Source organism: Dermacentor variabilis, chromosome 7 (assembly GCF_050947875.1).
Source record: "Dermacentor variabilis isolate Ectoservices chromosome 7, ASM5094787v1, whole genome shotgun sequence".
Lineage (NCBI taxonomy): Eukaryota > Metazoa > Arthropoda > Arachnida > Ixodida > Ixodidae > Dermacentor > Dermacentor variabilis.
The window spans coordinates 57,969,845-58,114,023 of NC_134574.1; the positions used below are offsets into that span (position 1 = coordinate 57,969,845).

The 144,179-nt window shown below is 46.1% G+C and overlaps 1 protein-coding gene across 2 annotated transcripts; it reads right to left on the reverse strand.

Moving 5' to 3' along the window:
* Positions 1-9,394: 9,394 nt before the first annotated feature.
* Positions 9,395-120,391, reverse strand: LOC142589058 (uncharacterized). 2 transcript variants are annotated; one of them, XM_075700849.1, is made up of 6 exons: positions 120,243-120,391; positions 68,856-69,004; positions 39,516-39,595; positions 34,253-34,321; positions 12,435-12,573; positions 9,395-9,543 (listed from the first exon to the last, which is right to left on the reverse strand). In XM_075700849.1, exons 1-6 carry the CDS (start codon positions 120,324-120,326, stop codon positions 9,537-9,539), a joined length of 528 nt encoding a protein of 175 aa, XP_075556964.1. In that variant the 5' UTR covers positions 120,327-120,391; the 3' UTR covers positions 9,395-9,536. The 2 variants fall into 2 exon arrangements, with proteins under 2 accessions (XP_075556964.1, XP_075556965.1); XM_075700850.1 differs by lacking the exon at positions 120,243-120,391 and adding an exon at positions 113,668-113,712.
* Positions 120,392-144,179: the final 23,788 nt, after the last annotated feature.

The following is a 144,179-nucleotide window of genomic DNA, read 5'->3' on the forward strand; positions in this document are numbered from 1 at the left end:
TGTTCTCGTGCCTGACGAGTAGTTTCGTGAGCATTTTCATTTCGAATTGGGCTGCGGCGCCCCGTTAGCCACTGAAATGCCATGTCGTGGCCTTTGTTCACCGCTTGATGGTAGTTTAGTTATATCTCAGCCAGCAATTGTACATGTGGGCGACGATGGAGAGCAGAAACGAGAACTTGCATGACGGCATTTGAACGCCAAAATATAGCTCAGTGACTCCGTGAGCGTTGATGCACGCAACACACTGGGCTACGGTGAGCAAGAAGTTCGGCCCTTGTCGGAATTATGAAAGGACTGATATGAAACTTGCTGCAACAAGATTAGGATTGGAAATCTGAAAGCACCTATAAAATATTTGCCTAATGGTCTGTCAATCGTTGCTGTCTGATGCTTGATTATAATTAAAGACAGCGGATTAGTTTCTCAACTCTTTGTGCTTTGTTGGCAAGCAGACTATTATACGCTAAACAATCTCTTTTATTACGTATGCAATGAAAATGGAAGGATTGAAGCTGACAAGCTCATGCTTAAAGGAATGAGACGGTAAGAAAAAAATATTGTTTGTCACTATTATAGCGCATTCTACACATGTCGGGACCTTACATTGGCAGTAAAAAGTAGCCCATATATTCTTTCTTGTCAAATCAGCGCATAATTCTCAGCTGTCAAATTTATTTGAAATTATGTTGTTACAATCTTGCAGGCATATAAATATCAATAGGTCTTCGATGATTTGCATAACCTTGCATGTACATATTGGCGTTCCAGAGGCGTAATGCAGTTTTATAAAAGAAACTGAAGTATTAAGATGATTTCCACACTTTAATAAATTCCCCATGAACACTAAAATTCAATTAGCCGACACGTAGATACGTTCACAAAGACGTATTCCAACTAACGTTTCGACGCTTCTTAAGGGACCACATTTGCATGTGAGCGATACCATAATTCGCATTGACAAATGGATTCCAATTTGGCAATTTCATAGGCTGATGCACCAAAGAAAAAAAATCTACTTGTTTGTAATGGTTGCAGGTAATTAATATGTTCTCATAAGAAGTAACATCTGTTATTGGCAGATCAAAACACTAATCAGGAATAATGAAAATAAAAAAATCCCTTGTGAAAAAATAGAACATTCAAAATGATCCGAGGTGCGAATGACAAAACCATCGATATTTATTATGTGTTTTTATGGCAAACCATGCAGAGGGGCCGGCAGTGGACTTCATGTTTAGAGGACTTTCCTTAGAGAAGGGCCACGGAAGTGCATGCTCACTCTGAATATATACCAGTTCCTTAACCAAAAGAAATGAAAGGTGACGTTGGGAAGGCTCAACATCAATTTTTAAACATTCTATTTCATGACCTGAATTGTTTTAAATGCCAGCATAAGATATTCACAAACGTGTTCAGCCAGTCTGCAGTTCGAAAGCAGAATTATGATCAAAGTTTGCGAAAACAGAAACAGCAAGTTGTCTACACCTTTACAAACCACATCGAGGATGTAGTGGAACTCTTCGAGCGCATCGATGCGACAATGGCGGAAAGCGACATAAAAATATATTTAAATTCGATAAGCATCGTTTGGGAACGAATACTAATTTTTTGTGTGTTTGCGTAGAACCTCCTTTAGGCAACAGCTTGTGTCGGTGGTTAGGCACCATTGGATCTGTGCGGATATAGACAACTAGGGTAGCTAGGTATGTGCCAGTGAGTTAGTACACGAATGTAATACTTGGACCACTGGATATGTGCCATTTGGCATGTGCCACGTGAATATGTAAAATCCTACGGTGCTGGGACGAATGTAACGCACGACACGTGTTCCTCAAGCACAGCAGCCACATACTTTGTTGCGCTGTTGCACTAATTATCGGGGGCAGCGAGGGACTAATTATCGGTGTACGCGCTAGGCTCCACAAGAATATGATGGAGTGGTCCAAAGGACGGGCGCAGCGCGAGCATTATGGCGATGCGCGCAACAAACAAAAACTCTATGGCGGCGCTGTGATCGAAATTGATTGGCATGCTCCAACAAGAACTGCTGGCTGTCCGACTGGGGCCGAATTTGTAATGCGAAGTATTTTTAAACGAATCTTTCTTTTTCGCCTCCTTCGACTTTCTTATGGCTGCTGCTGTTGCTGCCTGGTACACCGCGTAGGGGAGGGGGGGTGTTACAACTTGTGTATACATGACAGGACATGCGAGAACCTCTTTTGGAGCTTTGCACTGCGTCGAATGTGGACGATGCCCTCTGGAGCTCCGTCCGCGTCGCCGCTCTAGCGTCTTTGCAGCATGTAAGAGTTGTAGGACCGTCTCACTGCTGGTATCCAGTTGTAAGGTTTGTAGTCTGGCACGAACTATGTGGCAGCGGGCCCATGCCGTCGTCCAACGCACTCACGCTTGGGACGTGGTTGTAGGGAGGAACTTCCATCGTGAACTAGGAGTACAGGATTTATTTACATATTTTCAATAAACCAAGAGATACATTCGACAGTCTAGCGTGACTCCCAAATGGAGCCCGCAAGACGAAGCATACAGCACACGAGCACAAAGCTTATGTCCAGCTCACGCTGTGCATAAGCACACAGCTCGTCGGTCTCTTTCGCTGTCTCACTCGCACAGTCCGTATGATTGTTAACTAAATCATCCCCCTCTTGCCTATCTAGACTGCCAGACAGTTGCACCAATCGCTGAACAATGCCGTTCTCTTCCCTTCAGCTACACAGCTCGCAATCCTGCGAACTGCCCTCAACTGCCTCGTCCAGCTGGCGCTTCACTTCGGCACGCAGATCTGACTCGACAGGGGTGCTCGCGTCTGTCGGGTCAGCAGCACTGTGTTCTTCGTTAATAACCTCGTTAACATTACATGCGACGCACACGTTCGGTGACTGTGCCAATTCATTCGCAGCTGGCCTAGCAGTCTGTACAGTGCTCTGCTGGCACAGCAGCTCGTCGCTCTCACTGTGACTTTTAACGCCCTCTGTTGCCATTAAGGTATCGTTAGCTGCTAGCACTTCGAGTTCACCTGCAAACGTGCCGCTAATTTCACAGGTGCTACTCTTTCTCTCTGCTTTCGACGAAAATCTGCTGTCGATTTCCTCCCACTTTCGCTGCGTCCAGCCTACAGATTCCTGAAGCTGCTGTTGGCTTAGTTCGATTTCCTCCTCCAAACCTTGAATATCTTTGTATAATGCAGCAGCCCACTGCCTCGTTACTACTGATAGGCCTTTTTCCTGCGAAATTATTTTCAGTTTCTGCCTAGCATCTTCCTGTTTTTGCCTCATTTCTTCTTGTTCTGACCTTATTGCTTCCTGTTCCGGTTTTTGCTTAGAATTCGGTTACCTAGATGTTCGGCGAATTGAAAATCATTGTCACTTTGAAGAATAGCATTACGCATTTCTGCTTCCATCAAGCGCTCCTCAAGGTCTACCTCGACCTCTTCACACAATCACAACAGGTCAGCTCTCGTCAAACGCAATACGAACATGGTCGCTACTTTAAGCTTTGGCTCTGCTGTCACACAATACTTGCTGCGATACCCACGCAAATCAGAATACAAGTAAAATATCCCCAGAGATTCAAATCTACAAACACAGAGAAATTGAAGCCTGGTAAATCTTACTGCCAAAACGAAACGCTTACCCACTGAAGCAGCACCACACCACCAGTCCTTCTCCGCCCTATCCAGTCGGTTGCAAGAGGCGCTCAATCCTAAGTCACCTCCAACTTGATCGGGGTACCGGTAGGTCATCATGTCCCAAAGTCCGTGAGGTCTCCTTGCTGTGTACGAGTCATAGGCCGATCTCACCGCTGCCATCCAGTTGGAAAAGTTGTAGTCGGGCATGAACTATGTGGTAGCGGGCCCATGCCGCCGTCAAACTCACTCACGCTCGGGACGGGGTAGTAGGGAGGAACTTGCTCTCATGGAGAACTAGGAGTACCGGATATATTTACATATTTACGTTAAAACAAGAGATACATTCGACATTCTAGCGTGACTCCCAAATGAAGCACGCAAGACGAAGCCTACAGCACACCAGCACAAAGCTCCAAGCACCAAGCACACCGCTCGTCGAGCATGAGCACACCCTAGCAGACGACAAACAGCTGCTTAAATAGCCTATGTCCTCCCTAGATCCCTAGGGGAGGGAAAACGGCTGTCGAACCTTCGTCCAATTGGAGAAGTCCACAGTCGTTGGGGCAGAGTCGACCCGCCTTTGAGGGGGATGGCTCACACTACGTGCGCACTTTGGATTCCCAGAACCCGAGTTGAGCGGGCCCTCGTAGCCAGCTGGTCGTGCCTAAGCCCAGCCGGCGCCTCTTAATTCCAGAGCTGACTTTCTCCGATAGTCGCCACGAGTGTCAGAAGAGTGTGACGAATCCTGGAGCTCGAGGAAGAATGTACCACAAAGCACTCTTTTGTTAGAGGAGCTCTTCTTGTTGCAAAGAGACCATGAAGGCCACGGCAAATAAACCAACAATACACGGTCCGCCAAAGAGAGATAGAGACATAGCAAAGAGAGGAAAGGCAGGGAGGTCAACCAGACGATCGTCCGGCTTGCTACCCTACACCGGGGGAAGGGAAAGGGGGAACAGAAAGAGACAAGCGGGATAGATGGAACACTGTCTGTGCACGCAGCAAAGTGCGTGGAAATCAGTCAAGTCAAAGCAAGTGCTCAGTCGATACGTTAGGCTGCCGTCAATCTTGGTGGCTCATAGCTGGTGATGCACGTTGAAGTCACCACTGAAGAGCAAGGATCCGGTGGGCGTCAGAAGTACGTTGCAGTGCGTGGCAGTATGTTTTTTAAAGCTAAACCCCAGCCGTTCGGACTTCAGTGCGAATATAATGATGCGGGGGAGCCATGATGCTTACTCAAGTGTTGCAAGTACTTAATTGAGAGCATCCCAGCACTGGCATTGCACTTCCCGCTGATGGAGTGTGGAGGTTATTTAAGAGCATTCGAAAGGTATTCACGAGAGACCGGAGCATCATAACCACTTGCCGTTCTTCTTCGGGCAATTTGTCAGGAACACGCGCTGTTCGCTCTACAGGCGTGCGCAGCTGTATCACTTGACGTGGCTCCGGATCTGGCTGTGGCATCAGCTGCGGCATCGCCTCTGGTTGTGGCATCGGCTGCGGTATCGCCTCCGGCTGTGGCATCTCCTCCGGCTGTGGAATCGGCTGCGGCATCAGCTGTTGCTTCGGTTGTGACTTCCGCTGTTGTTCTGGCTTTGGCTGTTCCTTTAGTAGTGAGGACCAAGTTATATTGTTCTCTGCCATGGCCTTGTCAGATTTAGATTGAATTGCCCCAGGCCTAGGGGGCAGAGGACGAGGTGTTGTCGGATGGTGCGTGCTTTTCACAGAGGCATCAGCGTTCTTTAAAGTCCGGCCGCGTCGGGAGCGTCGCTTTCTACCGGCCGCAACAGCTTCCCGACGAGACGAATGGTATCTCGCCATCTGCTTCAAGATCGCCTTTTCCTTCTTCATTTTGGGGCAGTCCTTCGAGGAAGCATCATGGGAACCAAGGCAATTGGTGCATTTCAGAACCGTGGCTGCACAAGAGTCTGTAGCGTGGGGCTCGCAGCAGCGTGAGCAAACTGTCGTGTTCTCGCACACGGCACTCACGCGTCCCAGCCTCATACAATTGCGGCATTGCAGTGGCCTTGGGATGAACGATCGCACAGAGTGTCTAATCTGGGCGACCTTGACGTTCGAAGGGAGAGTCTCGCCCTTGAATATAATTTTCACACAGCGGGATGTGCCGAGGCGATACACCATCGGCACATCCACCACCATCGATTGCCACCATCGAGGAGAAGGCTGACAAGTGTACGTTCACATGGACCCTCTGTCCAAACTCACGCTGTCTGTAGGAGAAACTGCTGCTCTCCAGTGCATATCAGGTTATCTCCCGTGCCTAATGAGGACTTGTGCACCATGGCTTGATCAATCACCGGTGACTAAGATGCATCCCCTTCATTAGTGTTGCGGTGTTTTATAAAGTCAGGGTCGCCCATTGTCGTTAAGTGTCTGTCGTTGCAATGCGCCCACCTGAGCCATTTAGTTTCACGGCATTCTCTTGTAGCGTGACCCCTAGTGCACCGGAATCAACCGCTGGCACGCTTCAGCATCGTTCTCTTATCCGCCACAGACATTTTTGCGCTACCATTGCTGGTCTTTTGGCCGTTCTAATTACAAAATAGACATCCTGTGCTGTCCTTAATCGTGGTTTGCAGTGCCGCTGCAGTAGGCATGTTCGCCACTTTTAAGTTGCTGTTGCGCTTTTCTTTTGCCAACTCCGCACTGTTGTCTCTCGGTACTTCGGCCTGCTATATGATCTCCCACGTCGCAACCTCTTTTCTCAAAAAACGCCGGAGCACCTCCAGCTCACTTCCCTCGTCCGTAGCCTCGTTTTTTCGTTGGTATTCCTGACGAAGGTCGGCAGGCACCGCTTTCTTCATTACGGTCAGTAACAAAGTTCCATAAGTGCGGACACTCACGCCTAAAAAATTAGGCTGCTTGCACCTGTCTCTACTTCGTCGACGAGACTGCGCAGTTGACCGAGATTCCGTGAGTCACGCACTCGATTGATGTTAAGTAGCCGTGACATGTGGTCTTCTCTAATTGTTTCCTTTGTGCAGAACCTCTCCTTTAATAGCGAGAGAGCTAATTCGTAGTTGCCTTCCGACAAGTCGAGTCCTGCTACCGCAGCTGCCACCTTTCCTGTCAAGTATCTGTTGAGGTACTTGAATTTGTCTACGTTTGAGAGGTTCTGGTTAACGTTGATTGTCGACTCAAACTCACTCCAGAACTGTTGCTAATCTCGAAGCTCGCCATTGAATTTGTTGATTTCGAGCTCTTCCAGCTTTGCGGTGGGGCGTATTTGCGAATTATTTGCGCTAGACTCTCTTTGACCTGAGAAGTTTGGTGTGCGATCTGATGAAGCATTTGTGCTGCTAAAGTCGCGTAGCATTCGTTGTACCTTTGTCTTCGCCACGCTAATCTTCTCTCTCTTCATTTCGGAGCATGCAACTTCCTCTTCGAAAGCTTCTTCTTCAACACCTTTTTTCTATATCCCGATCTAGCTGCTTAGTGAGGCCTCTTCAAGATATACAAGATTTATGTTTTGGTGAAGTGCACTGACTGATGCGCTCCCGTCCATGGCGGATACTACGTTGAGCATCTTGGTTGTAGATGTTCGCACAACGGCCCTTCTTCTCTTGATGCTCTCAATATCCATCTTCTGACGTCTCTATTCCCGGGTTTCGACACAAAAATGTTGTGAAATAAGAGACCGAGAACTTTTAACCCCGTCGAAAAATGACAGACGTCCGTTCGCTTACAGCGCATCAAGAAGACTCGTTTATTTTGACAAGAATGTACTGGAAAAGGGAGAGGCTAGAGAGAAAAAGAAATTCACGATACACTGTGCGAAACAGGCTTTCTTACACCTCTCATCTGCAAGCAACCCGCTCCAAACCTGAAAGGCACCACCGCACCACCGGTCGCTGTTCGTAGAACGCGCCCGCCAGTAATTTGCACGCAGTTTGAGGGGTGTCAAGTGTCCGGCGCTTCTGCCACAGCGACCTCAGCAGTGCCGTTTTAGGTGGAGGATCCTCCTCGCCACATCGTCGGCGGCCCCCAGCCGACGACGATGTGGGTCCAGAATGGAGGATATACAAAAGCGGTGCCGCCCAAAATCCAACCTTCATTCATGATGCTGATAAGCATCTCTTATAAGCATCCCTTTTGAAATGCGGCGATGGAAATATTGGCCTACACTGCTTCGCTTAATCAGTTATGCTAATAATGTATTACACTCTAGCCTTTAGCCTTCATCTCGAGTTTTTTTCTCTGCCTTCAAACTTCTATCTTTAACTTGTACAGTTACTTATGTCTAATGGATATGGTCCAATCCATCTCTTCACTGCTTTTTTCTGCAGTATTCTAAACGTGTCTGTGGTATCTCGACTCATTACCTGTTGATGTATCCATCCCTTTAAATCGCAGCGCTTCTGGGACGTGTACGTTCCTGTGACTCTTGCTTCCATCTGCATTTGCTGAGTGATCTTCAACCTTTTGATGCAGCAAACACATCCCTCATCATGTTGCGGATATTTGCTCTGGTATGTTTTTGTCCACAGGCAGTCCGCTCAATCCTAAACTTACGCTGTACCAGATTTTTCCTGCTAATTACTTTCTTCACCTCTTGTAAATCCCCAATATCATTTTTCTTTCGAACTTTTGAATAGCGTTTATTGTTTGGCTTTCTCTCAGTATCTTTTCAGTGACTCCTTGTTGTCTGTTTGCACTTTCCGTTACATTGTAATTGGCTCCCGACTACTTTGACATCTACCTGCATTCTGTGACTATTCTGTTCTGGTACAGATATTTGTGTGCTCTACCCAACCATTTATGTTGTCACCTAATTTTGCGTCTTTTTCTCAAAACTAAATTTTGTAAGCGCTTCTCTCGCTTCAAAAGAGGCTCAGCTAAGGTTACCCTGCTTGGCTTTGTTTTTTTAGCATTCGCCTCCAAATTGCAGCGGCCTACCAATCTTTGGTTAATTTAAAGCATTCTGTTAGGATTCGTAAAGTCCTTCAAGTGCGCTATATTTTCGACGGATCCCGAGTAAAAGTAAGGAGCAGAGGCTATAATTCGATAGTGGCGGCACCTCTAGGAAGCCGCGCTTGCGCCACATATGGTTGTCACAAATTACTGCTACCTTCAGCTCTGCGCTCCTCGCCGCGAAGCTCTTACCTCCTCTTCTAGCCTCTTTAACTTGGACATAGATGCCGCTATATTTATGCGTTCGCCCTCATGCACGCCGTAGGTTGGCAGACGGCGACTCAGATTTTCTGACAGACTGCTATATTAGACAAGATTTCACTATAGGCTGCTTTTATTTTTTAAAGCAAATAGCTCCACTAATACTACCCTGTTTATGGAGTTTTACGTGCCAATCCACTTTCTGATTACGAGGCGCGCCGTAGTGGAGGACTCCGGAAATTTTGATCACCTGGGGTTTCGTAACGTGTACCTAAATCTAAAGTACATGGGTGTTTTCGCCTTTCGCCCAGCCACTGAGCAACCACGACGGGTACGGTTTATATGGTACACGGATGACAGCAGCTGTGGTTTTTTCTTCCAACGCCCTCGAGATCACGCTAGTGCTGAGAAGAAATGTAGTCGAGGAACAGCGCTCATCATCGCAAGCATGCTCCATTCCGCAGATTGCGACTGCGTACGGCAATTTGGTGGGATGGTGGACGTCAATTGGCTCGTTGGTTTATCTACTGTAATTTTGTAAAGTCGCGCAAGTGTGCAAAATTTTTCAGACCCCACGTAAAAGTAACGACAACATTTTGGAAACTACATCATTGTGGCAATATTTTAATAAACATTTCAGAATGCTGCAGATCCTTGCCCATATTTTTTAGCTTCCTTTTATTATGCATTCAAATGAAGCAATATACGAATGATTACATGTGTCACATTTGTGTGCGTTCATTTGCTTACTGTTGTTTTGTTACAACCTGAAAAAAAACACGTATTATTGATTATAGTAATATTTATGCGTAGATGAAAGCTCAGTTAAAGTTAAGCATCGCTATAACTGAGCAAGGGCATTATACTCCTAGCTGTAGACTTCCCCTCAAAGCGAGCGCATTTTGATATCGTGTGCTAGAATACCTTTACCTCACCGTGCTCGGTGAAAGCTCAGCGTCCGCCACGCTCCCATCTAATAAGTGGATCGTGAATCTCGCTTTATGCTTCGCCCGGTGCTCAACTATTCTTGTATGATCTTTCATTTCAATGTGCCGTGTTCGGGTCTGAGAAGCCTCTCCGTTATTGCATTAGAGCAGAGGTGCAGAGGCCAAATATTCCCATTTGGTATATCCCCATGATGTCGACTTCACAGATTGCACATTTTTTTAAATCACCCCATTAAAAAGCATGTGCCTTAAAGTAAATTCAAGCATACTATTTCATATTCGAAGAACTCCGAAATGTGCTCCAGTATCTTCCTAATCATAGGTTTTTAGCTCAATCACACTTTAGGCTCAGTGGCGAAGATGGCGCAAGATCCGTTGAGACTGACAGCGCCCGCACTGGGAGTTTGTCACACTGGAATTCTCATTGATACGCCAGGGTAGGCATTGGTTCAACGAACATGGGACACTGGATTGTGCTGGAATACTGGGTGGTACTGGTTGCATACAACCATGAGATGTTTGCTTGAAATCTATAAAAGTAGTTGGTGTGGAATGATAAAATTATTTCAGCACAGCGAAACAGAAAAAAAAATCGGCACTAACGCCATGCGATGGCATTCTAAGAACATACGTCTAGTTCTGACAAATTATTTTGTCCAGCGATGGTAGGAGCTGTATGGCATTCAATATGCAGAACTTGTATATTGTACTAAAGACACTGATAGTGTTAACGCATTCCACCTACTAATAGCAGCCCAGCGAAGCCTACGTTAAATGACTGAAAAGAACGCGATTCATCAGCAACGTGTTGATGCCGGCGTGTATTGAGCTGGGATTTTTAGTTTACACAGCTGCATCGACAACAAGCAGATGTATATTTCTCTCAAGCACTTGAACTCAATGAGCGCTACTCTGATAATAAACAGAAGGTCCCCCTAGCAGCTCCTCCTTCCGTATCTGCCCATACCACTGAAAGCCGACACTGTATACTTACCGGCAGGCTTCAGCCGCAGAGGAGGAAATTTTATTGACAACGCTCTATTGTGTATCATCCCTTTCTTACATATGATGTTAAAGCAGTAAATATGACGCTATTGCAATGTACCTTGGCCGCAGCTACAGGGGAACAATTATCCAGTTTTTCGTGATTTATAATTTCTGTTTATTGCAGCGAATGCCGCACGGAAAGTACGCCGCGAACCCTAAAAAAGTAAAACCTGTATCTGATGTCCGTACTTCAGTATTTGTAGGCAAGGGACAACGGTGATATCATTTTGGTTAGGCAACGGAGCCTGTCGGGAGAAAGGCCGCTTTCGGCTAAATGTCATTACTCATACTTCTTTGTATTAACGATCCTTTGCTACAATAAAAATCTGTTTTCATATTCGGTTAAGATCGTGTTGGCGAGGAACATAATAAGTCTGAGTAAAGATTTTACCCTAGATTGAGCTGTCGCCAGTGAATAAACCGGTGGTTTCTGTTATATCGCATATAATATCTCTGATTCAAGAGTAATAATGACTGCCCTATGGCACTGTCTTGTTGAAGAACATATATAACGAGGTACAGATGAAGAACAAGGAATAAAGAAGGTAGACTGTCTGTGCTACAAGGAAGCATTTATCCGCCAATTCTAACGCTGGTATGTCTATGTCTAAGCCGTTAACTGCTTTAACTTGGAAATACCAGCCCGTAGAAAGCCTTCAAAAAATAAATATGGAGCTGTCATATAAATAATGCAAGCAGAACACGAATGAATTAGTGTTACTTGGGCTTCACATGACAGACCTCTTCTAACAGCGTCCTCATTAGTCTAACGTAGGCAGATTTCTAGATCTTGCAGATTTTAGATACAGGAACTTGTTCGACTATTTTCCACATAATGCTAATTAAGAAATAAATATATTTGTACTCTCCAGGCTCACGATCTGATTATAAGGCTAAGGGGAACTCCAGCATAATTTAGCCCACTTGGGATACTTTTTATAGAGAAAACTGTACAAACAGAAGAGTTATTTCGCAGTTCGCCTTCATTACAATGTGGCTGCCGCGGCAGAGATTCAACGCGCGACATGTGCCATTGAGCATTGGCTACCGCGGTTGGTAAAGGGATTGTAGCTAAAAGCAAGGGATAGTGGCAATATATATTACTTTATTTGAATGTTCAAAACAGCGATACGTATGGCAATACTACAGTCACGTAGAGAGAGTGCCAGTAGACAACAATCGCTGAAGAACGTGATAGATGACATCACGGGAATAAGGGTTTTTCTATTACCAGCTTAGCTAGTGTATTTGCGAGACACGATACACGGTACCTGATTTGAGCATCAGTAGGTCCTCGCTTTATTTTGTTTAAATGTAAGTGAACTGCAGATAATTAACGGAAAGGCGATTATCTGCAGAAATCTATGCTAAGTGCTTTTAGGTGCTTGCTTGGCGCATTTCAGTAGAAATATTCTGCGGAAAAGTGCTCAATATCCTAAGAGTGCAAAGAGAATTTTCACATAATCGATATAATACGTAAACGTTATACTTTTAAATAACGTAGAGTTCCTCCAATGTTTTTGCCCGTATTTAATGAATACCTGTTTATTAAAGCCATTCTGTTTTGGCATGTTTCGCTGCTGCGCACGAAATTAAAATGGCGCTGAAAATGGCAATACCAATGAATTGAATTCCTTTTCGTTTGTCAACATATTTACACTCACCTTCGAGAGGCAGGTAAGCAAGTTGTGCTGTAGATTGCGTACTTTTGATGTCCACAATATTTACCATAGAAGCTGTCACACTGCGGAACTTGTTTGTCGATATACTCCGACCATATAAGCATATTACACAGACCACGATCTAAATGCAAAATATTCTGTCATTATTTGTTCACATGTTACGATAAGAAACACTTAATCGAGAACTTCAGCTTTTACACAGCACTCAGTGCCTTCTCTAAAAACATTCACAGAAATATTCACTTGAAAAGAGTATCCTTTAGACTAATTATCACCAGTACGTTGCAAAAACATTCCTACATGCTAGTCCCATTATACTACATACGTTATGCTGTAATTTTTGGTGTTGAATTCTCTTCCTTAAAAAAAGGCTCGGTTAGTGTACTTTGACTTAAACTAGTTTGTTGTTTTAGACGAGTTAATACATTACTTTATTCTTCTGATCATGTATATGGGTACACTAATAAATGTGTTATATGCGTTATCAATTCCTCTAAGGACATCCAACAATGCCCCATCGTATATTTGGGTTACAGATAACAGGTTAACACTGTAGACGTGTAAATTGGAATCGGATATCTAGTAGGTTACAGATGCCTGAACTCCTAATTATGTATGTGAACCCGAGAGGTAATTTTCTCAATATAATGAGCTTCCGAGCTATGCGTTGTAAAGTTCCATCCAGGGCGCGTTTTTACTGCAATGGAAATATATTGAGTAAATAAAAAAATATAACAAGAATATAAATATGATTAGTAGTAGCCGAATTAGGAAGAAATCAATTTTTAATAGATTACAATAGAATGAGGGTAGCTACCTTTCCGGTGCAGAAAACGTACCTTCCCCCGCTAGCCGCAAATAACATTTCTCTGCCGCCTTTTTCATTGGAAGCCAGCCCGAGACTTCGTCGACGCCGCCCTTGTTTCTCTACCACTAGCCCCATAAAAGGTACCTCCTTTGTTATACAGCTATAGCTTCCTACGTTGTCACGCCATTGTTGTTGTTCCATTGCTTTCATTGCATCGTCGTCAGACAGTCAATATGCTGCACAACTGTCATACCGTCGTCGTCATGCCATCGCGATCATTCCAGATTATTCATCCCAATCCCGTCTGCTGTCGTCGTAATGATGTCTAATATTGCCGTGGTTACACCATTGTTGTACACTTGTTGTTATACTAGTGTCATAGTGTTAACATGCCACCGTCGTCATTACAGCGTCACCGTACAGTCATCGTCATGTATTTGTTGTCATACCACCACCGTGATATCATTGCGGTCATACCATCATCATTGTTGTATATTCAACATCCGAATGTGGTAATGCCGTCGTGGTTACGCCATCATCATCACACAGTCGTCGTCTTACCATGCATTCAAGCCGTAGTCGTCAAGCAGTTGTCTTACCATCGTCATCGTTTCAGTGACACCATCGCATTCTCACCATGCAACCGTTACCAGGTATCTTCGTCGTTGTATCAACACGTATCACAACGTTTAGCACGATGCACTCAGCCCGGCTGAGTTCCTGCCCAGTGTTGCCGCCGCAAGAAACAAGCGGTGGGTATGCCGTCGACGTTCCGAGTAACTTCATCCAATCGACCATTCCTGCTGCACCACCGCTTGTACAGCAGGATCACACGCCTTCCAGCGCCCTCGGGACACCAAAACAAATCCAGCGCACGGCTTCGCTTAACCTGCCTCCGCCCTGGACTGCGCATGCCCTTGTGATACCGGCCACGTTTAATCGGGAGACATCTACACCCTCTCCGCACCTCTGCCATATAGGGCCGCTCGGGACCCGCGCGGCCTTTCATGGGTTTGGCAGCACCACAGCCATGGCGATGAACCCTAAGCTTCGACGCTTATTTGTCACACAGGTAAACTATCACTATTCCTTATTCGCGTCTCGACGTACTCGCTATGCTGCTTTATTGGTGCTGCCAAACCCAAGTTGTTGTTTTGCTATCCTTTTCGACTGTTTTCATGTTCTTCGGCAACTTCTAATTTTATCCGGTGACATTGAGCTTAACCCCGGACCTACCACCCGCGGCAATGAAGAACCTAATGATATATTGGAAGCACTGATCGAAATCCGTACTGGCCAAACTTCATTATTAAATGATATGAAGTCGATCAAGCAAAAGTTGTCCCAGAGCGACAAATCTTTTGATGAGATAAAAAAAACGACTAACTAAGATAGAAGAAGACTGCTCAACACTTATCGCGGTAAAAAAAGAGGTCGACGAGCCCAGGACGCTCGCCGAACAGAGTGCAAATCAGATTGCGTCTATTCAGGCTAAACTTAATGACTCGGAAGATAGAGCGCGAAGATCAAATCTAGTATTTTTTGGTTTGAAAGACACTGAAAATGAAAGATGGGCTGCGTCCGAAGCCCTAGTGATTCAACACTGCAGTACACAACTTAACACCACCGTTGAACATTTAGACATAGAAAGAGCACACAGATTAGGTCGCTTTAATAGTAACAGAAATAGACCTATAATTGTCAAATTCGCGCATTTTAAAGTAAAAGAACGCGTGTTGTCATGCGCTAAAAAACTAAAAGGAACTGAATATCGGATATCGGAAGACTACTCTTCTAACACGCTAACTGCTAGAAGACACCTAGTTCAGTTTGCCAAAGCGCAAAATAGACCCTTCAAACTACGCCACGACAAATTACTAATGGGAAGTACAACTTACACATACGACCATAGTTCCGATAAGGTAGTCGCTCGATCACCGGGTTCCTAGCATCCGACCGTCGTAACAACCATCCCAATAACCATCCCTATAACTCCCTTTCGTTTCTTTACACCAATATTCGCAGTATTCTTCCCAAACTTGATGCCCTCCAAAGCCTGCTCAGTACAACGGCATCGAACATAGTCCTTCTTACTGAAACTTGGCTTAATCCGTCTATTAATAATGCAGAAATTCTTTCACATTTTCCAAATTTTTCTATATTCCGACGCGACAGATCCCAGAAAAAGGGGGGCGGCGTACTGATATGCGCACACGAATGTCTTCAGTGTGCTGAAATAACAGTAACAACGCCCTTAGAAATTGTCTTTGTGATAAGCAACGCTTCCCGCCCAGCCGTTGTTATCGGTACATGCTATCGTCCGCCCGACGCAAACAGCTCTTTCGTAGCTGACTTCCATGAGGTGCTTCACACCGTAACAGTACTTTATCCCCAATCACCCATCATGCTGTTCGGCGATTTCAACTTCCCTGCCATCAATTGGTTCAATATAGCTGAAACAACGTCAAAAAACAATGTCGAAAGTGATTTTATTAATACGTACCTTACGTTTGGCTTAACACAAATTGTCAGTAACCCCACGCGGCACAATGATAAGTCTTCTAACATATTAGACCTCACCCTTACTTCTCACTCCGATAATGTTTCACCACTGACGCACTTACCTGGCCTTAGCGATCATTCAGTGCTAGATACCTCGTTCCAAAGTGACATCCCTGCCTTCACTAAAACTAGAAAGACTATTACGCTTTACGACAAAGGCAACTATACTGATATGAATATTAAACTAGCGGAATTTGCCAGCTCGTTCTTTACCGGTTTCTTAGAACGTTCTGTTGAAATTAACTGGCTTCTTTTCAAAAATAAAATGCATGAGCTGATAAAAACTTACATACCTACTATCACTGTAACTGAAAAGCACTCATCACCCTGGTTTAATACGACACTAAAGCGTCTCAACAATAAAAAGAAAAGGCTTTACCGCGCTGGTAGGCATTCCAACTCTGAGTGCGCATGGCAGAAATACTACACCGCTGAAAAAACGTACCTATCCCTTGCTAGTCAAGCAAAACGCTCCTTTTCTTCGACTACCCTACCAAACATCCTGCGAAATAACTCCAAAAAATTCTGGAATATTATAAATCCAAAGCGTTCGCAACCACTTGCTCTGTGCGACGAGAAAAATAAGCCTATTTCTGATCAGGAAATCGCCGAAGCGCTTAATCATGCATTCTCTTCCGTGTTTACGAATGAGCCTAAAGGTGAACTTCCTGAATTCCCACTTTTCAGTTACCATACCATGCCCGCAATCACCTTCAGTTCTGATGGAATCAGGAAATGCATTGATTCCTTAAAGCTGTCGTCTTCACCTGGTATCGATGGTATTAATTCTAAAGTCTTAAAGAATACTAAATATGTAACAAGCGAGATATTATGTCACATTTTTCAGCAATCCTTATCATCAGGAGTGGTGCCGGATGACTGGAAAGTGGGTAAGGTTATTCCAGTCCCAAAGAAAGGTCCTTCATCATCATGTAGTAGCTACCGCCCAATTTCTCTAACTAGCGTCGATTCGAAATTGATGGAACATGTGCTTTACTCCCACATTGCTTCATTCCTAACATCTGTCAGTTTCTTCCACCCTAACCAGTATGGCTTCCGTAAAGGTTTATCTTGTGATAGCCAATTAGCACTCTTTATAAATGACATAAGCTCTAACCTTGTTAGAGTTCCGCATCAACGACTAGTCCTAAAACTTTCTCGCTTGCACCTTAATCCCCTTGTTTTGAACTGGATACGAAATTTCTTAACTAACAGACAACAGTTTGTGTATGCTAACAACCACTCCTCCTCTAAAAGCCCTGTTCTCTCCGGTGTACCCCAGGGCACAGTTCTCGGGCCCCTCCTATTCCTTATATATATTAATGATTTACCGGCTAATCTCACATCTAACATTCGCCTTTTTGCTGACGATTGTGTCATTTATCGCCCAATCCTAGCTGATACCGACAACCACGCATTGCAAGATGATCTAGACAAAGTTACCTTGTGGTGCAGCATGTGGCTAATGTCACTGAACACTACAAAGACCTTACTAATACCTTTTCATCGACGGAAGATTCACCATACTCCTAAGTACGTTCTCTGCAACTCGGAAATATCATCAGTGGAGTCATGCAAGTACCTAGGCCTTACACTCTCAAATAACCTTTCTTGGTCCCCTCATATTACGAACATCACTAACGAAGCCAATCGCACGCTTGGTTACTTCCGCCGCAACTTGCGCTTCGTACCACCATCCCTAAAGATACTAACTTATCTAACTTTTGTCAGACCTAAGCTAGAATACGCATGCTCTGTTTGGGACCCACACCAAACCACCCTTTCTAACACTCTAGAAGCAGTTCAGAATCGTGCAGCTCGCTATATTTATTCTGATTATTCTTACCACACTAGTGTCTCTCAGCTAAAACTAAAAGCAGGATTTTCCAATCTAGATATAAGGCGTCATGTTTTCAGACTGTGCCTTTATCACAAATTTTATCATTCTGCTCCTAGTACTCCAGCCATCATTCGAGCACACCGCCAGTCTTGCCGATTATGTCATGAAAAATCTGTGTATCCCCCGCCTGCCCGGACCACTGCGCACCTACATTCTTTCTTTGTGAAGACTGCCCGGGACTGGAATGACCTTCCCGCCGACGCCGTGCACCACTCCAATCCACATCATTTCAAGGCTGCCATTGAGTCCATATTCCACTGAAGTGGTTACCCATCCCTCATGTAATACCCCACACTGGGGCCTTTGAGGTAATAATAAATAAATAAATAAATAAATAAATGACTTCTTTCTCGTCCTTTTATTAAACTCAGGCTACTGTCATTGAATCGCTATAGCACCACTGTTTTGTTGACATTGTCATCAGTGCGTCATCTTCCGCCAATCATCATCCTGCATTCTTTGTGATAATGTCATTCTCATATCGTCATGTTCATTCAATTCTCGTCATCAATTTACCTTCATGCCGTCATTGTCAAGGCGTCCACCTAATAGCTTGGGACTTCGCACTTCCACGCCCTGACATCAAAGACCTAGGCCTCCTCATTGACGCTATCGGCATACATCCTGATCCTGGCAAGGTTCGTGCTGTATAAGAATTCGCACTTCCACGCCCGTCAAACGGTGTCCCTAGCTTTATAGCACTATGTTTCTACATTCGACGACTCATCACGGACGTCGCCCGCCCCTTGACTGGCCTTCTCAAAAAGGGAGTTTCTGTGTCATGCTGGGCCTTCCGGAGAAACTCCAACATGTTGGCGATATGTACCACTGTATCCACGTGGACGATATCACCATTTGGACAGTGAAGGCAACGACGGCACGATAGAAACAACATTACAAGAAATATTATTAAGATTATGGACTACCTCATAGACACGGGTGCCCGTTGGTCACGGGATACATGGTAACTACTCCTATATTGTTCTACCCGGAAAGGCCGTCCACCGAAGGAATACAACAGCGGGAGAAGCTACGAAGAAATCGAACTACGTACGGAAGACGGAAGAATCAGTGCAAAAGTCAGCAGGATTAAACTGAGCGGAATGATTATAGAGACGAATGGCGTCTATAGGGAGACTCTCATAAAATTGGCATTCAATGTGTCCAACGCCATGCACCTTATCAGGAAAATCACGAACGAAAAAAGTGGTATGAGGGAGGAAAGTATCATCCACCTCATAGACTCTATTGTAATCAGCCACATCGTGTATGTGGCAAGCTGACATAACAGGACCATATATCCTCGCCCTTGTATGCAAATAATACAAAGCAGCACTGGGCCTATCCAACTCCGCGAGTACGAACCTACTGTTTCAACTGGGGTACACGTCACCCTGGTGGAAATTGTGCAGGTCCAGAGAATATCCCAGCAGGATGCTTCGCCCAACAAAACTAGGCATCCCTTACCAAACCGAGCATGGCCCGAAAGTTCAGCTCCGGCGTCAGGTCCATGACAGCATCCGGGTCCAGAATACACCAAGAAACGTCCACCCAGCATAAAACCAAGGTCAAAGGAAAGCCAGAGCAGCGGCCCTAATGCGTTCTCATGGCAAGGAGGTAAAAGTACGGTTCGTCGACGCCGCTGTATACCCAAATCAACAGGTATTTTCCGCGGTAGTTATAGACACTAACTCTGAAATCACAAACGCCTGCTCCATTAACTCCAAACACCTGGAGATGGCAAAAGGAGGGACAATTGCCCTAGTCCTAGACGACAAGAACGTTCAAATCATCCTCAGTGACTCACAACTAGCCATCCGTAATTTCGCCAAAGGCAGGGTATCTGCTATAGTGTAAAACATTATCGAGGATATAGATACACCCAAAGACCTCAGCGCTCTCGTGTGGTGCCCCGCACGCATTACTTCAGAGGGACAAAGACTACCCATCCTCAACGAGGTAACGCACAGTCTCGCTCGCGACATGACCGACCATGCGAATTCGGGCAATGAGAGGGGAGGACTCCAGAAGAACGCTTCCGCCACCTCACGCCAAGCTTAACACGGCGCCAAGCGACTGCCAGCTACAAACGAATTCTTACCCTCTCCTAGTCCTGTTAAACAGGATCTTCCCAGAGGTGTACGTAGGATTGTTTGTGTTCGGGCTTCATATATTTTTTTAATTGGAAGGACAAAATCTGGCGCTATATTTCAGAATTGATAATCGCGGAGAAATTGCTTTTTTTGTGAAACCATTCCGAAATACCGGTTTTTTTTCTGGTTAAACCTGTGTACCAAGTAATAGGCGCATTTTATTTTAACATAAGCTTACACGCGCTTTTTCACTATAACGCGTTAAAATTGGTGTTTCTTTGAGGCTGGCAATCGGAGGAACAACAGATTTTTCTAGGATATACTCTCCAAAATTTGGCCTTTGTTTGGAAAGGAATCAGTAAGGATGACTTCTAAGAACTAAAACTTCTAACAAATGAAACATTTTATTCACAAAAAGCTGCTCATAGATTTTTACGTACCTTTATTTACATACATTATCATCTGCTTGCGCAACATGGCGGTCTCCATTCTAGACCTGTCCGGTCGTGGAACGTATCGCAGCTGGGAGAAAGTTCTCTCGACATCACAGCTTCCATTAGCTCGGCACAACAATTCCAAGTGCAGCATTTGCCAGCATCGGGTAGAGCGGTGGATTCATGCCAATGCACTATGTGTTCAAAAAGTGTGTTCATGGGGCTTGCCTCCAGCAAGTACAGGTTAAACTCATCGTGAAGTGAATCTACAGCGTCGGTTACGGACATGAACCGAGGTCGGTAGCCATCAAATGAATGCCCCAACACACGCTTCTAAAATGGATCCAGGACGGCTCCCAACTGTTAGAAAATTAGGTGGTTTTCATCTTATGGGGGGAGGGGGGGTTCTGAGAGATTTCATTCAACAGTGCCGTCCCATTTTGTGGAGAGTTTCATGCAGAGCTCTTCAGAACATGTTGTACTAATGTAGCGCTGGTCTTGGATAACACAGACAAAACAGCACTTGCCTGATCGCTTTACCCTGATCATCGTTTAAAGCTGGCTAACAGTCTGCTGCAGCTTGACGTTTACCAGGTGGTCAAGGATGGGCGTCAGAGGTTTTCCACTTTCAAGTGTTTTGGGCGTCTAAATGGGGGCTGAGTCTGTCTCTCATCAGGAGCGCCTTCGCAGAAACAAATTATTTTTTTTCACAAACTATCACTGAAAAAGATTCCGCTATGCTGTTATCATGCGAGCTTTCATCAAATGTCGTCAACGAGCTATGGCAACCACAACCTCTTTGTAGAAGCTTTGCTTTCTATTCGGGGACAACAGAAGGCGACTTAACATTAGGTCCAGAGAGCCCATTAGAAGCACAAATTTCGGTGTACATTTGGTAGAGCTTGTTAGCGCGCTTAAATAACGCTCTAAACTTGATCACTACGGATTGAACAGTTTAAATGCATGGTAAAGAAATGGCATGGCCAAAACTCACAAGAACAAGTTGTGCTAAATCTTTCACATGCAAGATTTGGATCCCTTCAGCTGGACAGGTTTCTCGTACCATTTTTCACATGTATTCCGCTCAGACTGTGGCTACCGCCACAACGTCTTTCCGTGTCTTGTCCGCAGTCAGGAGAGCCTTGCTGAATACGCTGGCGCTGGCCCTACTCTGTCTACGTCAACCAAAACAACCTTGTTCTCCACGGTTTTTTGAATCTTTAGCGCCACAGGGGAGTTTTAATGGTAGGCATTCCAGTGACTTTAGGGATTCCTCAACGACTCACTTTAACATCTCGCATATCATCGCAGATTTTCGCCATTTTATTGTCATAAGCTTCTTTCAGAGATTTCAGCCGAAGTGTTTGTCCTGTTGGCGTGCCCTTGGCGGCATTACAGTGTTTGCCTACGAAGTGCCCCAATGATCCGTCCGCCTGGTGCATGCTGATTCTACTGCACGCTAATACACGAATGAAGTCAAGGTTTATGACGTCCGCTTCAGGGTCTTCCCGCACGTTCTCTACAGAGCACATAAAACAGCCTCTGCTAAGATGTTCCCGCCTTCTCAGCTTCCTGGGTTGACATCTTGAACTTCTTTTGACGACATGACGCTAGATACTCGCGAATTCGGTCGTAGGGCTTCTTTGCTGGATCAGTGATCATCTCATTGTTGTAATAGTTGAACTCTAACATGTGGCTGCCTCAGTGTCTTTTGTCGTGATCTGTATATCTTCATTCTCTTTACGCCAGTCATGCAATGCCTTTTGTTTTCTTCCCATCTCCACGCTGAATTTTCCCGTGCCACGTACTGAAGCCTTATGTTCACTACGGTGGCTTTGCGTTCACCAGTCGCCCTTGGTAATCGGAAGTGACAATGGGGATCATGCGTCTCACTGGCTAGAGTGCGCACTCTAAACCAATCAAATGCATGATTCACTTCGTCGACAGTTCCTTCTCTCCAGGTGGCTGGTGAGTTCATTGTTGGCAGTGCTTCGAAGTTGTCAATGAAACCTGTGGAAAACTTAAAGGGACACTAAAGTGAAAAATGACTTATTCTGCATCAGTAAATTATCGTTCAACAACACCAAAAACACCTCTCTTACAACGATAAGACGTTTGGTAAGCTAGAAAAAGCGCAAGAACGAAATACGAGTGGCGACGCCTACTCAAGTTCCCGCACCTGGGGGCTGTGACGTCTTGGATTTTGATGGCATCTTCTAGGGCCTGCTAATTATATATAGTGGTACAGATTGACTACAATGTGCTCTAAAGGAACCAAATATTAAACATGGCAAGTTTCTGGAACCTTTATTCAGCCAACGCGGCCAAAATGCGAAAACATACTTTGGAATCCATGACTTCACACTGACGTACCGGCGCTGGGGTTTCGGCGCGAAATTCAAGTACTGATACTTGTACCTTCATTTCTTCCTCTAATAATCAAACTATTTTTTGAAATGACTGCCTGCAGGGTTCTCAAACAATGCTTCATTAGTCTAAGCTGATTTATTGTTTCGCTTTAGTGTCCCTTTAAGGACCAACCTCCTGTGGCTTGCTGCTCACAATTGCTGCTTTGTCTTTCTCTGCCCCCCCCCCCCCCTAAACTGTGACCCTTTTTTGAAGTACGGAGCACGCAACCATTCTCTGAATCCTGATGTTCATGTAAAAACAAAGTTTTGAGTGCAGTGACTTCTGTCCCTTCTTTTTTGGCAGTCGTAAGAGGGTATCACAAGCTGAAGGTATGAAGCGCGGGAGATGCAGAACGTTACATGGCTCTCAACAAGGCAGATGGACGGAGGCTGACTGAAGAAAAGTGATAATAGGCGTTGGGGCACTCGCTGATAAAAAATCCGAGCACGAAACATCTTCGCCGCTCAATTCCTCCTCCACCAACTCGTCACCCGTTCCTTTCGCATGAAATCGATGTAGGCAGGTGCGCATACACGAGGCAAATCTCCAGTTCGCCAAGTGCCATTTTTCAAATCTTTTTCTTCTTAAATTTGTTACTCTATGACTGGCAGCCATGTGCTCACAGCGCGGTCAGCCTCAAGCGTATTCGCCCCTTTCTTTTGCAAGGCCTTTTTGGGGGGTATGTGCATGTACGAATTCACGGTGACCTATAGGGAGAGCGCGGACAAAACTGTGCAGTGCTAGAAACAGTATTGATACGAAACTGCCGCCACTGTATGGCTGCACTGAGGAGGAAGAAGACGACGTGTGGCCGCTTGATTCAGCGTCGCCATCTTTGCCACCGTTGGTCTACCTGTAAATATATTGTAAATAGACTTGTACATCAGCTGCACGTAACAATAATTTGGTGGAGGTTGACATTCCCCGTACCCGTCATGGAGCTCCGCAGCGGTCGCAACGGCGACAGTGTAATTTCGGCTCCTGCTGGCGGTACTTCATCTACGCAAGCTTCACTGCCTGCAGCCCCGACCTACGTCGCCGTTCCCCCCCCCTCGGGATCCTGGTGTTTTCACCGGAGTAGGCAGCCCTGATGTTGATGACTGGCTCCGCTTATACGAATGTGTCAGCACCAGTCACAGGTGGGATCCGACTATTATGCTTGCCAACGTTCTTTTCTACCTAGATGGTGCTCCACTGGCGTGGTTCCAGACTCATGAAGAGGAGGTTTCCAGCTGGGATGTCTTCAAAGAGAAGCTCTGTGACCTTGTTGGCAATCCGTTCGGTCGCCAAGTCAATGCCAAGAAAGCCCTTGCACGTACACGTGTACAGACGTCGACCGAGTCCTACCTGTCGTACGTTCTCGACGTCTTGGCCCTTTGTGCCTAGGCTGACCCGAGCATGTGCGAGGAGGATAAGGTTAATCACGTACTAGAGCATGCTAAAAGCCGCCGGGTATCCCAGCACATCACGCCACATCCCTACACAGCTGCTACGTCATCTTTTGACGACCTCTTCCACCAGTCGTCGCGATGTATTAACTTGATCCGCATCATTCGTCGTGAGGTCGAAGCAGCACAACCGGCGGCCCCTTCATTGCCGTCACCTGATCATTCTCCGGTGACAATGTCCTTGATCCAGGCCATCGTCCGCCACGAGTTCTCCAACGTCGGCCAGCAATCCGTTCGTTCCGTGCGCTCGGAACCTCTTTTTCCACGCACGTCCCCACCCCGCTCTTCTTACTGCTCTTATGGGGAGCGCAACCCCTCCGAATCGCGAACCGTGGACGACAAGCCTATCTGTTTTAACTGCCGACGCATTGGACATGTCGCTCGCCACTGCCGCAGCCACTGGACTTCTCCGATGCGCTATTCTCCCGATTACCACCCTCGTCCTTCTAACGCGTCCTTTTCCTTCGCTCCTTCTATGCCCGCCACAACATCGGACCCTTCGACACCTTTCACGTGACCCCGCTACACCCGCTCACCTTCTCCTTGCCGCCGTCAATCTTGTTCACCCCCTTCATGCCGTGCTCCTTCTCCGACCTACACGCCGCACCCCCGACCGGAAAACTAGACAGTGCAGCTTCCGGAGGTGAGGCTGCAGTGACGACATTGACACGAATTCCTGGCTTCACCTTAACCACGAACAAGAATTTTTCGGACGTTCTCGTCGACAATGTTCCTGTGTGCGCGATGATTGACACCGGGGCACATGTGTCCATTATGAGTGGTGATCTTCAGTCAGCTCTAGAAAGTTATGACGCCTGCCCCGAACCGAGTTGTATAAGTCGCCGACGGAGAGACTGTCGCTATTGTTGGCATCTGCTCTGCCCCTCTCACCATCGCGGAGAGACACACGGTCGTGCTCTTCACCGTCATCTAGCATTGCCCTGACGAACTCATTCTCGGTCTTGATTTCGTTGCCAATCATTCTGCCCTCATTGACTGTTCGGCTGGCTCACTTTGCCTTGACTTGTCTCTTCTTGCCGACCCTGTGGACCCGCCTCCAAGCAATGTGAGCTGCATCGATTTTATTCGCCTACCGCCTCGCTTTGTGAGACACGTCGACTTATTGTCCTCACAAGCTGTACCTGACGGCAATTACGTGGTCCCACCAATTCCGGCTGTTATACTTACAGATGGCGTTACCGTGCCGTAAACTGTGCTGACAATTACTGGCAGACTGCCAGTGGGGAGTTCACAATCTTTCCTACCCTTACACACAGGGAGCGCCCTGTCAGAAAGGCCGTGACAAAACGCCAGAGACATCCCGTAATCCTTAGATTGTCCTGACAGCGCTCTATGACTGGGTAAGGCAAGCCATCCAAAGCGCTTTCCACATCACGAAGCACAAGGAGATGCACTTCTCGAGAGCCTCTGGCGTGCTCCAGGGATGATACGACGCCTTGGTTGAAGTCCGCAGTGCACCGATGATGACAGAATTCACTCTGCTCTTCTGGGAAGAAGTCGTGCGATCCACTCAAGGCGCGCCAATGCTAACGACTCTTGCACCTTGCAGGTCGCTGAGGTGAGGGACACGGCCCTGTAGGAGTTAGACTTGGCATTGGCAGACCTTCTTGGTATCAAGACTGGCACGACAGCCATCAGCCATGCCTCGGGTAGGCAGCTGGTTAGATAGGAGGGACATAAATGATAGAGAGGGGGTAGAGAGAGGAGCCAGAGAGTGATAGAACCGACGCAGTCATGAAACGAGTGAATAACAGTCTCTCCACTCTTCGATCACAGCTACCATACATGGGAGGGAAGGTGGAAGATGTAAAAGATGACGTAAGAAAGCATGGAAACGCTGTTACAGGGCACGGCAGTGATTGCGGACAAACTAGATAAATTGAGGTTCAAGTTACGGTAGTACACTTCTCCTATTTACACTTCTGCTATTAGTACACTAGTAGCAGTACACTTCTCCTATTAGTACACTAATAGTACACTTCTCCTATTTAAAAAAACACCATGCAAATGTGCATAACGGCAAACTAAACCTGTCCTTACAGACACAAAGCCGCAATAATGCAGCGTAACGTATTAGCCACACTACGGGAGTTGCGCATGTCAAATCAACGGGTCTGTGCCCACTTTGGTAGTTCTACGGCTGCGGCGTTGCTCGTGATCGCGGGTTCAATCCCGACCGCGGCAGCCGCATTTCAGTGGGGGCAAAATACAAACACGTATCGTATCATAGATTGATGTGTACTTAAAGAAACCCGCGGGTAAAAATTATTCCGTGTTCCGCATAGACGCCATGTCTCAAAATCTTATTGTAGTTTTGACACGCGCATCCCCATATTCAAGTTATGTCACAATGCAATGTGCCGTGTGAGGCGATCATAATGGTTAGCTTTTGGGGTATATGAAGGGTGGGCGCAACGCCCGCAGCAAACACGAGTGTTTGTGTTTTGTGTACTACGCATACAAACAGCAGTTACTTGTCAGACAAAGCTCAACATCAACTCAGCGCTCTCGTATGGCTCAAAACAACGACAAAATCAAACATTCACCGTCAACATGAGCGATGTATTTTATCAATCAAATCAAAGAGCACAGAAAGCTTCGCTTTGTGTGCTTCGATTTCGGTAAAGGATAGGTACAGATATTTGCAAACTTTGGCCGGTCACTTATATTGACCACGTTCCTTAGCCTTTCTTCAAATATAATCTCTCTCTGCTCTTCTATGGACTCAAAAGAAGCAAAACCCATTCAGATTTGTACTGTCTCTTTTGTGGTTTTACGGTGGGACCCCAAAGCCAGTAGGCCTAACGCCCCTTTGTTAATCTCCAACCCTGGCAAGATTTCTCAGATACAGCAAAGAATTACGTTTGCGAATTTGCAGGCGGGCAGCACTGGCAGCTCAGTGTTCCATCCAGTTCGGACGAGGAGCAGCTATAACCAACACGAAGTTCGCGCGCATTCCTTTTTATTCGAAACAGGCGCCCATGTTTGCACCATGACTTGCCTTTGGATATGACAACTGCTTTAGCAGTTGCCAAGGGCTTCCCTGTTTGTTCACGCAAGATTAGAGTAAAAGGAGTGAACGGCTTTAGATAAAGCGCTAAGATCTCTGGTTGACCACCTAATATCACAGAACCGCTTGATGTAACCACCTCCGTAGCGCTCGCGCAAGTAAATCTTTTTTAGCCACAAATGAGAAGGAGGAGACAAAGGAGAGGAAAGACAGGGAGGTTAGCCAGTGTAAGTACCGGCTGGCTACCCTGTGCTAGAGAAAGGGGTAAAGGGAATAAAAGGAGAAAGAAGAAGAGGGAAAAAATGGGAAAAAAAGAGAAAATTCACACAGTAACGCGAAACTACGCGCTACAACGTTCAAAGGCGGTCGCACAATTCGCAGTTCCTTAAAAACTTCAACAAAGTCCTTAAGGCCTTGAGTGCCGAAGCCCGTATGGACCAATGTCCTAGAGCTTCTTCCTCTGTAAAGGGGCGATTGTCCAGTTTTGCGAGAGCGGTCACGAGCACTTTTCTTCGCACTGCGTAACGGGGACAGTCACATAGGAGGTGTTGAATCGTCTCCTCGCAGCCGCAGGTGTGACAAGTAGGGCTGTCACACCACGGCCATGCCAATGCGGAATGAATAGGAGTTTATGAATGCCACGCCGAGCCACAGGCGGCACAGAAGTGTTGCTTCCGCTCGTGGCAACCCTGGTGGTAGGCGGAGTTGCAGACGTGGATCCAATTTGTGGAGACGTGCGTTCGTGAAATCACTGGTGTTCCACAGATTCTGCGTAAGCTCGCGGGCGAGGGAGCGAAGACTTGTGGCTGCATCTGTTCTTGACAGCGGTATGGGTATAATCTGGGCACCATCATGAGCCGACCGGGCAGCGTCATCCGCACTGTCATTTCCTGAAATTCCACAGTGTCCCGGTATCCACTGGTAGATTATGTTGTGTCCCTTGTTGATTGCGTGATGGTGGAGCAGTCGGATGTCTACGACTAGTTGCTCATTTGGTCCATGGTTGAAAGGAGACATCAGACACTGAAGAGCTGCCTTTGAGTCACATAAGATGGACCATGAATGTGATGATTTGTGAACTATAAACTCCAGAGCAGCACGGATAGCTGCGAGTTCTGCAGCCGTCGATGACGTAATGTGAGATGTCTTGAACTTGAGGGTGACGCACTCTGCGGGAATCACCACTGCTCCAGCTGAACTATTAGAGGATACAGAAACGTCTGTGTAAACATGGATGCGTCCTCTGTGCTGTTCATGTAGCACTGAAAGCACGGTTTGTTTGAGGGCGAAAGTGGACATCTCCGTTTTCCTTTTGATACCGGGAATAGCAAGAAGAGCCTGGAGTGGATGGAGGCACCACAGCGGTTGAGGTGGTCGCGCTGCAGGCGTGAAGTTTGACGGTAAAGTTCCATGGTTGGCGGCAATAATCTTGCTAAACGCTGAACGAGGTCGAGCGGCAGGAAGGGAGGCGAGATGATGCGATGGAAGGCGGGCGAAGTGCCTGATATGCATCCTTAAAGTGTCGACTTTAAGATACGTGTTGATGGGGTGGTCATGCGCGATGGCTATTGTTGCTGCCGTGGATGCACATCTGGGAAGACCAAGGCAAATTCGCAGAGCTTGCGCTTGTACAGATTGGAGGGCACGGAGGTTGGTCTTGCCGGTCCCACCCAGTACAGGTAAGCTATAGCGCAGGAGACCGAGGAACAGTGCGTTATAGAGTTGGAGCATCGCACTCACAGACGCTCCCCAGGACTTTCCCGCAAGAAATCTGAGCACGTGAGTTATCATGACTAATTTCCTTTTTAGGTAGGAGATATGAGGACTCCAGGAAAGGTCTCGATCTATTACCACTCCTAGAAAGCGGTGCGTCTTCTCGTAGGCAATTGGCTGTCCATTAATTCTGATAACGTATGGTTTCATTGCTTTACGCGTGAAAGCGACTATAGAGCACTTATCGCAGGACAGCTCCAGACCTCGTGCTCGAAGATAACCTGATGTTAGTGTGGCCGCTTTTTGAAGTCTGGCGCGCACCTGAGGACGCGTCGCTCCTGATGACCAAAGGCAGATATAGTCTGCATAGATCGACACATGGATGGATTGCGGAAGGGTATGAACCAGGTCGATGAGCACCAGGTTAAATAGAGTGGGGCTCAAAACTCCGCCTTGTGGTACGCCTCGGTAGGTGTTGCGTTGTGATCACGCACCGTCCTCTGTTTGCACAAAGAATGACCTGTCCTTCAAGAAGCTGGATATCCACCGAAAAACAAGGCCGCCTAGGCCGACCTCACCCAAGGCGTCCAGGATGGCTTGATGGGTTACGTTGTCATATGCGCCTTTGACATCCAGGAACATCGCCGCTGACAGTCTCCTGAGGCTTTTTTCGTGCTGAACAGACGAGACAAGATCTATAACGTTGTCTATAGAAGAGCGTCCGCGTCGAAAGCCTGCCATAGCGTCAGGATATAACCTGTAGTGTTCTAGATACCACCAGGAGGACTCTGAGGACTTCGCCACCCAAACTATCATCTGGATACCGGGTCACACTGGCATCACGGGCAACCTGCAAGTCGACAGAGCAGCTCGAGGATTCGTACATAACCGAGCACTCATCACGCCCGCTGCAGAAGACCTGGACCCTGTCGACCTCGAGTATTCAGCCATCGTGAACTACCACAGAGGGCGTCGCTTGCGATATCCACCACCCCATCGAAACCTAAAGACAGAAGATGCCGCTGCCTGGCGTAGGCTCCAGACAGGCACTTACACGAACCTACACATATTACATCGGATACACCCCACAGCCTACAGGGACGAATGCCCATGGTGTGGAGCCACACCAACCCTATACCACATTACGTGGGAGTGCACAGTACACAACATAGAACACCCAGACACGAGCATAACGAGGGAGCAATGGGAGGCACTGCTGTCCAGCTCGGCCCTCGACGACCAGCTCAAGCTGATTAAGAGAGCGGAGAAGATGGCAAGAGCCAGCGGAGCCCTGGACTAAGGGCCCCGACCATTAGCGGTTTTTCTAATTATTCTTTTAATAAAGTTTATCCATCCATCCATCTAGACGCGTCAGCACCATCCTCTCCTTCACCTTTCCTAGACAACTGGCCAGAGCAATGGGACGATAAGACACCACATCTAGGGGTGATTTACTTGGCTTGAGCAAAGGCACAAGACGGCTGGACTTCCATGCAGCTGGAACTTCTCCTTCACGCCATGAATTATTGTATACGTCTAGAAGTGCATGCCGGGCTGTGTGACCGACGTTTCCAAGAGCTGCGTATGTCACCCCGTCAGGCCCAGGCGATGAGGAACGTCTGCACGCTGCCAACACCGCCTGCAACTCTTCGATGGAAAACAGATTGTCCATACGAGAATCCCGCGAGATTGGAACATCACGGGGATCACGTATAGCGAACGATGGCGGTAAACCAGCAACTTTGAAACAGAAGTCCTCCGCTACGTAGACCTCTCTGCGACCTTGGTGGAGAGCCAGGCATTTGAACGGGTGGCGTTATTGCGGTGATGTTCGAAGACCACGCACTGTTCTCCATATATGTGACAGGGGTTTATGCGGATCAAGGGTATCACAGAAGGTCTTCCATCTTAGAGACTGTAGGGAGTTGATCCGACGCTGGATCTTCTTCTGTATGCATCTCGCCTCCCTTAGGTCGTAGATGGACTTGGTGCGCTTGTACCTTCTTTCCGCGCGACGGCGGATTGCTCGAAGGCGCTCCAATTCTGCTTCGAATTCAGAAAATTTAGGAATATGCCTGAAAGATCTTGTGGCTTCTTGAGCAGCAGCGTTAATTAGCTTCTCGATGTTGCCAGGCAGACAGTTCTGCATCTCTTGGCAATTCTTCTCCATGAGCAATGTGTATTTAGGCCAGTCGATGTGATGAAGAACTGTAGTAGAGTGTGACTTGCGTATGCCGTTGATTTTAACATATGTTGGAACGTGGTCACTACCATGCGTTTCGTTGTCCGTGAACCATTTCACACTGGCACTGAGGCATCTTGAAACAAATGTCAAGTCCAGGCAGCTGCTGTATCTCAATCTGCCCAGAAAAGTTGGACTGCCATCATTTAGGCAGCAGAGCTCATGGTCCGACGCGAAGGATAGTACACGTCTGCCTCGACAGTCCATCTTTAAGCTTCCCCATAGCGGATGATGCGCATTGAAGTCGCCGGTAATAACCCATGGTCCAGGTGTCGCTGTTAAAATTGCACCTAGTCGTGCGTTGTCAAATCGACTATTAGGTGAAATGTAGGCACCTATGAGCGTTAGTGCGACGTTCTTGCATTTTATGGTCAAACACACATACTGATTGTCGTCATCAGGTGCCACTGGATGTAAAAAATATGTGAAATCGCATCTGATACAAACGATGACTTTGCTGCGGTCGGTACAGGTGGCAGACATGAAAGCTTCATATCCTGATAGGCGGATGGCGCTCTCAACGTTTGGTTCACAAATGACGATTATTGGAAATTTGTTCTTAAAAACAAACGGACGTAAGTCCGAAATACGCGATTTAATGCCTCTGACATTCCATTGGAAGATAGACGCTTCCTTGACCTCTTTAAGGAACGAATGTAGAGGAGCAGCCATGGTGCTTCTCAAGACCGGACAGTACCGGATACAGGGCATCCAGTATTTGAAGTGCGCCTCGAGCCGCCGGAGTGTGTATGGCGGTCAGTAGTCCTCGTAGCGTGTTCATAAGGGCTCTTATCATGGTGACAACTTGTTTGTCGTTGTCTTGGCTGCTGCCAGAAGGTGAAGCATGATTCGGCGAGCGTGCTACATCTTGTCGCTCCGCTTTTGGATCTAGCCGTGGCAATGGCGGCCACTCCTCGCTTGAGGCAATGATATGAGAGACATTCTGCTGAGGAATCTCATTGCTGCTATTGCTAGTTGTATGCAGAAGTTGCTGGACTGTCAGTGGACGCAAAGCATCCTTAGCAATAGCAGTGGGTTTCCTAGATCTCCGGCGACGTGAACGTCGACGTCGCACCTTAGCGGCAGCCTCCCTGTTCGAGGAACCATCCCTGACCATTTGCCTCAAGACTTTCGCCTCATTTTTCACATGTGGGCAATTCTTCGAAGTTGCATCGTGAGAGCCCTGAAAATTTGCGCACTTTTGGTTTTCTGCACGACAGGCGTCGGAGCTGTGCGACCCAGAGCACCGTGAGCATACGGCAGCGTTTGTGCAAACTGCACTAACGTGCCCTATCCTTTGACACTTCCTGCACTGAAGCGGCTTTGGTACAAAAGGACGTACAATGTGTCGGAAGTGACCGACCTTGACGTGGGACGGTAGGCTGTCTCCTTTGAAAGTTAACTTGACACACTGCGAGTTTCCCAGGCGACGGGCTTGCAATATGGCAATTCCCTCTGTCGCCGGCTTGATGAGTATATGCAGGTCAGCATCGCTTATGGAATTATCTACGTCATACACAACGCCGGCCGTAGAGTCATGATGGTCTTGTTTATAGCAGCGTACGTTGATGCTATCCAGCACCTTAACGTTGCTCAGAATGTCTAGCGCGCTGCGGCTTGTGACATCTATAGTGAGGATGTTCTTACGGCCGTTGATCCTTATATCTCTGATCTGACCCGGAACAAGTGCCTCAAGCGATACAGATGTGGCTTGGCGGTTGATCCGGTTCAGATTGTCGCTAGCAGCCACAGGCACATATAAAATGGTGAGGTCTGATGGCTTTCGCGTCGGGATCACAGTTGCCTTACTTGTGGAAGGAGACGTCCTGACGAGCCTTCTCTTTGCTTTGTGCTTCGCTACGGGCACGAAGTCGCTGTCATCCGAGGTTTCATCACTGGTCCCTGAGTAGATCACAGTGTCCTCGCTGTAGGTGTCACTCGGGCGACTAGACCGCGTTCTCGGTGCGGTCGCTGTTGACGTAGAGGGACCAGGAACCTCTCCAGGCGACTCCACGTCCATCGCCGTAGTTAAGGGAGTGGCGTCTCCCACAAAGTAGCTTGAAATTCTCAGAGACAAAAAGGCAGCGTTCCACACAGGACACTTCGTCGTGGCCTCACCTCACAACAAATGAGAACGCGCTGCCAGCAGTTGTCCGGTGGTTTTAATTCAGCATAATCTGGATAATTCAGGATTATGTTTCTATATTCTAACTGAGAGTAAAATGGCTCACCTAGTTGTACGTGCAACGACAATTGGGCTATGCGCAGAAATTTTAATTGATATTTTGATGTTCGATAGCGGCTTTGAAGCCCCCTCCGACGACAGTGACCTCGATTTTGGCATGGACTGTGTGACGTCGTAAAATGCACGGCCACATTGTGACATCTGTGCCGGAACGCTTCAAGACGACGCAGAACGCTGCACTCCGCGGGTTCTAGCACACAACAGCGCATGAAGGGCCTCACCACTGATCTCTGCCCGCAATTACTCACTAGTCTATCCAAAAGCAACAGCCCACCACCATGACATACACGGCAAAAAAAAGCGACGCTTGATGGCAATGATCTTTGGAATACAAATAACTGGGCTTTCGAGATTCGCTGTTGCTTATTCTGAATGAGCTGTTTCCGTGCTGCTGTTTCATTCGGTAAGTACGATCTGTTGGCACACTTAATTCTATGGGATTACTTTGAAGTTTTCATTAAACTTGTGTGTATTGTACCCTTCAATAGCCATATAAAAACAATATACAAATCTTCTACCGTGCCGAATCCGCTAAATATATACGCTGCATGACGTGCAGTGTTTAACATGCAATGTGTAGTTCAAGATCGAAAATTTTCTTATGACCCGTTCGCCACTTCTTGCCTAAATAATATGCTGCACGATATATATCGAATAATTCAGAAGAAATTTAACACATGAAGAAGTTCTACACCTGTTGCAACATAATGTCTTACATCTTTGTGCCGTATATTGTGCATATTGTCCTATTGGCAAATACAGCAAAAAAAAAGACAATACCAGCATCAAACTTTGACTCTGTCATATGTTTCGCAGGCTGATGTGCTACGCCCAACTCTCCAGGTTCTCGTAAGTACAGTGGTTGATGGAGAGTTAAAAAATTCGGTTTAGAAAATCTTCTTAGCATGAACTCACCTACAGCGAAGATTGAACAGTGCTCCGTGGAATTCCAAAAAACCAGCGTGAATGTCTCGCTACTAAGCCCTAAAGAAAACGAGACAGCTCCATTTAGATTTCGGTCTGCAAAATCTTAAACAGGCTGAATGGAAGGATGATGAAATAAACAACGCACCACAGGATACAGGACAACTGTACTTGTATTCACAGAACGTCAGAATTATTCTCCACAACGCCAAATGCATGTTATTTGATACGTTAAATTGCACAACTCAAAAGGCTAGTTTACGCGCTGGAGCGCTAACTCAACGATGTGCACGAAATCGCATGTATGTAGTACTTTCGCGGTATAGAAACGTCACCTGATAAATGATCCCAATTTTAGTATCTAATCTCAAAGTTAGTGATTTAACGGTGCAACGTTCAGCCTAAGGAGAAAGATAAACAGGACCGCCAGTGTCGCACTGATAAAATGCATCCCGCATCGCACAGTGGTCCCTGCGATATTCTCGAGTGGTCAGCGATATTCTCCCCTTTTCAGCCCATCCCTAGCTATTGGCGCCTAGTATGGGTGCAGTGCTAAGGTTAATTCGAGAAATCAGCGCTCGAGAACCCTTTCAGCAAGGAAATAAGTGTCCAGATGGCGCGCTTTCTCTTCTGTTGCCGCATGAAGCGGTATATCAATGCAAAACATTTTGTTCGCAATGAATGCGATGGCAAAAGATAAGATAAGCCAATTTGCAATCGTAAACAAGCTCTTGAGTCGCCGTAGTTAGCCGTTGAGCGGTTTTACCAGTTCTACTAGCGCAGATAACGGCGAAAGCAGTGCGCCGTTTCACCGTTTGTTCAGTGGGCCGTATAGTTGCTTATGAGGGTGCTTGCGCGCACTAAGGTAATGTAAGTTGAAAATATATAAAAAAATAAATATCATTGTATTACGCGTGAAATCCACGATATGATTATGAGGCACACCGTAGTTTGGAACTCCAGAATAATTGAAACGCCAAATTCTTAACGTGTACATAATGCAAGGAAATTTTTGCCTGATACCTGCCATGGTTGAAATTTCATCCCGTGCCTTCGTCCTTAGGAGCGTAATGGAATATATTCTAGAGAACCTCATGGAATATATTATGCGCATTTGCGAATCTGCTACTACATTCGCGACGACCGCTTAAATAAAATAGCACTTGCCGTATTTTTAATTCTAGCAAAAACAAAGATGTGCAGTCGCTCCTGGGGGCCGGCAGTGTGCACCTAATAATCTTAGGACACCGCTGTCCCATACAGGCGAATTGATTGCGCAGTACTTAGTAAACACATATAAAAGTTTTTACTGTAAAACAGTGCCATCGATGCAGACAGCCGAAAGAAACAACAGGATGGTGCACACGGTGCACCATCCAGTTTTTTGGTCGCTGTCTGCGTAGGTTGCGCGGTTTTGTGTTTATGTCATGTTGCTACACAAACACGCCCAGCTAACCCTACGTTCCCTCTGTGCACCGTCCTGATTTTTCTTTCCGCTGTCTGTATCCCTGCCGCTGCCGAAGGAACCCAAGAAAAATTCTGCAATCATGGTTTATCCGTTGCAATTAATGTGGATGCAATTCAAATATTGGCCATCTGCTGGATATTTACGGCAGTATCATACAAAAACAGGATGCATTCTCCCATTTGTTGTCATCAGGGAAATGACGACGCCCCATTCATAGGTGGCGACACGTCTGTTTTTGGGAGACACTTCATTGTTGAGTCGTCAGTGATAAAAACAAGGTTGGAGTATGAATTCGCCAGGCTTTGCGAACACCTTCTCCCGTTTTACAATTCTGTTACCACGCCAACTCGACCTGGTGCCCTTACTTTAATTGTAACTGTACATAGTGTCCCGGTTGCAGGGCTTATATAATGAATAGCGGGGTGGGTAAAGCCCTTCCACGACAAAATCGCAACCTGCTGCAATATAAGTGCCTCAACACAGGCGAAATCAAAATACGCTCCAGGAAGCAAAGCTTCACGTCAAATTTCCACTAAGTTAAATTCTAAATGCGCAAAAATATGAGTAAGTGTGCAGTTTTTAATCTCCGTTTATTATGGACAACGTAGCTTTAAAAAAAACTTTACCACCCGTCAAACAGTACGGGCAGTACAACAGGCGGAAGCGCGCGCATAGTTCTCCAACAAACGGATGATTTAAAGAACAGAAAGCCTATTTCCTCACTATACTACATGGCGTGCATGTGGCTGCTCCAGACGACGCAGCTCTGGGTGCTGTTAAGAAGCATGAATGCCATCTATGATTTGCGGCTCAAACAGCTGGCTCGCTAGCACACATGGGTCTCTGTTCTGGACATTCCGCCATTTTCTTCGAAGCCTCACGTAGGCGTGACGAGTACACAATGTCAGTGATGGCCAAGTTTTGCCTTCAAAGCGTGACCCAAGCTTCGCGCCTTGCCTAAAAATCTCAAATGGAGGCACTGCGCCTTAAGTGTTCTATAAAACAAAGCAGTTATCCTCCTCCGTAAAATATATATATATATATATATATATATATATATATATATATATATATATATATATATACCTCAATGTAGGCGCTTGTTCCGCCAAAAGCGTCCCTCACTTCCGTCATCTGCTCCATACAGGACGTCGTATCCTTCACTAGCCGGAATGCATATATCCGAGAAATGGAACAAGATCTCGTATTTTGGCACTCACGCACTTGTTTTCTATCTAAAGACAGCAGACGCGACTGACCGTGGCGATGAGTGCACTTTCTAGGCTCCGTTATTGCTACTTTTTGAAACGCAAGTGGCTCAGCCCGACTAGACTGGTTCAGAAGCGGCCGAATTTCACCAATACCGTTGCCCGCGCAACAGGTATCAATTTGCGCGACGCAAGCGCCGGCGCTGCCATCTCTAGTGCACTTCGCTGCTTATTCGCAACGCGTAACGAAGCTTAAAGGTGCTGCCATGCGTACATTTCTTTTAAAAAAGCCGCCGCTTTCATAGCCTCTGATCATATTAAAAAATCATTATTCTTGGTTGCAATACGAATGTTGCACTGAATATTGTTAAAATTGAGAAAGTGTTTAATGTACAACGAATATTATTTAAAATGAGCGCATTCTTTTTAAATCATTTACAAAACACCAATTCCAACACAACTATGGAGCGACACAAATTTTATGACCATGCATTATGAACTGAACATTTCCATCGCCCTAAACGTCGGGGAAAATGCGGCGATACACATGACTGTAGGCCCCCATTGCATATGGCCGTTCAAGCGCGTAATTCGGGCGATTCGCTGCACTACAAATTATTACAAAGAATCACTGCAGTGCTGGCCCAGCGGAAAGTCAGGCAACATCACACTAACGTTTACGAAACGGCCTTTCCTGTGACGTTCCTCATGTGATATTCCTTCAATGAATAAACAAGCTGACACTGCAGCTATCTCCTGCCGCTAACACGTTTTCTTGAAATTGTAGATGCATTGCGCAGGATTGAGTACGCTACCAATCACATTCTTTAAGGGCTAACGTCGCTACAGCAATACTAACAACCAGACAATTGTTTGTTCGAAATAGTCTTCAACTTCACTTCGCGTTTCGTCGTCTTGATGAAAACGCGAAATTCTGTAGCTCAGACTACCAAGTGTACCCGTTGTATGGAATAAAATGACAAGTTTTGTCACTGCTATGCGTAAAATGTGGACATGCTGCTCGTGGCAATCTTTTTAATATTCACAAATAAATGTTCCAACGAAAATTACTTTGGTAGAGTTGTGTTGTGTACAACAATCAAACATAGCATCTGTAGCAATTTTCTTTCTATAAGAAATTGTAGGAAGCTGACTTACGTATGTATTATTGTAGTACAGAATGTGCTCATTAGCACTGACTAATTAGATGCTAAGTTCTACATTATTGTATTGTGGTTGGAATGCCTTACTGGGCGATAGGTTGCTGATGTGGAATGTAGGCTCGCGCGTCTTGAACAAGAAACGGCAAGTTTTCATGTAGATGGGTTGCCCATATGTTGTAAGAAAAGAAAATTAGAAGCCGAAGGGCGTTAAAAACAAAATCTGAAGGAGGAATATAATCTGAAAGAAGGTAATGCAAGCGTTGTTGGTGTACCTTGGCACCTGCAGAGAAAGTCATGTGCTCGTCAAGAGCATAGCAGACTACAAGCGCGATGGCGTTTCCTCCTCGGCCATCAGCAAAACCGTTGACGTAGAGGAATGCCTATTTTTTTCTTTGTTTTCTTGTACTCAGAGTTTGGCCTACCGAAAACCAGGCGAGAAATTGGCCCTGGTGACATAATTACTGTTTACCTGTGGGGTTTGCCAGCCGACGGAGCCGTGTTAAGCCTAAAAAAATATTGTCCTGACCAACTCAGCTGCGGATGTCATGAAGCTCCTATATGTAATAGCTTTTACATACTTCATTTGACATAAGGTAAAGAAAATTGGTATTTGGGCGATATTTTACCCGCACTTGAGCTCGGCACATCATAATGAGGACTGTGGAAACTGTCTAAATATGAATTTAGACATTATTTTACAGTAATAAATAAGCTGAAAGAGACAAGGAAAAGTAATGGCAAAATTATTCACAAGAGCAATGGGAAGCGAGGAGGCCATGAAGCAATAGGTTGAATACATAATATCACGTGCTTTCTCGATTGTACAATCCATAAATTGTTGAAAAGGGACAGAAGAAAGGAAGACAGTGAAGCGCCAACACTGTAGCGCTGTGGTTCCTTTCACAAAAAGTAATGTGGAAGTGGAAGAAAAGGTGACTTGGCGCTAGTGAGAACTCAATGCAGTAACTCTGCATATTACACATATGCTTCTCTACAAAGCAAACTATTCGATAGCTACCCTCCGATATACTTCTTGAATACTTATGCGAACGTTACCAAATTTAGCCCTGACGGCCTTATAGTAGTGAGTTAAAAGTTTTGATCTTAGTGCCAGACGTCTAATATTTGTTAAACCCCACGTAAACCAAAGATACCCAATCTAGAGACAGCAGCCGACGTCACCTTGGTGGCATAGCAACGTGTCTTTAGAACGTTTTTTTGTTGAATTTAGAAGGGCAAAATGCTATTGTTTCCCTACCTCCTTGTCCGACTATGAAGTCTATGGAGGTTTTGCTTAATATTAAATAAATATACAATGAACATAATAACAAATCCCTTTGCGTGTGTTTCTAATTCATACGTTGTTTGAGGCTATATGACAACAGCAATAAATCTGAGTTCACGCTTTTGCTTACATCCTTCATACACTGTCATTATGGGCCCGTCGTATCGCCCTTTTTGTGGGTACAGTGATGCTGTGAAAGATTCCTTGTACCTGAAAAAGAAAACTGCACAATGAGCATACAATAATGGTTACGCTATTTGGCTGGAAAAAGTTTATGCGAGGACCATTTACATTAGTACAAACACTGGATATTGTTCAATTACGTCTAGCACAATTACTTTCCACTGACAGGTACCATTTCTGGGTATGAATAAAACAGACACACAAAGGCTTACTGTTATGAAAATTCCGGATGGGCGTAGTGTTCGAGCAGCACATTACTTACGCCAACCTATTAACAGTTTATTTATTCAAAGATGTGGGAGACATGCTTGAAAAACTTGCGGCCCTTTATACAATATGCCTCACAACTTCAAGGGTCCCGGAGAACTGGAACAGTGCCATAATTATGCTAACTAAGAAAAAGATAGACGGTAAGGAATTGAAAAATTTTTAGCCCATTATGGTACTTCGAGTATTACATAAAATATTCATCAAGATAATCTCCAACAGAATAACGGCAACACCGACAACCAACAAAACAGGCAGGTGCCAAGAAGAGATATTCTACAATGAATAACATGCATTTCATCAATCAGGTAATGGAGATATCTGCAGAGTCTAATCAGCCCCTCTGCATGACTTTCATAGATTAGGAAAAGCCATTGATTCAGTAGCGATACCGGCAGTCATAGAGGCAAGACGTATTTAAGGAGTAATGGAGGCTTACGTAAATATCTTGGAAAATATCTAGATTCCACTGGTACCCTTATTCTCCACAAGAAATGTAGGACGCTACCTATAAAGAGGGAGATCAAAAAAGCAGACACAATCTTTACAATGTTAATAACTGTGTGCTTGGAAGAAGTATTTGAGCTACAAAATTGGGATTGCTTAAGAGTAAGCATCAACGGTGAATATCTGAGCAACCTTCGGTTTCCAGATGACATTGTCCTGTTCAGCAACACTAGGGACGAGTTACAACAAATGATTAAGAATCTTAACAGAGATAGTGTAAGAGTGCGATTGAAGATTATTATGCAGGAAATGAAGATAATCATCAATAGCCTGGCAAGAGAACAAAAATTCAGGATCGCCGGTCAGCCCCTAGTATCTGCGAAGGAATAGATTTATCTACAGCAATTGCTTAAAGGAGACCCTGATCATAAGAAGATTATTTACAGAAGAATAAAATTAGGTTCGAGGGCGTACGGCAGGCCATTGTCAGCTCCTGCCTGGTAACTTACCATTATCTCTAAAAAGAAAGGTGTACAGTCAGTCAATTTTACTTGTGCTAACATTTTGGACTGAAACTTGGAGACTGACAAAGAAGCTCATAAATAAGTGAAGGACCGCTCATAGAGCAATGGAACGAGGAATGATAGGCGTAACGTTAAGAGACAGGAAGAGAGCGGTGTGGATCACATAGCAAACGGCCACAGCCGACATACTAAATGACAATAAGAGGAAGAAATGGTGCTAGGCATGTCTTGAAATGCATAGGCTAGATAACCGGTTGACAATTCTGGTTACAGTATTGGTCCCAATAGAAAGGAAACGCAGTCGATGACAGCCGGAGAAATAATGGGATGATGGAATTAAGAAATTCGCAGGCGCACGTTGGACTTGGTTGGCGCAGCTCAGCGGTAACTGGAGATCGGACGGAGAGGCCTTGTCCTGCAGTGGACATGAAATAGGTTGATGATGATCATGGCTGAGTTAGTATTATAAGGCGCGTATAGTTTCCGCTAGAGTGTAGCATATGTGTTTACTATTGTGTCGTTAGCGAGGCTTGGGAAAGCAGTGGTATCGAGACGGCTAAAATATAGGGGGGGAGTGCGATATGAATGGTTTGTTGGCTTTGCAGGTTCTGCAATGCCGAACGCCTTTTAGAGAGACAGCTTCAACATGGTCAGCGCATGATAGCCAGTTGTTTTAGCGTGACATGCGTACTATATAAACATGTGTGGTATAAATACCAAAGTGTTCCTGAGTATGGTACAAATTCTGTAGTTCTACAAAAATAAGCATTGGAAACTGAACTCATCATAGCTTAACAAGGGATCATAACCGATGAAGGTTTTTTTTAGCCTGCATTAATTCGGGTAGCTGGGAGCGCGGGAAGGTTACGATACGATTGAGGTGTAAATAGTGCTTGGCAAAGAGGCATATCCGCTGAACGACCATCGTATTTTGAAAGGATCTGGGGCAACATATATAGGATATAAGGATATTGTAGGGAACATTTATCGCTGGATAAGAGATGGTGATAATAACTTTAGAGAAACCCTAAATAAAGGCTGCGAATTAAAACAAGTTGTGCCGTTCCGCGCACGAATGTGTAGTGTTTAAATGAGGGCATACAACCGGGGACAAATAATGAGGAAGTTTAATGTGCTGTAATCATTCGTACTTGAAGTAAAAGGCACGGAAGTGGTGGGTAGTATAACAAGTTAGCGTCTGCTCTAGAATAGCTGGCGATATGTTGGTACAGTAGGGCAATGTTCTCGACTGCGTAAACCGTATTTCTTCGTGTATAATTAATTCCAAGTAAAAACAATAAAATAAATACCAAGTAAAAAAATTCACTTCATGCTTTATGCTACTTCCGACGTTTGCCTTAGTGTTAAAAGGCGAGTCAGATGCAATGGCAATGCTTACAAGTTTGAATGTTAAACCTTTTCCAACAATAGAAAAACGGCAAATATTCCTGTGGAAAGTCTTTCATGTAGAAGGTTTTTATTTCTCCAAAAGGCCCGTGAGCACATTATAGCCACATTTTTAATGAATGATGGTCGTGCACTGTTGGTAATACACCAATACACCAGATATGACACTAATACACTCGTACGTGAAATAAACCCAATAAAACAGGTTACGAAGCTCTCAATACCTATAAGTAGAGGCTTAACGGATTAAACACTCGAAACGGAAGGTCAACCTTATAGTACTAAATATTACGCTAGAATACCAATGATAAGTGAAAGAAGACAAAAACTGCATCAGTGTTCAGTAGCATAAACATAATAGCAGCAGTGAAATGTTAGGAACGTAGAATAATCAGTATATTAAGCCACAGAAAATGCAACGGAAGTACTGTGGACAACCAAACTTACATACTCAATCGTTGAATAATTTGAGGGCTCAAATAGAATTCGTTTGTGTAGCCAGATATCAATTCAAAAGGCTAATGCAAGATATGCGTAGGAGAAAACCAGAATCAATGAAGCGATAACAGCCTATCAGATTTTACGTGGTAAGCATAATGTACCTAAGAAAATTGTGCTACTTTGATGCAATGACCCGTGATTTCAAATTTACCAAATGCTACAAACCACATCCGACTCTCACACATCCTTTCGTTTGTGACACAGAGATTGCTATAAAATTAGATGACCCCATCCACCACCATGAATGGCTGCATGAAAATTTACAACTGCCGCCCCGCAAATGGTGAACCCATGGTGCACACAAAATATGGATGTGCTATTCATTGCCATCTCCCACGCTTATTCTGCCCCAATGCCTTCTGCACAACTGATTTCTTTTTTCTCTGAACAATGGCGGTTGCACTAAAAAAACTTGCGAGAGAGCAAAAAAGAAATCAAAATATGTTAAGCATCGATACTCAGATGGATCGTTAGCATATTTTGAAAGTTTGCACGGTTACGGTAGGCTAATACGCTGTCAGGTAAACTATATAATTCGGCAATAGCTATCGGGAAGGGAGTTGTTGAAGGAGTTAGTGGAGCCGTGAAGACATTGAATACTGAAGTTGCTTAAGAGAGTACGTAAAGTATGGTTTGGTGATAAAACAAGCGTTTCTTGTAAGTGTGGGAAACTGTAATAAGCTTTTGATACAGGCGCAAGCGTAATATTCTTTGGCGATGTGTTAACGATAGGGTATAGAGGGATGTTTTGATGCTTGTAACACTTAGCCGATAGTCGTATTGGGATGTAATAAACTGGGATGCGCGGTTTTCGACGGCTTAATGTTGTTCAAGGTACGCTTATGGCGATTCCATATTGATGACGGGAATTCCAGTTGAGTACGGATGAATGTCTCATACGCTAAATGACGTATCGCAGTAGGTGATGTTGATAGTGACCATATTATGAATCTCAGAATTATTAGTTGCCGAAGATAGCATAATACCAGGCCGACCCACGGAGCAAGTGAAGCAGACGGTAAGTAAACCGTACACATGGGTTGATCGCGAATATAGTGCAATGTCAGGCCGACCTGCGGTGGTGGTGACGCAGGCTTTAAGCACTCCCCATACGTGGCCGATCCCACAGATAGTGCAATACGGGGTCGACCCGCGGCGGAGGTGCAGTTCGCCATTAAAGGGCCCAAATTACGCAGCTTTGTTAGTCCTCCTTCTTCGCACAGTGGAAGGGCTATGAGTTTTTAAAGCAAATCCCTTTTTGCCTGTTCCTTCGACATTGAATTATGGTGATTTACCTGCCAAAACCACTTTCTGATTATGACGCACGGCGTAGTGGAGGACTCCGGAAATTTTGACCACCTAGGGTTCTTTACTGTGCACCTAAATCTAAGTACACGGGTGTTTTCGCATTTTTCCCACATCGAAATGAGGCCGCCGTGCCCGGGATTCGATCCCGCGACCTCGTGCTCAGCAGCCCAACACCATAGCCACTGAGCAACCACGGCAGGTGATCTTCCTTTGACTTTCCCACTTCTGATACTGCTGCTGCATCTGCTGCTCTCTGGCACACTGTTTGGGGGGTTGCTTCGGAGCGTGAGTATACGTCACAAGAGCGAGGCTGAGATGAAAGGCGACGGGAGAAACTCATTCGGACTCCGGAGCTCCCTAGGCGTCGCAGTATTATGCTCTTGACAGCTGTAATTTTCCACGTACACCCTCAAAAGCATTGCAGAAATTGCAGCGCTTACCTTTTCACTAATGTTCGAGTCCATAGGGGACGTAGATAGAACTCTAGAGAGGACGGGGGCGAAGAAGCAGTTTTCATATAAGCGAGAGGCGGCAGAGGTGACGTGAGAAATCAAGGAAACGCTGTTGCTAAAGACAGGACAGCGGTTGCGGGAAATCTGGATAAACTTTAGATCAAGGTACGGCGACGTACGTTTCTGCTATTTCTGAAAAATAAACACCATGCAAATATGTCAAGCAGAAAAAAATACGCAGGGGGTGTAGAAGCAGAACCTCACCAATTAAAGCGCCCCGCAAGGCCCTGGGGACACTGCAGAAGCGGTCGCACGTGAAATCAACACTTCTGTGCCCGCCTCGGTAGCTCTGCGGCTATGACATTGCTCGAGGTCGTGGATTTTATCCCAACCGCGGCAGCCACATATTAACGGGGGTGCATTAAAAAATTCACGTGCACGTAGATTCTGGGACAAGTTAAAGAACGCCGTGGTATCAAAATTAAACCGGAGTCTGTGAATACGCGGTGCCTCATAATGTGATTGTAGATTTGGCACATACAACCACATAATCCAATTTAAGTTTAATACTTCTGTCATGATGCGAAGTGTCATTGTAGGCAATGGTAATGCTCTACCCTTTCAGAGGTTATAAATTATGGCGCACAACAACGCCTCTAGCAAGCACCTATCCCTTTGTGTTCTGTCTACTATGCAGGCAAACAGCAGTGGTGCACGCAAGGTAACGTTTGACATCAACTCACGCCTCTTGTGTTAGACTAAACGTTGAGGAAATTAAGCTTTCGCCATCACCATCACCGCTAACTGTTGTCAATTATTGCAACCAGCACAGAAAGCTTCGCCTAAATCTATTGCCACAGTGCATGAGATCTGCGTAATTTTTTATCATTATTGGTAGGCAAATTAATTATTTTGGTTTTTACATAAAATAAGTGCCGTCACAGCCAGGTTTACTATCACGTCTCTACGACATCATGATGAGTGAGCAACCGAGCGTAGCTGAGTTTACAACTGAAACGCAACCTTTGAGCTGTGTTGTAGAATGTCACAATGACGAAACCACGCAGTAGTTCCATGCAATACATTTTGCTTATAATTGCACTTGTTGTAGTGTTGCAAAACTAAATATATTGTTTGGGAGGTCAATCTCATATCGCTGGCAAGCCATTACTTTCGATGAATAAGTTGACTATGGTTTTTTGTTTTGCATTTATAAAGCTTGTTTTACGCTTCAAAAGTGAAGGTCATCGACTTTCATCACTTCGGTACCTCGACGAGGGTCAATCTCCTTTTCGAAGGGGGCAAGCTGCCTGATCATGTCAAGATGAAGTAGGTGAAACACCAGATGCATCCTTCTGTGTCCTCACCATTGCAAGGTTACAAATAACGAAAGCTAGAACATGTGTGCGCTTTCTGCAAAGGTCAGACGGCGTGTCTCCGTTGTGTCGGCAGTCATGACATAGCTTCATGGAAAGTAAAACTAACTTAAAATAAAAATTGGATTTTTTCATTCCAAAGCCACGATCTGGCTATGACGCACACCGTAGTGCGGGTATCCAAAAATTCGGACCACCTGAAGTTCTTTATCGCGTGCCTAAATATAGGTACATGGGTATTAGGCACATCTAAGTAAATCTCTTTGTCTGGAGACGTCCTGGCCTAAACGCTACCCTCATTCCCAACAAGCTAGTGGCAGCGGTGGGATGAAACTTCAACAAACGCGAATCACCGGCAACTTCTTCGCGAAAGGCTGGATGACAGTAGTAAGATGGAGCCTGCAGCCAGCGGCAATCATCGACGCCTGGTTCGAAGATTCTGGATGAACACGCTACATCATTACTGAACAGTAGTGGGTCAGTGCGTAGTTTTGCGCTCGAGATTCATTGGGGTCTGTAGCCTAGGCTTAAGGTGGTAGGCCACATTTAAAAGTAATTTTTTTCACAATACTTATTTTTCGTTTTTACATTTGATGGATTCCTAAACATTCAGCAACTTGTAGTAAAAGTTATCTGCGTATAATCATGAATTTGGGATGGACAGTGAGTTTTGCAACAAATGCCGTCGTATTGTCAAAGCGAAAGCCAGAGGTGTTACTTTTTCAAAAATGTTATTCGAAATATTCTTTTTATTTTAAGTTGTTGCCGTGCAGCCACACGAACAAAAGTACTCTTGTGCATCTCATGAAGCTGATGCATTTTAGACCTCTGTGTAGTTTTTTACATCTTTCACGTGGTTTAGACCTTTGTTTACGTTATTCTCAAAACAAAACATTCCTCCACCTCCTGTTACAAAAGCTTTCATTACAATTTCCAATGAAGATTTGAATAAAAGCTTTTGCGTGATCATTCTTCACATAGAAATGTATGCAACGAACTAGAACAAAAGAAGCTCATACAACATTTGTGTATTTACACCTCAAATTGCAAATCAGATGGATCCAAATTCGCTTTTTTCACTCTATGTTATTCGAACATTACTTTCTTAATAAAAATTACATTTCATTTATTCTTGTTCATTGCACGGGTCCCCCACTTAACTACATAAATGCCAAAGTATTCCTCAAGTAAGCTGTAGATTAGTTTCTTGTCACTGCAGGTGGGGCTAGTGCATTCACCACATTTTATACAAATGTAGGCGAAACAATGTTTTTTGCAATTCAAATAGCTGAATAACCTAAATTAGCTTCCCGGTTGCACTGCACACGCCTTGCCGATAACCGTTGGTCGAGGGCTCATTAGTTTAATTCGTAAAGGGATCGTAGCACCATATGCGGCGCACATGCAGAACGCATGCTCGAGCGCTTCTTCCAAACAGGACACGCAAACGCAGGGAATTTATCCTCAGCCTATATAGTAATCCGGCTCACTCGTGGTGTCCTCTCCTCTCTGTTTCGGGGGGCGCTTGCTTTAGCGGGTGCACACGCAGTTCTAGTTGGGGGAAACATTAACACCCCGAGCAATGGCTATTGCTGACTACAGCCAAAGTCCGCCGCCTGTGGCAGAGCCTGTATGATATAGAATTAACTTCTATTACCGAACGCACGGTGGCGACCCTCACGGGCAAGTCAACGGCACGGAAAACGACGCCAGACCTCACGGCGGTTATAAAAATCCGTCAAGCACTGTGGTATAATGCTTTTGAAGGTCTCGATAGTGACCCCATGATCATAGAAACACCATATCATCAGGCGGGTACACCTTCTCATCATAAGCTTTTCAATTGGGTGAACTGGGACAAGTTCTGAAAGCAGCGAGTTGAACAGAGAGGTAAGGAGACCATCGATAACATCCAGGCATGAATGGCGATCGCGACAACACATCGCGACCCGCCTGCTACACGAGTACTTCCCTCGTCACCCCATGTTCAACACGGAGATTACACCGACAAAACAAATGTGGCGCTCGATGAAGAATTTCATGAGTCAGAGATCCGCGCAGCTCCCTACGAGCTCAGTGGCGAATCACCACCTGCTCCCGACAAGGTTACGAACAAAACTCGACGAAACCTCGATGATGCCTCGTTCACCGCTCTTAAGGCATACGTCAACAAATGCTGGTCAGCCGGTCGCATGCAAGAGGCGTGGAAACGATTTAAGGCGTAAGATCTAAGGCATTCATGACGTCATGCTCCAGCTCTACCACCAGCTTATCAACGACCCAACTAGTGGTACCAGGCAATCCTCGATCTACTTCTGGAAAATTCATTTGACAATGAACCACACGCAGCAATTCTGAGCCGAATTAACGAGTTCAACATCGGCAATCGAATTACTGTCGCACCTCACAGTCACCCTTAGGGTCGACAACATGCCATTCGACGAACATGCACTAGGAAGCTCCGGCACTCTTCAAGCGTCGATGATATGCCCGCTCATTTTCAAAGTCGTGGTGCTGGGTCTCCCGGCCTACATCGACAAGATTGACGGCCACCATAAAGCCTTGTACGCAGACGAAATCACCCTGTGGGTCGACAAGGGCAGCGATGTTGAGACAGAATGCATCTTATAAGCTGCGATCTCTGCAGTAGAAACCGACCTCTAAGACACCGGTCTTCGAGAATCACAACTGAAATCTGAGCTTATCCTTGACCGCCCGCGCCTCCAGAACATGCCTACCGGGAAATCGCGCCAATGGGAGGAAATACTTCGGTATACGCAAGGCTGCTTTTGTATTTTCTGAGTCCCGAAGATACGCGTCCTCGACATGCAGCCAACGGGTAAGACGCACAAGCTATTCGCAAGATCGAAGGCAAGGTTACAGCGGCTACCCGCTACTGCAACTAAACACCCTTCTACAAATAATGGAAGAGAGAATAGTCTAGAGGAATTTGAAATCCCACAAGTAACGCCGGAAGAAGTAAAGAAAGCCATGGGAGCTATGCAAAGAGGGAAGGCAGCTGGGGAGGATCAGGTAACAGCTGATTTGTTGAAGGATGGTGGACAGATTGTTCTAGATAGACTGGGCACCCTGTATACGCAATGCCTCATGACTTCGAGCGTACAGGAATCTTGGAAAACCGCTAACATAATCCTAATCCATAAGAAAGGGGACGCCAAAGACTTGAAAAATTATAGACCGATCAGCTTACTGTCCCTTGCCTACAAAGTATTTACTAAGGTAATTGCAAATAGAATCAGGAACACCTTAGACTTTCGTCAACCAAAGGACCAGGCAGGATTCCGTAAAGGCTACTCAACAATAGACCATATTCACACTATCAATCAGGTGATAGAGAAATGTGCGGAATGTAACCAACCGTTATATATAGCTTTCATTGATTACGAGAAAGCGTTTGATTCAATCGAAACCTCAGCAGTCATGGAGGCATTGCGGAATCAGGGTATAGACGAGCCATATGTAAAAATACTGAACGATTTCTATAGAAGCTCCACCGCCACAGTAGTCCTCCATAAAGAAAGCAACAAAATCCCAATAAAGAAAGGCGTCAAGCAGGGAGATACGATCTCTCCTATGCTATTCACAGCGTGTTTACAGGAGGTATTCAGAGACCGGGATTGGGAAGAACTGGGGATAAGAGTTACTGGAGAATACCTTAGTAACTTGCGATTCGCTGATGATATTGCCTTGCTTAGTAACTCAGGCGACCAACTGCAATGCATGCTCACTGACCTGGAGAGGCAAAGCAGAAGGGTGGGTTTTGAAATTAATCTGCAGAAAACGAAAGTATTGTTTAACAGTCTCGGAAGAGAACAGCTGTTTACGATAGGTAGTGAGGCACTGGAAGAGGTAAGGGAATACATCTACTCAGGACACGTAGTGACTGCGGCCCCGGATCATGAGACTGAAATAATCAGAAGAATAAGAATGGGCTGGGGTGCGTTTCGCAGGCATTCTGAGATCATGAACAGCAGGTTGCCCTTATCCCTCAAGAGAAAAGTCTATAACAGCTGTGTCTTACCAGTACTCACGTACGGGGCAGCAACTTGGAGGCTTACGAAAAGGGTTCTACTTAAATGGAGGACGACGCAACGAGCTATAGAAAGAACAATGATAGGTGTAACGTTAAGGAACAAGAAAAGAGCAGATTGGGGGAGGGAACAAACGCGAGTTGCTGATATCTTTGTTGAAATCAAGAAAAAGAAATGGGGGGGGGGCATCGGCTGGACATGCAATGAGGAGGGGAGATAACCGATGGTCATTAAGGGTTACGCAGTGAATTCCAAGGGAAGGGAAGCGTAGCAGGGGGTGGCAGAAAGTTGGGTGGGCGGATGAGATTAAGAAGTTTGCAGGGACAACATGGCCAGAATTAGTACATGACTGGGATAGTTGGAGAAGTATGGGAGAGGCTTTTGCCCTGCAGTGGGCGTAATCAGGCTGATAATGATGGTGGTGGTGGTGGTGGAGATGATGATGATGATGATGATGATGATGATGATTATGATGACGTTGATTATGCTGATGCAGAAGACTTTCAAGATCACCCTTGGCCTACCGGAGTGCACGAGCACTGATTGTCTGCTAGAGCTGTGGCTATACAACATGCTTGAGGAAATTCTTGATGAGCAAACAGTCTCTCAACTCGAATCCATATCCCTGGCAGCCACGGGTTGGTACATCCTGCAGAAACTCGAAGTAATTGACACGCCCGACAGAAATAGGCCCTTACACCCGACACCAGCGACATGCTGATCATCGCCGCTATTCCTCTGAACATGCCTCCCGATTATAACGGCGGCCGACGCCAGGGGCGTGCCAAAGCAATGCTGCTCTCCTTTGGCGGGACGAGAACCGCGTTCTCCGTAGACGCACCAGTATAAACACAACACCGGTTCATGGTGGTAGTCGTGAACGTTAACTCGCGGCTTGCGCACGTCTGTAATGCCAGCACAGAATACCCAGAAGCAGCGGAAGTGTTTGCAATTACTCTTGCGCTTATCGACCCCCTCTGCAAGGTAGTTCTTAGCGACTCACAATCGGCAGTTTCTGATCGGCAGTCCTTGCGTGCCTCTCCACTGCAGGACTAAAACTATATTTGAAGAAATGCCACTTGAGCACTCGCACGCTTACTACTCTCGGCCACGTAGTTTCATAAGACGGTATCGGGACGCCAGGACACTTGGCGCCGTATCCCAGTTCCCTAAATCAACCACCATGAAAGAGCTTCACAGCTTCATCGGCCTATGCTCATATTTCCGACGCTTCATCTGTAACTTTGTCTCTATCATCGCTCCCTTGACGCAACTTCTCACCGGCAGTTATGATCTGTATGCCTGGTCCCCGGCGTGGGACGACGCATTCCAAGAACTGTGAGGCATTCACACCTCTCCTCCAATACTGCGACACTTCAATCGTTCCGCTCATCGACGCTAGTAGGCGGATGCTAGTAGCGTCGGGCTCGGCGCTGTTCTTGCAGAACACAAGGATGGCTTCGAAGAGTACGTCGTCGCGTATGCCAGCCGCACGCTTACCAAAAGCTGAGGCGAACTACTAGGTTACTGAGAAGCAATGTCTGACAATCATTTGGGCTATCTGAAATTTCGTGCTTATGTGTATTGGCGTCCATTTGATATTGTGACTGACCATCATGCCGTATGCTGTTTATCTTCACTAAAAGATCCAAGTGGTCGGATCGCCCATTGGACATTGTGCCTACAAGAGTATGACATCCGCATTGTTTATTGCTCAGGCACCGAAACCATTCCGACGCAGACACCCTTATCTCAGTCACCCCTGCCCCCTGCTCCTGTCGACTCGTCTGTGCCCTGCGGTGCCTTCGCCCTCAATATTTCCGACATACCATCAGAGCAGCGCAAAGACCCATGAATATCTTCGCTTATTGACATCATGTCTAGCCAGTCGCTAGCGCCGATCTCTCAGACGCTCCGTCGTCAAGCCGCACACTTCCTCATTCGGGATAATCTGCTCTACGCCGCAACTAAAATTCGAGCGGCCACAAGTGGTTGCTTGCTGTACCCCGACACCTCCGATCCGACATCTGCGCCACGTTCCATGACGAACCACATTGCGGCCACGTTGGCCTCTTAAAGAGATACTCTCGCCTCCAGCTTCGGTACTACTTGCGCGGTATGTACTGTTACGTTCACCAGTATATCCGGTCATGCCATATATGCCAACGACGCAAGACGCCACCTCAACATGCCGCAGGTCCCTTGCAACCTTTACCATGTCCCGCGCGCGAACTCCACCACGTCGGTATTGACCTATATGGTCCGCTTCCCAACACCCCAAGCGGCAACCGCTGGGTTATTGTTGTTATCGACCACCTCACGCAGTACGGTGAAATTTTAGACATAGTATCTGCCACAACAAAAGACGTCGCCAGTTCTATCCTTCAAAACCTGATTTTATGCTATTGAGCACCTTGAGAATTACTGAGTGAACGTGGTCGCTTTTTCCGCTCCGAGGTCGTTTCAGCATTACTAAAGGCGTGTGGCCTCATTCCCCGCACAACCACGGCATACCATCATCAAACTAATGGGATGACAAAACGTTTCAACCGCACCCTTGGCGACATATTCGCCATGTATGTTTCATCTTACCACTCGAATTGGGATCGTATTCTGCCTTTCGTCACCTACACTTACAATACGGCCCGGCATAACGCCACTGTGTTCTCCCCTGTTTTGCTCCTTTGGGGACACGAACCTTCTAGTACTATGGACACGATTCATCCTTACTGGCCAGATGCTTGGGAGTGGACTACTGTTTCTAGAGCGGCTGCTTACGCCGAAGAATGTCGCCGGCTTGTTCATTCATTCACATTCCAGAAACAATGGCGCCAAAAGCATCGCCACGATTCATCAACTACTGCTACTCGCTTTGCTCGTGGCTCACTGGTCAGGTTGTGCGTGCCCTCTACTCCTCCACGCCTTTCCTCCAAGCTGTTCTCCAAGTACCGCGGTACTTATCGGGTACTGAAACAAACGTCCGCGGTAAACTACCTCATCGAGCCAACGGAAGCGCCTTCCGACCAGCGTCGGAAATTACCCGCGTCTCCCGGCTTAAGCAGTGTCATGACCCCGTTGTGTTCTCCTGTCCTTAGGCCGCCAGGATGGCTACTGTTTCGGTGGGGAGTGATTGTACTGAATGCACTGGGCAGTGGGCATGGTGCTGGTGATACAGAAGACGACTAGAAGCGGTTGCCTTCCCGTTTCGGACCTGTTTCAGCCTACCGCTACGAGCCTTCAACTAGTGATTCTAGGCGAGCGCTCCGGTTGTAGACACTTTAAATAATTCAGCAACATATTTCTAAAATAACAGGGAGAGGAATTGAAAAGATAGGAATGTATTAGACAAAAACAAGCAATCGAAGCACTAATACAAGATATTGAAGGAATGGAGAACACAAAACAGCAAAGAAGCGATGCACCCATACAATTAGCACGCATGGTTCTACCGATGCTACAAAGAGCGGCTCAGCATTGAGAGCCTAAATTTACGTTCATATGCGCTACCATATTTGCAGAACACGGCGTAGGAAGAGAGGATATTCTCTCTGTATCTAAATGCACGCCATTTGGGGATCCCGTATTCATAGACTGTGGCGTAGTTGCCGAGGAGCCCATTGATGAGCACTTGATTGATTGCGATGATATATATTGCTCATGGAATGCTAGAGAAGCGGCTAGGCAAGCTGTTCACGATTCGGCACATTTATCAAGGGTGTACGCCGCGCAGGTAGGTTTTCCAGAAGTCCAAAGTGACCCCTACTCATTAGAAAAGTACACCAGTGCCGAGTGCAATCGGTCACAAAAGTGCTCTAAATTACAATGCGCGCAGGGAAGGGCTCTTGTTGACGGCTCCCAGGTATGCGAGCAACATTGCACAAATGAAAATAGCTGCACCGGAAAGTTGGACGCTCTCCTTCAACCGAGGTAGCAGTGCTAGGAATGTTATTCCTGCAAATATTCTGACTGTGCGCTTGAGGTGGAAATCGTGACCAACGATATGAGTGTCCGTCAGCATGAAAGGCTAGTGGAAAGCTCGGAAACAGGTCCCAGGAAGCGTGCAAATAGAGAGCGGCGTCGCGGAGTTAGGAATGCGGCAGAAAATTTAACGTGTCCGAATAAAGCAAAATGCGCTAAACCTTGTGGGGAGCGAAGTGAAAGAGTTCGTAAGGCGCGTTTGTAGCTTAAGATGTTTCTAGTCGCCGCGCATCCGAGGCACCCGGTAAAGAGGACAGGGCCGTTCGGTGCGAAGATGGACTAAAGCCGTGGGGCAAATATATTTTTCCTTTTTGGGCTCCGTTTGAGGTCTGCTAAGCATAACACAGGAGCTCGAGGCGGTAAGGCGACGGGAATCGATCATGCATGGCAGTGAAGTGGCAGTAAGACGCCCAGAAGGCATGTTTCCAGTGCGCAAATTGTCGGGGGTCGGCAACAAGGGGAATGGCCTACGCGCCCTTCACATTCCCTTGTTGACAAGGTGGACGAGAAGAGCTTTGAGACCATGCGGTCGTCAAGTATGGGTACGGGTCAGGGAACGCAGACGTAACAGCAGCGAGACAGTCGTCAAAATTCTCAGCATCGCAGTCGGTAGCCGCAAGAGGAATCCAAGAAAGGCAGTCTGCGTCAGCGTGACGACGGCCACTCTTGTACGATATCACAAAGTCATATTCCTGGAGGTGCAGCGCCCAAGGTGCGAGGTGACCAAAGGGATCCCACAAACCGACCAGCCAGCATAAAGAATGATGGTCGGTGATAATTTTGAATGATGTGCCATAAAGATAACATCGAAACTTTTGTATGGCGGTAACGGCTGCCAGGCATTCCTTTTCCGTCACCCTATAATTGCGTTCAGATTTGCTCAGGCAAGGGCTGGCATATGCGACAACATTTTCTGCGCCACTGTGACGTTGTACAAGCACCGCTCCTATTCCGATTGCACTAGCATCAGTCTGAACTTCAGTTGGGCAAGATGGATCGAAGTTACGCAAGAGGGGTGCTGACGTTAGTATAAACTTCAGTTGAGAGAATGATGCGTCAGACTCTGGTGTCAAATTGAAGGATGCATTTTGTCGCAAAATACTTGTCAACTGGTAAACGATATCGGTAAACCGGGGAACAAAACGACGAAAATACCAACATAGCCCAATGAATGAGCGGAGTTCTCCTGCTGACCGCGGTGGCTTGAAGGAGCTCACCGCTTCAATCTTACGAGGATCTGGTCTGACGCCATCCTTGTCGACTAAGTGTCCCGGGACCAGTGTTTGACGTTCGCCGAACCGAAACATTTTTGAGTTTAGGACCAGTCCAGTATTCTCAATAAAGTCAAGAACGAGGCTGAGGCGTTCGTTATGTTCTTCAAACGTGCGCCCAAAGATTACAACATCATCGAGGTAACACATGCATATCTCCCACTTTAGACCACGTAGTACTGTGTCCACGAATCTTTCAAAGGTGACAGGAGCATTGCAAAGACCCAGAGGCATAACATTCAATTCGAATAGGCCATCTGGAGTCACGAAAGCGGTCTTTTCCTTGTCGGCAGGGTGCATAGGTAATTGCGAATACCCCGATCGCAAATCAAGTGTTGAGAAGTAAGAAGCAGCGTCTAAGCACTCAATGACGTCACCGATTCGCGGTAGTGGATATAGATCCTTCTTCGTCACTGCGTTTAGATGTCTGTAATCGACGCAGAATCTCTAGGAGCCATCTTTTTTTCGGGCCAGGATTACTGGAGCTGCCCATGGACTAGATGACTCTTGAACGACACCTTTGTTCATCATCTCCTTGACTTGCTCTGCAATAACTTTGCGCTCGGACGATGACACTCGGTAGGGCTTCTGGCGGATGGGGTGTGCTGAGCCGGTATCTATTCTGTCACGTACGCTGGACGACGGTAAATGAAGGGGTGCATCTCCGCGTGTGAAGTTGATTGCAGCCTCATGTCTGGCAAGGACTTGTACCAGTGCTTGCCGTTGTGGTGTACCGAGAGCCTTGCTGATCATGCCGAGCATTACCTCGTCAGAATGGTGATTATCGCAAGCAGAGCAAGCTGTATAGACGTCCGTAGTTAGTGCCGCTATTGAGATACATGCGGCTTCATCGAAGAGAGCAATTTTCATACCGCGAGGAAGGAGAACCGGCGTGGCGGAACACTTCAGCGCCCAGAATGCTGTCTGGGCGCCGAACTGTCTCACTTTCGTGTGCTTGACGAGAGGAGTCGCCCCGACTCCTTTCGTCAAGTACACGACAGAGCACGGCACAGGTATATATATATTTTAGCACAGTTTATGCGGGGAGGCCTAACTACAAGGTCAACACAATTAGCATCAGCAGTAGTTGCAGAAACACGAACGGGCGTCAGGCACCACGATGGTGCAATCACTTCTTCATGAACACTGACTGTGTCTGTGTCCCTGTCTTCACAACCCGAGCTTTGTTCGGAATGTGCTGATATAAATTGCTTGTTCTGTGATATTCGGCTACAACCACAGTCTACGGAAGCGCCGCACTGTTCAAGAAAATCGATACAAAGAATAACGTCGTACGAACAACGAGAAATATCAAGGAAGTCCGACACAAACACTTTCCCAGCCAGCAAAACACTCACAGCACAAACACCAAGGGGATGAAGCCACTCACCGCCTTATCCACGAAAGGTAATACCGTCGCTCCAAGAAAACATAGCTTTGTGGCCTAGCCAGTTTTTGAAAGCCAGGCTCATCACAGACACAGTCGCCCCAGTACCAACTAACGCCACGGTCGGTATTCCGTCAATCGAGACATTCACTTTGTTTTTGAACATCACAACAAGCAGAGGTATTCCTTGCAAAGACCGTCCGGCGACCACTCCTCCATTGGCCGCGGATGCTAGTTTCCCGGCAGCGGTGAGGAAGAACCGTGCCGAGGGGACGGAGAGCGACGGGGACGGTTATTGGGCGGCGTCAAACTCCGCTCAGATGCTGGCGAATCACTGCGTCTGGTATCGTGTGAGAAGTGGTCCACTGGGAGCAAATCGGTCGTCCGCAAGTCATATGAAGTACGGGCTCTGGGTGGCGAGAACATCGGTGGTGTCCTACGTGAGTGACGGCCTTCGCGACAATACCGAGGTATATGGCCTGTGGAACCGCAGTTGTAGCACACGGGAGGGTCGCGGTTCACAGCATCTTCCTCGAAACGAATGGTAGGCGGCTGCGGTCGGCGAGAAAGTTCGTTGTCATGTGGATAACGTGTTCCTGCTGCTTGCTGAAATCCGTTATATCGTTCATAAGTCGCGTCGTGGCAGTAGGGTCGGTGCTGTTCTTGGCGCGGCCTGACAGAAGTCACAGGGCCTCGGGGGTGAAAACGCGGCTGCTCTCGTTCTGGCCGAGCGTCATCAGTAGGGCCTCTGTGGTAGAGACGTGGCTGCTGTGGGGGCGCGAGTTCGTAGTCCTCAGTTCCTCTCGCCGCAGAATACGGGGAGAAGGATGTTACGTTTGGCCCGAAATATGGTGATAGGCGGAAGCTATGAGTGCCTGGATGTGTCACTTGCATGTGCAGGCTGAACTCTTCCCGAACTATTTGTCGGATCGTTGATGCCAGATCGAGGGGCTGGTTGCTGTCCATGCTTGCAACTGTCGTCACATTGGCTAGCCTGCCAAACTTCGGCGTGATGCGCCTTGTATTCAGTTGCTCGAAAGTACGACAGTGCCGAATGATGTCAGCGACGGAAGGCAGGTTGTCTTTTGCGATGAGGAAATTATAAACATTCTCGGCAATTCCTTTTAGGATGTGCCCGGCTTTGTCTTCCTCGGACATTCCAGTGTCCATACAGTACACAGTACACAGTACACAGTTTTATTACTGCCTCACTGTAGATCGTGCAGGTTTCGCCTGGCACTTGCGCACGTTGCAGTAGCGTCTGTTCTGGCCTTTTCTTTTTCGTCGCGGACTCGCCGAATCGCTCTTTCATTTCCGAAACAAATCTCCATGATGTGAACGTTTCCTCGTGATTGTCGAACCACAACAAAGCAGTATCCGTTAGAAAGAACACGACGTTCGAAAGCTGAGAAGCGCTGTTCCACTTGTTGGCGGCACTCACCAGGTTATAATGGATGAGTGATTCCTCGACGTCTTCGTCCGATCTTCCGTCGAAGGGACGCGCATCTCTCAGTTGTAGAACGGAACTGGTTGGTACAGCAGTTGGAATGGGCCGTTGTTTGGCTGCGTCGTGGGACATATCGAACTCCGGTGGATTCGGTGGGAGTCCAGCAATGCGACGGCTCCGTCGAAGAACTTGTGGCTCAGCCTCCGTCTTCGGGTGTCGATTACCCCGCACCTTCCACCACAACTGTTACGAAGAGTTGCGAAGAAATGGTTTTAGTTACAGGAGATGGACGATGATCGTAGTGTGATCGTAGCGCAGCCCGGCCTCTCCAAATCCTCGTTGTCTTCTGCTTCTCTTTCTCTTCTTCTTCCCCGTGCTTTTTGTATCTCTTATAATATGTTAACTCAGACTGTCTGCCTGGTCTTCGAAGCCATCTCCTTATGTAGTCTATAAAAGCAGGCGGTTCTTCTCCTCGCCTTTTAATTTATTCGCCCTATTCCATAATTTTGCCCCGTCTATGTAAGAATTTATCGCAGGTATGTACCACTCCCAGCTCTGTCTCTCTCTGTTTACACGTCGACGTGTTCGCCTGCCTTGTTAATTAAACTGTTTGAAACTAATAAGGTTTTCAGCTGTTGCACAATTACGAAGCAATCCCCAAGCTTTGTTTAGATTTTTCTCTGCTTTCCGGTATTCGTCATTCCACCATGGGATGTGACGGTTCTTTGCCAGTGTGCTTGTTTAATGCATTTTGTTGCAGAGTGAATAATCGAACCTGTTAAGTATGCATAGCATCGTCTACATTAAAATCAGAGCTCTATCCGCTTAAATATGTGAGTTCTCGAAATAGTTTACAGTTCACTGATTCTATGTTCTATCGAGGAAGAAATGGAGAGCATGCATCTGATTTTGTTAGGTTTAACGTAATTGGCCAGTGGTCGCTCCTATAGGAATTCTTGAGGACAGACCACTCCAGGTGCAGAAATAGTGAGTTCTAAACTATGCTCGAGTCTAGGGACGTGTAAATGGTATGTGGAGTGCTGTAGCATGTTGATTCATTCTTGTTCAATAAACATGCACCTCAAGAAAACAGAAAATTTCTATCAGGCGCCAAGGCGTGCTGCAACGCGAGCCGCTCCACAGGGGGTTATGAGCGTTTAGGTTACGAAGGACTATGTATGGCGCAGGAAGTTCATCGATTAAGCTTTGAAATTGTGATTTAGACAGTTGACACCAATGGAGGACGTACACCAAACTAATAGTGATTAGCTTACCAAACTGGACAGATCGGACTGCAACTGCCTCGAGGGAAGTTCGGAGTTTTATTTGCTAACTTGCAGCGTCTTTACCAACGATTACGGCTACACCCCTCCGGTCCTTGCGGAAAATGAAAAATTTCCTTAGAAAGTTCGTCTGTCCTAATTTTACGTCTCGTTCTTTGACAGAAAGAACCTTTCGAGTGAATTTGCAGAGTAGGTGTTTAATATCGTCAAGATTTTGGAGAAGTCCTCTCATGTTACAATTTAATAATTGGGTATCCATAATGAGAACAAGGCTGAGTGCTTTGTGTCTAGGAAAAAAATTGCTTACAAGACCCCTTTCCTGTCCCGCAATGGGATATTTCTCTCTCTCTCTGTTCTTTTTTTTTTTTGAGTGGTCGAGAGATTGTTGCGGCTCCTTAGGCGCCGTTTGACTAGCAGTCAAACAGCGCCGCTATCACCTCGTGCGAGGAGCTGCACACCTGCTCCTCTGAGCGGTTTGTTTGACAGTCTGTTTGACATTGTTTGACAAGAGATCGGGCCACTGAGGCCACCGGTCCGCAGGTCGATGGCCCCTTGTTTTCGGATAGCGGAGCAGCGCGAGCGACAGCCGTCGAGGGGGCTGGTGACGTCACTGGCTGCTCACTGCGTGTGGGCCGGACAGCCGCCTGAGGCCGTTGTTACTGTGCCCCCTGACGTACCACTTTGGCAAAGCTATTCTTTGGCTGGAAGTATATGAGTCTGCGTGCCCCCTTAACGGAAATATTCGATTTGATTTCAACTGGCGCTATTTCTTTTCCTTCTTTCCAAGATGAGTAGGACCGCCAGTATGCGGCGTGCTCCACGTCACAATTCACAAAGTGTGGAGCGTTCTCGCACCACTCAGACGGCTGTTCATTGTCGCTACATTTGGCGCAAGTTAGTTGGCCTCGACAGTTCTGAGAACTGAAGCCGAACCTTTCGCATGATAACCATAGGAGGGGATTTAGAATACATGACCAATACTTTGTGGGTTTAATGTTCTGATAGACATTTGACGCCAAAGGTGCGTTTACTATTCTAAAGTAGCACATCAAACCATACAGCGGGACAAGCCAAACCAACAGACTATCAGACAAGTTAACAAAGCACGCAACGAAGTCCGATGAGACGAAGCGCTGTGGTGGAGCATTTGTACCGTCATGTCACGAAAAAAATATTTCTTTCACCTGCGCCAAAGCACGCAGTCAAGACACTCAAGCCAGCAAAGATAACTACGTTCGTATTGTTTTTCTACTTTAACTTTTATTCCGGAGGACACATTGAGCATGTTCATTTTTTTTGTACTCGCTACCCGCGGGCTGTCCGAGCCAGCCAGGACGCATGCGCTCTTCTCGTGTTCCTCCGACCACTTCGCGGTGCATTTCGATGCCAATTTGTTTTTCTCTGGCCGAGTGGATTTTTGCCTGGCACTATTTTGGACGCTTACTGGCTCGCGGACGAGAAAAAAAGGTCGCTCGCCGCCATCCCTGTGGGGACGCGACGGGTTGCAACGCGTTTGCTTTAGCGCAACCTCTCCGGAAAATTTTGCCTCTCCGGTTTTGGATACCAAGCAGCATGCGTGCGGCTCTCGGTGGACCAAGTGTCTCGTGTTTGTTTCGATATTTCTTCGGTAGCCACATCAGGTTCCCAAAGTAGGCATTTAATTGTGGTCAACAAGCTTTTCTTTCCGTTTTTTATTTCCGTGCCCCCACCCCACAAAGAAAGAAAATACATTGTCGCGGTGCTGCAATTCGTCGCGTGGCGAAAGTTCAATTATGTTACTCCTTTTTCTGCGAAAATTAATGGGAAAGTAATTAATGAACATCTTAGTTATCGGCTCATGCGTGCGCAATGGATGACCAAATTTTTGAACCACCGCCAGAAGACGGAGGAGTTCGGCGCGGCCTCGACACATCTAATCCAGTATCGCAAATAGAGTGACGACTTTTTGTTTGCAGTTGTGACCGGCGACGAATCGTTGTGCGACTACTACGAGCCTGAAACACGACGGCAAGGCTTACAGTGGAAACACACGAATTCATCACCACAGAAGAAAGCAAAGGCCGTCATTTCTGCCAAAAACGTGTTGTTGACTTTTTTTTTCACATTGTCAGGGGCCAGTACTGATCGAATTTGCTAAGCCTGGAGAAACTGTCAATCGTTTCCGATAGTGTGAAACACCGGATCGGCTGCGTGTCATAATCAAGAACAAACGAGGTGGGAAATTCGGCAATGGGGTCACCTTGCTTTATGACAATGCCCATCCCAACGTCGCCGATGTGGTTAACACCAAACTGGCAAAGTTCAAGTGGGAAACACTGCAACATTCGCCATACAGCCCAGACCTGTCAGCTTGCCACTTCCACATTTTGGGGCAGTTGAAAAAACACAAGCAAACCACATTCGTGTCGGACGATGGCGTGAAAGAGTCAGTTACTGAATTCTTTAAGCAGCAACCCAAAGAGTCTTATGAGACTGGAATTACGCGACTCTTTAGTCAGTGTGACAAGTGTCTAAATGCTCATGGAGACTACTTTTAAATAAGGTACCCCATCTGTGATAGATTTGCATTGACTCACTTTCAGTCGACTCGCCCTAGTATATTTTGCAGAACTTTTGCTTTTCCTATGTGCTCTCTGTTGCGACTATTATTTCGGTGAAAATTACAATACGTGACCAGTGACAGCTCCTCCTGCCCAATACATTAAAATGAACGACCGTGTAATTGAGATTTTTCAAGGCCATTACATGTGTACAAAAATGCAAACAAAGTTATTGAATGAGTAAAGTTTCATTATAATATTTGGCCTCAACTTGTTCATCTGATCGCCGTTACATTCGTCATGTCAGTGGCATGCACTCGTTTGCTGGTTTCAAACTGATATAGTTCTAAAGGTCGTCTGAAAATTCCTCTAATTATTGACTAGACAGAAAACATGGAAGTATTGGTATTAGTTATATCGCGCACAATTTTTGATACATACGCGCACATTCCTTTATAAAAAAATACACATTTTTCTTCTCTTGACAGTGCATAGCATATAAGAATTCATTTTCAGCACCTTTGGCAATGGTAATACAATTATCATTATTGTTTTGGATCCCTCAACAAATTTTATGAGGATGCCGGCCTGCAACGCGACGCCCCCCCCCTTCCCGCAATATTTCTGGCTACGCTACTGCATCGCGTCTAATTTTGATTAGTTCTACACTAATCATATTCAGCTCTTTCCAGCCTTCATGTAGTTCAATCTCTGTCAGATCAATCAGGTCAGTATCGGATACAACACAGTTTGTGTTAATGGTACGATGCAGGGTCACATTCAATGGAACGTTCCCTAAAGACACAAGATTGGCAGCCTTTCATACTGGTTCTTATCTCGAAGTTGCAGACGGAGATTTCCACTTGCAAGTTTAGAAACATTATTGCCTTGGCCTAAAATTTTGCTGTGGATTTCGAAACCTGAAAAGGAGAGATCATTCTCGCTGACTTTGCGGTTTTCTCTTAGTGTACGTCATAAAATTGGGGAAACTTCACTATGATGGCCAAACAACCTAAACATTTCTTCGGTGAATCCAGGAAAGGACAGCAAAGATAGAAACTTAAAGACAGACGGATATTAGAGAGGAGGCTAGGAAAAGGCAACTAACGGATTTCTCGCGAGCATGTCAGTCCGGAGATGCCGTCAACGTGAAGCCGAGCCAAAGGGGTGTGTTGCCTACGCCAAGGTGCCTTAAAGTTCCGAACACTCAGCATTAGCTCGACCCCCAGGATTTATTTCCTCCTGGACACGGCTAAGCCGCGCGCTGTTAGATGCGGGATGGTCCAACACTCGTGTGTTCTGGTACGTGGTGTAGCAACACATGAAACACCTGCTGACGCACATGCCCCTGCGGGGGTGCTCAACTGGCCCCAACCGCGACGTGTAAGGCTTTCTGAAAAGCTACTGTTTTCGTACACCGGCACATATCGATCCACTGTCTTTTTCCCCATCAGCTCAACCCCGCACCGACATCGTGCACGTCGTCCGCCTGAAGCCCTATCATGTCTAAGACACTGACTTACCCTGCGTGCAGTGAACCTTTTCCGTGCCGTCGTATTTCGACTGCACCGACAGGGGGACTTCACCGCAATATAATGTTATGAGCCACCCATCCTGCTCAGAATGCACACGTTGCATAGTAGGCGAGGAAGAGGACGAGCTGTGCCCCATCCTGCCATCTTTTACTTCTATACCAGTTCCACCGACATCCCAGGCACATTCGTACCTTTGACGTCACCGTCGCCGTGAGGTCCCGAATAAAGTCCACGGGCGATAGAATCATTGCGCACGCCGTCTGCTGTATGTGCGGAAGAAAGCAAGTGAGGGTGAGGTGGCGACCGTGGCTCAATCTCGCGCAAGCAAGGGAGGAGAGCGGCAAGGAATCGCGTTGTCTACGGTCGCGCGAGGCTCCAGGAGGAGGGTAGGGAGAAGGAATGCGTTTTATTCCTGGCGGCCCAGGCGGCCGCGCTTCGCGCCCACCCGCGCCATCTGCAACGGGGACCGAGTTCACCGCGTTGTGTTTTCGCGGCTTAGTTCGCACTGGGGGATGCGAGAGGCAGCACGAAGGTCACATCGCTCGCCGCTGTGGCCGCTCTGCTTCACTCCAGCCTTTTGATAGCGAGTGTTTGCGGTCATCGAGTGAAATGTGTCTATATTCCTTTGTGTGAAGGTGGCACCATGGTTGTTAAATTATTTACTGTGCCTATGTATCCAAGTTTATACCACCGATGAAACAATGAAATATCGTATATCAAACTCTTTTGCCAACTCCCCGTAACAGTATCGCGGCTTAGAAGAGAACGATCAGAAAATTATTTTACAATGGGCGTTAACGCGCTAAATGTGAGGGAAAGCGTGTGTACTTTTCATGTGATAACGCGTTGTTCTTTTGAAAAGGAGGCTTTAAACAAATACAAACATATGTACTAATGGCCGTACAGGTAGCCATTGGAATATGAACCTGGCAACGTTTAGCGCTAGGACGTTATCTAGTGAGGCGAGTCTAGCAGTGCTACTGGAGGAATTAGATGGCAGTAAATGGGATATAGTAGGGCACAGTGAAGTTAATAATACGGACAGTGAAGTAATAGGGCACAAAGAAGCATATACAGTGCTAAAAAGCGGGCACGTTCTGTGCTACCGGGGCTTAGCGGAGAGGCGAGAACTAGGAGTCGGATTCCTGATTAATAATATAGCTGGTAAAATACAGGAATTCTATAGCATTAAAGAGAGGGTGGCAGGTCTTGTTGTGAAACATAATAAGAGGTACAAACTTATGGTTGTAGGTACGGTTGTACAGGTCTACGCCACTACATCCAGTCGTGATGACCAGGAAGCCGAAAGCTTCTATGATGACGCAGAACCGGCGATGAGTACACTATACTGATGGGCGACTTCAATGCCAAGGTAGGCAAGAAGCAGGCTGGAGACAAGTCAGTGGGGGAATATGGCCTAGGCACTAGGAATAGCAGGGGAGAGTTACTAGTAGAGTTTGCGGAACAGAATAATATGCGGATAATGAATACCTTCTTCCACAAGCGGTATAGCCGAAAGTGGACGTGGAGGAGCCCGAACGGCGAGACTAGAAATGAAACAGACTTCATAGTCTGCGCTAACCCTGGCCTCATAGAAGATGTGGACGTGCTCAGCAAGGTGCGCTGCAGTGACAATAGGATGTTAAGAAGTCGAATTAGCCTAGACCTGAGGAGGGAACGGAAGGAACTGGTACATAAGAAGCCGATCAATGAATTAGCGGCAAAAGGGAAAATAGAGGAATTCCAGATCAAGCTAAAGAACAGGTATTCGGCTTTAACTCAGGAAGAGGACCTTGGTGTGGAAGCAATGAACGACAATCTTGTGGGCATCATTAAGGAGTGTGCAATAGAAATCGGTGTTAACTCCGTTAGGCAGTATACCAGTAAGGATCGCAGAAGACGAAAGATCTGATTACGAAACGCCAATGTATGAAACCATCTAACCCTACAGGTAGAATAGAACTGGCAGAACTATCGAAGTTAATCAACAAGCGTAAGACAGCTGACATAAGGAAGTACATTATGGATAGAATTGAACATGCTCTCAGGAACGGAGGAAGCCTAAAAGCACCGAAGAAGAAAGTAGGAATCGGCAAGGATCAGATGTATGCGTTAAGAGACAAAGCCGGCAATATCATTAGTAATATGGATGAGATAGCTCAAGTGGCTGAGGAGTTCTACACAGATTTATACAGTACCAGTGGCACCCACGACGATAATGGAAGAGAGAATAGTCTACAGGAATTAGAAATCCCACAGGTAACAGTGGAACAAGTAAAGAAAACCTTGGGAGCTATGCAAAGGTGGAAGGTAGCTGGGGAGGATCAGGTAACAGCATCTTTGCTGGAGGATGGTGGGCAGATTGTTCTGGAAAAACTGGCCACCCTGTATACGCAATGCCTCATGACCTCGAACGTACCGGTATCCTGGAAGAGCGCTAACATAATCCGAATCCATAAGAAAGGGGACGCCAAAGACTTGAAAAATTATAGACCAAACAGCTTACTGTTAGTTGCCTACAAACTATTTACTAAGGTAATGACAAATAGAACCAGGAACACCTTAGACTTCTGTCAAGGAAAGGACCAGGCAGGATTCCGTAAAGGCTACTCAACAATAGAGCATATTCACACTATGAATAAGGTGATAGAGAAACGAGCGGAATATAACCAACCCTTATATATAGCTTTCATTGTTTACGAGAAAGCGTTTGATTCTGTGCAAACCTCAGCAGTCGTGGAGGCATTACGGAATCAGGGTGTAGACGAGCCGTATGTAAAAATGCTGAAAGATATCTATAGCGGCTCCACAGCCACCGCAGTCCTCCATAAAGAAAGCAACACAATCCCAATAAAGAAAGGCGTCAGGCAGGGAGACACGATATCTCCAATGCTATTCACAGCCTGTTTGCAGGAGGTATTCTGAGACCTAGAGTGGGAAGAATTGGGGATAAAAGGTAATGGAGAATATCTTAGTAACTTGCGATTCGCTGATGAGATTGCCTTGCTTAGTAACTAAGGAGACCAATTGCAATGCATGCTCACTGACCTGGAGAGGCAAAGCAGTAGAGTGGGTCTAAAATTTATCTGCAGAAAACTAAAGTAATGTTCAACAATCTCGGAAGAGAACAGCAATTTACAATAGGCAGCGAGGCACTGGAAGTGCTAAGGGAATACATCTACTTAGGGCAGGAAGTGACGGCGGATCCGGATCATAAGGCGGAAATAATCAGAAGAACAACAATGGGCTGGGGTGCGTTTGGCAGGCATTTTCAGATAATGAACAGCAGGTTGCCATTATCCCTAAAGAGAAAAGTGTACAATAGCTGTGTCTTAGCAGTACTCACTTACGGGGCAGAAACCTGGAGGCTTACGAAAAGGGTTCTACTTAAATTGAGGACGACACAACGAGCTATGGAAAGATGAATGATGGGTGTAACGTTAATGAATAAGAAAAGAGCAGATTGGGTGAGGGAACAAACGCGAGTTAATGTCATCTTAGTTGAAATCAAGTAAATGAAATGGGCATGGGCAGGACATGTAATGAGGAGGGAAGAGAACGGATGGTCATTAAGGGTTACGGACTGGATTCCAAGGGAAGGGAAGAGTAGCAGGGGAGGCAGAAAGTTAGGTGGGCGGGTGGGATTAAGAAGTTAGCAGGGACGACATGGCCACGATTAGTACTTGACCAAGGTTGTTGGAGAAGTATCGTAGAGGCATTTGCCCTGCAGTGGGCGTAACCAGGCTGATAATGATGAATGGTAATGATGAGACTAATTACCTTGCTTTGACTATTGCATAAAAATATTCACCCGGATAAGTTCTCATCAGAATCAGCGCCAAACTTGACCTCAATGGAACAAGAAAATAGGCTGGCTAGAAGGGATGTTCTACAACAGATCACATCCATATCATCAATTGATCACTCGGTTAATTGAGAAGTCTGCGGAGTACAATAAACCTCTCACTCTCTTTCATCAAGTACAAACGGATGCAAAAAGGCATTCAATTCAGTAAAGACACCAGAAGTCATGAAGGCACTGCGTAATAAAGAGTACAGGAGTGATACGTGAATACCTTGGCAAATATCTGCAAAGGTTGCACAGATAATTTAGTTCTTCGCATGGAAAGTAGAAAGTTCTCTACAAGAAAGGGGTTAGACAAGGAAAGACAATATCTCCAATGCTATTCGCTGTCTCTTTAGAATATGTATTCAGGCTATAAGACTAAGAAAGCTTGAGAGTCAGTATCAACATAGAATATCTCAACAACCTTCGTTTTCTAGACGACGTTGTCCTCCTCAGCGAAAATGGCGATCCATTGTAACAAATGATTGAGTACTTTCACCGAGAACATGTAAGAGTAGGGTTGAAGGTTAAGAAAAAGAAGTTAAAGGCAATTTTCAATAATCTACACACTGAATAACAATTCATGATTGCTAGTCAGGTTCTAGAGTCTGTGCAGGAGTAGGCTTATCTTGTTCAGTAGCGCACAGGGGACCCTTGTTATGAAAGCGTAACTTGGAGAGGTTGCAATGTGGGCATTACCATATCCTGCCTGGCAGCTTACCACTCTCATTAAAAAAAGAATACAGTCATTGAATTCCACTGGGGCTAACGTATTTGGCAGAAACTTCAAGCCTATCGAAAAAGCTCGAGAACAAGATATTGACGGAGCTAGGAGCGATGAAACGAAAATAAATCACCGACATTTATGGTGCTCCCTAATGCGAATATTGAGCGCAGCTGCATACGTGTTTTCATTTGGCGCGGACAGTCTACCTCGTGCGGTACATTGCAAACGCAGCGAAGTGCGGCGCCACTTCATCGCTAATTGTAAGCGTGGGCGCAATTCACGCAGCTGCCACAGACAAAAATCCGCTTAAGCAGCGTTTTGTTTTCATGCATATGACGCGCGCTATCCTGGCGTCATCGCACAGCCATCGTCGCCCCAAAGCACGTCGTGCGCGGCACTACGCTGTTCTGCTCACGCTTTCCCAATACTCTTTTCCTCCCTCGTCAGCTTTCCACCGCATGGCTCTTCTGTAACCATCTCGTCCGCTTTCCCCCTAGCGCTATTTTCGCTATCGCCCGCCTTCACGCGCACTCCGCGTTTGTTCTGTCATATTTTTACTGGGCTTGTTCGCTCAGGTACGAGGAAGTCGAGAGACGATGCTAGCGCTCGCCACAAGAGCGGGCTCCTAAATGTGCGCTGTAAAATGTTAGGCATAACGTTAAGTGTAGGGAAGAGAGCAGTTTGCATAAGCGAGCAAACGGGCATATCCGATATTGTAGTAGGCATTAAGAGAAAAATATCTTGGTGGGTAGGCCCAGTAATGCGCATGTTCTAGATAACTATAAGAGAATTGGTGACAAAAGAAGGGAAGCACTGTGGAGGAATGCAGAAAATTACGTAGGGTGGTGAAGTTTAAAAATTTGGTGGTGCAAGCTGGAACCAAGTAGCGCAAGGCGAGGATGAAGGTACAAAGACATTAGAAATTAGAAAACACTCACCATTTACCGGACATGTTGTACTGATGCATCAGATTATAGGAGTCTTGTTTCAGCATTGTAGGTTCGTAATTCTCACACAAGTAGTCACGTGACAGGTAAGTTTTAAAGTAATTTCGGTATTTAACGAAGATCTTCTTGCCTTGAAGTACCTAAAACAAAGAGTATTACAATGTTAGTTATCCCCTTCAATCACTGGAAAGTGATGAAAACGGTCGTTTTGATCCTTTGGCAGGTTTGAGGGTATCATACCAGTAATGGTGTGCAAATTATGGCTTATATATGCTCCACATGGCCAGGAAATGCGATCGTGTGCGCCAAATAGTGGCATCTAACGAACGAAAACTTTGAATGTTCGCAATGCCGTGCTCTAGCGCAACGCTTCGTGCAAATTTAACATATTGTCATGCCGGTTAAGATGACTGGCGATACATTCCCTATATTCATCATGATCAACCTGGTTACGCCCACTGCAGGGCAAAGCCCTCTTCCATACTTCTCCAACAGGGGCGTAGCCAGGGGGGGGGGGGGGCTTATGGGGCTTCATCCCCCCCCCCGAAATTTTTTCCTGCTGTCCATGCACCGCCTATTAAAGCAACCCCCAGCGCCAGAAATCATTTTAAATTTTGCCTAGAATGTCCTTTTCATGCTCTAAAATACATTTCACCGCTAACATTGCGAACTCGGGCTAGATATCGCGGCAACGCCCTAGCACCGGGAGTCACATAACACCATTAGCCCCATACGAGCACAAAGTTTCAAGGGCGTTTTGATGACAAACGGGCTCGCAGCGGCATCTCGCGGAGGCCGCAGAATCTACAGAGCGCATGGATATCAATTTCCAAATATTATGGGTATAAATCTCACAAACTTTCGATGTGAAAGGTGCGTTGACATTTCCAAAGTTGTGCTTTAGATTTTCAATTTCGGAACTTTGTGGGTTTAATGTTGTTATAAACATTTGACGCCAAAGCTGCACTGACTATTCTAAAGTCTAACATCGGGACACACAACGAGACAAGCCAAATCGATACACTATTAGACAAGTTGGCAAAGCACGCAGCGAGGTCCGATGAGACGAAGCGCTGTGGTGGTTCATTTGTGCCGACCATGTCCCATAAAAAAAATTTTTCGCCTGCGCCAAAGCATTTATGTCAAGACACTAAAGCCAGCCAAGGTAACTACCTTCTTATTTATTTTTTCTCTATTTTGACTTTATTCGCGAGGACACATTGAGCGTCTTCAATTTTTTTTCTTCTCGCTACCCTACCCTAGGGTTGCCAGACGCAGCCAGAGCGCATACGTTTTTCTCGTGTTGCCTCGACCACCGCGCGGCGCACTTCGGTGCGCGTTCGGTTTGCTCTGGCCGAGTGGATTTTTGCCTGGCAGAGTGTTTTGGACGCTTTCTGGCAAGCCGACTAGAAAAAGAAACAATGGTCACTCGCCGCCATCACTGTGGGGACTAACAGATTGCACCGCGTTCGCTTGAGCGCAACCTCTCCAGAAAGTTTTGTCTCGCCGGCGTAGGATACCGAGCAGTATGCGTATGGTTCTTCGTGGACCAAGCGTCTCATGTTTTTTTTTTCGATATTTCACCGGCAGCCGCATTAGGTGCGCAATATAGGCATTCGATTGTGGCCAACATATTTTCCTTTGCGTATTTCCATTTTGGTGCCCCCATCCCACAAAAGGAAAAAAAAAGATGCATTGCTCTGGCGCAGCGAATTGTCGCATGGTGAAAGTTCGATTTCGTTACTTCTTCCTTTGCGGAAAATAATGGGTCATGGGATGCTTCAGTTGCCGTACACTCTTATTATATTATTGCGATAGCAATTATAGGGATACTCCAGGTGCTTTTCTGCCGTCATCGTCGCCCTCATTTTTCGTATAAAGACCAAGACGATAACAATGTTACCGAGCGCCGCATGCTGCATGTGCGAGTGAAAGCGCAAGGGGAGAGGAGGGGGGGCTGGAAAGGGGAAGCCGACGATGGTGACTGTCTTGTGTGCGCAAAGGAGAAAAGCGGAGAGCAAGCTAGCCGTCTTCCGTCGCGCACGATACATCGGCGGTAGTGGATGGAATGGGGGCGGTATCTAGGATTCTGTGAATCTGTGATTGCGCAAAACATTTATTTGCCTTGTTTGACGCATTATATACCGCGACTTTTTCTTAGATACGTAGATGTATTGGAGACTTATACGTATATTTAACTATCTCGTTGCGAGGTTTTGTGTATAGGTGCAGTGAATTTTTTTTCCAGTGACACTTTCTTGCCCTTTATCAAACTCTATCTTCGCATTTGTGTATCCCATTGTATCTTCGCATTTCTAATGTACCAGGGCGAGCCAAATAAAAGTGAGCCTACCCACCGCGCGCAATAATATTTCGGTTCATTATCTGCGAGGCATGTGTCTAGAAGAGAGGGATGTCTCATTTACAAAAGTGACACGAGGGTGTGAGGATAAAGGTTCCGTAATGCTCTCATACACTGGGCTTAATATGGTTGCGTGACATAATGGAAACTCCAAAAGTTTAAAAGCGTGGTGTCGTGAAGTTTTTGACTGGAAGGTATTTCCAAAAAAGAAATTAGACGTCGTATGGCTGCCGTGTACGTTGAGCATCGCATTTCATTGGCCACTGTGAAGCTTTGGAGCACACAGTTCAAAGAACGACATGAAGTCTGCAAAGAAGATCCAAAACGGGGCTAAATTGCATTGTGAAATCACGCTAACAAAATTGCAAAGGTTGATGAGCTGATGAGACAAGAACGGAGGATAAGCATTGATGAACTGGCACAGCGTGTGAACATCAGTCACCGTTCGGTTCACGCCATAATTCATGCACATCTCTGTTATCGGCTTTTGTGTGGACAATGGATGCCCAAGATTTTGAACCACCACCAGAAGACGGAGAGGTTCGGCGCTGCCTTGAGTCATCTGATCCGGTATCACAATGATGGTGGCGACTTCTTGTCTGCAATTGCGATCGAGGACGAACCGCGGTGCCCCTATCACGAGCCTGAAACACGACGGCAAAGCTTACAGTGGAAACATTCGAATTCACCACGCCCAAAGAAAGCAAAGGCCGCCATTTCTGCCGGAAAGGTGTTGTTGACTTCGTTTTTTTCGATCGTCAGGGACCATTACGGATGAAATTTGCTAAGTCTTGAGATACTATCAATTGTTTCCGATGCTGTGAAACACTGGAATGGCTGCGTGTTGCAATCAAGAACAAACGACGTGGAAAATTGACGAATGGGGTCATCTTGCGCCACGAGAATGCCCGTCCCCACATCGCTGATGTGTTTAATACAAAACTGGCAAAGTGTAAGTGGGAAACGCTGCAACATTCCCCATGCAGCTTAGATATGTCGCCTTGCGACTTCCACATTTTCGGGCAACCGAAAAGAACAGCTCAAGGGAACCAGATTCATGTCGTACTATGATGTGAAAGAGTCAGTTGCAGATTTTTAAAGCAGCAACCCAAGGAATTTTATGAGATTGGAATCGCGCGACTCCTGAGTCAATGGGACAAATGTCTGAATTCTCATGGAGGCTACTTTTAAATAAAGTACCCCGTTTGTCATATATTCGCACTGGCTCACTTTCATTTGACTCGCCCTCGTATATTCCGCAGAACTCCAGCTTTTTATACCTGCTCTCTGTTGCGACGATAATTTCGGTGAAATTACGAAACAAGGCCGGTGACAGCTGCTCCTGCGTAATACATTGGAAGGAATGCCAACGTGATCGAGATTTTTGACTGGCCGTTGCATACGTACATGAATGTAAACGCGGTTCTTGAATGACAAAGTTTCATTAACAGATTTGTCCCCAACTTGTTCATTTCATGGCCTTTACATTTTTCATATCAGCGACATGCACTGCTTTGCTGGTTCCGAACTGAAATAGTTTTAAAGTTCGTGTGATATTTTCCTTACTTATTAAATAGACCAAAAAATGGAAGCAATGATATCAGTTATTTTGGGCACAATTTTTGGCACATACGAGTACATTCTTTTATGAAGAATGACATATTCTACTTGTTTTGACAGTGTGTAGCGTTCTAGGTTAAATTTGCAACACCAGTGGCAATGGCAATGCAATTATTATTCCTGTATTTGATCCCTCGAGAAATTATTTAAGAGGAATGTTTAGCTCGGGCCCAACTACGACGCGCCCTATTCTAATACATGTAAAACAGAGACACGCTTTTCTGAGATAACCTCTAGATCACTTTTAATGAAATTTGCTGCATTTGAGAAAGTGAAATCCTCCTGTCTGTAGGAAGCGGAATTTCGATTTAGGGTCTGAATTTCGTTTAAAATATTTCGGAAAATTCGAAAGTTCGATAAGGATAGAAGCAAGACGGTTACAATCTGATAGCTCTGCATCAAGAACAGATATCGCACTTCTGTGAACGGCATCTGTTATAACAGTCAAAGCGGACAAATTGAGTATGTCAAGTTGTATCTTACGTGGATTGGTTTCGATGTGTACAAGGGCTACGGATACGGTACAAAGCCGTATTTCCCTAATACTATTTTTGTAGATTCATGTACAATATATCAATTTTGTCCGCTATAGATGTGCTATTAGTTGAAATTCACAGAATTGTGATATCGTTTTTCGTTGTTGAGTTACAGAGTTTTAAACTTGATTGTTTCGCTTTCTGAAAATTTGAAATATTGGTGAATCTTTGATAAAAAATTGACATCCTAAATGAAAAATTCGAAACCAGCAGTCACTAGAAGTCAAGTTTTCCTTAAATGTAAGAAACATCGTCAAATTTGGTGCAGTGGTTGCCGAGAAAACGAATTCCCCTTCTACAAGTATTTAGATAGGGCACCCGAGCTAAAGCTTCCTCTTAAGGAGGATGCCGAGCTACAATTTAAGCCCCCCCCCGACCCCCCCTAATGAAATTTCTGGCTACGCCACTGTTCTCCAACTACCCCGGTCATGTACTAATTCTGGCCATGTTATCCGTGCAAACTTCTTAATCTCTCCTGCCCACCGTACTTTCTGCCGCCCTCTGCTACGCTTCCCTTCCCTTGGAATCCAGCCCGTAACCCTTAATGACCATCGGTCAACTTGCCTCCTTATTTCATGCCCTCCCCATGTCCCATTTCGTTGTTTTGATTTCAACGAAGATGTCATTAACTCGCGGTTGTTCCCTCACCTAATCTGCTCCTTTCTTATCCCTTAACGTTACACCCATCATTCTTCTTTCCATATCTCATTGCGTCGTCCTTCATTTAAGTAGAACCCTTTTCGCAAGCCTCCAGGTTTCTGCCCCGTACGTGAGTACTGGTAACACACAGCTGTTATACACTTTCCTTTTGAGGGATAATGGCAACCTGCTGGTCATGATCTGAGAATGCCTGCGAAGCGCACCCCAGCCCATTCTTATTCTTCTGAATATTTCCGTCTCATCATCAGTTTATGATCCTATATTAGCAATCAAATAATTTAAATTAGATTTGCTACATATCGGTTGATATGTAGCAAATATGGCGCTACTCCATTCAAAAGCGAACAGCTACGTGTCTCTCGTTAGTACGCGTGCGATGGAAGCAGCGAGACGACGATGGTGGCGATCTTGTGACGTTGTTGCCATTATTTATACTCGGGCAGCCCGACAAATGCTTACAGCATGCCGGCAGTTCGGTTCTGCATCGGTACTGGATGTGCGTGAGCGACTGAAACGCACCTTGTTACGCCAAAAACGACTACGTGTTGCAGAATCGTATATACTCATAAAATTTCATGTGTATGTTGAAACGGTGGTGGCATTTGCACTCTGGGGATAAAGTATTAAAACCTGTACGGCATGGTTTGATCATGGAGGTGGCACAACGTCGCACAGTTTCTACGTAGCGTTAGCAGGCTACGAGGAAAAAGCGGGATCTGTACATTGATGCCGGGATTTTAAACGTCTAAGACAATGTTTGAATATGTCACAAGCAAGAAGAGCATTAGAAACTGGCTCTTGACGCGCTCACCAAACACCTCAGACTTAGTCAGCTTTGGCACGAGAGGAGATTAGGTCATGGCCGAGTGGTTAGAGTAATGGGCTGCTATGCTCCAAAGTAGAGGGATGAAGTAAAAAGAAGGCATTTTGATTCTCTTGTCAGGTACAAAAATGGCAATACGGCAACGATCCTATTGAAAGATGTTTGTGAGAATTTTACGGGAAATGAACGTGATGTATTTACATCACACAGATTTGACGAGAAGTAAATGATATGCTGTGGATATTGAACGAAATCTCGTAGAGATTGTGCGAGATCTGTGTGATGTGTTGCGCAGACTTTTACGAAGTCCACCAGATCTATGCAATATGCTATGAGAATGCCAAGAGCATGTACGAGATGTTAGTGATGTAGTACGTAAACTTTACGTGAATATGTATGAGGTGTGAAAGGGGCGCGTGATGTGAACGCACTTAGTCGCATGAGCAACGTGGTCTTTTAAGGTGACCATTAACTGCATACAAATTAAGTGCGCTTAGGTTGTAGTGAGTAAAAAAGCTCATTATTGACAGTGACGTGTATGAAGAGTCGTTTGTGGTACAAGCAAGAGCATGATCAATGTGCTGTATGATGACCTCGAACCATTGCGAACCATTAATTAAAGAACTATTAAGAGGTCTAGTGCTCAACTTCTGGAATGATATTTAATGATCTCATACATCCCCATCAAAGCTTCAGCAATGATTTTTCACTCGGGAACTATTATCAGATGAACACTTACGGCCATACTACTGCCTTCGCGTGGCACATTCCTCGACCAGCCAATAACCACCCACTGACAAATATATTCCTGAAACTTTCATCCTAGAATACATCCTTTGTTCAGAGTAGATCAGCCTAATATTTTAGTGCAATATAGGAGTTGGATACCTTCTACGTTTCATAACAAATGTTATAGGTTTGTTTCTGTGCACAACAAAATAATCTGGCAATGTGATTATAGCGCATTCGAAACACATCCAACGAGGACGAGTTGGCAAAGGAGTTCATTGCACGCAATTTGATCAGTGACAGAAGGTTCATGAACTCTGTCACATCCTAAAAACAACGCAGAGATATGTCGGAGATAGTAATGGACGGACTTGAACCTGGCTATTTTCCAAAAATCTAAGTCTATCCACCACAAGACTGTCAAATGCAAATCTGCCAGTCGCTTTTAATTAGTCGTGTTAAGAGGATGACAGTGCCTATTTTTACCGCTTTTTATGCGGTTAAAAATTCTGCCCATCAATGTGATGCTGTCACATACCATTGTTTCTTTATTCAACACTAAAACCACGTTTCGTACTAACTTCCTTATCAGAATATCAGCGCTCAAGAAACGCGTAGCGGCAGCCAACACTCGAGAATCAGAAAAGTGGTGTCTTCTGAAAACTCGAACTAATTGCGGCCAACAAATGCACACTGAACGATAATACAACCTTACTTGTTGACCCCGCACTGAAGAAACGTGCTTTAATTCAATACCTCTTAAATAGAATCGCTTAATCGGCAGGAAATTTATATCATGTAGTTTACATTCGGCGTTGTGCAGGCATTGTATAAATTCACTTTTTTGTCTCTCGCTCTCCGTTTTTGTAACAGCTCATTCTTCATAAAAAATTTACCTTGGAGTTATACATGTGTGCACTTTAATGGTGAATGTATATATGCCATCTGTGTATATAGCGTATGCTATATGTGTATATATAGGGGCCTATGCGTACCACTTCTACGGGTGTTTGCATGTGTGCGTGTGAATATAACATGTCAGTGCACAATATAATTTTGCATTGGTGTACCTATATGTATTATTTTATTTCTCGTTCTTCACAGCTTGGTGCGAACAGTTTCTTTCTTTCTTTTTTTTGTTTTTTTTTCTCATGTTGATTTTTTTTCTTGTATGGGTGTACGACATACACTGCTGTTTTGCCGCTGTTGCCACTGCCTGTAGCGCCCCAGGCCTCGTCAATCTGCTTAATTAGCATCTTTTTTTCTGGGGTCCATTTTTCCTTGAGTAAAATAAAACTGATTCTGATTCTGACTATATATGTCCAACCGTAGCAGGCAAGCAGGCATTAAATTAGCCATACACGCAGACTTGTAAAAAAGAAAAAGCAGAATCACAAATCACAGTGTGAATAATTCGGTGAATTAATAGCCAAAATAACAACAGAACTGTATCGCACTTTGGTACAAATAAATATCAAATACTGAAATTAAATAACGATCATAAGATGACTGAAAATCGAGAAGAAATGTGGTTCACCGAAGGTCCCGATATTTAGGTCATATCATAAAAAGCCAACAAACACTGACACCAAGGACAACCCAGAGGAAATAACTTGTGCTTAATAAATGAAATAAAGAAAGTGTAAATTAATAGAAATGAAAGTGGTTGAAAAAACAACTTGCCGCAGATGGGGAATGATCCCACAACCTTCGCATTTCGCATACACTGCTCTACCAATTGAGCTACCTCGGCGCTGTTCCCCCACTCACTTTCTTGGATATATATGTTACCTAGTACAACCCTGGGAGTGTTAGCCAGCGCCACCACTCACAGACCTTGGTGGGGATGTAGAACATCCTTTCAACCACAGGCATCACGAGAACGTCATGTTTTTGGGTGAAGGCAACCGGTGAATAAGCCGACACTTCCTAACTGAAGGCATCAATGTTGCCGGATTCAAGACTCTTGTTACGTAATAAATGAGATGGGGGTTAACCGAGGGGCCTGATTTTTATAAATCATCTTATAAGAATCCAACAAACACTGACACCAAGGACAACATGGGGAAAAATTCTTGTGTCTAATAAATCAAGTAAAGAAATAAGTTAATGAAAATGAAAGTGGATGGAAAACAACTTGCCGCAGTTGGGGAACGATCCCACAACCTTCGCATCATTCACCTTCTTTATTTCATTTATTAATTAGCGTTTCACAATTTAACGCGATGTTGTTAAATCACAAGTTTGCAGTTTCAGCAGTGATTACGCTAAGCTGAACATTTTTTATCGCTTAGGGATGTCATAATTTCCGGAGACGAAAGCATCTTTGCACGTGATTTGACAAGGTGCGTACAAAACGGTGACAGCCACTTATGATTTCTAGGCTCCGTTGGTGTATTTTTTACCTGCCACCTTTCCTGAATTTCTCGCGAAATTTATAAATTGTTGCTCATTCTACAATTTTAATAATGCTCCTATAAGTTATGAGAATGAAGTTCTATTCGTGAAGATCTTTAAAGCTGTTGCGAGATTGGGTGGCATGAGATTGCGAAAATGCATGTAAAAACAACTTGCCATAGCACTTGTGCTGCTTTCTTATTAGCAATGAAAATCCCTACCGAAAATACCAGAAGAGCGTGTGCTTTAGGAAAGCTTAAGATACATTTCTCAAACATGCTATAATGACAGCAGCAAAAGCACTGAGGAAGACTCACACATCTAAATAAATGTTAGTTTCAGCTGTTCCAAGTGTGCTGCTTGTGTGCTGCGTCTAATAGGAAATAATGGTTAATATTATAAGAATAGAAAAATAAGGATTCTGAGAGCAAGCCTCAAGAAAGTGCGTGCCGTCTTTCCAAAAAAATGATTTCTGTCAAGGATTTTCGCAAAAGATAAAGTGCACAGACTGGCAGGTTTCGCATAAAAATGTAAACTTTTGCTTTAGATTTCAATGTAACCAGCTCCTAATGTGTCGCTAGCACAGCTTAACATTAAGCTTGTAGCTCTTCTATGATGTCATATCAATTGCAGGTTGTGATCACGTGGTATCACCAACTGCTGGTTGCGAATTTCAGTCATCCTGGTGCAGTGGTCGCAGGGAAGAGCATAAGCGAAAGCTCGGTATGCTTAGTCTTTCTACTTATGACATGGGATACAGTTTCAGCTATGCCATTGCTTTTCTTACATACGCATCATCTCTCTCACCTTCTCCTGAATATTCTGTCAACTTTCTAATATGCACAACTTCTAGAGGCTTGTTTGTGGTGTTGACTGCGCAATTTGGGTGATGAGCATTTCAGTAGTTTGTGGTACCTTCAACATCATGCTGCACTTTCCGTGCATTTTAAAATGATGAGATTGAAGTTTGTATTGGCTGTGACATTCCCACAAGGTTTTCTGTTGTGAATGATGCGTCAGCTGCTCACCAAAACAGTACCAGAAAATATTTTCTCACCGAAGAAAAGCGTTTTATGCACGCCGTGATTAAGCCGCGATGTCCTACAATAATTATGTCATAGCTGCTATGTCAACAGCTGCGCACTATTGAAAGCGGTAAACAAACGACATAAAAGGGTTTAATTTGACGGTTAAAGTGTTGTGGCATCCTGTAGGGTAGCCTCAGCACCCTTCAGCGTATAGAGCATTAGTGCAAAGGGAGGCGTATTTCATTAACAAGCATTTGGAATAAGTACAAACTGAATAAGCACTTCTTAAGATATTGAGGTAGTGCCATAATATTATATTCTTGTAGTGATGGTGAAGAAGGAAGGAAAACTGTGATTAACAAAACTACCGTTTTATTGGGCGAACATGCGCCCTCAAATGCAGGCTACATTCACTGAACAACAATGGCGACGAACACACACGGCGATCGTCGAAAATCTGATCAGCGGATCAACCGCGCGGCTTTTATACAACAGTCTTCGAATGTTGTAGAGTAATTGGGGGGACCCGCGTGTCTTCCACTAAGTTCTACACTGTTCGTGTTGCGCATACATGCAATCCGATTGCACAAGGTTCGGTAATAGACAGCGGATGGAACCATCGTTAGCATGCCAGAATCTTCGGATACATGCTTGGCGCGTCTTGCGCTCTGCGATAACATTTGTTAGGCGGTAAAGCGTGGTCTCACGCTAAAGATAAACAAGTACACTTGTCAATATGGGTCCCTGCCCAGAGCCTAATTTCATTACTATTTTTCCATTTGGGCCATGAAACCATGTTTCTCTTTAGCCTCTGCAGTTCCTTCACACTAGGGGAATCCCATTCATTTTGCTTACCGCTACCAATGGCATCTCCACGTGCTGAACTTCCTCTGACAAAGCCTTCAAACACCTACGTTGGCTACTTACTTCGCCACCGATTCTTCGACACTACGATCACTCAGCGCCTACAGAGGTACACACGGACGCCAGCGGCATCGGACCTGGTGCAGTCCTCGCACAACGGAAATACGGCTATCACGAGTACGTCGTCCCATATGCGAACCGCACTTTAAAGGAGGCAGAAGCCAATTACACTGTGACAGAAAACGAGTGTTTGGCCATTATTTGGGCTCTCGTCAAATTTCGTCCATACCTATATGGCCGCCCTTTCGATATTGTCACCGACCACCATTCCCTTTGTTGGCTGTCCTCGTTGAAGGATCCGTCAGGTCGCCTAGGCCGATGGGCACTTCGCTTACGAGAATATGACATCCGCGTTGTCTACCGATCGGGCCAGAAGCACTCTGACGCCGATGCGCTTTCCCGATCACCGCTTCCTTCTGACGTGACTTGAGTGTCTCTGCTCTTCACATCCCTGTCAGCTTTCAACGTCACCGATATGCCGGACGAGCAGCGTAAGGATCCCCTGCTTTCAACTATGCTAAATTTCCTCACCGACCCATCCGTCACACCTTCTTCTAGAACACTTAGTCGCCAAGCCGCTCACTTTGCTGTGCACGATAACGTCCTTTACCGCAGAAATTATTTGCGTGATAGTCGCAAATGGCTCCTTGTGATACCAAGACACATGCGATCTGACATATGCGCTTACTTTCATGCTGTTCCTCATAATCATCACGCCGGCGTTCTGAAAACGTATACTCGGCTAAGGCAGCGTTTCTACTGGCACGGCATGTATCACTTCGTGCGCCAGTACGTACGCGCTTGCACGGCGTACCAACGGCGCAAAATTCCACAGCTGCCTCCTGGTGAGCTATAGCCGCTGCCCTGTCCGACTCGGCGCTTCGATCGCGTCGGCATAGACCTATACGGGCCACTTGACTGCAGCTCATCGGGTAACAGATAGATAATTGTAGGTATCGAGCACTTGACACGCTACGCCGAGACGGACGCACTCCCAGCAGCCTCTGCGCGCCAAGTTGCGTTTTTCATCTTGCGGAACTTCGTTCTTCGACATGGCGCACCACGCGAACTGCTCAGCGACAGGGGAAGTGTCTTCCTGTCCGAAGTAATCCAAGCCCTTCTCGCTGCATGCAGCATCATTCACCGCAAGTCTACGGCCTACCACCCGCAAACGAACGGCTTGACAGAGAGGTTAAACCGCACACTAGGCGACATTTTCACTATGTATGTCGCCGCGGACGACAGTAACTGGGACACTGTTTTGCTGTTCGTCACCTATGCCTATAATACTGCCAGACAAGCTACCACTGGCTTTTTGCCCTTTTTTCTGCTGTATGGACGAGAGCCCTCGTGTACTATGGCCACACTGCTCCCATATCGACCGGACGCTTCCGAATGCATGCCTGTGTCTGAAGCCGCCAAATACGCCGAGGAGTGTAGGCAGCTCGCGAGAACCCTTACGACCGCTGCTCAAGGTCGTCCAAAGCTGCGACGTGACCGTGGCGCGCTTACACCAGTTTTCCCGACTGCTTCCCTTGTTTGGTTGTGGGTCCCGCCTCACAGCCCAGGCCTTTCAACCAAACGCCTTGCACGCTATGATGGCCCCTACCACGTCATACACCGTACCTCCGCTGTCACCTACGTTGTAGAACATGTGACGCCATCACCCGACCGTAGACATCGCGGGCGTGACACGGTTCATATCAACCGACTTAAGCCGCACTATGACCCCCTCGTACTACCTACGCCGTAACTCGCCAGGATGGCTCCTCTTCTCTCCCGGGGGTCATTGTAGTGAAGAGGAGGACGAAGAAGACACTCTTGTGTCGGCTGTGCGCGCGATCAGCGTTCGTGTACTGCCGGTGCAACTAGACTGCGCCTCTTGCGTCTTGGAATAAATCCTCATATTACACCAGTTTTACTTTAACGTGTAATTAGGTAGGAAGCTATTGTGGCATTTGTTATCGTGCCCTGGTGCGTTCGGCTTGTGCAGATGCTACAAGCTTCCATTCTGTTCACAAATATTGGGCTGAAGCCATAGGAGGATAGTTGAATAAGTGCCATGAAAGCCACCTGATAGGATATGCTGAGGTATGCTGCTGTGGATACTTATTAGTTGGCCCTCTTGGGCAATGCTTTTAGGCCTATGGGTGCATTAACACTCTACGACCTACGGGATGACCAGCATTACAAAACACATTAAAAGGACTGCAAGAATTCATGCTTTGCTATAGTATCATAATTGGCCCACTATGTGACCACCTTTGCTGGCACTATGTGGCAAGCAAAGGTGTTCACTGCATGGGGAGGAGGAGGGAGGTAAGCAAAGGGGCATTCATATAATTTTTTGCACAGGTGGCTCATACATTGCTATTTTCTAGTAGGCTTTGTTACTCAAAGTTAAGCTTTCTATGGGCGAATATTAGCATTGCATTCCTATTTATAGCTAGCAAGGATTGCTTTGTTTACAGTGTCACTTTTATATTATAATTTAGTAACACGAAGCTCACTTGTTTCATTGTAGGTGAGACTGGGCCTGCAGAAAAAGTGTAAGAAGACTTCTGTGTGGCTGAACAGTGTTGATATCCACATCTGAGTTGGCCCCACAACGCTCAGGCACCACTGTGCTTTGCTTCACTGACAAAGTAATATAATATGCAGCGCTCGCACCTAAGTATCAGTTTTGAGCTTGAGTTTTCAGAAATATATTAAGGAAGAGAACACATGGCCTTGGTGATAAATACACTCATGTTCCTTTTAAAGTGCCATTGTTGCTATGTTCCTCATCGACATGTTTTCAGAGGATTCTGGCACTTCTTAATTGCAAACTGCCGTGAGCTGGTTTATGCCTTAAAGTAGCACTCTTTCACCAAAGAAGCTCTATTTAACGCACAATTAACAAGAAAGGTAATAAGGTGACATGACAACCCAGTCTAACAACCATCCAATTTTACTGCTCGCATAGCAATATGAAACGAGAGGCGAAATTGGGAGAACCGATAAATCGGCACTGCACGTTGCTCTCACAACTGCGAAAAGGACACATGGCATGGCTACTATGAAACTTGTTTTACAACGATAATCAAGCAGTCTTACTATCTGATAACCCTCTGGAGCGGAAGCCAACTCATATTCAACTCACATGTTCACCGCCACAGATATATGGAAAGCGCCACAAATCTCGCCAGCCCTATGATCCTTATACATTGCTAAAGTCAAACATTTTTCAAACCAAATAATGCAAGTTAGCTGTACGCTAGCAGGTGACCACCAAATGACCTGAGCATCAAGCTAATATAATTGCAAATCCAACCTGTTTTGCTGTCCTGTTTTGCTGTGCACAGTTTTACTGAAGGGGTGTCTACTGCACGATAGTGGTATTTGATATCCATCGACAACTGTGGGCTCTACCTACTTTTCTTGCATGCTTTTTTCACAGGTAGTGATGCGCGCGTCTTCATTATTTACATGCATATAGAGTAAAGCAGGCTTCTGCTATGCTGAGAAAGAGTTGTATGAAAAGCCGACGTAAGGCTATTTATCGCAGCACTGAAAGGCTAGGTTTGTTGGTTTGGGTTAGCCTTCATTGGTTCGATTGCTTTTGCATGTCCATATGAGCTCTTCGCTTACAATGAGGCAGGCAAGCTTGTGGGATGTGCGTCAGCAATTTATACAGCGCACTGAAAGTGCAGGTGCGGGCCACATCTTCGGAAGGAACTGCACTGACGGCAGCATCCTCGGTGCAGATGACGCTCACTGAGTCGGGCAAGGTACCAGTCTTGATGTTCGCTCCCTTGCCCAGAGCAGCAGGTTTAGGTTCAGTGTAGTTGTAGGAAGACTAGTTAGCCATAACTTCTAAGGTTTGAGTGGGAGCATTTGTCTTAGCGCATCCAGATTTTTTCTAGGCGCTGTCGGCGCTGGTGCTTCCTTAGCATCCGTATGAAGTTGGCATGAAGTTGTACATCCGGAAACTCGTGAACAATGACCCTTTAGTAGGCACACTGCGAAGAAGGGATTAGCTTTGATTCCCTTCATTTCCTGTTGGCCTACTTCTGCTGTCAGTAATTTCTTCTCAGCTTGCTGTATTATCTTGAGGTCTCAAGCTGGTGCTACTGATGTCTTCACATGCAGACTTTCCAGGATAAGCATCCTGGCTTTGCAAAGGTGGTTGATGAAAAGGTGGCGCTCACAGGTGGCTGTTCTAGATGTGAGGGAAACAAATCCGCGTATCTTGGTTGCATGTTTCGTTTAGTTGTGTAGGAGGTAACGGTGTGACGAAAATTTGTCTCGTCTCTAACGTGATGATAATCACTTACATCATAAGTGACCACAACTCCAAAAGCATGTTAACTGAATAAATAGCATTTCGTCGAACCCTTCACAACAACTTCTACTGAACATAAATGACACTTACTGGTCCGTCTCACTCGTTTGCAGAATAGAAATATATAAGTGCCACTCTTCCTTCAAACAGACTTGCAAAGCAAGGTGCCTTAATCCAAACGTTCTGCACTTAAAAACATCGCTAGTGTGAAAGTGGGACCTCAAGATAATTCGGCTAGCTGTCAAGAAATTGCTGCCAGCAAGAGCTCAGTGCTAACAGAAAATCAAGGGCTTGGAAACGAGCATTCTTCGCAAGGGGCATACTAGAGCAGTTCTATAGTCGTATTTTCTGGGGCATACAGCTAAATTTCAACTTCACAGCAACACTAACTGACCAGCTGTGCCGACAATTTTAAGAAAACATGAAAAAATGAAAGCGAAAGAGCCCATTGAAACCACAAAGTTATGAGGTTGTCTTCCTACAAGCCCACTAAACTTGCAACTGCAATTCTGAGCTAAGAAATGCGCTTCAACACTCTGGCGATTCACCCAATCCTGAGGAGAGTGACCTCCACCATGGAACGTGCCAACAGTAAGCTCTTTCTGAATCAAGACCATGAATTTAACCTGCCACAACAGGAACTGTTTTGGCTTGACTTGGATCAGACCGTAAATTCATCATTATGAAACAGGATGTATAACAACTGCAAACTCAGGTTAATGTCTTTGTCTCCAAGATGTTGTGAACAATAACAGAGGAGAGGGGCGTAGTGTTACTAGTGATCCTGCCCAGGAGTCCGTGATGTCAAAAACCGTGAAAATAAATTGCATAGTTTAGCAATCGTAAAGCAAACTTGTGCTGTCACTTGAAACATTGCCATGTAATTTATGGTGTGGTGCCAATTTTTTGGGATGTAGTGAGCATCTGCACAGGACATATAATTTGGTTAAAAATAAAGAAAGGCAGAATGGACCGTATAAAAGTAATGGCAATTATTTTGGCACAAGTAGATATTTGCTCAAGCCATCTGAAATTCCTTCTTTTAGAAATTATGAAATTATGTCGAATGTAGCTGTTGTCAGTCGATTCTATATAAGCATTTGCCCTTATGCTTACACTATTTGCATAAAGCAAAATACATTCTGGTGTTATATCTCCAAAAACCACAATATGATTATGAGCGACGCTTTTGTGAGGGACTGCGGATTAATTTTGAATATCTGCGGTTGTTTTAATCTGCGCCCATTGCACATTATGTGTTTGTATTTTGCCTCCATTGAAATACGGGTGTTGTGGCCGGAATTTTGTCCTGCGCCATTTGGCTTTGCTTTGCAATGTCAAATCACGCTACCGCTGTGTTTATTTTGCTGGCATAAGGGTAATTTGCAAGTATTTTAATTCCATCGACGTGTTTGTGTTGCTTTCTAAAATAAGATTTTAGGCTTTTTACATCTGTTGATTCAATACTAGGAATAAGTGTTGATTAAACAGTGTGTTTTTCTTTCGTTGTTCTACTGTGATAAAATTTGTTTGAATGGCTTGCTACTGGGACAAGTTATTCTGCCACAGAAATGCATGTTCCTTTAGGAGTGACAAGCATTGCAGGAAACCACTTATTTTTACTAAACCTTTTTTCGTATCCCATGTGTTCAGAACGCTAGAGCGTTCTTACCAATGTGAATGTACGCGAATGTGCTTTTCCCTATGCGTTATTTTATTTCATAGGTAAAAATCAATTCTTGTCTTTACTTTTTCAGGTGTCCTTGCAAGCTCTCACTCAAGCAACGCATTCCACTGGTCGTCTGTCAGCAGGCTGGGTGTTTTAAGCTACCATTAAAAGGTCTAATAAGCAACGCTCTATTCGATGTATCACATGCTCTTGCTTAAATTCAACGCACGTCAATATTAATGAAAGTTCGAATGGCTGTGCAAAAAAATCTGCGTGACTATACTCGTTTCTTTAGAAATGTAAGCGATTGCTTCAGCTGACAATTTTTGTTCACCTCAAGATTACTCTTTACGGTAGAATTGTGAACACACAATAACAGCAACACAACACTTCGGTAAGGTTAGCACTAGCGATTATGCATGTAGTACACTTACGAGAATTGTATTCGCATTGTTATAGTAAATATGAAAACAAGGTGTCGATAATTTTTGGGTTCATACTCTTGCAGATCATGTCAGCTCGTTCATCTTGTATGCACTCAACTCGACATAAAAATTGTAACAGCGCAAACACATGCGACCACAAGTATCAAGGACGGGACACAAGCGCTTGTGTCCCGTCCTTGATATGTGTTTGCGTTGTAACAATTTTTATGTCAAGTATGCACCAACTCGCCCAGAAAGAAGATTTAATGAAGCACTCAACTAACACAATGCTTTCATGATGTACCAGAATCTTGTTCATTGGGAAGAATGCAATCTCGTACACACATGTACTACGAGAACTTGTTCATTCTACAAGAAATCGTACAGTCTAGAGAACTCGTTCGGCTTATGAGAAATCATACAGTCTACGGAGAAATAATAGCGTACAACATTTCTCATACATTCTCGATCACATTTTTTCAGTAGCCGACACATATTTTATTAAAAAGGATTTTAGGGAGAAAGTGTTTCAGTGCCACCGAAGTTGAAAATACCGTTTCTAAGTGTTCAATAATATATGCGTCATCCGAGCGGGAATAAACATTAAAAGATTAAGGCTTTGTTTTCTGCATCTGCGCGTTACAACCAGTAATGCTTAAAAAAAACGTTCGCAATGTTTTGATCCGATACCACAGGCTCTAGGAAAATGGTTAATGAATAAAACGGTGCGGTATAAAGAATAAGTACAAGACACACGTCGAACAGCCATGCATTCTAGTTTGTTAATGACACGAATAAAGTGATACGACAACCTAATGTCAAAAAGAATTGTCACATGAGTGGTTGGATAAACTGCTAAGCCTAGTTGTTCCCAATCAACGCTTTGCATATTAAGATCGCCAACTAAGATCATTGTATAGTCCGCATACTGAGGAATGAGTGCTTGCAAAAGTTTGAAACATTTTCTTGAATATGTGCTCAATCAGAGATTTCACAAGTTTAATATCTATGGTGAAGTCATCCTTTTCTGCATTCACAGGCTTTTACTAGTACCCTTCTCCTCCCGACAACCTGAATGGAACCGTCAGCAGACATATCACAGCATATGCGCATCAAATTTGTAGCGTAAACACATCAACACTTGTACAGTGGGCGCTTCAATGCAGCAGACGTGTAAAACAGGAAGTGAGACCTAAACAAGCGCTTCTTGGTTACAGAAATATTTCAAAGAACGACCAGTACTTGGCGTCTCCGTAATAAAATTCAAAAACTTCCATTCCCATGTGATACGTGGTCAAATGTTTTCCATTACCGTGGAATACCAAACTGAATGAGATCGGCGGACTTCCTTATTTTCCTGGCTATGTGATATGAATCACCCTCATAATTTAAGATAACAGTGAAGTTCTCTTTTCTAAATGTAATGCAGGAAGTTCTTGTCCATTCTCAACACACATTGATATCTCCTTTTAAAAAGTAATGCTTAACACTGTTCGCAGTTTTGCCACTAGTCTGCAATATTGTTCAATTATTCACGGCTATGAGCGTCTGTGGTGTTCAAATTTATATGAAAAAGAGCTGAATAGGAGCAATCCGTACGATCAACATGTGCTTAAAAAACCGCTTTTGCATTTTCGCAGTCAAAAATCTGACAGAAGGATCTTGTTGGACCCACAGAGCTCTTGACAGTCCGTTAGGATTTCTTGTTGGTGCCCTTCCGACACCAATAAGACTGAACTGAACGTTCCTGATGACAGCATGTGGGCATGCTTCCCACACCCACAAAATTCTTGAAGGTCCCTCAGGACGCTCTATGGGCATGCTTACCACACCAATAAGATTCTTGAAGGTCAGTCAAACCACCGATAGGCGAGCCTCCGACTGCAATATGCTTGTTGGATTTCTCTGAAGGCTTTCTATGGGCTCGCTTCCCACAACAGTAAGATTCGTGAAGGTCCCTCAAGCTCATAGGCGACGCTACAACGGAAACGCAATTTTTGAACATGTCGCTTATAATACGATTGCGTAATCATATATGTGCCTCGTATATGCGAGAACTTTTGGGCTTCTTAAATACGTTTCACAAACAAATTAGTAGGCAGACCACCTAATGTTGTCACAATAGGCCGACAACGACGTGACTGACGAACGCGAGTCCTCGCAGCGTGTGGGCTTCAGCGTAGTTCCATGCAATGCCGACGAAACGGTCGATCCACTGCCGTACCAGATATGAACTGTTTATCGACAGTGCAATTTTCAACAATGCTTCCGCGTATATGTATACTTTCTCATGCTCCGAAAGAATAGAACCATTCCTCGAGAGTTCGAATTGACAAACTTCGGTCAGGCTTTTTACATTCAGTGAAGGATTTATAGGTAGCGCGGCCAACGAGTTCGTACGCGCACGTCACCGGCGGATTTGAACTGTCAACTGCTTTTATTATTCAGTGTGCATTCGTAGCGATACGAAATATGCCACATTTTCCTACGCACAGTGCAAGCGGGAAGCGGCGACACGGCGCGACACGCCGCTGTTTCAGCGAAAGCTGCCGGCACGTCGAACTCGATCGCTGCGGCGATTCGCTGAATGAAATGCGGCTGTGTAGACGGCTGTATTTGCGCGCAATGTTAAGCTGACACGCACAGCTTTTCACATACAGCTGTTTCTTTTTATTATACGCCAAACAGTCAGTAAGCAAAGGCCATTTGACACAGCAGCCTCGCTAGGCCAAAATGAGTGCGCTTGTGAAAACCTCTTCCATCTGAATCTTAAATTTCGACTCGATTGAACACGCACTTCTACGCCGCAGAGCAACTATAGAGCGCATCGTTTTGATGTTTCTGTCACGTTATAGCGCAAGAAACTTACGTCAACGAGCTTGTTTTATTCGCGCATTTGCTTGCATTTTCCGACTGCAAAACGCTGCTGATGTGCAGCTTCGTTGACAATCTCAGTGAGCGCCAAATGCGTGAGGTAGCTGCGCCATTCCCTGGGCGCACTGTCCGAAAGACTACCACGATAATCGCACATTAGGGGTATCAATTTTTTGAATAAACACTTCTCGAAATTTAGGTCGTTTACATATATTTCATGGTAAATATACATCCGAACTGCAGCCAGCGAACTACAAAAAACACTTAATTACGCTTAACAACTTGCCAGTGGCGTAGCTAAGTAGTCTGGCACCTGCAGCCCTTACGTCCTGTCACTGCCCCCCCCCCCCCCGCCTGGTGTACTCAAGAAGGCGAAGATATCGAAAATTTCCAAAATTTCCAAGAAGTCTGGGATGGTGTTTCAGCACCAGCACAGCTGCCTTGGACGCTCCCGTTTTCGTTTTCGTTCCCAGAGGTTGATAATGTAGCAGTTATACAGGCTGTTTTATTTGTTCCACACCACATAGCACAGTCTGCTGCACTGTTAACTTGTGATACGTTGCATTTCCACATCTGCTGCCAGACTGTGAGGCTTGGCAGCCAATACAGATAAAGTTTTCATTAGCGACATTAGAGGTGGTATTGCATTTGCAAAATTCAAGGCCGACAATCATATGTTGCCCAACAACAACTTCACAAAACTCGTCGTAAGTATACTACTGCTTGCAGTATTTTGGCTGTCACGTGCCCTAAACCAAACGAAAATTAAATAGCGTGTCAGTGACGCTGATCTCCCCACCTTATCAGAAAACTCCACCTGCTTCCTTTGCTGAGCAGGTGCCAATGCTATGACTATCACGAGTTCTCTTCATTCTGATCCACAAAGCCTTCCTTCATTCGCTGCTAGTGGCAGACGTGATCATCCGAGCTGCAGTACCGCCAGAAGAATGGCAACAGAATAGGAAATGCTCCGCGTTGATTCCCGGCGTCACCATGCAAAAAACTAGAAGGCCACCATGAGGGCCGTGTCAGAGAAAGCTTGTGCTACTGTTGGTCTATACTGGCATTGGAGAGGATAGAGAGATCGACATTAATGATGAAATATTTCGTATTTCTTTCGGTACTGTCATATTGGGCCGCCCACAGTGCCAACGTACTGCATGTTCTACCACCCAAGACGGTTTGGTTTAGAGAAGTTTTTGTTGAGTTCATGATATGAATTTGAGTCCTCAATTCCGGAATTGCAATGTTTCCTCTATGATATGTTAATTAAGCAGTTATTTAAGATATCTTTATTATCTGTGCTATTTTATACGATACCAAGTTTCTAGTGGTTACACGGACAAGTAACCTGATTGAACACCGGGAGATATGCTCATGAAATTCCCCTTTTTCTAAAAAAACAGGACACTGTATTTGTGACATGAAGTCGCACGACAACAACAGGAGGAGGAGGTAGAAGAGAAAAAAAGGAAGGAAAGGTAGAAAGGAAGGTCAACCCGCCGCACGTCCAGTTTGGTACCATATACGGGCAAAAGTGTTTCAGGGAAGAAAAGAAAGGAGGAGGGACGAAGGTACTATCAGTGTCAATATGTGCTATGTCCATAACTTTGCGCCTGTAATCAGTGAGTGAGGCCACTCTATTTCATGAAACGCCCGCATCGCTTCGTGAGCCGGCGACGCGTGGTGCCATGGCCCACGTACCTTAGTCTCTGAAAATGGTCTGCTATCTAATCGGTTTAACACCATCCAGAGAACCTCGCAATCGATGTCATAAAGATTACAAAAACGCAAGATGTGCTTGAAGTCTCTTCACATTTTCACGAGTAACAAGTTGGTGTGTCCGTCATTCCAATAAGGAATGAGTAGGCTCTCGTAAAAGCCACCACTCACCAGAAGCGGCACAGTAAAGTTGCATCACGGCGAAAGAATTTCGGTGGAATCTGTAGCCTCAATGTAGGATGCAGCCAGTGGAGACGGCAGTTGGAGATAATTCGAGTGTTCAACAAAATTTCAGTCTTGTTTTGAGCAAATAAACCACCCTTCGCAGTGTCTGTCCTTGGTAAGGGTACATGAAGTGTCACGGTTTCTTTATGAACTGACCGGAAGACATCATCAGCAAGGTCATTTCCGACGATGCTACATTGCCCCGGAAGCCATTGGAAGACGTTGCCTTGTCCGTTTATGAGGGCTTGATGGAGAACCTCTCCGTTTATGTGGGCTTGATGGAGAAACTCTCTGGTCTAAAACACCAGTTGTGCATGGGTCTTGCGTCGTAAGGCTGACTGCAGAATCTGAAAGGATGCCTTGGAGTCACAGACAACGACCCACTTTCAAGGTTTGGCTTCTGTGATGTAATTACAGCGGCATGTAGAGCGGCCAGTTTTGTTGCCCTAGAGGTCATTATATGGGACACTTCCAACGTAATTTCGACATGTAAGGCCGGGATAATTGCAGTGTCTGTGGACATGGTTGCTGAGACAGATCAATCAGTGCAAATCTGCGTTGTTTGTTGATATGCCTCGTTCAGTAATGACGGTGTCAAGTTCTGTTGCCGTAGAGGTCGTTATATGGGACACTTTCAATGTAATTGTGACTTGTAAGGCCGGGTTGATAGCAGCGCCTGGGGAGATGGTGCTCCATAAATAAAAACAGGGATGCCTAAAATGCCACTTGGCTTCCACCACACACTTCCTTAAGCATACAGAAACGTTGAGGCCTTTGCTGTGCTTTCCGTCCTGTATTATCCCAACACATTGCATAGATATGCATTTGCTTATGAAACAGCGAATTTCACAAGCTCTTGCGTCATAACACCACTGTCAAGCTCTAGCCAGCAGTAGTGTCTAAAAGAGAAGGTCAAGCAAAACTGCTGAAAGACCAAGCATTTGACACTGTCATCGTTCATTCTCACACAAAGGTATCTCTTTCAATACGCACCAGAGATTATGAAAAAAACACCGGTGCAGACATATAGTCATACGCTCAGCGGCCACTACTCCTGATATATATATATATATTGTTACAAGCACGGGGAAAAGGGGTTTATTTAGGCGTGCGAGAGCAGGAACGGCAGGCTACGAACAACAGGAATGGCGGCTGCACAGTCTTCGTTCTCCTCTTTCTTTCTCTTCTTGATCCACGCGTCCCTTTTACGCGCTTGGACGTAACATATACCTCTCCTCGCAGACAAAGCCCACTGGGCGAGTCAACAAGCTTGTCGTGGCGTGCATGATTTCAACCGTGCTACATGCGCGACTTGTGTCCTAGCAGAACGTCTACCATTGTTCGTGAGGCGCGCGAGAGTATAGTTCACTTCGCTGACTTTGTCGATGACAACATACGGTCCATCGTAGTTTGCCAGCAGCTTTTGGCACAAACCACGCTTCCTTGTAGGAGTCCAAAGCCAAACGAGATCACCAGGGTGATATGCAACAGGCCGATGTCGTGCGTCGTAGCGGGCTTTGGAGTTTTCTTGTGATGCCAAAGTCCGCAGACGCGCAAGTCTCCGAGCCTCTTCAGCAAGGCATAGCGTATCTGCGACCGTAGGATTGTCGTGGTGGTAAAAAGGGAGGACAGTGTCGAGCGTATACCGGGGCGGCCGAGCATATAGAAGGAAGAAGGGGCTGTAGCCGGTTGTCTCGTGCTTGGCGGTGTTGTAGGCGTAAGTAATAAACGGTAGAACTTCATCCCAATTCTTGTGATCGGACGTAACATACATGGAAAGGATATTTGTGGTTGTCCGATTAGTGCGCTCAGTGAGGCCGTTCGTTTGCGGATGATACGGCGTCGAGTGCCTGAGGTGCGAGTTACATAAACGCACAAGCTCTTCCACGATATCCGCCGTGAATTGACGTCCCCGGTCGCTTATAATCACACTAGGCGGTCCATGTCGCAGAACAATAGCGTGAAGTAAGAAGAGCGATACTTCGGTGGCGGTGGCTGATGGTATAGCCGCCGTCTCGCAATAGCGCGTGAAATAGTCGGCGCAGACAATTATCCAGCGGTTCCCCTTAGATGAATTTGGAAAAGGGCCTAACAGATCAATTCCAACTTGCCGAAAGGGTGAGCTGGGAGGCGGCACAGGTTGAAGGAGACCAGATGGGGCAGTGGTTGGGCGTTTCCGACGTTGGCACTGTATGCAGCTGGCGACATACAACTCAACCGAATGTCGCATCCGGGGCCAGTAAAAGCGTTCTTGAATGCGATAAAGGGTGCGCACAGTGCCTAAGTGACCGGAGGTAGGGTCATCGTGCATAGCCTGAAGGATTGCTGGCTGGAGACGCTCCGGCACCACTAGAAGGAAGCCTGCACCCGTGCTTGAGTAGTTCCTTTTGTACAGGAGCCCGTCACGTAGACAGTAGCTGCTTGTTGCATTTGAATGGGCAGAAGTGAAGAGTGGCTCCAATTTGGTGTCTGTCCGTTGTTCTGCTTTGAACGCATCGATTTCTGGAAAAGCGGATGTCACAGAAGCGACGAGATGATCAAAATCGTCTGCGTCGCAGTCGGTCGTAGTAAGCGGCGTACGGGAAAGGCAGTCTGCGTCAGCATGTTTTCGGCCACTCTTGTAGGCAACAGTGAAGTTATATTCCTGCAACCTCAAAGCCCAGCTCGCAAGGCGACCACAAGGGTCCCGAAGATTCACGAGCCAGCACAGGGAATGGTGGTCTGTGACGACTAGGAATGGGCGTCCGTACAAGTACGAGCGAAATCGCTGAACTACAACGATTACAGCGAGGCATTCTTGCTCTGTCACCGTGTAATTTCGTTCAGGTTTGCTTAATGAGCTGCTTGCATAAGCAATCACGTGCTGACGGTCGTCATAACGTTGGACCAAGACGGCACCCAAACCGACGCCACTAGCATCTGTGTGGATTTCTGTCGGCGCAGTAGGATTGAATTGGCGAAGGATAGGTCGGGAGGTCAGCAGGAACTTCAACTGACGAAATGCAGACTCGCACTCGGGTGTCCACTCAAACCGTGCGTCTTTATGTAGCAGATTTGTCAGAGGATAAGCGACGTCAGCAAAACCAGGAATAAATCGGCGAAAGTAAGAGCAAAGACCCAGAAAACTACGAAGTTGCTTCACTGACTGCGGCGCACTGAATGCCTCAACAGCTGCCGTCTTGAGGGGATCAGGCCGGATACCGTCTTTGTCAACAAGATGACCCAGCACAAGGGTTTGACGGTCACCAAATTTACATTTCTTGGAGTTCAGAACCAGGCCGGCGTTTTTGATGCAGTCGAGGACAATATCCAGGCGCGTATTGTGCTCATTGAATGTGCGCCCGAATATAACAACGTCGTCAAGATAGCACATACAGATGTTCCATTTTAACCCACGCAGAATGGTGTCCATGAACCTTTCAAAGGTTGCTGGAGCGTTGCACAACCCAAATGGCATCACATTGAATTCGAATAATCCATTCGGAGTTATGAAGGCTGTTTTCTCTGTCTGTCGGGTGTATCAGGATTTGCCAATATCCTGAGCGCAGGTCCACTGAAGAAAAATAAGAGGCCGAATGAAGGCAATCAATTGCATCATCAATCCGGTGCAGCGGGTAGACATCCTTCTTAGTCACGGCGTTTAATCTTCGATAATCGACGCAAAATCTCCATTACCGTCTTTCTTTCTGACGAGTATGACCGGAGCTGCCCAAGGACTCGAGGACTCTTGTATTATCCCATTTTTCATCATGTCACGCACTTGTTCCCCAATTATCTTGCGCTCGTTAGGCGACACGCGATAAGGCTTTTGCCTGATCGAGCGCGCAGATCCCGTATCGATAGTATGGCGCGTTCGTGACTCGGGAATTGAGAACGCTTTGTCCGGCTGCGCAAAGTCAAACACTGACAGATGCTTAGAAAGCGTATCCACCAAGGTATGGCGCTCCCTTGTGCTGAGCGACTTGTTTATCATAGACAGAAGCTTTTTGTCTGAGACTAGGCGAGGGTCAGCAGGTTCACACGGCGAGTCTGTTAGTACGGCTACGGACGAAGACGTGTATTCTGTACAGTAGGTGAGTTTCAAGCCGTCTGGAAGCAGGACGGGTTCTGCCGAGCAGTTGGCCGTCCACAAGCCAGCACGCCCGTTGCCGATGGATACCACACAATGAGGGACAAAAACGTTCTTCTTCACACAATTTAGATCCATTGGCTCTACGGAGGCATCGAAACTGCCTGGAACTTCACCGTGACATACAACCGGCACGCACACCGAGGTGGACGCAGGCACAACAGTATCTGCAGACACTCAAAGTTCACCTTGACTGCAAGTCTCCTCTAAGAGCCCGGACGAAACATGGTCATCGACGCAAACTTCCCCCGCGCGACAATCAACGGTCGCACCACACTGCCGCAAAAAGTAGATGCCCAAAATCACTTCGTGCGTCGATCGAGGAATAACTACAAACTCCGTCGCGAAAACTCTACCAGCCAGGGACACTTCAGCAGTGCACACACAAACAGGGCGCAACGACTCGCCGCTCACTCCACAAAATGTTGCAGCCTGGTCCCACGGAAATACAACTTTGCGCCCCAACCGACCTTTAAAACCGAGACTCATTACGGATACAGTTGCCCCGGTATCCACTAAAGCCATTGTAGGAACACCATCAACTAGTACATGCACTTTGTTCGTAATCATAGCAACTGCAGGGGGCATTTCTGTCGATAGCACGTGTCGAGCGACCTCACCCCCATCGGCCGCGCTAGCTAGTTTTCCGGTTGTGAAGGCGAGGCTCAGCGGCGCACTGGCGATGAAGATTGCCGTAAACGCGGTGCACGAGAAGTTGGCGGTGGCGTCAAACTCCTGTCAGATGCCGGCGAGCGGCCCCGGAAGCTTCTCTGCCAGTAATCGTTGCCAGGAGGGATGCCAGCTGACCAAGAGGTGGCGCAAGGCTGTTGAGTTGTCCTCGTAGTAGGTGTGGTCCTTGTTGAAGACCCCGATCGACGATTCCACGTTGTTGGGCGACGATTGCAAGATCTCGCTATGTGGCCCGCGACACCGCATTGGAAACACACCGGCAGATGCCGCAAATTTCGATGTTCTTGCACGTAGTCACGCATGTTGCTGTCGACTGCATAGCCAGCAGGTGGGTCCCATCCATCATGGCTAGGCATCGGCCGCCCGGAGGCGTGCGTGCGGCGAGGGCGTTGGTCGTAGTCATGATCTTGATAGCTTAGGGTCCCTCTCGTTTGTGGGGTAGACCTATACTCGACGGTCGCTGAGTGAACCGTGGGTTGCCATGCGGTCGAAACGGCCGTGTTTCGCATCTCGTGCGGTAAGTACGCACCAGGGATGCCGGGTGTGCAACGGTACATCTCTTCCCGATGGAGCAACTCTTCGCGAACAATCTGCCGTATTGTTGATGGAAGGTCAACACACGAATTCGGGTCTGCACTTGCCACCGTTGTGACATTAGCCAGGCGACCAAACTTCGGTATTATCCGTCGCATCTTCAGCGTCTCAAAGGTCCTGCAGTGGCGAATGACGTCAGACACGGAATCCAAGCTTTCTTTGCCGATCAAAAAATTGGAGACGTCTTCGGCTATCCCATTCAACAAATGTCCAACTTTGTCCTCTTCAGACATTTGCGAGTTCACTATTTTGCACAGTTTCAGCACTTCTTCGATATAAGTCGTACAGGTCTCGCCGGGAATCTGAGCTCTTTGCGAAAGCGTCTGTTCGGCGCGTTTCTTTTTTACGCTAGAGTCTCCAAAACACGCTCTGAGCTCCTCTACGAACAGCTCCCACGAAGTGAGCGTGTCTTCGTGATTCTCATACCAGACGAGTGCTGTGTCGGTAAGGGAAAACACCAACATTTGACAACTGTGCGGTCGTGTTCCAACCGTTAGATCGGCTCACCCTTCGGTAGTTTGTGAGCCACTCGTCGACATCTTCTCCGGCTTTTCCTCCGAAAGTGAGTGGCACTCGGTAGTATTGCCACGGAACGCCAGGTGCTGGCCTTGAAGCCGCGTCAGAACCTTCGGGAATCTGGCAGGCGTATTGAGTCATGTCAGGTGATGGTGGCGGAAGTTCGGCAAGTCGGCGGCTTCGGCGAAGTTGTAGCAGCGTAGGCTCCGTGGTTACGAGGTGTACCCCGCACCGTCCACCAATTTGTTACAAGCACAGGGAAAAGGGGTTTATTTAGGCGTGCGAGAGCAGGAACGGCAGGCTACGAACAACAGGAATGGCCGCTGCACAGTCTTCGTTCTCCTCTTTCTTTCTCTTCTTGATCCCCGCGTCCCTTTTACGCGCTTGGACGTAACAATATAATTGCGCTTCTCTGCACGAACTTCTACAAATAACATTCGTCACGACCTTGTAGTATGCTTTCCCCAACAAAACGCTGCTGCGTGCAGTACGAGTTGATTCGACAACTGGGTTTATCAACCCGGTGCTGTAAGAGACTTTAAAATAATCCGACAAGCGTTCTCGATTTTGAAGGTGCCAATTCCTACGAAGCATGGCGAACCGGCGACGACAGTGTCTCCGGTGAATACTATAAAGCCAAGGAAAACTACAGTTCTGGTAAGCTGTTACACTCACAGTACTGTGTCGGTGTATAGCGATATTGGGCTGCCGAAAAGGCTAAATAAAAGAAAACATTTAATCATATTGGAATTTTCAATGGACCGAATTGCTCGCAATTGTAGACCACTGCAGGTGCAAGTTCGTAAAATTGGACATTATTGGGGTTTAAAATGTCAGTAGGACCAAATATGAAGTCACTGAATGAGTAATCCTGTGAAACAACAAAATTTGATAGTCAGAAAAGCATAACTATAATGTGAGCCGTCAAATTTGGAGAGAAGCATTTAGCCTTTCGGGAAGTTAAAAATATGCCTTGGAACTTTACCTCTTCTTTCAATTACTGGCATCACTTGGTGAACCAAATTTAGCTGATATAAAGATCATCTGACATAGTAAACCAGTGAATGGTGCATATGTCATCGAATAGAGTTGCCATTGCCTGTTCATGCATGACTAAGCTTCTCGAATGGAGTTGCAAGTGTAGCTGCTGCATGTCAAAATTAAGACCCATCTAGGGATTTTCTATATTGGTCCCAACGAGTTCAATGCGAGATCAACTGATCGATCAATAAACAGTTTGTAAAAAAAACTATAGAATTGGGTAAAGTTTAAATCATAATAATTATTTTTTTTTCTGACTAGTAAAAATGGCACAAATGTCCGTGCATGGGCTCAGATGGTGCGAATGTTGATGCAGTGCTCTGAGAGCAACCGTTGTGATTTACAGAAATGCACTTACAATCTCGCATTCCCACTGAAGAAAAAAAAACAAGAAAAGCAATACCTTCGTTGAGGACCACACCTCGTATAACTTGGCGTACATTTATTTAAAGTTGGTATGCCATTACAGGAGTCTGCCATAGGCACATGCGCAATGCTGGTTATGTTAATTTTCTCTTAAGTAGTTCTAGCAAATAAAAATTGAATCACCTGCAGATTTTGCCGTTGTATATATTTCCAATGCTTGTCAATGGTTGAATGTGAGGCCTAACAAGAATGGTGAACACTTAAGTGCAAGCTTTATTCTAATGTTACATTTCTGTTGCAAGATACCGAAAAGGGAAAAAGGCGTAATCTATACTGTCAGTGTGGTGTATGCATTACGCAATATTATTTCATTTCTGTGCTCAAACGTGGCTGATTTTTGGCGCAGTGCAGAAACATAGGAGGAAATGGAATTGTTCCTAACCAAAAGGCCTAGTAAAAAATTAACCTCAATGAGGGGAAATGGAAGAAACAAGACTGAAGGTATGATTACCCAACCGTTCCTTTTGACACATATATATCGGACTACACTGGGACGCATGTGCTTTGTCTGCTCGATGAAAGCACGTAACTTCTGCCAATTCAGTCTGTACACTGAATACATTTGACCATCATGACGTGCCAACGTTCATTGGACATGTAATGCAATGTGCAATTTGCTCTACATAAAAGCATGGTTGAGAGAGTGTAGTGTAGAAGCAAGGCTACAATAACTCTTCGTTTGAGCGTAGCCGTTTTGTTTGCTTATAGCTTACAGAGTGCCGCAGTGAAAATTTCCGGCCTTTGTCAATTTTTTTACCTGCAGAAAACTAAAGTAATGTTTAACAGTCCCGGAAGAGAACAGCAATTTACAATAGGTAGCGAGGCACTGGAAGTGGTAAGGGAATACATCTACTTAGGGCAGGTAGTGACGGTGGATCCGGATCATGAGACAGAAATAATCAGAAGGATAAGAATGGGCTGGGGTGTGTTTGGCAGGCATTCTCAGATCATGAACAGCAGGTTGTGTTACGTTTCGCCTACGACGCGCGGTTTAGCCGGCGCGGCTGCAACAAAGCGGCAGACATTTTGGCCCGTTCGGCGCCGCCGCTACGCCTCCCCGCCAAGCGCGTCCAGGCATGTTCCGATGCCACGTGTCTTCATGTGCGTGTGTGAGTGTATGTGCATATTGGTGCCCACGCTTGTCGAAGCGCGGCAGCCGGGGAGAGGAGCTCCCAACAACTGTGAAGCGAGGGGGTATGACAGGCGCCGACACGACAGTATGAGCCACCTTCTCCTCCCCATTGTGCCCGACCGGCACCGACACGACAGTGTGAGCCACCTTCTCCTCCCCATTGTGCCCGACCGGCGCCGACACGACAGTATGAGCCACATTCTCCTCCCCATTGTGCCCGAACGGCGCCGGCACGATGGCTCCGTCACCTTATCCCATTGTGCCCGAGCGGCACAGTCACGTGCTCGTTTATAGAGGGGTTCCTTCTTGCCCTCAACTGCGAGAGTATAAAAGCAGCTGCCCCCGGACGCCAAAAAGAGGCTCCGATTTCTTCTGTTGAGTAACGTGCTCTCCCGTCTCTCTACTTCGGTCAACCTGACCGCCAACTCTTTGCGATGTTAGAATAAACAAGTTGTTTTGTTGTTACCAGTCGACTCGTGCTTTGCCGGGACCTTCGGATGCTTCCAGTTGTACCCCAGGCCGCCAGGCCAACGCTACCCTTGGGGCTTGCGACCCAGGTGCAACAACGGGCGTCAGCGCCGAGTTCCCAACAACTCGCGCCAGCGGTGCGATTCAAACAACTGTCTGCCAGCGGTGAGATCGCGACAACGGAGGCCAGCAGCGAAGAGATGCAGTTGACTGTATGCTGAGCAGCTCAACGACCATCCGGGAGCAGTGCAACGAGCCCTGTGTGATGACTGGTTGCCTGCAGCGGAACGACTGCGCTGAATTCTTGGCTACGAGGTTTGGTGAGTGCGGGACTTTATTCTTCAGAGCTTTGCCAGGCTTTTGTTAGTGTCAGAAACAGAGCTGGTAATTGTGGTTGTCGTTGCTGCCGGGTTAGTTTGCGGCAAGGCAATAATAGGCAGTAGAGAAAGCAGCATTCAGAGCAGCCATGGATTTGAAGTCGTTGCGCAAACCGAAATTGTTGGAGCTTGCAAGAGAGTTGGGTCTGGATGTCTCGGACAAACTCAGAAAACCAGAACTGCTAAAGGCTATTCTTGAGTTAGAGGCTGAGGATGACAAGCTGTCGGAATGCCTTGAGACTATTGAGGAGAGGTCAAAAAGACAGGAGCGCGAACTTAAAGAGCAGAAAGAGAAAGATGAGCGTGAACGAAAAGAACAGAAAGAAAAAGAAGAGCGTGAACGAAAAGAACAGAAAGAAAAATAAGAGCGTGAACGTAAAGAACAGAAAGAGCGAGAGCAACAAGAGCGCGACCGTCAACACGCTTTGGAAATGAAGCGTCTCGAGATAGAGATCGAACGCGCTCGTGATGGAAGTCAGGCACACGGTGCAGGAGAACGAGTATTGCTCAAAATGACTGACCTGATGCGGCCGTTTAAGCTTGGAGAGGACATTGGTTTGTTCCTGGTTAACTTTGAGCGAACGTGCGAGAAGCAGGGGTTCTCTCGGGAAACGTGGCCACAGCGCTTGCTCACTTTGATACCCGGCGAGGCGGCCGACGTAGTCGCTCGCTTGGATAGAGAGGAGGCAGAGGATTTCGACAAAGTGAAATCGAGTCTGCTAAAAAAGTACAGGCTGTCAGCGGTGGCGTTCCGTCGGAAGTTTCGGGAAAATGAGAAAGGCAGAAGTGAGTCATACACAGAGTTTGCGTACAGGCTTATGTCAAACATGCAGGAGTGGCTCAAAGAAGAGAAAGCGTTCGGTGACCACGATAAAGTTCTGCAGTGTTTCGGGCTAGAACAGTTTTATAGTCGGTTACCTGAGAACGTGCGGTACTGGGTCTTGGATAGGCCAGACGTTTGTACGGTGGCTAAAGCCGCTGAGCTAGCCGAGGTGTTTGTGACGCGTCGGGCTCGCGGGGCTAAGGACGGTCAAAAGGGTGATATTGGCTCGAAGTTTGAGAGGCCGAGGTTCACGCCCATGAGATTAAAGGGGGACACGCGTAGTGAGGATGCGAGTGAAAGCAGTCCGACAAAACGTAAAGAGACGGCGGCAGCCGAAGCCGAACGCAGAAAGCGGTTCGAGATGAGGCAAGCGCGCGTGTGTTATACGTGCCAGAAGCCGGGTCACTTTTCGGCGCAGTGTCCGGAAACAAAAACAAAAGTTGTGTTTTTGTCAATATGCAGCACTGACGAGAACATGAAGCTTCTCGAGCCTTACATGCGAGACCTCCTCGTGAACGGGAAAGAGTGCCGAGTACTTCGCGATTCCGCAGCTACGATGGATGTAGTTCACCCCTCTTACGTAGAACCCGATATGTTCACGGGCGAGTGCGCATGGATCAAGCAAGCCGTGGAAGCTCATAGCGTGTGTCTGCCCGTAGCAAAAGTGCTTATTGAAGGACCTTTCGGAGCGCTTGAGACGGAGGTGGCAGTGTCATCTATGCTGCCCCCCCCCCCCAGTACCCGTACCTATTTTCGAACAGGTCCGATCTCCTCCTGCGCGAGAAGGGGCTTTTGTTTGGTGAGGCTAGCGTTCAGGCCTTAACCAGATCGAAGGTTCGGGAGCTCGCTGCAAAGGCGGTAGTTGCGGGGCCGACGTTATCAAACAATGAAAAAGGGTCAGAGGCGCCGCAAGCTGATATTCAGAGCACGCCTGAACTGAATAAAATTGAGTCTGTAACGTTAAAGGCACCAGATACTGGAGAGGAAATTCCCGATGCGGGAAAGTTAGAAGAGCTATCTGCAGATTTGCTCATCGCGCCTACGTCAGACGGACTTAATAGGTTGCTAAAAGTCAGCCGGTCGGCTTTGATAGCAGAGCAAAAAAAGGATGGCAGCCTAGAAAACGTGCGCTGCAATGTCAAGGAAGGTATCGCCAGGAAAAATGCGCGTTTTGTGGAAAGAGGTGGAGTCCTGTACCGGAAGTATCTAGACCGCCGAGGAGTGGAGTTCGATCAGCTGATCGTGCCTCAATGCTATCGTCAGGATCTGTTGCGCTTGTCGCACGGGGGTTCATGGTCCGGACACCTAGGAGTTAAGAAAACTAAGGACCGTCTCTTGCAAGAGTACTATTGGCCAGGGTGTTTTCGGGACGCAGACCATTTCGTGAGGACATGTGACACCTGTCAGCGGGTGGGCAAACCAGGGGACAAATCGAGGGCGCCGTTGAGATTGGTACCTATCATTACGGAGCCTTTTAGACGGCTCGGTATTGATACAGTGGGACCTCTGCCGGTAACAGCCACGAGGTACAGACACATTTTGACTGTGATCTGCCCAGCGACAAAGTTCCCTGAAGCAGTGCCGCTTAAAGAACTCAGCTCAGTTGAGATAGTCAATGCACTACTGTCCATATTTGCGCGAGTTGGTTTTCCTGCGGAAATCCAATCAGATCAGGGCACAGTGTTTACTAGCGCTTTGACGACAACTTTTCTCGAAAGGTGTGGGGTAAAGCTGTTACACAGCTCAGTGTACCACCCACAGTCGAATTCCGTTGAGAAGCTCCACTCCGTCATGAAGCGCGTGTTGAGAGCATTGTGTTTTGAACATCAAACTGACTGGCAGCTGTGTCTGCCTGGGGTGATGTTTGCATTACGGACCGCGCCGCATGCAGCTACGGGGTTTTCGCCTGCTGAGCTGGTGTACGGTCGCTCGCTGCGATCTCCGCTTCGCATGCTTCGAGAATCGTGGGAAGGCAGGGGCGACGACCCAGTCGTGGTGGAGTACGTGCTTAAGCTCCTCGAACGCTTAAGAAGGGCACAGGAGTTGTCAGGTGAAGCAATGGCAAAGGCCCAGCAGAGGGCCAAGGTTTATTATGATCGGACCGCCAGGGCCCGTCGTTTTGAGGTGGGCGATGAGGTCATGATATTGCGCACATCGCTAAACAACAAACTAGACGTGCAGTGGGAGGGCCCAGCACGAATTGTTCAGAAACTGTCGGACGTTAACTACGTGGTGAGTCTGCCAGGAAAGCGGAAAGCACAGCAAGTTTACCACTGTAATCTGCTCAAACCTTATAGACAAAGGGAAGCTGTGGTGTGCATGATGGTAAACGTTCCTGAAGAGCTTCCGGTCGAGCTTCCGGGACTAGGCTCAGTGACGAACAGGGAAGACACCGATCAAGTCATTAATGACTTAGTCAGTGGATCACCGCTGTCGCCTGAGCAGAAAACCGAACTACACCAGCTCTTACAAGAGTTTCAAGGTCTGTTCTCTGAGAGGCCTGGTAGGACTTCTGTACTTACTCATGATATAGAACTTACCTCCCCAGAGCCAGTACGATCCAAGGCGTATCGGGTGTCACCCCGCCAGAGCGATATTATGGAGGCTGAGGTAAAGAAAATGCTACAGCTCGGTGTTATTGAGGCAGGTGAGAGTGATTATACCTCCCCTTTGATTTTAGTTGAGGTACCGGGCAAGGAACCTCGTCCTTGCGTCGACTACCGCAGGCTTAATTCCATCACTAAGGATCAAATTTATCCGATCCCTAACATCGAGGAGCGCCTTGAGAAAGTTAGTAGCACTCAGTTTATTTCCACCCTAGATCTTGTCAGGGGTTATTGGCAGGTTCCGCTTACAGAAGAGGCTAGTAGGTATGCGGCGTTCATTTCACCAATGGGAACATTCCGTCCTAAAGTGTTGAGTTTTGGTTTTAAGAACGCGCCATACTGTTTTTCAAGCCTCATGGATAAAGTGTTGCGGGGACAGCAAGAATTCGCTTTACCGTATTTAGACGACGTAGCGATATTCTCCGCATCCTGGTCTGAGCATATGGCACACTTGCGGGCAGTGCTAAACCGCCTGCGCGAAGCGGGCTTGACAGTCAAGGCTCCTAAGTGCCAGTTAGCACAGGCCGAGGTTGTCTACCTCGGTCACGTGATTGGTCAGGGTCGTCGCCGCCCCTCTGAAATAAAGGTGGCCGCAACCGCGCACGAAGACCGATATTCGGTCGTTCTTAGGTGTCGCCGGCTACTATCAGAGGTACATTCCCAGGTACTCTGATATCGCGGCTCCCCTAACGGATGCTCTAAGAAAAACAGAGCCCCAAACAGTCGTATGGGACGAGACAAAGGAAAGAGCTTTTAGCGCCCTAAAGAGTGCCCTAACAAGCCAGCCGGTGCTACGATCGCCAGACTATACAAAAGGGTTCGTTGTTCAGTGCGATGCTAGTGAGCGAGGCATGGGCGTTGTACTGTGCCAACGGGAAAATGGAGAAGTAGAACACCCCGTCTTGTATGCTAGTCGTAAGCTGACCAGTCGTGAGCAGGCGTACAGCGCCACCGAGAAAGAGTGTGCGTGTCTCGTGTGGGCCGTTCAGAAATTGTCATGCTATCTAGCCGGCTCGAGGTTTATCATTGAGACGGATCACTGCCCTCTCCAATGGCTGCAGACCATCTCTCCCAAAAATGGCCGCCTCCTGCGCTGGAGCCTCGCTTTGCAACAATATTCCTTTGAGGTGCGTTACAAAAAGGGGAGTCTCAACGGTAACGCCGATGGCTTAAGTCGAAGCCCCTAACGTAGGAATCAGCCTCAAAATTGTTTGTTACTGATGTTTTTCTTCCTGAGGCAGGATTTTTAACATATTGCTTTTGTTTAGTGTTTCAAAGTGATGACATGCTTTCTAGTGCAATTTTCCAATTTGTGGACGCGTTCTAAGTGCTGCTAGACTACTGTAAGGAACTAGGCAGTGGTATAGAAGGGGAAAGAGCCTGGCAGGGCTTAGTGAGGGTTGTGCCGTGTTTGCTGACTGAGCGGTTGAGTTTCAGCGTAGTTCTAACGCTTGCCGGGAACGAGAACAAAAATGTGAACTCTCCCGAAGTCACTTTGCAGTGTCCTGTGCGAACCTGAACGAGAGAACGAGGCCTTCTCTGTCCGCTGCGCTCAAGAAATGTCGAGGGACGCCCGACTTCGGTTATGAGCATCATCGAGCGACATCCCTCCGGACAGCGGATGCAGTCCCCTGACCATCGGGATCTCCTTCCCCCGGCGGGGCGGTCTGTTACGTTTCGCCTACGACGCGCGGTTTAGCCGGCGCGGCTGCAACAAAGCGGCAGACATTTTGGCCCGTTCGGCGCCGCCGCTACGCCTCGCCGCCAAGCGCGTCCAGGCATGTTCCGATGCCACGTGTCTTCATGTGCGTGTGTGAGTGTATGTGCATATTGGTGCCCACGCTTGTCGAAGCGCGGCAGCCGGGGAGAGGAGCTCCCAACAACTGTGAAGCGAGGGGGTCTGACAGGCGCCGACACGACAGTATGAGCCACCTTCTCCTCCCCATTGTGCCCGACCGGCGCCGACACGACAGTGTGAGCCACCTTCTCCTCCCCATTGTGCCCGACCGGCGCCGACACGACAGTATGAGCCACCTTCTCCTCCCCATTGTGCCCGAACGGCGCCGGCACGACGGCTGCGTCACCTTATCCCATTGTTCCCGAGCGGCACAGTCACGTGCTCGTCTATAGAGGGGTTCCTTCTTGCCCTCAACTGCGAGAGTATAAAAGCAGCTGCCCCCGGACGCCAAAAAGAGGCTCCGATTTCTTCTGTTGAGTAACGTGCTCTCCCGTCTCTCTACTTCGGTCAACCTGACCGCCAACTCTTTGCGATGTTAGAATAAACAAGTTGTTTTGTTGTTACCAGTCGACTCGTGCTTTGCCGGGACCTTCGGATGCTTCCAGTTGTACCCCAGGCCGCCAGGCCAACGCTACCCTTTGGGCTTGCGACCCAGGTGCAACAACGGGCGTCAGCGCCGAGTTCCCAACAACTCGCGCCAGCGGTGCGATTCAAACAGTTGCCATTATCCCTCAAGAGAAAAGTGTATAATAGCTGTGTCTTACCAGTACTCACCTATGGGGCAGAAACCTGGAGGCTTACGAAAAGGGTTCTACTCAAATTAAGGACGACGCAACGAGCTATGGAAAGAAGAATGATAGGTGTAACGTTAAGGGATAAGAAAAGAGCAGATTGGGTGAGGGAACAAACGCCAGTTAATGGCATCTTAGTGGAAATCAAGAAAAAGAAATTGGCATGGGCAGGACATGTAATGAGGAGGGAAGATAACCGATGGTCCTTAAGGGTTACGGACTGGATTCCAAGGGAAGGGAAGCGTAGCAGGGGGCGGCAGAAAGTTAGGTGGGCGGATGAGATTAAGAAGTTTGCAGGGACGGCATGGCCACAATTAGTACATGACCGGGGTAGTTGGAGAAGTATGGGAGAGGCCTTTGCCCTGCAGTGGGCGTAACCAGGCTGATGATGATGATGATGATGCCCCATGTTCTGGGAATAGTATGAATGCTAGGTGTGAATTATTATTGCTATCTTGTTTTTGAATATTAGAAAGTAGTCAAGAAAAACAAAAAGCGAGGGATAGATGTCTGATTTTCCCTTCAATTATTACGCCTCTCCACCTTGTGGGTTTCCGCAGAACTATTACATCAAACTCTACCCTTTGCTTCGAATTGTTGAAAAATTCGACTTCGCTTTGCAATCGACTAGCCGCCTGGTTAGCGCAGATGGTAGAGCGACTGCCCCGGAAAGGCGGGGGGCCCACCTTCGAGTCCCGAACCAGGACGAAATTTTCTTTAACTGCGATGCTTTTTCTTTATTTTATTTATTTATTTATTCGAAAATGCTGCCAGCTGCTTTTTTGGCAGCCAAAGCAGGAGTGGTACATAGAAAATACAAAGGGATACTGTACAAGGAAACAAAATGCCAAAATAAAATTCGAACAGAGCAAGCTCACACACAGTGCAACACAGATCATACTTGTACGTTACTGCGCAGAACAATATCTCTGAAACTAATGACACGAGTTGAATAAAAATTCAGTACGAAAGGAATTGCGTGCTTCGCTCACAACTGAGAAATAGCCGAAAAAAAGAGTCGACAGTACGCTTAATCGTTACCTCTTGCGGAAGCCTGTTCTATTCTCTTATCGTTCTAGGAAAAAATGAAAATTGATAAGCGATAGTTCTAGCCTGGGGTACAATAAGGGTAAGTTCGTACTTTCCGCGGGTACTTCTACATGTGTTAAACTGTAAGTATTTGTCAAAATTCATTTTAGTTTGGCCGTTCACTATCGTGTAAAGCATCTTCAGACGGTGTCGCTTACGGCGTTCCTCCAGTGTTGGAAGTCCAGACCTTGAACGGAGATCAGATAGTGATACTTGTCTTCCGTAGGCATTAAAAATAAACCTGAGTGCTCTTTTTTGTACTTTTTCCAGCTTATCTGTATCAGTCTTAGTGGGCGGGTCCCAAACGACATCGCCATATTCAAGTAGAGGACGCACCAGTGAAGTATAACCAACTAGTTTCGTCTTGCTTGTACAGTGCTTCAAACGTTGCCGCAGTAACCATAGTCTTTTTGAGGCTGACGAAACTATCCTTTTAATATGCGCACTCCATCTTAAATCGCGAGATATTTCAATCCCCAGGTATTTAAACGTATCGACAAGAGTAACGCCAACGTCATTAATTTTGTATGCATGCGATAGTGGACTCTTCTCTTTAGTTACGGTCATTTGGGAGCACTTAGGGATATTTAGGCTCATTTTCCAGGTCTGCCACCAGTTAGCAATTTATGTTAGAGAATTACTTAAGAGTAATTGATCATCTTTAGTTTGAATGGCATGATAAACAACGCAGTCATCCGCGAAATATCGGCATTGTACAGCAGTCTCAAGTGAGAGATCATTCAGATAGACAAGAAAAAGTAATGGTCCAAGAACGGACCCTTGAGGTACGCCTTAAAGGACTGGAAGCATTGATTATTTAGAGTCACCTATTTGAACATATTGTTGGCGTTGCGTTAGGTAAGAGTCAAGCCACCTCACAATACGCTCATTTCAAAAGAGATGCTTTAGTTTTAATATCATTTTGGAATGCGACACGCGGTGAAAGGCTTTTTCAAAGTCTAGAAAGATTATGTCGACCTGACCACTGTTATCAAGAACCGCAAACAAATGATTAGTAATGTGGAGTAACTGTGTCACTGTTGAAAGGCCACGCCTGAATCCGCCTGTAAATGTTTGAAAAGAAAATGTTCTAATACCTTGCTAGCTGTGCACAACAACGAAACCGGGCGATAGTTAGTTACTGTGAGCTTATCGCCAGTCTTGTGTATTGGTATAATTTTGCCTATTTTCCAGTCAGAAGGAACTTTTCCTTTCTCCAAACTTTTGCTAAAAATAATATATAGATGCTTGGCACACCACTCCGCGTATCTAAACAAAAATGCATTGGGGATTTCGTCGGGTCCTGAAGATTTCCTAATGTCCAAGCTAAGCAACGCTGAAAAAATACCTTCTTCTGTGATTATTAGCTCTGGAAGTTCATACATAGTTGCGTGGCTGAAATCTATATTGTTATCGGCACTGCGCAGAAAAACGGACGAAAAATAGTCGTTGTATGCCGTTGCTATACAAGTTGGGTCAGTGACGTACATATCGTGTATTTTAAATTTATTAACTGGTTCCTCTTTCGAGGAACCCGTCTGGGTTTCCTTTGTAGCAAGTGCTACGAACAAGTGGATGTCCGATTTTCCCTTTATTCAGCCCGAGTACAATACGGAGATTTGTAGAGCACCTTCAGAAACCACCGATCGAGTTGTTTCCTTTACGATACGTCTCATGTAGTCCTTTTTTACGGCTTGCAAAGAAAACCTTCGAAATAAGACAAAAGGAAAAAAAAACACTTGACGGAGTGTATTGTGCTGCTCTTAAGCCTACGTTCGGTGAATAACACCGACTGCATCGCGACTGGCCACCAGGAAGCGGCAGGGAGTTCTTAATCTCATCGGCAGCGCTCGGCCAGCGGCATGCATTTTCGCCGTCAGCGGAAGGGAGCTGACGTTGTTGACCCAACGCACGCTTGAGAGCAGCACGATACCACTGCGTAAGTGGTCCGTCACGTGGATTTTTTTCATATTTCGCGAACTTTCGTTGCAGCCCGGAAAAAAGGACTACATGAGACGTATCGTAAAGGAAACAACTCGATCGGTGGTTTCTGAAGGTGTTCTACAAATCGGCGTGTCATACTTGTGGTCCTCATTCAATAATGAAATAGTTGGGTAATTAACCTAATTAATTAATGAGTTAGGGGGAAAACAAAATTGTGTGAGTTACGATAGGCTATTACCAATAGCATTCATTCAGTTGAGTTCGCTTCTGGCGTGCCTTTCATTTTTTAAATTCTTGGCCCAAGTGATGTGAGAGACCCTGTATACATAATGGCCACACATTTGCAAACGTAAACAAAATGAACACATCACTTAAGCCACGCAGTTAACAGATATGTGAGCTTAAAAACTGACACTCTGCAGCGTAAAGAGATAAGGATATGACACTGACACAGTCATCTGCTTTTTTCTTTATGTGAAAAGCTTTAGTACTAATCGCGCTTGCTCGCTTTTGCTTCGCCCCAGAATCGAGGTCTAGCTGCACATTAAAGAACCCATGTGGCGAAATTAATCCAAAGTCATCCATTATGGCATCTCTGATAGCTGCAGTGTTGCTTTGAGATGCTGAACCCCATGAATCAACCCTACAGAAGAAGCTCATGTTGAATGCGTCAACATGACCTTAGATAATGTGCTTGCATCAGGCATTCCCGGATGCCGTGGCCTGGCAACTCGGGTCAAGAGTACCTATTTACCGATAAACCCATTTTCCTGTCAATAAATGGCTAATAAAGGGCTCCAGTTTTAGACACTGTGAAAAAATGTGTACATGTGATGCTCATGTCTAGAAAATAGTACATAGGCATGTGCCTAAAGCAGGTGAAAATTCAAGCAAAAGTTTGTGCTACACCGAATTAGCAGTCAGCGCAGCTTTTGCTTACCATGAGTTTGTGCGCAGTGCGAAAGTTGGTAGAACACCATGGGTTTTCTCAGAAATTCACCCGAGCAAATTTGGAAATAATCCATGCAGAAGAAAGGGAAGAAAAAGTGGTGGAGCTTGTAACGTTATCGCATCATTGGCTCTTGGTTCCATTATGGGACAAAAAAAAATAAATTATGGGGTTTTACGTGCCAAAACAACTTTCTGATTACGAGGCACGCCGTAGTGGAGGACTCTGGAAATTTCAAACACCTGGGGTTCTTTAACATGTGCCTAAATGTAAGCGCTCGGGTGTTTTCGCCCCCATCGAAATGCGGCCGCCGTGGTCGGGATTCGATCCCGCGACCTCGTGCTTAGCAGCCCAACACCATAGCCACTGAGCAACCACGGCGGGTGATTATGGGACAAGGCAGGGGACGATTGTTGTGAATGCTGTTCAAGGCAATGAGAAAGTTTGCTCTGGAGTGGGTTACTTCTTCAAAGTATAAGAGAAGTTAATAAGCCATATAATTCAAGTTGCTGCATTGACATGTTTACTTCGTAATGTAAGAAAGTAATATACAAAGACTTGTCGGTGTGTTATCATTGCAGAACCTAGTGACAGGCTATCTGGTGTCAGTGGGTCAAAAGCTTTGCAGCGTTCGAGTAAGATAATACTTCATGGACATGGCCAGTATTTTTTTCTTGTTGCCATCCTCGTGTGTGACTGTCAGTCTTAATCATTGTTGAAAGTAAAAAAAAATCCTCCATCCTACAGCAGCACAAAGCTACAAGTTTTCTCTGGAGCATCATGGTACTGTTGGGTGCATTACATTTTTCCACTTTCTTGAAGCTTCCTCTAGTTCATGAATTTTTGCAGAAATGATTTGCAATAACATTGTTTGTGCATCACCTTCACGATGCAGCACTGCTGCAGCGTTCTTTGACAGCCCCGCAGTGTTCCTGCTGGACCAGCTCGTTAAGATTTCTCTGGCGCAGTTGTGAGAGACTTGCTCTTGGCAACCAATATTTTATGTGTGCACTCGCTCACTTATCGAGTCACTTTCACCGATGCTCAACTACATACCAGTAGCTGTATTCAAGACACTTGCTCACAATTTTATAATGTTCACACTCACCTTTGTGGCAAACGCTCAGATAAGCGCAGTTTTATCCAGTTGTGCCTTGACATTTCCAAGCCAAACTGTTTCTTCAAGAAACCATCACTATTCTCCAATTTTTATGCCTAATTTTATGTATAGCTTTCATTATTGCCAATTATTTCCAAGGTAGGCAAGAAGCCGGCAGCAAACAAGGGAGTAGGGGAATATGGCATAGGCACTAGGAATAGCAGGGGAGATGTATTAGTAGAGTTTGCGGAACAATATAATATGTGAATAATGAATACCTTCTTCCGCGAGGCTTGAAATGAAATAGACTTCAGACTCTGCGTTAACCCTGGAATCATACAAGAAGTGGACGTGCTCAGCAAGGTGCCCTGCAGTGACCATAGGATAGTAAGAACTCAAATTAGCCTAGACCTGAGGAGGGAACGGAAGAAGCTTGTACATAAGAAGCCGATCAATGAGTTAGTGGTAAGAGGGAAAATAGAGGAATTCCAGATCAAGCTACAGAACAGGTATTCGGCTTTAACTCAGGAAGAGGACCTTAGTGTTGAAGCAATGAACGACTATCTTGTGCGCATCATTAAGGAGTGTGCAATAGAAGTCGGTGGTTACTCCGTTAGACAGGATACCAATAAGCTATCGCAGGAGACGAAAGATCTGATCAAGAAACGCCAATGTATGAAAGCCTCTAACTCTACTGGCCGAACTTTCGAAATTAATCAACAAGCGTAAGACAGCTGACATTAGGAAGTATAATGTGGATAGAATTGAACATGCTCTCAGGAACGGAGGAAGCCTAAAAGCAGTGAAGAAGAAACTAGGAATTGGCAAGAATCAGATGTATGAGTTAAGAGACAAAAGCGGGCAATATCATTACTAATATGGATGAGATAGTTCAAGTGGCTGAGGAGTACTATAGAGATTTATACAGTACCCGTGGCACCCATGACTATAATGGGAAACAGAATAGCCCATAGGAATGAAAAATCCCACAGGTAACGCCGGAAGAAGTAAAGAAAGCGTTGGGAGCTATGCAAAGCGGGAAGGCGGCTGGGGAGGATCAGGTAGCAGCAGATTTGTTGAAGGATGGTGGGCAGATTGTTCTAGAGAAACTGGCCACCCAGTATACGCAATGCCTCGTGACCTCGAGCGTACCGGAATCTTGGAAAAACGCTAACATAATCCTAATCCCTAAGAAATCCCAATGACTTGAAAAATTATAGACCTATCAGCTTACTGTCAGTCGCCTACAAACTATTTACTAATGTAATCGCAAATAGAATCAGGAACACATTAGACTTCTGTCAAGCAAAGGACCAGGCAGGATTCCGTAAACGCTGCTCAACAATAGACCGTATTTACACTATCAATCAGGTGATAGAGAAATGTGCCGAATATAACCAACCCCTATATATAGCTTTCATTGATTACGGAAACGCGCTTGGTTCAGTCGAAACCTCAGCAGCCATGGAGGCATTACGGAATCTGGGTGAAGACGAGCCGTGTGTAAAAATACTGAAAGATATATATAGCGGCTCCGCAGCCACCGTAGTGCTCCATAAAGAAAGCAACAAAATCGCAATAAAAAGGCGTCAGGCAGGGAGATACGATCTCTCCAATGCTATCCACAGCATGTTTACACGAGGTATTCAGAAACCTGGATTGGGAAGAATTGGGTATAAAAGTTAATGGAGAATACCTTAGTAACTTGCGATTCGCTGATGATATTGCCTTGCTTAGTAACTCAGGGAACTAATTGCAATGCATACTTACTGAACTGGAGAGGCAAAGCAGCAGAGAGGGTCGAAAAATTAATCAGCAAAAAACTAAAGTAATGTTTAACAGTCTCGGAAGAGAACAACAATTTACGATAGGTAGCGAGGCACTGGAAGTGGTAAGGGAATACATCTACTTAAGAGAGGTGGCGACGGCGGATCCGGATGTTGAGACGGAAATAATCAGAAGAATAAGAATGGGCTGGGGTGCGTTTGGCAGGCATTCTCAGATCATGAACAGCAGGCTGCCATTATCCCTCAAGAGCAAAGTGTATAATAGCTGTGCCTTACCAGTACTCACCTACGGGGCAGGAACCTGGAGGCTTACCAAAAGGGTTCTACTTAAATTGAGGACGACGCAACGAGCTATGGGAAGAAGAATGAAGGGTGTAATGTTAATTAAGGGATAAGAAAAGAGCAGATTGGGTGAGGGAACAAACGCCAGTTAATGACATCTTAGTTGAAATAAAAAAAAAGGAATGGGGGCATGGGCAGGACATCTATTGAGAAGGGAAGATAACCGATGGCCATTAGGGGTTACGGACTGGATTCCAAGGGAAGGGAAGCGTAGCAGGGGGCGGCAGAAAGTTAGGTGGGCGAATGAGGTTAAGAAGTTTGCAGGGACGACGTGGCCACAATTAGTACATGACCGGGGTTGTTGAGGTATGGGAGAGGCCTTTGCCCTGCAGTGGGTGTAACCAGGTTGATGATGATGATGACTGCAATATCAGAAGTTCTTTTGATTTTTTATGTTCTCTGTCAGTATTTCCATCTGGCACATAGATATTCTCGCAGAAACTATCTGTTTTAACCATGACATTTCTGGGAATAGAGGTCACATACGACACATTATTTCTGGCACTGTAAATATAGGAAACCACAGAGGTGCCAGCGGCAAAGTCTCTTTATTGAGCCACATTTAAGCTAGTGAGGCCACCAGAGATTTCCACTCTTCCTCGTAATTGTCGGTACTATGTTGAAGCTCTGAACATGCCACACTAGAGCTATCTAAGCCTAAGTGTTCATTTGAAGTGAGAAAACATCCAAATACACAATAATTTTGGCATTGAAATAGGTGGTGGTTGTCAGCCGTATAACTCCACACTACAATCTGGGAGCCAGATTTCCAAATAATTTCTGCAAACTGCAGCCCCAATTTTTCTTAGGGTAGGGGGTGGTGTCTGGTCCCATCTAGTGCGCAGCATTCGACCAATATATGATAAAATGAGTGCCACTCATTTGTGGCACTCTGTGGATAAAAGAAGCCTTCGGACGAGTGAGACTCTTAACATTTGTTATAACTTAGTTGGTGCATTGCTTGAATATTTTGTGGGATTGTGTGTATACAGTTGTTAAAACACAACTAATCAATTAGAAATTGGCAGGAAATCTAATTGAATGTATTTTCCTTTGCATCAATATGTACTGCCATGCAGCAGTGGTGAGCAGATGGCTTCAGATGAGCTCTGTAGGAAATGTTTTCTTAAGCATGCTCTTTTAACAGATATATTTTTGCGCAACTGTTTTTTTTACGGTACTCGTAATATTGTGCGATCATAAATTGGATATGGCATTTTAACCAATGATCAGAATGCCTCCCTTCGATGCTATTTCCGTCACATCAGGAGCACAAATTCACTGTGCCATTAATGTGCTATTGGTGCTGCTAAACAAGCTGTCTGGGAAGTTCTGCAGGGCTCCTTTCAGGTCTCACGTGGATAATTTTATTCCCTGCTACATGGTAGGTAGCTTTGGAATTTATTCTGCACTTAAAGCGTGGCTTGTAATGTGTAAAAGTCATCAGTTATTGATCACGCATCCATGGTTTCTGTTTCAGATATATTTCTATGCGTACGTGCAATAGATTTTACAGGTGGGTCTCGTGTTGCAGAGCACCATTAAGAGTTAGCATCCGCCCACATCGTTTCTAGACTGGAGTTGTGTAGCTCTGCCATTATAATGATTTGTTAGAAAGTAGCCTGTTTATTTGTTGTTTCGTTCGTTAAAGTAGTACTGTAGAAGGAATTTCCACACATCAGCAACACTTTGCAGGTTGTAAAAAGTTATTGAGAATAGCTAAATATCATTGTTCACAGCTAGCAGCATTGCAAAGTTACAGACATAGTACTTGAGCTCTAGTAGTCTGCTACAGCTGTTCTACATCGCAATTTCCTTTCGCTTTACTGAAGTCTGATCTCAAACTAATGCGAGGTTTTTTTATAGGCAGTGAAGGTGGAAGCCTTGAGCACAGTGACACCAATGAGTGCGAAGCAAAAAATAAAGAGCATGTTGAAAACTGTCCAAAGAATTGCTTCAGGATAAAGCTGAGGACTGTACACTTTCACTGCATTTATTACTTTGAGAGCTATCATTGCCAGGCTTCCTAAATTTGCCAAAGCTGCATTCATTTCTTTCAAAATTTCTGCCAGTGTAGCAACTCTGATTGTCAATGTGAACTATATGTTGTTTACTTTTCTCTGTGTCCAATTCTTATCCCTATTAAATTCTTGTCATTGTAGAACCCTGGACCTCACAGGAGCTGGAGGACACTCTCTTGAACGAACTGCCCGAGGGCCTGCAGACTGTGATCGACAGTGAGAGAGATGATGGATAGAAAATTTCATTATGCCTTGGAGTCGGTCTGCCGTTTTCCCTAATGGCAAGGGAATGTATGGTGCATAAAAACCTGAATTTGTGTACTGGGCCATGCAGCCTGGAATTTAACGGTACGTTTACATTGTTGAAAGCGTTGTATTGCAGTCATCTCTTCTGTCTGCTCACTTGACAAAACAACAGCTCTGGAGATTGTATAATTTTTGCATTAGCAGCCTCTAGGCAGCCCAAAAGCAGATGACGCATGCACCTGAGGGTTGACGGCGTTGACACAAGTCCTTGCACAGGTCCTTCAATATAATATACCGTATCGCGGGCACTGCCTAATCTCGGGGGTCATGCTGGACAAGTGGTAATGGCGGAATGTTCACTTCTAGTGTAAAAAATGATTGTTATTACCTCTTTCATAGAGATCTGTACAGCACAAAAGTTAATTGTGTCTTCACAGAAGCCCTTCCTTGTTTGCCTCTTGAACTCATGGTCCACTGCAGTGAAGGGCGCAAGGTTTGCAGGTTGGCGACCACGTTGCAGGCTTCCTTGGCAAGGGCGTCCTTATAGTGAGCGGAGTCCTGTTGCGGAGTTTGCTTTGGCGAAGGTATGAGCATTTTGGCCCGACTCTCTGGTGTCTTGGGCAGCCAGTTGCAACGCACTCAGCTTCAGGAATGCAAGTGGCAGGGTCCGCAGCTTGCGCCGCAAACGCGAGAAAGCGTTCTGTTTTATGCTGGCGTGTCTCTAGCTGGACTGAAGTGAGATTTACCCGTCAACGTGGTTGCCTTTCTGATCAACTTAGTGCAGCAGTTTTCCAAATTGACGCCTGCATGAGCGAAGCAGTAGGCGGCATGTAAACACTGATGATGCATGTAGAAGCTGCGCTCCGCAGGCGACAAGGTGCCACAGGCTAATGGGACGGGAAAAAGGAACCATGTGCGGAAGCTGTGTAGTCGCCTCAGCCAAAGGCCTACGCTGCCTACATCAGGTTACACGGTGTGAATCCTCCGCTGCCCTGAGATTACTGAAACGCTCACTATCGGTGCTCGTTACTGTCTTGGTGCAGTACTTCGCTTCACCGCTCCTACATGGCAGAGCCATCCCCGTCATCATAGAACATATTTGATGTGTCCACGCAGACGTCCCATTAGTTACACAAAGGTGATGGTCTACTCCGACATAAAATACTTTCGTTTCTAAAGCAGTTTCCACGCATTGTTTGTATTTCGAGTCGGATTATCCTGTGGAGTCTCGCCACCTACGGAGTGCAGCTTTAAAATGCATCAGCAGTGCTTATACGCTGCCTGATGCTGCGCTTCTGATGGCACCAACTAAGAAAACGGTGGTGTTAAGCGGCGCAAAAACGCAACAACGTCAATGGGCGAATCTCGCTTTGGTCCGGCGAGAGAAAAAACCATTGTGAAGCAGAAAGCCTTTGCATGTTTTCGGTGCATGCTGCGAACTCTGGCACTGGCATTCTTAAAGCTGAGCGCGTCCCAAACCAATTGGCTGCCCAAGACACTGCGGAGCCAGACCGAAATGCTCGTACCTTCGCTGAAGCAAGTCGGTAGCAGGACGCCGATTGCCAACAGTACGCTGCAGCGGACCGCGAGTTCACGAATTGATTTATTAAAAACACGTTCGGTTTCCCTTGTAAAGCTTGCGAAAGCCTGTGGTTTATGGCGGATGTGCACAGTGCTTCCGCGGATGCAATGCAGTCTCTTTAGGGGATGTTTCCCGGTCACGAGCCGTTCCACTACATTCGCTTGTCGCAATTGTCGAGGATCCCTGTGCAGTGGTAGGGTGCCGCTGTTGACTACTTGCAACTAAATTCTTCATGCTCAATAAACACGCAGCAGCCTCTCTGACGACATTTTTCGCTTTCGTGCTCCAATTCCCATGAAAGAGCGATCAACCATATTTTTGTTTTAGCTTATTTTTCCGCTTGTATTTCGGATGCCAAGTTTTGCCTGGCTATGCTGCTTTAAGCTAGGCTTCTTGCACAGCCGAATTTCTTTTTCACTTGGCTTTAAGGCAAGCAGAAAATTTTATATAACAATTGATTATTGTTAGTGATATTTCCGTGGTAGGCCCTCATTTAGAAAAATGCAGAAAGGTGAATTGCCAAAACACTAATATGCAAGATGTAATGAGTGCCAACACAGGCATATGCAGTTCATGCTGTTTCAGGATATTCTAGATGGTGTTTATTGGGTATGTTGAAATATAATGCCTAATGCAATTCTTCATATTACAGATCTATGCTGGGAGCAACCGGTGGCTCGACAAGGAAGCTGGGACACCTTGTTTCGGGCCTCAGTGGATTCCCTGTTTTGCCGCATTGCTACGACTGTCTATTGGACGCCAGATCATGAGGTGCCGCAACAGCAACACTGTGAAATAAGTGCCAAGCAAAGGGGCAGATGAAGCCGAGGTCCGCTTTAACCCCCGAGAAGGTGGCATCGCTTAAACGTTTGCAGCATAGTGCATTTCGATCTTATACTGTGCGATGCAGTGAAATCTTTCAATTGAGTGAACTACTGTTTCAACTGGGGTATCCAACCACTGCGCAGTTCACTTATTCAGGTTTTTGAACCTTGCAATGTTCATAACTCATAGGAATGGAATATGCTGAAATAATGCAGCACGAAACTTCTTGCATGTATAGGTTGGCTATTTTGGCTGTGCTTTGTCGGTGAAAGGAACTTTCTGTGTGTTTAGTTTAGCTGTACCGTTTATCACTTAAGTAAAACCACAGTGCATGGCGCAGCTACTATAGTTTCTGCTTTTGAGCGTGGGGTCGGGGGTTCACGGTGGCCGGTGCCTAATCGTCCCAACAATGACGAGTCTGAAATAGTGAATTTGCCAGGAAGATATATTCCAGAAGTAGTCAACAAGGCTCGTCAATTCGTTGTTGCATGCACATGCACTTGTGTGCTACCTGGCCAATCGGTATTTTGTCCATGTCATGGCATCACTACAGATAAATGCAGGCACAAAATCTACATACTTTGTCAACATGAACAGAGATAGACTTCTCTCAAACACTTCAGTGACGATGGGCTAGTTCGCAAGAGTCGCTGTCTGCCCCTTTTCGAGCTCCAGCGTTAACATTAAGGGTAGAGTCAGCACTATTTAAAGCGGCTTGCTCACTGATTGTAACTATATGAAAAGAAAACAACGAAGAATGTTGCTGTTTAAAAGAAATGAACTGTTACACCGACTCCCACAGATGTGTGCGAGATCCGCATAATTCTTTAAAGTGAAGCTTTCTTAGTGAACGTGCCTGCACCTCTGCACTCTCGCTTAATGGTTCATACTCGTCTTTGGGACGGCGCATACATTTGGACGGTCACATCTGTTCCTCTTAGGAGTGCTTGGGTGCCCCCCAAAAATTGTGCAGAAAGCCAGCTTACCTGTTTCCACCTCTATGACGATGGTTGTACTCGCAGGTGCATTGCATTCTTTGTCAAGATGGCACCTAAATTAACTTTGCGCCCACATTGATTAAAATTGTACAAACACGTCTTATAACACTCGAGCCTTATGTATATTTATGGAACGCTTCACTGTAAACATGTAATTCCAACTGCATTTATAAATTGGTTTTCCCTTTGCTCCTTGCTTTTTACTTGGAGCTCTCTTGGGCATATATGCATGGGCAGTGATTTGCACGGCGAACGACCGGAAAAAAAGGATGACTAATGTTCGAAAGCACTTTGCACAGAAGCCGAGCAACGTGCGACGAAAGTGATTGTTTGCGCCGCAAACTTTTTTGCCGACTGTGGTAGTTTCGGTAAATAAAAATAATTTCAGGTATTCAGAGAAAGACTTATTGTCTGCCAAACAACACATGCCTGTGTATGTGCAGGCTTAATAGGCTTAGGCCATGTGCTCCAACATGCCGATAAGCCAACAGGCCGATAGGCCAACAGACCGATGCGCCAACAGACCGATAAGCCAACAGCCCAACAGGCCGACAAGCCGATATGCCTGATTTCCGCATAGCCAACAGGCTGGTAACTCCTTGGAATTTTTGACTGGGTTGTCACTGTAATTAAAATATAAAACAGGAGGTACAGATAGTTTCAAACATGAAAATATGTATCTGCGAAATTGAATAATTACTGTCTGTGCGGCGTACACGGCAGTCTGGAATTTGTGTACAGTTGTGCTGCGCACACCGCTAAGAGCTAGATTAAAGGTATAGGTTTGTTATGAAATATCGCACGAAAACTCGACACACAAATATTTCTCTATAAAAAACAATCTTACATTTCTGAGGTCTTCAATATTCGGACGCTGGCCGTTAATCGGGACAGCCAGGGCCACCACGAAGGCAAGTTGCCAAGCGTACATTGTCTTTTAACTCCAGTCGCAGAGCGTGAACTTGACGGAAATGTGCGCGTTGTTTTATACATTGCACAGAACGCTACCTGAACACATATTATTCGGTTATCCTGTGTTAGTTCAGCAACTATACAGAAGAAAAGTGAAGGTAAGGTTTAGCGGTCAAAAAAGCAAAAACAAAAGCAGGACCTTACGAAAGCATTTTTGCTTCCAGAATGCATGCCTAAAGAATGGCGCATTCATGCGACGTCGTGCGCCTCATAAAATGCCTTGTGAATGCAGTCGACAGTTCACTGGTATATGTTTAAACTTTAGTTTCCTTAAGCTATTGTTTCACTTGACAATGCTTCTTTTCAGCGCTGCGTTCAAGAGTGGTTAAGGCTGTTTGTGGTATTGTGCAGAAGGTACTGAATTTGCTATCAATAAACCGATACATAGAAGGAGCTATAGAGCAGCACTTAGTAGACATGCATGAAAAATGGTCCAAAGTGTTTGCATATACTAAAATTTCCCTTGTTTGCATATACTAAAATTTCCCTTTCTTTAGCAACGTTGGGCTGCTATAAGTCAGCACCCCATGCTTTCATTTGAAGGTAGACTTCGATGGTTTTACTGTGACTATGCGAAGCCGCAGTTCGTGCTTGCACAAGCCGACGTGTTGTTGCGCGTGCTCCACGCATGCCTACACAAAGCTTCATGTGTGATAAGTAGATCAATTGCTGAGGCTCTTTCACTAAGCACATGCACTACCTTCAACACGAAAACAGATCCACCTACTCACAAATATTGTATGAAACGTTGCTTGATATCGCCCCTAGTATGTTGTGCACTTGCGTAAATTTTACGATGTAATCTCTAATGGAAGCAGCATGTTTCCACAGCCATTGCTACTTTCTGCTGAAACATGCCCTATACAGGCGTAATAACGCGCGAGGAGTCAAGTGATGTGAGATGGGCGCCACGTAGCGTCGATACCTCCGCATTTTGCATTCCAGTTGCATATTATTGAACAACTTGGCACACCATGTAGCACTTGCATACGTCGCGGTAGAATGTAGATAGAGAGGTTTCGAGGAAAAGAAAAAGATAAGCAGATTTATAGAAAATTGATGGAATGATAAACATGTATTGCATCTACGGATAAATGAAGCAGCCTAGGTGAACAATAACTTAGGCCATGGGAAACATTTAACACAGTCCCGTTTCAAAGCAAATGACAATAAATCATCAGCACAAACAACAGCGTCAGGAACTTTTTATCATGCCGCAGATTAGGCGATATCCGTTGCGAGCCGTGTAGCTTTAATTCGGCCAAACTTTACATTGCAGTTGCAATCTATACCTCTAAGTATCACAAAATGTGGCCGTTTAGTCTTGTCGAGAGATGTAACATGAGCGCCCGCGTAGATTTGTTACTTGTGTTTGCTCTTTGTTACAAATTCGCGGCCCCTTGCAAAGTACGAACTGCTGCTGAAGAAGCGAACTGTAGAGCTACGCACAAGGCTGCAACCAACAACATCTGCTCAGTAGACCACTGTCCAGAGAACACCACAAGCCTCAGCTCGGCGTGAACGGCGGCGACACAGCTCTGTTCTTTCTATTAAAAATAGCGCAAGGAGAGTTCGTGGCGAAGACTCTCTCGTGCGTGTTTCTACGCTAGCCGCTCCTGCAGATTACGCTGTGAATGTTTTGCGTCTTCCGCGCAGACCTGTGACTCTTTCATTTATATCCAATAACTACGAAATAATCCTCCAGAGGTCTTAACATGAGGAATGGTTAGGGCTCGTTGTCTTCTAAATCCTACTTATTATAGAAAAGATGCACGCAGAAAATATAATTGTTCTCTAGTGCAGCCTGGAGTATCAAGTATTGTGTGGATATGAACCACATGGAACAATTCAACAACAGTACCCACCTACCTCGGCAGTCGAACAATCTAGTTTTGCACGAACGAAGATTATTGTCATTTTTTTTTGCCGTTCATAACTAGCAGGTAGCGGCAGGCCTAATGTTAGTTACAATTGTTCTGCTTGCATCCAGTATTGTTCGACTCAAGGAAAACACAATGACGACCAAGATATGAGAGACCTAGATAAGTAGATTGTGGTCGCAAATACCACTAATATTTTTTGTGAATATATTTGAGGTTCTCCTCTGTGCAATGTATAGATCCCTTACACCGTGACAGTTATAAAGATGTTGTTGCTCGCGTGACACACTTAACAATTGAAATGAAAATACCTTGGCTTTTGGATACCCAGGCCGTTGAACAATACTGCCATTGTAGTTCATACACACAATTTTTCTCAAGCAGTAAAAAATTTTGAATCCATATTTTTAGCAAAGGCTCAGAATTCCTGGTAAACTTGTGAAAGCTGAAATATTTACCATCTAAAACAGTAAGTTTTGTGCTTTGTGGAAAAGAATTACTTCTTATAGCTTCGTGTAGAGATAAGATTTTAGAACGTTTGTGTCCCACCGGTGCTGAAAAAAATATTTTCATAGGTTGAGGCATTTTAATAAAGTTTAGCAGTGTCGCTACATTTTATAATTAGTTTTCATGGCTTGATGGCTCTCTTTAAACTAGCTAGCGTTTAATATGTGATGAAGGTTTCAAAAAACACGGAGCTAGACCGCAAGAAAGCTACCGACACAAGTCTTGGCATTGTCGTGGAGCAAAGAGAACGTACTTTGTATGTAGAGGCCTTTTGTTTACAGTCGTACAACCAAAGCTGGTAGCACGTGAATCATGGCAATGGACAGGGAAAATGAAGGCTGGCACAGAGTTGTAGGCATAGAAATACCGTGCACGAAAGATGGCACACTGTACTAATGTTTGGGCTGGTTCCGGGTTTGTATATGCACATTATTCGTTCGCCTACGCTCAAAAAGCCCACACTCCTATAGAATACACAAAATATTACTTTGCATTTAATTGCGAATCAGTGCTTTGTAGCGTCACTCAAAGGAACAAAGTGCGTGTCGTATCGTACAACCATAAAATATCCATAAATCGAAAGAACGGAATCAACTCGCCGTAGCTCAGCCCGGCTTAAACACAAAGCCCGAACATCCGCGACAGCACAATCTCTTTTCAAGGCCAAGCGTTCTATGCGAACCACTGCGCAATTTCACATGTTGTCATAGCCGCCCGCATCGCTAGCTGATTTTGCGAGTAGAAGAAGTCGTCGCTTTTTCCAGAAGAATAGCTTACGTCGCGATGCCACCAATGAGAACTCCACCAATCAAACACGTCACACAAAGGTTGCTCCCTCGACCACCAGAATATATTGCATTTCGCGCTTCACAGATGGCAGAACCCACTAATTTCGCCCACACTAGTGCTGAAGTCGAGATATAGGATGTCATCATTGGGAGAAAAGAAAGGTTTATTTAAATTTAGGGATATTCTTTGCAAAACCTTTGTAAAACGAGAAACGCGGCGATATGACAAACCACTGCAGCATGCCATGATGACTTCTACGCCGAACAATTTATGTAACGGCATGTTTCGATTTGATTCACCGCACATTACTTTCGCATTAGGTCGTGCGATAGAACTAATCGTATGACTGCAGTACACTGACAGCATATCTCTACAGTGTGTGAGTGCACTGGAATTGTTAACGAATGAGTGGCTTTCAACCAAACCACCAGGCAGGATTTCGTGCAGGCTACTCAAGAATAGACCATATTCACACTATCAATCAGGTGATAGAGAAATGTGCGGACTATTACGAACCCTTATATATAGCTTTCATTGATTACAAAAAAGCGCTCGATTCAGTCGAAACCTCAGCAGTCATGGAGGCATCACGGAATCAGGGCGTACACGAGCCGTATGTAAATATACTGGAAGATATCTATAGCGGCTCCACAGCCACCGTAGTCCTCCATAAAGAAAACAACAAAATCTCAATAAAGAAAGGCGTCAGGCAGGGAGATACGATCTCTCCAATGCTATTCACAGCGTGTATTGGAGGTATTGAGAGACCTGGATTGGGAAGATAGGGGATGAAAGTCATGGAGAATACCTTAGTAACTTGCGATTCGCCGATGATATTGCCTTGCTTAGTAACTAGGGGACCAATTGCAATGCATGCTCACTGACCATGAGAGGCAAAGCAGAAGGGTGCGTGTAAAAATTATTCTGCACAAAATGAAAGTAATGTTTAACTGTCTCGGAAGAGAACAGCAGTTTACGATTGGTAGCGAGGCACAGGAAGTGGTAAGGGGATACATTTACTTAGGGCAGAGAGTGACCGCGCATCCGGCTCATGAGACTGAAGTAATCAGAAGAATACAAATGGGCTGGTGTGCATTTAGCAGGCATTCTGAGACAATGAGCAGCAGGTTGTCACTATCCCTCAAGAGAGAAGTGTATAACAGCTGTGTCTTACCAGTACTCAAGTACGGGGCAAAAACCTGGAGGCTTACGAAAAGGGTTCTGCTGAAATTGAGGACGACGCAACGAGCTATGGAAAGAAGAGTGATGGGTGTAACGTTAAGGGATAAGAAAAGAGCAGATTGGGTGAGGCAACAAACGCGGGTAAACGACATCTTACTTGAAATCAAGAAAAAGAAATGGGCATGGGCAGGACATGTAATGAGGAGGGAAGATAACCGATGGTCATTAAGGGTTACGGACTGGATTCCAAGGGAAGGGAATCGTAGCAGGGGCGGCACAATGTTAGGTGGGCGGATGAGATTAAGAAGTTTTCAGGGACAACCTTGCCACAATTAGCACATGGCCAGAGTAGTTGGAGAAGTATGGGAGAGGCATTTGCCCTCTCTCTGTTAAGGTCTTCAATCATTTGTTGTAACTCGTGTCCGCTGTTGCTGAACAGGCCAATGTCATGTGCAAATCGAAGGTAGCTGATATTCACCGTTGAACCTTACTCCTAAGCCTTCCCAGTTCAATTGTTTGAACATTTATTCCAAGCATATAGAGAATAGCATTAGAGAGATTGCCTCTCCTTGTTTTCTGTGACCCCTTTCTTTACAGTTATCTTTGTATATGTGCATAGTCAACATAGCTAAAGTATGTTTGTAGGTATTTTCTTAGATATTCACAAAAGCCTCCTGTACTCCTTGCTTACGTAATGTCTCTATTCCTTCTGGCATCTCTAATGAAGCCAATGCCTTTTTCATAGTCTATAAAATCGATATAGAAAGGTTGATTGTACTCTGCATATTTGTCGATTTCCTGATTGATGGCAGGCATGTGATCCATTTTTGAGTGTGCCTTCCTGAAACGCGCCAGTTTTCTTCTTTGACTGAAGACGAGTGTCAGCCTTATTCTACTGGAAATGATCTTGGTGAACATTTTTTTCTATACTGGTTGTAAGCTAATGGGCGTTGATTTTCAATTTTTTAAGCTCTGAATTCTTGTGGATTAGTATAGTGTTGGAGTCGAGGAATATACCCTAGAAGTCGCGAGACATTTCGTATAAACGGCCGCGAGCTTTTCAAGCATGATGTCTCCTCTGTCTATTATTAAATCGACTGTTATTCCCACATCTGCCGCTTTTCTCCGTTTGATGTGCTGCAAGTCCCTTCTAAATTTATCGAAAGTTATAGAAGGAGCCTCTGTAACCTATTCATTACCAGTTTGAATGGAGGTATCGTGGCTGCTTTGTGGATTGTACAGGTCACCATAGAATTGTTCCACTACTGTTACTATATCTTCGAAATTGCTGATTATATACCCTGCTGATCTCTCCGGGTATACCTCTTGGCTTGCCCTATCCATGTTTTCTTCTCACTGATATTATGCTGGATCCGTTTTTTACTGCTTTCTCTGTCTTCCCCACGTTATAATTTCGAATATCCCTTGCTTTCTCCAGTTTTTACAGTTCCGCGAATTCTATCGGATCTATTGAGTTGGACACTTTCATTCTTTGTCCTTTATTTAATATGCCTTTCGTTACATGGGAAAGCTTACCCACGGGTTGTCTTGGTACCTTACCTGCCACTTCAATTGCTGCTACTGAAGCCAGCCTAGTTGCGGTTTCACTTATTATCTCTATCTCTCTGTTCTCAGGCAGCATATTTATTTGTATGTAGCAGCCTGAATTCGTCTCCTTTTACCCTTACTCCGTCTTGATGGACCTGTTTATTCCTGACCAATTACACTCTTTCTCTCTTCAAATTGAGGTGAATTCTAGACCGCACCAACCTATGATCACTTCACTTTGCGCAACTAAACAGTTCAACATCCTTCCCTATGCTGGGATCGGCAGAAAGCATAAAATTTATTTGATTTCTTGTTTCCCCATTACGGCTTTTCCTGGTCCACTTTATGGTGCTACGCTTCCTGAAGAAGGTGTTCATTATTCGCAGCTTACTCCTTTCCGCGAATTCTACCAGCATCTCTCCTCTAGCGTTCCTACAATCAACACTGTAGTTGCCAATTGCTTGTTCACCAGTATGCTGTTTCTGCACTTTTGCATTGAAGTCGCCTATTACTACAGTATATTGAGGTAGCAATTTTCGTGTTCTATCAACGGTGCATTCCGAATTATTCACAAACAGCAAGTTTTTTAACATACACACTCCAAACGGAAGAACCGAGTAATGTACACTGGGATAAGAACAAGGAGGTCGATTTCCAAGGTTTAAGAACGTCATTAGTTTCTGGTCCTGTGGTCAGCGCGCCAGACAATAGAAAGCAATTCGTGGTTCAGTGCAACGCAAGTGACAGGGTTATGGTCGTGGTACTTCGGTCCATTGTGATAAATAGGAACGCCCTATTCTCTATGCCAGCCGCAAAGTAACTGTAACGATATAAATATATATATATATATATATATATATATATATATATATATATATATATATATATATATATATATATATATATATAATAACTTTATTTACATCTACTTGATGGAGCGGACTGCAATTAAAAGCTGATCCAGTAGAGGCAGCTTGACGAGGCCCGCAGACCAGCCTACAGAATATCGGAATATATATATATGTATAAACACAGCAGGCATGTTAACCAGCCAACAGTCCGGTTGGCTACCGTGCGCCGGCAGAAGGGAGTAGGGGAATAAAAAGAAGGGAGAGAAAGAGAGAGACGGATGTAGAGAGACGTCCACGAACAGCACTACAGGGTCATAGGCGCTCGCACGAGCGAGACGTTTTCAGAGAGTACAGAAGCGCCTTTAGTGCGTACTGAGCCAATCATCAGTTGGGACGGTGTTCTAATCTTGTCTGTTCACTCAGCAGACCATCGAGTTTCCTGAATGCGTTGGTCATAGATTGTCTTTGTGTTTCAAACTGAGGACAGAGGCATACTAGGTGGTCAATGCTCTGCTCGCAGCGGCAGACATGATATGGAGGACTGTCAGCCATTCCAATGAGGGCTGAATAGGCTTTCGTGAAGGCAACTTCCAACCACAACCGACACAAAAGAGACGCTTCACGTCAGTGCAGGATGGCCGGAGGTCTGAGTTGCAGCGAAGAGCTTAGGCTTGGCAGTCTGGTGCACCTTTTATGTGCGCTGTTCCACTCAGCTAACGATAGTGTGCGACCTGGAACACAAAGCTGTCTCGCAGCGTCTCTCCTTGAGAAAGGAATGGGGATGCAGCGGTCTCCTTGGTTATACGCCCGAGCTGCCTTATCTGCGTCATCATTTCCTGTGATACCGCAATGACCTCGTAACCATTGAAAAGTGATGTTAAAGTTAAAGTTTATTTATCAATGATGTCAATGTTAGAAAGAATTGTATGCAGACTTAGTACTACACAGGGAGCCCCAAAGTTAGAAACTTTCAGGGGGACAAAATAAAAATATGAGATATAGACCAAGCATTGGTTATGGTGACTTCAAAGACAATTTCAAAAAAGATAAACAATGCGAAAAGAAGAAAATATAAAGCTGTTTAGTCACAATAAAATTCCAAACATTACTTCTGTAGTGAACAAGCAAGGCAAGTTTGCATTGCAATAAATATAGCATTAAGATAACATGTAGCATTATAGCCAAGTCAATTAATAATACAATCAGAAAAGTGAGTGTTTAGATGAAGAGAACTGCGGCATAAAATATTTCTTAATTTGGTTCATGATTATATGCTCTGTGGGGAATGATTTAATTGTATGTGGAATGGAATTCCACAGTTTTATTTCCACAAATGTGGTAGTGAACTTGCCATAGTTTGTGCGCACTTTAAGTGAAAGACGATTATCGAGTTCATAGAGCTTAGTAACGTTCGTATCTACAAAACGTTCAATACCAAAGCCATCTATATGTGCAATATTACGAAATCACTTATATATCACAATTGTTAACCTAAGCAGAAAGAGTTGATAAAAAGGGTGAATGTTTAAACTGCAAAAAAGTGGCTTTGCATTGGATAGGAAATGACTGAAAGTCATGAAACGAAGCGCTTGATTTTGCAGGCGTTCGAGTTGCCTGAGGTGTGCGAGGTATGTGTTACGCCAGGCTGATACGCAGTAAGATAAATGACTGTAAATGTGTGCGTGATGAAATGAACGGATAATGTGCGGCTGAAAATATGAACGGGTTTTGATTATGGTGCGTATTCCAAAAGAAATCTTACGCACAAGCGACTGCGATTGAAGATTGAATTTCAGGTGCCTGTCTAAAACTGCGCCAAGGAACATGGTGCTGTCAGATATTAAAATTGTTACGCCAAGGTTGTTGTCAAGATACACAGATATATATTTCGAAATTATTGTCGGGAAGGAACGAAAAACCATGTAAACCGTTTTTAACGGATTCATGCACAGCATCTTCTTTCGACACTAGGAAGTTATGCAGATCAACGTTAACATTTCACTGTAGCGCGTCGACATTATTAGAGCAAGTAAAGATAGTCGTGTCGTGTGCATATAATATGCAGTCGGTAGTGGTCAGGACATTAGTTAGGTCGTTAACAAATTGTAGAAACAGCAGCGGGACAAGGATCGAGCCTTGGCCTTTTTATCATGGACTATTTCTCTGTAAAAGGGGAAGCCTATAGCGCTTTACAGAAGGAATGTGCCTGTTTGGTTTGGGCAGCCCAGAAGTTGTCGTGTATAGAGTAAGATTTATCTTCGAGACCAACCACTGCCCTGCGACATGGCTCAATCAAATGTCCAAAAAGGCCGCTGGCTCCGATGGAGCCTCACCCTCTCTTAGTACAACTTCTCCGTTAGACATAAGAAGAGAAAGTTGTACATCAACGCGTATGTCTTGAGCAGGCAAATTTGAAACTCGTTCTGCACTTAGAAATCCCAACTTATTTGTGTTCATTTTTTGTTATTTCGCTAAGGCAAACCGATCCCCTTTCATTTAGCAGGACTCCATCCATGAGTGGTAACTTGGTTTTCACGAAACTCTTTCGAAATTTGCATAGCGAAATGAAGTATTTGTTGTTTTTGCACTTATGTTTTCTTTGAAGCCTTGCAGTTCTCAGGCGAGATGCAGGGTAATTCATCGCTCTGAAGAGCCACGTTATAGGCTTCGCTTTGCTGCTCCCTGTTATTGTGAGATGTTTTGTTGTGTATGTCAGCATTTCGCAGCTGGTTGCTGCAAGTCAAGTCGTACCCCTTGCCGCAAGCCATTCTATTTCTGCCCAGCGGACATCAGCACTGGCCAGTCAATATTTGCCTGGCCATGGACGAGTTGTTACGGTCGGCCAGCGGTGGTAGTAACCTCTAACCGCTCCTGCCACGCTACGATGAATCCCTTTGTGAAGCCAACAAAGCCTCCCTTACGGAGAGGCGCGCGGCACCTTTAAGGGGACACACGTTTCGCGGAGCGAGTTTAATTTGTCGGTTCACTGCCGCCTTCACGGACCAAGGAAGCAGGTAAGCGCATGAAAGAGATTGTTCTAAGGCACTTCCGCACGGTCCCCGGTAACTGCGAAGGTCATTTAACAAATGCCCAGCTAACAGCGGGACCATTCCAGGAACCAAGGCGCGACAGCTTGAGTCAAAGACTGACAACCCCGTCTGCGAGGCTCCCTTCCTTCTGTATGTTCATAGAACAAAGGGGGAGGGGGAATGACTGTGTGAACCCTCGCCCTCAACGCGGGTCCTTCGACGACTTTGGACGCTCTGACTGGGCGAAGGTGGGTGGCAGTTTCCCTGGCCTAGGGACGACGGAGGGACTTTCGCCAGACGTTTTATCGAGACAGCGTTAAAGAGCTCGTGTCGCAGAAAAGCCGATGTCGTCGGCGTCGGCCGTGAGCAAAAAATGGCGGAAGGCCAATTCATAAATAAAAACAACTTGTAAGGTGGGCTGGGTGGGAATCGAACCACTGTCTACGGAGTGTGAGACGGAGACTCTACCACTGAGCCATGAGTTTTTTTTTTCTTTCTTTCATGGTATTTATTATAGTTGCATTCAACCATTCAACTAGACGTTCACCAGTTCTGCATAGTCAGAGAATGGAGGGCACAATGAAAGTCACACACAGAAAAGGTAGCGTTCATACTGTGAGTAGAAACGCTCGTGTCACTTTAGAAGGGTGGCAAGGATAAGCACCTCAACAAAACAGGGTACCAGTCCGGTTGTACACCGAGTCCATCATAAACCTGCTTTAGGTGTAGTGTCATTTGGATGAAATTTGCCCTTGTAGGTACAACCGTTTCGGCGTTGCGGTCCATCATTCGCGTTTTCCACAAACTGTGCATTCCCATTACAAAAAACATATCGAAAGGCGCACTATTATCAGAGGTTGGTAGCAGGTATCGCACAGTATGAGCGTTAATCGCAAAGTCTTTCTTTAAAGACCGTTGGAGGACATCTCAAAATAGGATGGCGTCGGTGCAGCTAATAAAACAATGTTCAATTGTCTCTTGTACATCACAAAGGCGACAGTTAACAGAAGAGACAAAGATACCCTTTTTTGTAGCCATGTTTTAACCGGTGTGGTTTCACTATCAACTTTATAAAAGAATGTTTTGCAGCAAGGGGATAAATACATTTTGCGAACTCGCTTTAGCACATCGTGGCCTGGCAATTTAATGTATATTGATTGGTAAAGTGGAGGCGGAAATAGCATGGATAGTAAGTCTTTGTACAACGTTTTGCGCGACACAGAATACAAGTATTCAGTGGAAAACCGAACTGCCAGGAAACGAACCGCCAAGTAAACTTCTTGCATGAACCCCACAAGCATAAGCGCGAAGAAAAACTTGAAGAAATAACTAAATCAGGTAACGCATTAACAAGTGTGACTTGCATGTATGAACGAATTACAGGATGGGAAGTATCCCGAAAATAGAAGAAACGAGACACTATTTGCCGCACATAAAGATGTACTAAGCCCAGCCCACCTTCACTAACAGGCCTAAAGATATTGTCGCGCCTCATGGGCTCAAAAGTTGAAGACCATACGAGGTTGCAAAGATACGGTGAAAGCATTTGATGTGTAGCCTATCACAATGGATAACTTGCAATACATAGAAAATTTTTGTTGCCAAGAACTTATTGCAGGCTTCGGCTTTCACAAAAATAGAAAGTCGTTGTGGAACGAATGTCTGGGCGTAACTTTGCAGTACCGAAACCCGTTCTTTCCAATAGTGTGCGCTTAATTTATATGCGTCTAGCGGCACGCCAAGATACTTTGGCGGGACATCAGTCCACTTAACGCCTGCAAACTGTTCTGGTGTATAGCACCATGAGCCAAACCATAAGCCTAAACTTTTTGAGGAGTTCATTCGCGCTCCTGATACGCTGCCAAATTCTTCTATTTTCAATACTACTTTTTCAACACCGGACTTATCCGTGCAGAAGAAAGCTAGATCGTCTGCATAAGCTAAGACTTTAACTTCATTACCCAGTATATTGAAGCGATGGATGTTACTCGACTAAATTACGCTTAAGCATAGCGGTTCCAGGTAAAGGGCGAATAGTAGTGGGGACATCGGGAAGCCTTGTTTTACTGATGAGCAAATAGAAATGGGTTCGGAGAGTTGGCCATTAATAACTAAACGAGTAATACAACAGGTGTAGCAAAGCCTAACGCCTTTAAGCACAATGGAGCCAACATTGACATGCTCCAGAAGGGAAAATAAATAGGAGTGACTGAGACGATGAAAAGCTTTAGCAAGGTCTACCTGGAGCATTGCAAGCTGCTCAGTGGAACCATAACAGTATTGAAGAAGGGTACGGGCGATATGTATGTTGGTTTGAATTGATCGGCCGCTGATTCCACATGTCTGATGAGAACCAATTAGAATTGACATCGCAAATTGCAATCTATTTGATAGAACTTTCGCAAAAATTTTGTTATCCACGTTTGACAATGTGATTGGTCGGTAGCCTTCAACGGAACGCAGTTTCTCTTTACCTGAGTTTTGGGAATTAAAACTGTGTGGGTTTCGCAAAAAGACTGCGGAAGGGCGTCAATCTCTACACTTGAAATCAAAATATCCAATAATATGGGGCTGATAATTGATTTGAAAGCTTTGTAAAATTCACTTGAAAGTCCATCGGGGCCGGGTGTTTTCGACAAAGGCAGCTGATCAATAGCTAGCTCAATTTCTTTAATCGTAAGGCTACCACTGATGACTGCACAGTCATCATGTCAGCCGCAGTTAAATGAGTAGCGAAGTACGTTACCGCTACATTTCTTCTGCGCTTGGCGCACCCGCAGAGCCATCTTGCGGCAAAGACAGGAGACCCCCTCCTCGCTGCACGGCGCTGCCCCGACACGTGACGCACCACTCACTCGCTTCTTCCCTTCGTGTCGTTTCAGCGCAGTGTGGCCGTGCGGGGACCGGTGCGAGGATGACCCAATACCACTGCGTTTAATAAGTTTTCTCGCTCTCTACCCTTCCAACTTCCAGCATGCGTAACTCGAACCCTCGCATTTAGGCGACGCGGCTGCTCTTTCCGCTCACAGCGCGATTCCTAGGTGCAGCGTCCGATGCGGGACGCCTCTGACGTCATCGCTGCGCCGTAGCGCGTCTAGTGGTTCCGTTCCGTTCCAAAACCTTTTATTTCCATCAGAGAAGGAGACCCCCTACTCCCTGCCCCTGGCGCGCAGGCCTGGGGACAGGGGTGGGGGTCTCCGCGACTAGATGCAGGCAAAGAGTTGTTGGCTCTTCGCGGCCTCTGCCGCCAGATGGATGGCTCTCCTCTGCATGGCGGGGTCCGCGCTTTGCAGAAGGGTGTCCCAGGCTTCTCTACTATTTATTCCTTCCTTGACACCTGGGGAGTCTACGCATTGCCAGATTATATGGTCGAGGGTCCCCCTCTCCCCGCATCTCTTACATTTATCGTCTATATCTTCGTCTTTCAGTACGTGTGACGCCCATACTGGATTTATGTAGTTTCCTGCTTGCAGTCTGCGCCAGGCTCTCGCCTCTCTATTTCCGAGCTCCTTGTCCGGAGGGGGGACAGTTCTACGCTGAAGCTTATAGTTTTCGATTATTTCTGTGTAGGTCTGTAGTCTCTCGTCTAGTTCCTTGCAAGCGGGCGGCTCTGTTCCTGCCCGGAAGTAGAGATCTCGGGCTAGGAAGTGTGCCGCCTCGTTGCCTGGGACCGACGTGTGAGCTGGTGCCCATACGAGGCTGATTTTTCTGTCAATTTTCTTTCCTGTTAGTACTCGTATCGCTTCTGGGGCGATTCTGCCTTTTCCGTAATTGTGGATGGCTGTTTTGCTGTCGCTGATAATGTAGCTCGCCTTGGTCCCGACACAGGCAAGCGCGATGGCTACTTCTTCCGCTGCTTCCGGATTGCGGCTGCGTATTGTTGCTGCTGAGACTGCTTCGCCTTGGCCATCTACCACCGAGGCTACTGCCGCACCCAGTTTGCCGCTGGCCGCATCCGCGTACGCCACTATCTCCCTATCTATTTCGCTGAAGCGTCGGACCAGTGCTTCGGCTCTCTTTTCCCTCCTTTCTTTGTTGAAGGTGGGGTGCATGTTTTTGGGAATTGGGCCTATCCTTAGCTGTTCTCTGATTTCTCTTGGGATGTCACGTTTCTTTTGCATGCCTCTGTCTGTCTGCAGCCCCACCATGTTCAGGATAGCTCTGCCTGTATATGTTTGGCTGAGTCTTTCCTGTTGGGCGGTTTTAACTGCTTCGGCTGTTTCTTGCCATGTATTGTGAATTCCCATTGCTAGGAGTCTCTCAGTGGAGGTGCTTATGGGTAATCCGAGTGCCCGTTTATAGCATCTTCTGATTATCGAGTCTAATTTGTCTCTTTCTGAAGCCCGGATGTTAAGGTATGGTGTGGCGTAGCTAAGTCTGCTGATGACGTACGCTTGTACTAGCTTAACTAGGCCTCTTTCGCTTAGCCCTCTCCCCTTAAGAGCTATTCTTCTGAATATCCCGGTGACTTGTGCTGCATAACCTTCCAGTTTCCGTATGGTTTCGTCGTTGTATCCATTGCTTTGGATGAAAAGTCCTAATATTCTTATCTTACCTACTTTGGGTACTGGTTTTCCCCCAACCGTGATGTTGAGATCGCTGTCTCCTTTCAGCCTTAATGATTTGGGGTTGTACATTAAGAGTTCCGATTTTTCTGGTGAGCAAGTAAGCCCCCTAGTTGCTGCATACTCGATTACTGTGTCCGCGGCTGTTTGCAGTTTGTTTTCTATTTCCGCGTCGTTACCTTTGTTTATCCAAACATTTATATCGTCTGCATACATGCTGAAGTTTAAATTTTCTATTTTCCTCAGTTTATCCGGGAGGCCCCTCATAGCCCGATTGAAGAGGAGTGGGGAGAGTACAGATCCTTGCGGGGTACCTCTGTTTCCCAGTTCTATTTCTTCCGATTCCAAATCATGGTATCTAATCTTTGCCGTCCTGTTTGTCAGGAAGTTCTTTATATAGTTGTAGGTTCTGCATCCTACCCCTATTGCATTTCTGTCAGGATTGCCTCTTGTTTGACATTGTCAAAGGCTTTCTTGAGGTCTAGAGCTAGGATTGCTTTTATATCTCTTGATCTTGAGTTTATGATGTCGTGCTGAAGCCGCAGCATCACGTCCTGGGTACTTAAGCCCGGTCGGAATCCAACCATCTCATTCGGCCATAGTTCATTTTCCTTCATGAATCGGGTTAACCTTGTCTGGATTACATGTTCCATTAATTTCCCTACGCATGATGTGAGGGAGATCGGCCTGAGATTCTCTAGCTTAGGGGGCTTGCCCGGTTTGGGGATCAGTATGACGCTAGCCTCTTTCCATTGTTTCGGGAGTTCCCCTTTCTCCCATACCTGTAGAATGTATTTGGTTATAGCTGTGATCGACTCATCGTCTGGGTTCCGCAGCATTTTGTTTGTTATCCCATCTGGGCCTGGGGCCGATTTCGTTTTAAGTCTGATTATTTCCGCTCTCACGTCTGCCTCTGTTATGGGTGCATCTAGCTCCTCATTTAGGGGTCCCCCATACTCTGGTAGGTTGGTGCGAGTCACGTTTCCTATGTATGTTTGTTTGATCTCTTCCATGAAGCTCTCGTCTGTTCCGTCGTATTTATGTCGTGTTTTGGCTAGCCTTATGTTTGTCTGCGATTTTGATTGGGTTGGGTCTAGCAGGTGTCTTAGGATGTTCCATGTTTTAGCTAAACTCATACCTTTTTCCATGTCATCACATGTGCTACACCAGTTTTGCTCGCATAGCTGTAGTGCGTATTTTTCAATCTCTCGATTTAGTCTGGCTATTCTTCTTTTTAGATTCCGGTTCCATCTCTGTTTTTTGAGCCGGCTTTCTAGACTACCCTTTGCTTCCCACATGTGCAATAGCTTGTTGTCTGCTATAAGTGGAGCGTCTTGGCCTTCTAAAGTAACCGTTGCTTCGGTGACGTGTTTTTTAAGTGTGTCTGTCCATTCTCTTAGGTCTGTATGATTGTGGTTGGAGATTCCTCTCGCCGCTTCCTAAATCTATCCCATTCTGTAACTTTTGGCTGTTTTAGTCGTTTTTCCTTTACTCCCTTCATTAATGTGGTGGCAATTATATAGTGGTCGCTGCCTAAGTCTTCTCCTGTATTTTCCCACGTTACTGTTCTGGTGTTTTTGGAGAGTGTTAGGTCGGGTGTGGTATCTGCGGTGACGCTGTTACCTTTTCTAGTTGGGTTGCCTGGGTCGGTGTGTAGTGAGAGGTTCAGTTCCTGTATGTCCTCCCACAGCTGCCTTCCATTGCCATCCCTTCTTTTGTATCCCCATTCCTCATGCATCGCGTTTAGGTCTCCTACTATGAATAGGGGGTTCTTTCCAGCTGCTTTCAGGGCTTTTCGGAAGATGGCCCTAAACCTGACTTTTTTCTGTCTAGGACTTGAGTAGATGTTTAGTAGAAATAAGCTGGGCTCTTCTTTTCTACCCGTAAGCATCTCCACTAAGACTCCTTCTGTGTCCCTGGATTGAATCTCGTGTTCGATTGTTGCTACGTTTCTTTTCACTAGGGTTGTTACCCTCGATTTTTCCCCCTTATCGCTGTGAAACGCCTGATATCCTGGGAGGGATGCTAATTTCCCGGTTTCTTGCAGCGCTATTGCTAGCGGCTTTTCTTCTAGTGTGTCTATGTAGTTTTGCAGCAGCGCTCGCTTGCGTTGGAACCCTCGGCAGTTCCATTGCCAAATGATAGACTTAATTCGTGCGTTTCTGGCCATATTGGATTTGGGTACAGGAGTCCTCTAAGTTTTTCTGTCGCTCCGCAAGGGCAACCAGCTCGGTTCTTTGTGTTTGTAGTTCAGTTCTCTGTGCCCGTAGTTCTGCTGTTATACTTTCAAATCTTTGGTTTATGTTTTTTTGTATCTGGCTGAGTGCGGTCATGACCTGTGCCATGAAGTCTCTTTGTTCTGTCTGTATCGTTTTCATTGCGTTCCTATTCGCCTCGCATTCCTTCTTTAGTTCTGCCCACATGTCTGTTTCGTTATCTCCTTTCCGTTTAAGTGGGGGTATCCTGACTGTTTCTGATTCATCCATTTTCTCTCCTTCCATTTCCCGCTGCCTGGGTGTAGGGGGAGTGGTTTGCTGGGCTACCTGCTTGGGTTGTGCGGGTTGTGTGCGGGGAGGGGGGGATCTTGCCTTCTCTTTTTCTTTTTGCGCTTTCATAAGGTTATTTATGAGCCCTTGTAGCTCCTCTACTTTTTTTCTTTAACTGTTCTATTTCTCTGTCCTTATCATCTTTGGCCTGGGAGGACCCTTCTACAAAGCTTACTTGTTTGGGCTCTCTGCTTGGATCCCTGCTTCCGCTTCGTCCCTTGCCCCATGGGTCCTTTGGGTCCCTGGATCTCGATCTCCTGCGTCCCCTGGTCTCCTGACTACCGGGGGTCAGCAAGTTTCCTTGATGGTTTCCTCCCAGCTTGGGGAAGTCCTCCTTGAGGAGTTTCTCAGCTCCGTCCGCAGGGGGTTGCCGTTGTTGGGTCTTCAGTTCCTCCTGCTTGTCTTTCTTCTTCTCCCAGATTTTTTTCTTGATTTCGTACGGTGTTCTGTACAGCTCTTTGCATCTCTTGTCGCCGAGTGGGTGCTCTTTCCCGCAGAGCTGGCATTTGGCTTCGCATTGGTGGTCCTCCTGCGGGTTTTCTGCACCACATCTCCGGCATTTTTTGTTGTCCGGGTTTGGGCACACGTCCGATCTGTGTCCCAATCGACCACACGCATAGCATACCTCGTACTTTTTCTTGTACAGGACGCATCTCGTTGGCGTGGGCGACAGGTACACTTGCCTCGGAACTGTGCTTTCTTCGAAGAGGATAAGTACGGCCTTCGTTCCCTTGCCCAGCCTTCGCACTCCTAGGATTGGGGGGTTCTTCGCATTGAAGTACTCCAGTCTTTCTTTGATTTCGTCTTCAGTCCAAAATAGAGGTACGTCGTATATGACGCCTTTTCCGCTGTTCTCTGGCGCCGCCACGTATGCGTTGACGTTCACCTTTTCTTTGCCTATCGTCAGTTCTCTGAGCGCTGCAGGATCGATTGTTGCTTCGTGTTGAACGTGATGATGTCGTTCACTCCTCTGTCACTTGTCCAGGCCGTCGCGCTGATTGCGTCAGCCACGAAAGCTCCGCCGAGTTGGAGTAATTTCTCTAGTCCCCCTTGAGGTCTCATAATTATCTTCTCGTAGTCGGGCGGAATTCTCGTATGTTGCCTTTCCACCGACTTCTCTGCCTTTCTTCTTCCCTCGCGTCGCTCCGCAGCACGCTCCCGTAGGCCTCGGTTCCCGGCGACGTGGCCGCCTTCTGCCAACTCCGCTGGTGCTATTTTTCCGCTCCTCTTCGCTTTAAACCACTGTCCCGGAATCTGCAGCTCGTCGGGATCAATTTCCGTACCTTCTACAACCTCCATGTTGCACGAGGTCTGGGCGTCTAAGCCGCGTCTGGGCCCAGGAAGCGCGTCTGGGCCTCGTTAGGCCAAGCGGCCCTCGCGGCACGGTGCGGCTTCGTGAGCTCAGCAAGCTGGAGAATTCGGTCCCACCTTGTTAATTCCGGTGAATCCGCGTTCGGACCTCTCTTCTCCTTGATTCCAGCCAGATGTTCACGCATTCGGTGGTCCGAGTACGCTTCAGTCCCCCGGTGTCGACGGAGCTCGTCGGACGCGCGTCCGTTCGCTTCGGCAGCCGGCGGAGGAATCCCGCGCGTCTAGTGGGAAAGCGTCCCTTGCGATGTGTGCCGTGCTGCTGGCGAGGAGTCATGCGTCTGCGTGGGGCTCCTGGAACAAATAATTAGAAAAAAGTTCTGCTGTGGACTTAGAAGTGTTGAATATGTAAACTATTTCTTTGTGTGGCTCAAGAGCATGCCTAGCGAATGAGTGGGCAGTTCGAACGGGGTGCGATAACGCTATCGCGTTCCACTCTTGAAGGCGCAGCTTAAGCGTCCTGCAACTTTTTTCGGCTCCTCGTGTAATTCACTTCAGTCATGCCAGAATGATGAAATGTAACGTCATCCATTCTTCATATAGATATTGTAAATAAAACCCAGCACTCCACATTTTAACGCGATAGCGTTAAGGAGCTCGTGTCGCAGAAAAGCCGGTGTCGTCGGCGTCGGTGTCGGTGTCGGCGTCGGCGTCCGCGGCGTTGGCCGTGAGCGATAAATCACGGCAGGCACTTCATAAATAAAAAGCAAATTCCAAGACGGGCTGGGTGGGAATCGAACCAGGGTCTCCGGAGTGTGAGACGGAGACGTTACCACTGAGCCACGAGTTTTTTTTTTTTTTCTTTATTGCCGGTCGTTGGCCCGGATAAAAATTTCACATTCACAAATAATCAAAAGGCACACTCACAATATGTTGAAAACAACCGCAGAACTTGCGCGGCTGCGCTTGTGCTAAAATTCCCTTATCGCCAATAATAATTCCACTCGTGGCAACCACTCTGGGATGCACTCCAGCAACTTTTGTTCCTCTACAAAGTTCCGTATGCTTTCTTTGAAATACTGGCGAGCCGCTCTTGCATCGAGATCGGCATGCCTTACCGCAATTCTACATTTCCAAATGCTATGCAGGGCCATAAGCATGATCACATCGAATGGGGTACCATCATCACTTTCTATTGGGAAGTAGCGAATCCCATACGCATCTAGGGGGAAATCCTTTTTGATTGTGCGCTGGAGCACATCCCAGAGGAAAACGGCATCCCAACAATGCAGAAAAACATGTTCAATTGTCTCCTCCTGCCTGCAAATTGTACAATGAGTGCCCCAAGGAACAAAGAAACCTGTTTCAGCCAGCCACGGTTTGACGGTCAGCGTTCCGGAGTGCAATTCAAAAAAGAACGTCTTAGCGCCTGACGGTACTAGCATCGCCTTAACGCGCTTCAGAACATTGTGCCCATGGCTAGCTCTGTAGAGAGACCGATATAAAGGCACGGGAAGAACAACATCACACAGGTCCCTGTACAGTTTTTTCCGGTTAACGTCACTCAAATATTGAAGTGAAAAACGCGCTGACAAAAACCTGCATGAAGCCACAACTTCACGTAGAAAACCATAAACAGCCCCTGGCAAACTGCCCGCTGAGACAACCATTTCGGGCAAGTGCTTGCCCAGGCGAAGTTGGCAGACAGTGTATAAAAACGGGTTTTTTGCATCCCTGAAGAAAAAAAAACGATTGACTACCTGTCTCAAAAACAAATGTGACAATCCAAGTCCTCCATTTCGAACTCGAAGAAACAAATTGGTGCGACTTGATCTCTCCCAAGACGATGCCCACACAAACACTGCGAACACCCGGTGAATTTTTTGGATGTTTACCCTTGAGCAATGCAAGACTTGAAGGATGTACCAAAGTTTGCTGACTAAAAATATGTTGCAAATTGTGGCTCTGGAAAACATAGACCAATTCCAGCCATTCCATTTGTTTACTGTGTCCCGCAGCTTATCCACTTCACTCCTCCAGTACGACTCACTGTCTTTGTAGCACTGAAGGGGAACACCCAAGTATTTCACCGGAGTCGTAACGAAACTCATGTTGGCAAAAGTGTCTGGGGTCGCCCGCCAATCACCGTGCCAGAATCCCAGGCACTTACCCCAGTTTACCGCGCTGCCGCTCACAGCACAAAAACTTTTAACACATTTGACAGCCTGTGTTATACTGTCCAAATCAGTGCAGAACACAGCAATATCGTCTGCATAAGCCAACAGGCGGACTTCGACCTCGTGCAGTTTAAACCCGCGGACACAGTCATTCTCCATGACACTCAAACAAAACGACTCTATATACAAGCAAAACAACAGCGGCGAGAGAGGGCAGCCCTGACGCACCGACCGCTTAACTTGGATTCGCGCTCCCACCACCTTGTTGACAATGAGCCGCGTCGAGCAGTCCCGGTACGCCATGGCAACCCCCTCTCTAATTATTCTACCCAAATTCACATAATCTAGAATGCACAAAAGTATGTCATGAGGCACCCGGTCAAACGCTTTCTCGAGATCAATTTGGAGCATTGCCACTCGTGCACCCATGGCATCGCAACATTCGAGGATACTGCGTGCTACGTGTATGTTTGAGAAGATAGTTCGGCCTTTAATGCCACACGTTTGATGCGGCCCCACAAGCTTCGCAATGACAGTCTGCAACCTCTTTGCTAAGATTTTCATCATTATCTTATAGTCTCCGTTAGTGAGACAAATTGGGCGGTAAGAAGTTACTCTTCGCAATGCAACGGGATCTTCTGACTTGGGTATAAGAATAGTGTGGGAAGATGAGAAGGACGGGGGTAGTACTTTGAGCTGGAATGCTTCGTTATATACATCCGCTAAGGCTGGTGAGATCGTACCCTTGAAATATTTATAAAAGGCTGAGGTTAGACCATCAGGGCCAGGGGACTTCCCCGGATGCATACTTTCAATAGCACTTTTCACTTCCTCTTCCGAAATTGGTTCCTCCAATGTTTCTTTCGTACTTTCATCTAGCCTTGGCATCAACGACAAAAAGTCCTTTTTAAAACGATCAATGTCGACTGCGCAGTAAGTGAATAAACCACTGTAGTGCTCGAAAAAAGCACGCTCGATATCTTCTGCTGCGTCGCTAACTTTTCCGCAATATTCGATTTCCGCTATCTGATTGCGGCGCGCATGCCACTTTTCTGAGCCTAACGCTCTTTTCGACGGTACTTCTCCCATTATCAGCCTTTCAGCCCTTGCCCGCACCACAGCACCGCGGTATCTTTCGATATCGAACTGCTCTATTTTATGTTTCAGTGCGCGAATATCGTCCATGAACATGCCGGGCATCCTACATTCCTCACTGATCAATTTTTCTAAATTCCTGCGCATCTGTTTTTCTTCTGCTCCCTTTTCTCTGCATATAGCGCTCGCACGCTCTAAAGCCTTGATTTTAACCGCCTGCTTGAAGTTCTCCCATTTTTCACCAGATGTCGTGTTATCAACTGCATTCATTTCTTCAAATTGCTTCGTTACATCCGCTGTAAACATTTCGTCGCTTAGTAATTTCGAATTAAATTTCCATAGTTGCCACTCGAAGCCCTTTTTCTTTTCTTTCGTGCTTGCTACTAAAAAGCTGACCAAACAGTGATCACTGAATGAAAGTGCGCTCACGTGGTACTCCTTACAAAGGGGTATCAAATCAAGGCTCACATACACTCTGTCAAGACGGGCGTGACTGGCTGCCTGAAAGTGGGTGTACTGCGTAGCCCTCCCACCACCGAGACACTCAGCCACGTCTTCCAGACCATCGTCCCTTATCATATCGCTTAGGGCAATGGTGCTTGCATCCTTGTACGGTCGGGCGCTAGTTTTATCACGGGCTGAAAGAACACAGTTAAAATCACCGGCAATAATGAGGAGCCTATTACACTGGGTATACTGTTTAAGCTGATCGAAAAATCTGCGTCTTTCCTCAGCGACAGTCGGCGCGTACAAACAAATAACACGCCATTCCAATGACGATAATAAAAAATCGCACACAATAAGCCGACCTGACGGGCATGACGTCACAGCTTCTACTTTTGCTCCAAGACTATGTCGGATGAACAAAGCGCACCCGGATGAAGTTCCCACAGCATGGCTCACTATAACACAGTATCGAGCTAAGAATTGACGCACCATGCCCCCGGTTTCGTCGTCGCCCTCAACTTTTGTCTCCTGTACTGCTAGAATGTCCAGGTCATGTTCGGTAACTAGTCTATAGAGTTGGCTTTGCTTCCTCCTTGAGGCAAGCCCACGTACGTTTAAAGTGGCCACACGAAATGCCCTATCCATAGACATCATTGCGAGGCGGTGAGAACCCGGGGGCATGACGCTCACCTCACTACTGCGCGTTTTTCCTGGGTGCCTTGACACGGTGCAGTCCTCAGGGAGGCAAAGGCGGCGTTTCCGCCGTCTTGCGCTCCGTCGAAGTGTTCGGCCGAAGCCGATGGGAAAGACGCCGCACGGGAGTCGTTTTCGCAGGCGGCTCGTCCGTTGCGAGGGCGCTGGGCCCCTTCTCCTTTTCGCCTGCTTCGTGGGGCCGCTTTGCGGTCGCACTGGCACTGTCGCTATCGATGCTTGTCAACGGCACTGCCTCGGGAGTAGACTCTACAGCTCCGCCGGAAAAAGTGTGGCCGGTACTACTTGGAGCAGCTTTCCTACTCCGGTCCTCCACGGCTTCATGCAGAAGCCCGGCTTCGGGCTTCCCTGGAGCTTCAAGGAGGGCGTCCTGTGGAGTGTTCGGGGTACCCTCTTGAGTAGTCGGGTTTTGGCACACTCCTGCTGTTTCCTCGGAGTCTGCCTCATCCATAAGGTGGTCCAATGCATCGTTTGCCTGGACTGGTCCGGTCACGCTGGCGTACGTCTTTGGGCAATCCGCGTCCTCATGGCCGAAGCGGCGACAACGACTGCAGCGAGGTACTTTGCAGTCCCGACGTATGTGCCCGGTGCTCTTGCAGCGCAGACAGAGCGGAGCGCGGCCTGGAACAACGACGAGAGTCAGCTCTCCGGCTATCTTGAGCTGGTGTGGAATGTCGTCGACTTTGACGTCCCCATGTAATTGCAGTCCAACTGAGCGAGTCGTCGAGCCCTTTTCAGTGACGCCTTGCACACGCCACTTCTCCCGCGTCACCTCCAACACTTTCCCGTAGGGTGCCAGGGCCACACGAATGTCTTCGTCGGTCACGCCGTGCAGCAACCAGTGTAGCTTTAAGCGAACCTCTCGGTTGTTTGGATCGATGAGCAAACATGGGCGATCTTTTACCTTCACGTTGACAGCGGTGAGCAATTTCTGAGCGGCGTCAGCACTCGTCATTGTTACAGCCCACACGTGGTTCATCTGATACGCCCCCAACGCCAAAACGTCGGGGAGCGCACCTAGATTGGCCAAAGTATCCCGGTAGTCTTCGACACGGTAGGGCCGAGCTCTTGGGTCGCCGTGCATGAAAACGGTGTTCGCGACGATGCGTCCGGATGGCAGATTGGGCAGAATAACCTGATAATCTTCGGCAGTAGAAGCAAAAAACCTGTTACCGCG

Excerpts from the sequence above, each read along its gene's own strand:
- LOC142589058 (XM_075700849.1), bottom strand. The coding sequence starts at position 120,326 with ATGTACGCTTGGCAACTTGCCTTCGTGGTGGCCCTGGCTGTCCCGATT. Across the intron at positions 39,596-68,855 it reads TACAACATGTCCGGTAAATG|GTACAAGGAATCTTTCACAG; the intron begins GTGAGTGTTTTC and ends TTTCTTTTTCAG. Across the intron at positions 12,574-34,252 it reads CTGTTCAATCTTCGCTGTAG|ATCGTGGTCTGTGTAATATG; the intron begins GTGAGTTCATGC and ends TTTTGCATTTAG.